The sequence below is a fragment of the Phocoena sinus genome, chromosome 15, assembly GCF_008692025.1.
Source record: "Phocoena sinus isolate mPhoSin1 chromosome 15, mPhoSin1.pri, whole genome shotgun sequence".
Classification (NCBI taxonomy): domain Eukaryota; kingdom Metazoa; phylum Chordata; class Mammalia; order Artiodactyla; family Phocoenidae; genus Phocoena; species Phocoena sinus.
Window position 1 is genome coordinate 26907974 of NC_045777.1, and position 117643 is coordinate 27025616.

The 117643-nt window shown below is 48.6% G+C and overlaps 3 protein-coding genes across 14 annotated transcripts; 1 reads left to right on the forward strand and 2 right to left on the reverse strand.

Annotated features, from left to right (window-relative positions):
* The first annotated feature begins 3571 nt into the window (after positions 1 to 3571).
* BCL2L1 (BCL2 like 1) lies at positions 3572 to 55214 on the forward strand. Of its 5 annotated transcripts, none has more exons than XM_032604613.1 (3): positions 3572 to 3688; positions 5194 to 5869; positions 53557 to 55207. In XM_032604613.1, the coding sequence occupies exons 2-3, from the start codon at positions 5306 to 5308 to the stop codon at positions 53692 to 53694; spliced, it is 702 nt and encodes a 233-aa protein (XP_032460504.1). In that variant the 5' UTR covers positions 3572 to 3688; positions 5194 to 5305; the 3' UTR covers positions 53695 to 55207. The 5 variants fall into 5 exon arrangements, with proteins under 5 accessions (XP_032460504.1, XP_032460506.1, XP_032460505.1 ...); XM_032604615.1 differs by lacking the exon at positions 3572 to 3688 and adding an exon at positions 4098 to 4900 and having other exon boundaries at positions 5176 to 5680; positions 53557 to 55214; XM_032604614.1 differs by lacking the exon at positions 3572 to 3688 and adding an exon at positions 4126 to 4900 and having other exon boundaries at positions 5194 to 5680; positions 53557 to 55214.
* A 15493-nt stretch (positions 55215 to 70707) lies between these two features.
* Positions 70708 to 83096, reverse strand: LOC116740905. Of its 8 annotated transcripts, XM_032606976.1 has the most exons (8): positions 80298 to 80616; positions 79580 to 79696; positions 78260 to 78296; positions 76653 to 76688; positions 75548 to 75629; positions 73824 to 73988; positions 72878 to 73009; positions 70708 to 70948 (listed from the first exon to the last, which is right to left on the reverse strand). In XM_032606976.1, exons 5-8 carry the CDS (start codon positions 75627 to 75629, stop codon positions 70812 to 70814), a joined length of 516 nt encoding a protein of 171 aa, XP_032462867.1. In that variant the 5' UTR covers positions 76653 to 76688; positions 78260 to 78296; positions 79580 to 79696; positions 80298 to 80616; the 3' UTR covers positions 70708 to 70811. The 8 variants fall into 8 exon arrangements, with proteins under 8 accessions (XP_032462867.1, XP_032462861.1, XP_032462862.1 ...); XM_032606970.1 differs by having other exon boundaries at positions 78260 to 79696; XM_032606971.1 differs by having other exon boundaries at positions 78260 to 79696; positions 80091 to 80376.
* Positions 83097 to 96815: 13719 nt separating this feature from the next.
* ID1 (inhibitor of DNA binding 1, HLH protein) lies at positions 96816 to 98042 on the reverse strand. The gene is made up of 2 exons (XM_032603784.1): positions 97516 to 98042; positions 96816 to 97277 (listed from the first exon to the last, which is right to left on the reverse strand). The coding sequence occupies exons 1-2, from the start codon at positions 97936 to 97938 to the stop codon at positions 97236 to 97238; spliced, it is 465 nt and encodes a 154-aa protein (XP_032459675.1). The 5' UTR covers positions 97939 to 98042; the 3' UTR covers positions 96816 to 97235.
* Between the last annotated feature and the right edge of the window lie 19601 nt (positions 98043 to 117643).

Here is a 117643-nt window from a genome sequence, read left to right on the forward strand (position 1 = left end):
TGTACATTTTTTAGTAAATTAGAGTAATTCTTAGTATAGCTTTGTAACCCTTTTTTTTTTTACAAATTGTTATGTTTTGAGTATTTTTCCCCATCATTAAATATGTGTGAATTTAACCCATTTAAAGTATCACCCTATTTACTGAATTCTCAGTTTTAATTTTTCTTTCCTGTGTTATAAATAACCTAGTATAAACATCTCTGTGGATAAAATTTGGTTGCATTTCACTTCTTTTCTTAAATTCAATTCCAATCAAAGATTATTTTTCAATGATCTTTCCAGAGCCATTTTTAAGGCTCTTGATAAATATTGCAAAGTTCCCTTCCCCAAAGGCTCTATCTTCCCCCAATATAAATCTCTTCATGTCCTTTCTGTTCAAAAAGCCTGGTTGGCTCCTCCAGTGCCTATTTAGTGTCCTGCACATGCAGATACATGTTTACATTCAGTCTCCTTTGCTACCATTCCCTCTTAGCCATCCCATCTGGACTCTCCTGTTAACTCTCCATGCCTTTGCTGAGGCAGCACCTTCCACCTAAAATACCCCTCACACCTCTGCTCTCTCCTGGCCTCCCAAAGCACATCAGAGACTTCCATAATAAAAATTTCCAGGGCTTCCCTGGTGGCGCAGTGGTTAAGAATCTGCCTGCCAATGCAAGGGACACAGGTTCGAGCCCTGGCCTGGGAACATCCCACACGCTGCGGAGCAACTAAGCCCGTGTGCCACAACTACTGAGACTGAGCTCTAGAGCCCGCAAGCCACAACTATTGAGCCCACGTGCCACAACAACTGAAGGCTGCACTCCTAGAGCCCGTGCTCCGCAACAAGAGAAGCCACGATAATGAGAAGCCCGTGCACTGCAACGAAGAGTAGCCCTGGCTCACTGCAACTAGAGAAAGCCCATGCACAGCAGCGAAGACCCAACACAGCCATAAATAAATAAACTTATTTTTTAAAAAAATTTCCACATTGAAGTGATTGTGACACCACAGGTTTTTAAAATGGAAATCAGATCATGTCCTGTACCAGTTTAAAACCTTCCCATGGGGACTTCCCTGGTGGCACAGTGGTTAGGAATCTGCCTGCCAGTACAGGGGACACGGGTTCGAGCCCTGGCCTGGGAAGATCCCACATGCCACGGAGCAACTAAGCCCATGAGCCACAACTACTGAGCCTGCACTCTAGAGCCCACGAGCCACAACTACTGAGCCCGCGTGCCACAACTACTGAAGCCCACACACCTAGAGCCCGTGCTCTGCAACAAGAGAAGCCACCGCAATGAGAAGCCCGCGCATGGCAATGAAGAGTATAGCTCCTGCTCGCCGCAACTAGAGAAAGCCTGCCTGCAGCAATGAAGACCCAACGCAGCCAAAAATAAAAATAATTAAATAAAATAAATTAAAAAAAAAAACCTTTCCATGGAACATAAAAAATTCAGAAATTGACACAAATACACTTGGGAATATAGATTATGGTAATGGAGACATTTCAAGTGAGTTGGAAAAGATGATGATATTGGGATAATTGGGTAGTTATTTAGAAAAAATTTATGGATTCCTGCCTCACATCTTACACTGAAGGGAATTTATGATGGAACATAGATTGAAATGTAAAATATGAAACCAAGTAGAAGAAAACAGAATTATTTTTATGATATCACACAGAGAAGGTCTTCATAAGAATGACATAGAACCTGGAAACCACAAAGGAAAAAGACTTATACGTTAAAATACATAGAAAATAAAAGTTTTTCCATAATAATAAATAATAAGCTGGAAAACTATTTATGACTTATATGTAGAAAAAAAAGGATAAACATTCCACAAATCAATGAGAAAAAAGTTCAACAGAAAGACCAACTGAAAAAAGGGCAAATGAAATGAATAGAGAATTCATCAGAATAAGACATTCCCCCCCAAAAAGACTCATAAATATGAAAAATTGCTCAACTTCACTCTTAATAAAAAGAAATCAAAATAAGAGTGTCTCTCAGTTTTTATCTGATTGGTGAGGATAAAAAGGTTTGATAACACACTGTGTAGCTCAGGATGTGAGGAAATAGGCAGTCTCATACTTTACTGATGGGAGGACAAACTGGTACAGCTGCTATGTAGAGCACATTGCCAATATGCATTAAAACGAAACAAAAAACAAATTCATATACTCAGTTACTGGTAATTCCACTTTCAGGAATTTACTTAACAGATAAACTCCCACATATGCAAAATAACAAATGGATAAGTTATAGCTTTATTTATAATAAGATAGGACTGGAAACTACCTAAGTGTTCCCAAATAGGGGATTGGGCAAGTAAATTATGGCATATCTTTATAAAGTTGTGTGTTAATTTTAACAATGAAGGCCGACTAAAAACATAGAGCTCAGCAAAAAATAAGCAAGATGTAGAAGTGTCTATAGCAAGCGACTGGTTGTATAAAAACATTTATACATATAAATTTGCTTGTGAATACAGTGACCGTCTCTGAAAGACTACAGAGGAAAGGGCTTAAGAGTGATGACCTCTGTGAGGGGAACTAGGGATTGGAAAGCAGGTGCGGGAAGAGGACTTAATTCTATGCTCTTTGGTGTATTTTTAATATCCTATTTTTAATCAATTAAATTACCACAAAATAAAACACCTTTGAATGTCTAGAATCAAGTCTAACTCACTTCCATGGTCAACTTTTCAACCTCCTCTCAACCCACATTTGCCTCAGTCACACTGCTTCTCCTTCAGTTTCTGGGAAATGCCAAGATCTTACTGCCTAGGGACACTTTGCACAAGCCAGTCCCTCTGCCAAGGTTGATGTTCTCTAAACTCTTCCGATGAGTTGGCATCTTCCTACATTTCAGGTCTTGGGTCCTGTGTTGTCTCTTCAAAGAGGCCGTCTCTGACACCCTACACAAACAATTGAAACAGTTGAAAAAATGCCTCTCTTCCTCACTGGGCAGGGAGGACAAGGCTTACATCTCTGACCACCCACTCTAAAGGAGCACCTCTTCCTTCACCCTCTTTATACAATACCCTGATTTGCCTTCTTAGGAGCACTAGTCACTATTTGAAATTACCGTGTTCGTTTTCTTAGTTGTTTACTGTCTCTCTCCATCTCAAGGGTTTAAATCTCTATGAAAGCACGGGCCATGTCTTGTCTTGTTCCTAACTCTAACTTCAGCAATCCAAACAATAAACATTTGCTGAGAGAAATTATGCAGCGTATACTAGGGACTCCACAAATAACAACTTGTTTAATCATCACAATAACTCAATGAGGGAGGTTGGTTTTTACTCATTTTACAGTTAAGGATAATTGAGGCACGCAGCAGTTGAGTAACTTGCCCAACCGGCAAAGCTGGAATCCCAGACACAAGGTTCTTAGCCACAACGCGATGCTTTTTCGATATATAAACTGACGGGTGGATGAAACTGGCTAAATGAATGAATGAATGGAAATGTGAACGTAAACGCTGATTTTTTTTTTCTTGCGTCTCCGGGTTCCCCAGCTCTACCGCAAGGGGGCGCTCTCGCCCAGTTCTTGACGCCAGTCCTCAAGGCGCGCACTCCCCTTGCGTCTCGGGCTCGCGCGCGCTGCCGCGGCACCGGAAGTGACGGAGCTTGCAAGTTCTCCCGGTTTCTTCAGGGGAAACTGAGGCCGACTCGTTCGGAAGAGACAGCGCGAGCCTTCAGCCAGGTAGGCCGGCCCAGGTCCACGGCGCGGAACTTGGCCGCGAAGAGCGCTCGCGTCCGAAAACGACCTGGCCCATGAAGGGGGTATGTGGCCCCCCACGGTTCGCGGGGCTCGCAGGTGAGAGCGCCGCCTCCCCTGTGCGTGGCAGGCGCTGCGCCCAATGGGAGCCCTCGCCGTCCTGCTTGCGTGCTACCTGGGCTCGCTGATTGGCTACGCCGGGGCGGGCCGCCGGGGGCGAGACCCCTCCTCCCAGAAAGGTCTAGGGGGCGCCCCTGAGGGAGAGTAGTTACCTAGCAACGGGGCGGTGGCCGGGCGGGTACCCGGCCTAACGCGCGGAGGAAGCTGCGAGGCCGCAGCCCACCGACCCCGGGCTCCGGAGAGGTGCAGCCCCCGGCCCCCAAGCCCTCCCGGGGGCGCCAGGAAGCCGCCTGTCCCCAGGAAAACGTGGTCTCAGCTGTGGGGGGTCTCGAGCTGGCCTCGACCCCTCTCTCTGACACGAGAAGAGGCCCGGCGCCTCACCCTCGCCCGGTCTTTGTGTAGGGCGCCGGCGGCCATTGTGTCCGTGCGGGGAATGGAGGACCCGGCAATCCCGCATCGCCAAGTCCAGGGCCTTTGGGGAATTCAGAGAAAACCAGCGGCGTTTCTGGGGGGTCCCCGGCTTTCAGCCTCCCAGAAAGGCCCGGGGATGGCCTTTCTAAAGTCAGAGCGCAGATCCGAGGCAGTTTTTCCCTCTCTCCGCCCCTCATCGAAACCTTGAGCCCCATTGAGAAGTCCCTTCAGGGTTTCTTCGGAAACCTCACCTTGGGCTGGTACTTAAATAGAAAAAAACAAAAACTAAACCCCACACCAGCCATCTCCGAGAGAGTTCTCCTGGCTCCCAGTAGGAGGCGGAGAGCCAAGGGGCGTGCAAGAGCGAGGGGGCTGGGCTCCCGGGTGGCAGGAGGCCGCGGCTGCTGAGCGGCCGCCCTCGATCTGGGCGATGGAGGAGGAAGCAAGCGAGGGGGCCGGTTCTTGAGCTTCGTAATTCCTGTGTCGCCTTCTGAGCTCTCAGTCCGCCGGGTCGCATGATCCCTCCAGCCGGAGCTGCTTTTTTTGCCAGCCGCCGCGAGGCCGGTTGAGTTACCGGCATCCCGGCTGCCACCTCCTAGCCCGACCTATGATACAAAAGATTTTCCGGGGGCTGCACCTGCCTGCCGTTGCCCGAGACATTTGAATGTAGGTGGTGCGGGGGTGGGGTTGGGGGGCAGACTACCCACTGGGGTGACTTTCTGAGGAAGACATTTTGGGGAAAATGGGATGGTTGAGGTAAAAAAAAAAAGCCGGTGTGATGATTCAGAGCCCACTGGTGCTTTCAATTTGACTTCATTGAAGTCCCTTGGAAGGTAGACCCAGACCTTCATAAGAGCCGCAAAGAACCCAGGGCTGGTACCTGGAGAGGGAATGGGATGTTGTAGGGTAAATGGCATGCATATTAATTTTTTTTCCTGAAGCTCTTTCTCTCCCTTCAGAACCTTATCTTGGCTTTGGATCTCAGAAGAGAACCACTAAGCAGAGACCAGACTCAGTGAGTGAGCAGGTGTTTTGGACAATGGACTGGTGGAGCCCATCACTATTATAAAAATGTCTCAGAGCAATCGGGAGCTGGTGGTTGACTTTCTCTCCTACAAGCTTTCCCAGAAAGGATACAGCTGGAGTCAGTTTAGCGATGTGGACGAGAACAGAACTGAGGCCCCAGAAGGGACTGAATCAGACATGGAAACCCCCAGTGCCATCAATGGCAACCCGTCCTGGCACCTGGCAGACAGCCCTGCGGTGAATGGAGCCACTGGCCACAGCAGCAGCTTGGATGCCCGGGAGGTGATCCCCATGGCAGCGGTGAAGCAAGCGCTGAGGGAGGCAGGCGATGAGTTTGAACTGAGGTACCGGCGGGCATTCAGCGACCTGACATCCCAGCTCCACATCACCCCAGGGACGGCATATCAGAGCTTTGAGCAGGTAGTGAACGAACTCTTCCGGGATGGGGTGAACTGGGGTCGCATTGTGGCCTTTTTCTCCTTCGGTGGGGCACTGTGCGTGGAAAGCGTAGACAAGGAGATGCAGGTATTGGTGAGTCGGATTGCAGCTTGGATGGCCACTTACCTGAATGACCACCTAGAGCCTTGGATCCAGGAGAACGGCGGCTGGGTAAGGACCACGCCCCTTGTGTGTCCCTTTTCCTTGGCCTCTGGTCAGATTCCCGACAGCCTTTCCCCTATGTCTCTCTCTTATGCTGGGTGATTATTGGAGACGTTGTTTGTTAAGGAGACCTGACTGGCCTCATTGCACCACAAGAGGTTAACTGTTCTGAAATACAGGTGACCTAGTTCTGCAAGGACCAGACATCTTCATTCTGGCCATCCTCATGACCCTACTCTTTCATACTTGTGTTCCAGTTTCTCTGCAGAGGAAAACATAGCCTGTGTGTTCATTTGGCCCCAAACCTTTGAGAGTGGGAAGTGAGTCCAGTGTTCCCCTCACCCTGACATAATGGCTCCGTGCTAAGGGGTGATGAGTGTAATGCTTGCAGAAGATAGTATCAGTGACCCACAAGCCCCTTCAATCTTACTCCCCTGGGATGTCAATCCTGTCCCGGGCTTCCCTCCCCCAAATCAAGTTCTCTTTATTTCAGAGTTTGCATGACCAGACTTTGCATCCCACTGGCTTGGATGGCTGAGGATTGTCTGATTTTAGGGTGTAAGCTGTGCCAGTGGGTCAGTTATGTCTGTGCTGCGCCCCTATGTTCATTGGCTCTAAAGTGTGCAACTTTCTGTGTGGTTGGCCAGTTTGCGGAGCTCTTGCTGTGTCACTCATTAAGCCCAGGGACTTTGCACCTCACTGCCTGGGGTTGGTTGGGGAGCCCTGTTACGCCTGTTGCTTTCCGGCGGGGCCCTGGGGCCTCTTCACTGAGCACTGTTTGCTGGCAAAGCAAGAACCTGGTCTGTGGGGCTCCTTGGAACATTGAGATTCAGTGACAGACTTCAGAAACAAACTGACACAGGTGTGAGTTCCAGCCCTGTCACGTAACTAGCCGTGTGACCTTGGACCGGACAGTTTACCTTGAGCCTCAGCTTCTTCCACTAAAAAAATGTGGCAAGCCCTCCTTGCCTTGCAGTCCTTGGAGCTAATGTGAGCACAGTGATGGACACCAGCAAGTTTGCTGTAGTAGTCGTCGTCGGTCCCAGGTACACTTTCTGGGCCCAGCAGTTGTGCCTCGTTCCTTTGCTAGGGAGGGGAATTCCCTTGTCCATCACCAAGTCAGGGTGAGCTGGTGGTGAGAGATTCTTTACTGGTGGTCATTGTAGGCAGTTTTTGCTTTTCTGCAGTGAACTCAGTTCTATCTCCTTGCTTATCTCCCTGCCTCGGGGAGGGGCAGGGCTTATGAGAGGTATTTTGTCCCCTCAGAAAACCCAGAAAATCAAGCAGCCTGTGGAAAATAAGTCATTGATTGAAGGAGCCGAGGTGGACAGGGCCATGCATCGTGGAGTCAGGAATGTTAAGAATGCAGTTATCCAGAGGCTGGGCCTAGGGTGTGGTAGGCACTTCAGTTTACCACAGAGCAAGGGACCTCCTGGAACCCCACCCCCTGTCTTATTTCCCATTTCTTTGCAACTTCATCAACTCTTCCCACTCCCAGTTCTTGTAAAAGGCAAAGGGGTCAAGTCAGTAGAGGTCAGAAGACTGGGGTGGGGTTGTGGAAGGTAAAGATAGAGGGCTTTCTTTAGCTAAGGCTGACCAGACTTGAAAGCTTTTCTGTAAATGAACTCCCTGGAGAGATAAATGATTAAATAGTTCCTATTGGTTTGTGGGATGACCTCTCTTATTCCCCCCTGCTTTGATTCTCTTTGGGGGCAAATATTTGTTTAACTTATTACAGGAGGGACAGGATTCCAGCATTTCTGACACACCCTCTGAGGCATCTCCAAGTAGAGACTTGGGCCATTTGCCCACTTTGCCTGACCGTTGTCTTTGGCCGGTGGTCCTAATACAGGTGGGTTGTTGGCAGCTATTAACAAAAGGCAATATGGGAAAGGTTCCTGGCCTGCCAGATAGCCTCTGAGAGGGCTGCCTGGACCAGAGAATTGCTAGTCACCAGGTATTGCACGTAGAAAGAGGTTTTAGACACAGCAGCACTGGGCAAGTTCGTTAGATCACCACTGGATTGAAATTCCATCTTCTGTCTCTTTGCTCAAGAAAGAGGTTTTAGACACAGCAGCACTGGGCAAGTTCGTTAGATCACCACTGGATTGAAATTCCATCTTCTGTCTCTTTGCTCAAGAATTATCAGAGCCCATTGGACAGCATACCGTATGTTACTTCCTCTTGGTGAACAGAGGGGATGTGTGCAGAAGAGCCAGTTATGTCAGAACCATTTCTGGGCACGCATTCTCCCTGAGGCCAGGAGGTAAAGAACATGTGACATGGGATCCTTTGGGTAGAAGGCACCCACCCACTTCCCTCTCAGGGACCATCCTGTTTGACTTACCGACTGGCTACTGCAATGGCATCTCATAACCTTCCTGGAGGCTGTGGCTGGGGGATCCATGAGTGTAAGAGTTACGGGCCATTCCACCCTGGGATGTGCTCTAAATTTAGCATCCCTACAGGAAAGGAAAAGGAAATGAGCCTTTAGAGAGTACATTTTATGCATGAGGCATTATGTTAGGTATTTTACTTATGCAACCAAAATTCACTGAGCATCTACTATGAGGAAGGCATGTGCTAGGTGCTGGCCATAAGCAAAACATGGTACTTTCTTTCATGGAAATGACGTGCTATTTCATATACTCCACACAATAACCTTATAAGGTAGGTGGGTTTATTCCCAGTTTACATATGAAGCTCCTGGTAGCTAAGTGACTGGCCCCAGGTATTCCTCGGCCAGTTAAGTGACTGAGTGAGAATTTACACCTAGGTGGGCCTGACTCCAAAGCCTAAACTCTTTCCCTCCATTTCAGGTTGTCCTAGGAGTAATAATGTGAGCCAAAGGTGCTGTTGGGCCAAGCAAAACATGCCTGTGGAGGTGCTCACTCGAGTCTGACGCTGGCCTTGTTCAGGAGTTGCAGGAAGAACAGCACCTTTGTTGGCAGTAGCAGGCTGCCAAAGGCATGTGTGTAGCCTCCGCACATTCTGGCACTGGTAAAACTCAAGTGGGTATCAGGGTTTTGCCCAGTGAGAGTGGGCTTAATTTTTTTTTTTTTGCGGTATGCGGGCCTCTCACTGTTGTGGCCTCTCCCGTTGCGGAGCACAGGCTGCGGACGCGCAGGCCCAGTGGCCATGGCTCACGGGCCCAGCCGCTCCGCAACATGCAGGATCCTCCCAGACCGGGGCACGAACCCGTGTCCCCTGCATCGGCAGGTAGACCTTCAACCACTGCGCCACCAGGGAAGTCCTGAGAGTGGGCTTATTAATTTTTCATTGTTAAAACTTCCTCAAGCCCTACCAGTAGGTAAGAATTGTGTGCATAAAGGGAGAAGATGGCCTGCTCCAGGTATGTCTCCTTAATTGTGGGTGATGCTCCAAGGACTGGAATTCCACACATATAACCACACCACCGCCTACCTGGAGTCACCTGCCAAGATGCTGAACCTGTTTATCTCTCTTGTCCATCCATCTCTCCCACCTGTAAAATGAAATAAAGATAGACACCTGCCATAGCTTGACTCTAGTAAAGGATCTAGAACAAAGGCTCTCCTTGGGCCTTAATTGTAGGATGGAGGCACCTCTTTTAATGAATGGGCTATCTGCCTACGAAAACTGAACTTTGCCCCCAGAGTTTCTTGAGAAACAAAGCCAGCCACTGAGATGTTCACTAGAATGATAGGGACAGAGTGTTTCTGGGGCTTTCCAATGGGAATGTGGACAGTTATGTGGTGGGAACCCAAGTGGGCCAGGCCATTTTGTTATCACTGTCCCTGGGAAACCCCTTAGCTTGATGGAAACACCATTGTTGAAAGCAATGAACAGTTGTTGGGGCGGGGGTGGCGGAGAAACCATAATTTGGCCTTTCCCAGGCTGCATAGCTCTGTAGTCTTCTAGTTTCTGTAGGTTTCTTCTTGCCTGTTCTGTCTTCTTTGGCACTAATGTATGCTTCGCTGAAGCACCTCAGCGACTTTTGCAGATCTCAGCAGCTGTTCGCAATTCTGTGGTTTTCTTGGGGAAACCCCATTAGAAACCCCAAACGTGGAAATTTTTAGTAATCTCTCATTCAGGTCCCAAAGTGAGGTAGAAGTGTCTCAGGGGCTCCCCCTCAAAACACCCGGTTCTTCTGGATGTACATTTGAAGTTGCCCTTAAAATGCCATCACCATCACAGGGTTTTCCAGGCTTCCTGAGACTGATTGCCCCAGTAGCCCCACAGAGCCCTTCAGCTTCTGGTAGAAAATACCCAAGTATTTTTTCAGGGGGCCCCAACAGAACCTAGAGGGTTTTCTTGGCTTTTGTGTGGGTAGTCATCAGATTTGTTTGGGCTACAGGAAGCAGCAGTTGTTACTTGTCCCTTCCCCAGCAGGTATCTGTCCTGAGGCCAGTGACTTGAGCGTCCTCCCTGGTTTTTCCAGTGCCCTCAGCCTTCCATTACAGGGCTTTTATTTTAGTAGCGATGGTTTTGTCTGGGATTAGCATGGATAGGTTTAGGGGTAATTCCCAGTGAGCTGCTCTTCTACAGAAACATAATCTCCTACTACCTAATGAGCAGGGCTCTGTCGCCACCCCCAACCTTCAACCTAATTCCATGGAGTTCCTCCCCAAGGACTCCCTCTCTTTTCTTTGAAGGAGCCACTCTGCTCCTGGATCCGCTTCTCTTCTGTCTCTCCAGCCGACAGTCTGTCTTCCCCGTTCCCAGTTGGCAGATCTGAGTGAGACAATCCCACTGGGTCTTTTTGTTTAGCCTGGGGAAGAGAAGACCCAGGAGACCACGGTCACTGGTTTCAAATATCTGCAGGAAGAGGGTCTAAGACTTTTTTATTGGTATAGTACCCAGCAGAACTTGGATAGGTAAATCACAGTGGTAGAGTTTAAATTAGTATAAAGAAGACATCTAACACTACCATACCTCTACCAGGTTTAGGAACTTCCTGAGGGTGGAGTCCACATCTTGTCCATACTTGTTTAATCAGCACTGAGCAGAGGTCTTAGGAGTAGCAGGTACCTAATGAAAGAGAAGCTGCCTAAATTTCTGAAGAAACAGACACTTATCAAACCAGAATAATAGTAATAGGAATTGCCCTTTATCTAATCATTCATTCTTTTTTTTTGGCTGCATTGGGTCTTCATTGCTGTGCGTGGGCTTTCTCTAGTTGTGGAGAGCAGGGGCTATTCTTCATTGGGTGTGCGGGCTTCTCATTGTGGTGGCTCCTCTTGTTGCGGGGCACAGGCTTTAGGTGTGCGGGCTTCAGTAGTTGTGGCTTGCGGGCTCTAGAGCACAGGCTCAATAGTTGTGGCACACGGGCTTACTTGCTCCGTGGCATGTGGGATCTTCCTGGACCAGGGCTCGAACCCGTGTCCCCTGTATTGGCAGGCGGATTCTCAACCACTCTGCCACCAGGGAAGTCCCTAAACATTCATTCATTGATTCAGATAATATTAATTGAGCTCCTGCTGTGTGTCAGGCTGTCCTAGGCACTAGCAGTACAGCATTAAATAAAATGAAGTTTGCATTGTGGGGCTTACATTCTAGTGGGGAGAAACAGACAACGTGTAATTACATACATACATAACATATATCAGGTGATACTAAGTGCTATGAAGAAAATAAAGCACATTGAGGCATAGGGCATGCCTAGCAAAAGGAGGTAAGGCTGCAATTTTAAAAGAGTGCATAGAGAACGCATCACCAAAAGGTAATATTTGAGCCAAGGCCTGAAGAAGGTAAGGCGGTGGTCGATGTGGGTACCTGTAGAAAGAGTGTTATAAGCAGAGGGATGGAATCAGGAGGGAGTGTGCTTGCCATGCTCAAGGATGAGCAAGAAGGCCAGTGTAGCTGGAGAAGAAACAGTAAGAGAGTGGTAGGAGGTGAGAGGGGAGAGTGGTTGGCATTGAGGGGGGAGAGGTAGCCAGGGGCCCAATCACATGGCCCTTTGCAGGTGATGGTGAGGACTTGGCTTTGGTAGAATGAGAGAGGCCAGGAGAAGATTAGGAGCAGAGGTGAAATGATCTGAATTCTGCAAGGGTGGCAGCCAGGAGCCCAGTGAAGAGGCTGGTGAAAGCTGTCAAGTGAGAAAGAAGAGTGGCTGGGATCAGGAGGTAGAGGTGGAAATGGTGAAAAGGGACCAAGACTAGGCTTGCACATGGCATATTGATGGGTCTGGCCACCTTGAAAGCCACATTTTTTAACCACTTGGAGATCATAGAATCAGGGCTACATAAGCTAGATGTTCTTCTGGGATAGTCTCTTCAAATGTGGTGTGCTGAATGGTCCTCCTCCACTCTAGCGCTAATTCTGTGTGGATAACTGCACCATGTCTGGGTTGAGGTCCCACATCACCCATGTCTAGCTCTGTGACCTTGGGCAAGCTCCTTGAACTCTCTGAACCTTGGGGCAAATATTACCTGCCTCACACGGCCATGGCGAAGACCTAACGAGATCTGCCTGAGATGCATAGAGCCCGGCACAGGTTGGTATCATAATTCTGATCATCTTTGCCACAGAGCTCGTGTTGGAGACCCATTCACAGAATCTACAGTGTCTTTTCTCCCTTGTTTGGACTCCGTAGTGACCTTTGGGCATATCCTTAGGGCAGGCAGGCCGTAGCAGTGTTCCTATCCTGCCAGGAGCTCCGCAGTGTTCCTTTGCATGTTGGTCAAGCACTGGTCTTAGTCAGGATCCCAGTTCTAGTCTCAAATCTGCCTTGACTCACTGTCTCACTTTGGCCAAGTCATTTTACCCCAGGCCCCAGTTTCCCCATCTGTAAGATGGAGAGTTGAAGTTGAGTCTGGGAATCCTGCTTCTCACTGGCCCTAGGCCTTGTGGATTCCATCATTATGGCATATTTCACGATAGTTATGCTTTAGGATGGCTCTTTCCTATCAACAGCTGCAGCACTTTAATTGCTAAAAATTAACTAATCCCAGTGTTAATGTAGGGTGGTTTATCCCTGACCCCACAATATTTCTGCTTCACATTTATGTAGCACTTTACAGCTTAGAAAGCACTTTCATATCCACCTTGCCTTTAACATTTTTTTAAAATTTTTTATTATTTTTAATGGAGTGAGTTCTGCTCATTATTTCCCTGAGGGACTGTGGTTCCCAGATACTTTGTATTTTTTTGGCCGTGCAGCATGCAGGATCTTAGTTCCCTGATGAGGGATCAAACCTGTGCCCCTGCAAGTGGGAGTCCTAACCACCGACTGCCAGGGAATTTCCCCCACCTTGCTTTTCTGATGCTTATAACCAACCACCCAGGGAGGTGAGCAGAGAGAAATCAGGCTGAGAAAGATGAAGTGACTTACCCAAGGTTACATCAGGAGGAAGATGCAGGGTTTGGGCTTTCACACCTGGACTAGACCACTTATGTCATGTGTGACCTTGGGCAAGTCTTTTAACTTGTAAATGGCTATAATAATAGCGCTTTGCACTGAAGATTCAGTGAGTTAATTCATGTCGAAAGGCTCTCAGAATAGTGACTGTCAGTATCAGCAGCAACCAGCAGCCGCAAACAAGGGCTCCTTCAGTCACATCATCTGGCTTCCCGTTTATTACATATTGATTTTTGTAAATAGTGTTTTTGCAGAAAGAAACTGCCTTTGGGACCTTCTGCTACTTGGTTTCATCCCTGATGAGACTCTCAGGCCAAGCCGGAGCCTTAAGGCTAGCTACAGGGCTTTTTGGGCAGACTCCAGAGCTCCCCTCGGAACTAGAGGTTTTTCTCTCACTCTTCAGGAAATGCCATTGCAGTGACTTCCATGGACTGCTTCCTGTCCCAGCCCTGCAGTCGGATTCCTGCTGGCTAGAGTGTGGAAATTGGAAAGTAATATCCCTAAAGGCTCCCCCCTCACACAAACTCCTTTTTTTGGCCATGTCTCTCCCTTTCCTCTTGTCAGTTACTTTCTTCGCTTCCTCCCCCTTCACCCTTCACCTAGCTTCTCTCTCCAGCCTGTGATCATCCCTTTAAGGTTTAGAAAATGTATTTCCACTGAGTTCTGTCAGAGTTTTACACCCGCCCCACACTGGGGGTTGGTCAGAACTCCTGGGTTCTCTCCTGGCTCCACACTAAGTAGCAGTTTTAGTCTTGGACTCCCCCTAGAGGGACATTAAACCTGTCGCTTGCAGGGCCTTGTGTCATCCATTAACCCTGGGTTCCCCCGGGGTCCCCACCCCACACCCCGCACAGGCCTGGGACTCCTAAGAGAGGTCTTAGAGGTTGGCACGTAGAAATCCTGCCTCTTGGAGACCGATGACAGAGGGAAGTGGAGCCTGCCACTCCCTCCCGAGGTCACCTTTCAGGAGGAAGCTAGAAGGTTGAAAACCTTGTTGGACAATCATCTGAGGAATGGGAGCTAGCCTGGGAGGGGATTGGAACGCACTCAACTATGCCTCAGATCCTTTGTTCCGCTCTTGAAAGGGAAACATTCCCCTCCCTCCTCCCTGGCCACACACGTGCCTTTGTTCCCCTGAGTCAGGCGGGGCCAGGAACACTGTGTCCTTCCAAGCAGCCTGACTTGCCTCCCCAGAGACTGGCCTCCTGGTCATCAGGACTGAGATTTTTGCTCAGGAGCCCCCAGCCTCATGTCCTTTCCATAGAAGAGTCTTTCTCCCAGAGGCTGAGAACTTGCCTACAAACAGCTGCCCAGGGATTTCCCTAGAATTCTTCCATGGGATACCCGTGTCCCAGGATTACACAGTCCCTCCCTCTTATTCCACTTGGTGATTAATACTATTGTTAACGTTACTATTAATAGCACCTAACATTTATCAAGTGCTTATTCTATGCCAGGCGTTGTTCAAAATGCTTTACATGTATTAATTTATTCCATTCGCAGAGCAACACTCTGAAGTTGCTACCATTATTATCCCTATTTTACAAATGAGGAAACTGAGGTACAGAGATGTTAAGCAACTTATGAAGGGTAGCATGCTTAGTAAGTGGCAAAGCCTGTGAGGGTAGCTTCCAAGCTCCCACTTTTAAACACTACACCTTGCCCCCTCCCCTGACTGTACCAGTGTCTAAATGATTGTTGGCATTTATTCAGTGCTCACTATGTGACAGGGCTTTCACCAATTTTATCTCTGTGTTACTGTCCAACAATCTCAGCATTATAGGACAGTGAGATTTGGGGGGACCCAGTTAGTGGGAAGCAGAGTCAGGATTTGAAACCAAGTCTGTCTTAGTCCAAGCCTGTGTTCTTTATCTCTAAGCCATCTTAAAAAACCCTACAAGGTAGGTGGTATCATCTTCATTTTATAGTTGAGAAGACTGAGACTCAGAGAAAAGTGACATGCTCAGGGCCACACGGGCTGGTGCCAGGACGACCCAGGCTTCAAACCTGAGGTGCTTGTCTTCACAACACTTCATTGCCTTAGTGGTCTGTAGCCTGATGATAATTGCTTTTATATGCATGATAACACTTTATAACTCACCAGACTTCTTTGTATACATGATTTCACAGTGAGGTGGGTATGTTCAGTCCCATTTCAGGGAGGAAACTAAGGCAAGGGGCCTTAGTCCCACAGTAAATTGCTTAGAATTCTAGCTTTTAACTCAGTGTTATCAATGTTGCCTGCCTTCCCTAAAGCGGGATTCATTGCTTGGAGCTGTCTTCAGAGTTTTGTTTCATTTGTTAAATCAGCAAATACTGGTGAATACTTCATTTGCGCTAAGGGCTGGGGATACTGTGGGTACTGCAATGAGGGGGACCGGGTCCCATCCCTCAATGGTCTGTTTCCATGCCCCACACCTTGGGCCTTGCTGGTGTCTTTCTGCCATCTGAGTCAGGCTGTGTGCATCACCCATCCGTCCCCTCAGCTCCCAGACACTCCAGGCAAGGGTCACGGTAGTATGTATTGATCACTTTCTACATACCCATAGATAAAACTCTGCACTCAGATTTGAAACTTAGCTTAATTTCTTTTTTTTTTTTGCGGTACATGGGCCTCTCACTGTGAAACTTAGCTTAATTTCTTGCTGGTGGTGTAGCACTAGACAAATCAGCTTTAAATTCTCATCCATAAATCTGAGAGAATAGTACCAGCCTACCAGAGTAAGCGAGGCTCAAATGAGAAAGTGAAATGCAAAAGTGTTTTTTTAGTAATAATGACAGGTGCTATGTGTTGAGTGCTTGCTCTGTGCCAGGTGCTATGTTTATGCCCCTGACATAATCATCGTGTTTGGTCCTCACAACTGCTTTGGTGTGGAGATGGAGAATCCAGAGCTTCAAGAGGCTTTATAACATGTCCACAGTACCACACCTTGTAAGAGGCAGAGCTGGGTCTTGCACCCAGCTGTATCTCATGCCAAAGCCTACCCTCAAGTCACGGCATCATTGCTTCTTTGCAGGCCTGGACTGGCTTACTTTACCCTGAGTACCTGGCACAGGACCTGGGGTTGGGCAAGGGCTCAGCCAGGATCTGTTCAATGAACATGAAGGGTTGTTATTATTAGATGCAGGTTAGGCTACAAAAATGTCTCTGTCCTTAAGGAAGCAAACTCATTTAAAGCAGTAGGAATAGACTCACAACCCTTGGTGAATGGCTCCAGGCAAACTGCCAAATCTGTATTGTAGACTCCAGAAATGGAAGAGGACAGACCCCCTGGCTGCATCCCACAGGTGCCCTGGACCCCTGCCAAACCAGCCCACTTCCACCATCAGCTAGCTACTCAATTGGTGGCTTGGTCCAGGGACCTCCACCCTCAGCCTGCATCACCCCATGCACCTTCTCCCTCACCAACTGCATTACCAGCCCAAACCCTAGTGTCAGGAAGGAGAAAGGTCACTAGAGGCTTGAATAATAGCTTTCTCAGCAGTGTGCCTTTGTGCAGTTCACACCGAGTCCTCAGTTTTCTCATCTGTAAAATGAAGGTAGTAATCATCCCTTAATGAAGATAATCTCTTTGTCATAGGCTTGCCAGGGTCACTCTTCCCCTAGATCTGATCAGGGCTGTCTTAGCATTTAGGTCTCAACTCAAATATCACCTCTCCTAAAGAGTAAAGAGGCCACCTTTGTTTACCTCCTTACTGCCTGACTCCTCTTGTAAAAGCTAAGCTCCCGGAGTGTAGGGGGTTTGTTTCAAGTTTCCTTCATCCCCAGCATCTAGCAGAGTGCTTGGCACATGGGATCCACTCAGCGAATACTTGCTGAATGAGTGAGTGATTCTGTAGCCTACCTAGCACAGTGCCTGAGTACAGTATGCTCAGTCGGTGTCAGGCATCATTACTACCTACTAGGAAGATTTGGACCGTGAAGGCTTTCAGTAGGTGAAACGAATGTGGCGAGGGCAGCCTTGATAGTGTGAAAGATCCACACAGCTGGAGGGTGGAATGTATATGATGAAGCATTTGGGAGACAGTGAAGAGGCAGTCTGGCGGAAGAGGGTCTGGGCTGTCAGTAAAGCTGGTCAGGGAGAAGGGAATTGTGACTGATGGTGGAGGCCCCTGGGCAGAGGGATGGAGATAGTTGCTGGTAGAGGTGGGCCCAATGGGGAGAGGCCCAACACCAGAGCCATGCAGCCAGGTCTCTAGTTATCGCTGGCAGAGAGAATCCCTTGCCAGCCAGGGCTCAGCAGGGAGAAAAAAGACAGATGCACCTGCGACCTGTGGATCAGGTAGGCTGCCATGGTTGTTATTTTGGGGCTCCAGGCCAGGTGCAGATTCAAAGGCTTGATTGAAGCCTTTTGGCAACTCTGGTCTCAGCAGGGGAAACATCATCTGTCTCCTGCCACCTGTGGCAACAATGCCAGGAAGGTACCCTGGGCAGGTCCAAAGGAACCCAGCTTTCTTGCTGCCCTCAAGGAGTAAGAAATACCCCCCAGGCGAGGCCACTCCTTCCCTGCCCCACAGCTCCCTTTCCGAAGGGCTAAGGTGGCAATAAGGTACCTCCTGTCCGAGAGGCCCCCATAGTTCCGGCCCATGGAAGGCAGGGGTGGGGCATTGGGAGCCGTTGACAGCTGGGCCCAGCTAGGGGGAGGGGTCAGTTTGGGAGCAGGTGCAGATTTCAGGGAGGGCGGGGCCTGAAGGGAAGTAGGGATCTGGGTAAACTGCAAAATTTCCCTCCCCATCCCCCATCCCCAGACACAGCTGGCTTCTCCAGGAACCTGATGACCTAGTTACAATGCTTAGAAATTGTTAGCTTAGCTTGCAGTTTAGGGCTGTGCCAGTCTCTCCTCTCTGAGTCTTCTTGGGTCCAAAAGGTACCCTGGCATTCCCCTGTGGGGCTTCCATGTGCAGGACACACACCACATCACATGTACGGGCTTCTTGTCCAAGAGAGGAAAGAAGCAGTCATGCTTTTTCCCTTCTTCCCTGGTGTGCCCCACCCCTCCCCAACCCAGGGAAAAGACTCCCCTGCCCCTATCCCCTCCTTCCTTCTGTCTCTCTTGTGGGGGGTTGGTGGTGGCAAATGAAGGTCACAGACTCCTCCCCTGGAGGTTCAGCAGAGAGAGAGAGAGACTCCTGTTGCCCTAGGGGTAGCTTGAGCTTACTTAACCTTTCCCTCTCTGTCTGATGTTCAGACCTGATAAAAGTGGGGGAGGAAGAATCTGTTGGGGGCTCTGGAGGTCCCAGCCCTCCCAGGAAGCAGCTGCTCTTGGTATTCTTGATGTTTCCATCTCCAGTGCCTCCCTGGGAGAAATTCCATCACTGTTCAGAGCCAGATACAAAATTTGACAAACCAGTGCTGAATCCTACTTGCTCTATGGTTATCCTTGGACAAATTGCTTAATCTGTCGCAGCCTTAGTTTCCTCATCTGTTAAAAGATGAAAATAATGCAGTACTTTTCTTGAAAGACTCTTTTGATCATAAAAATAAGTGGTAAGATACATGGAACATTTATCATGGAGTCTGGCATATGTAATTACTCAGTATGACAGCTACTATTACAGCTGTTATTAGCAGATTGCCTTCACAGGTGATCAAGAAGCTGTGATCACTATCGGAGCTACACTCCAAGAGCAGACTTTTAGGCTGACAGAGTATATGTATATCCTTTGAACCAAGAACTTGGAGATTTTAAGACTCGTGAAGCTGGGGGTTGTAGCTCATAACCTTGTCCCCCACCTCCTCCACAAGGGCCCCAAATCATGCTGTACACAGTGGGGGTTTGGCCATTGTTGCTGGCTGGACATTTGGTGATGGGGCATATTTTCTTTGGCACTTTGCCAAGTGCCTCCAGGAAGGCAGGGATCTCCTCCTCTGCTTTATTCACTGCTGTATCCCTAGATCCTGCCACAGAACCTGGAACATAGAAGACATTCAATCATTATTTGTTGACTGAGTGGAAGACTTAATGAGTTGAATATTTAAAGAGCGTAGGAGCATGCCTAGCATATAGTAGGTGCTTGACATGCGTCTGAATGATTAAACAAGGTGCCGTGGGGACTCTGGAGTTTTCCAGGATGGCCCCACTCCTTGTTTGCTGTGTGGCTGTAAGTCTGTTGCCTCATCTGCTGAAGAAAGATAACACCCGCCTTGCCTCCCTCATGGGCTATCTGAGAGGCCCAAGGAGATGATAGATGAAAAAGCACTTTGAGAACTATAAATGTTTGGTCTTGTTGCTGCTCCTTGACTGAGGTCAGAACCCTGTGTCTCTCATTCTTTCATTTCATTCTTTCACTCATTAATTCATTCAACCAACAAGCACTTTTTGAGTGGAAGCAATATCGTAGCTCTCTCACTTATCTAGCTTCATGAATTTGGACAGGTTACTTTACTTCTTTAAGCCTGAACATCTATAAAATGGAAATAATCATTTCATAGGATTGTTGAGAGAAAGACTAATTAAGCAAGGTGCGCTGAGCTTACTGAAGGTAGAAACTGCATCTCATTCACTGCCATCAGCTACTCTTGTGCCTGGCACTTGGTGGCTGAGTGTGTAGTGTCCAAGTTAGTGAACATTCATAATGATGAACGGTGTATGTAAAGTGCCCCAGCACAGAGCCTGGTATGGAGTAAAAGCTGGTTCCTTTACCAAATGCTGGGTCTTTCCTTTTCCTCTCACTGTGAGGTTTGGTCATTCATTAATTCATCCATTGGTTGCCCTCTGCAGTCTAATTACTTGGCAAGGACAGATCTATGAGTAAGGGTCAAATGGGAAGTAGAGATGACTGTTAACTCCTCACCCCCAGATGTTCTCACCCACCTCTAGGCTCCACAGACTGCTGAGTGGGAGCTCTGACTGGCCAGAATCAGTGCTGCTTAAATATAAAACTAGGAGGCACAGTGGGCCTCACCCCACACTCACCTCTGATTCAAAACAAGAACAACCACCCCTTGTTCTACCCACTCTCCTTCTGCTACTCGGTAAGAAAAATTTCCCTTTGCTCACAGCACCCACATTCATATGGAACCCTGGGGGTTACCATATCAAGGAAGTCTCCAGGGAGTCACTCAGAAATGGCCCTTTGGGCAGGGTCCCCTGGGACTGGGTCCAGCAGCAGGTGCAGGCAAGAGGCCCCAGGCTGGTGGCTAAGTGATGAAACTGAGAGGTGTGTAGAGCCAGACAAGAAGTCAGCCCAGAGGAAACTGCCTGCCTGTCCATGCAGGTGTCCAGGCACCTGGGAGCAGTTTCTGGGTCTGATTTAGTGGTGGAAGGTAGGGTTCCAAATTAGACCACGCTTCAGTGAGGGGAACCCATAGGACTCCAGAGCAAAGCCTGCAGTTGGCACCCAGGTCAGTTTCCTTTCATCCCTTCTCAGACCCCTTCAGGGTAAAAGAGGTGCTTCCTCTAGGCTCCACAGCACCTACTACTGGAAGATCTCCAGGAACAATGGAATAACAACCATAGCTCCCTTTACGGGGCCTCTGCTGTGTTTGGGGCACTGTGCTGTGAGCTTCTGAAGAGAATGGGATCATTTCATTATTGGAAGTATGGCCTCTGGAGTGGGACAGAGCTGAGTTTGAATCTGGCTCCATCACATACCAGCCGTTTGATCTTGGGCTCATTCCTCCCCCTTTCTGAGCCTCAGTTCCCCTATCTCAAAAATGGAGATGGTAATACCTGCCTGGTAGGGTTTTTGTAAGGATGAAATGAGACCATACATGTCGAGCTTGGCACAGATGTTATAGTAATTTTAATAATAGCTAACATTTATAGAGCACTTACCCTTAAGTATTTCATGTGTGTTAATTCATTGAATTCTCAAAACAGTACGATTGAGGTAGGCATTCTTACTATAATTCTCATTTTACAGAGGAGAAAAGTGAAGCATAGGGAAGTTAAGGAATTTGTACAAAGATGCTAGGTTGGTAAGTGGTGTAAAGTTGTGATTTGAACCTTAGTCTGGCTCTAAAGCCCACAGTGCTCTACTTGTGGATAAAGAGGGCCTAGTAAATGTTGCTGCTGTTACTCTTATACCCAGCATCGTAGCTGTCTGTGGTTTTTGGTCTATCTGCTGACTTCTGAGCTCAGTGAAGGCAAGAAACCCATCTTAATCACCTTGTATCCCCAGAGACCAACATAGTACTCATAGTACTCATTAATATTTGCCTAATGGCTGAGAATATTCCCTCTCTTCATTAATCAGTCAGTAGCTCTTTATCGACCATTTCCTGTAGGCTAGATTTGAGCTAAATCCTGGGAGGAATGCAAAGTACAACTCTGCCTCTGTAAACGGAAGATTGGGTGTGGGGGGGGGGGTGGGGAGAGCATTCCAGAGCACTGTGTCATGGCAGAAACTTCCACACAGGAGGCAGAAACAATACAGGTGGCTTGGGGATGTTTTCCAAGCTGGGATTCCCACCCCTCCCTGATGGGGCCACTCCCTCCATCTCCTGCAGAACAAGGTGACACAGATTCCTTGCTTCTGCCCGGGGTAGAAACTGCTCCTTCTCTTTGCTCTCTCTTTATTGAGGAGGATGCATCTTTCTTGCTTTGGCAGCCAGTTTGTGGGAGCCTAGAATAATGACAGGAGGAAAAGTCAGCTATTTGGAGCTAAGGAGGGACCTTAAAAAATCACTTCTGCCCCAACACTGCAGACAGAGTCGTCTTTTGAAAACCAGTTCGGATCTTGGCACATTCTTGCTTACAACCCTCCACCCAATTGGAATAAAACCCAGTCCTTACCTAGGCCTCTAAGGCCTGCATGATCTGGTACTGGCTGCCTCTCCATCCTTCAGCACTCCCCCTTCCCTCTCTGCACTCATGGCTCAGGGGCTCCTGCTGTTTCTGGTTCCTGGCTCACTTGTCCCTGCCTGAGGGTCTGTGTAGTTGCTGTTCCCTCTGCCTGGAGTGCCCTGCCCCTGGTGTTTGCCTTGCTGGTTCTTTCAGTTGACTCAGCTCACAGGTCACCTCCTCTGAGAGGTTCTCTTTGACCTTTGGTCTAAAGTAGCCAAGGTACTTCTAAATCACTCTCTAGTCTTTTACTTTCTTGTATTTTTGTCACAGCACCAACCTCTATCTGAAATTTTCTTTTTGTTTGTTTATTTGGTTTTTGTCACTCTTCTACTAGAATATAAGCCCCATGATTATAAGGACTTTAGGTGGCTCATCATTTTATCTCTAATACCTAAAACTGTTCCTTATAGGTAGTAAACATTCAGTGAATGATTTTGGAATGAATGATTGAACAAATGAATAAACCTAAGAAGTTGTTTTTATTTTACACATGAGAAAACTGAGTCAGCCCAGAGAAGCTAGTAAGAATTGTGAGTGTTCTTTCAACTTACCTTTTGAATGCTAAGTGCCATGTACTATACTTAGTGATTCACATGCATTATTTTTGTCACTTATCTTTGTTATAATGAATTGTTTCGGACATCATTTTTGTACACCATTGTAACATTTAAAAGAGAACTGGACCAACTCATTTTATTGGAGCCTCACTTTGTTTTACAAAGAGTTGGAGGCAACTTAGGAAAATTCATATGATCAAAAGGATAAAATAGCAGGGGGAGTCAAGGGAAAGGAAAATATGGATAAGAAGATGATAAGATGGGGCTTCCCTGGTGGCGCAGTGGTTGAGAGTCCGCCTGCCGATGCTAGGGGACACGGGTTTGTGCCCAGGTCCAGGAAGATCCCACATGGGGCCCGTGAGCCATGGCCGCTGAGCCTGTGCGTCCAGAGCCTGTGCTCCGCAATGGGAGAGGCCACAGCAGTGAGAGGCCCGCGTACCACACACACAAAAAAGAAGATTTGATAAGATGGATAAGCTTAATTCACAGAAGCAGATAGCATGGAAGTCGCATTGAACTGAGCAGAGTTTTTCTATCGTTCTTTATGATTGATAAGTAAATTATGCCCAGATTCGTGAAAATGATGGAGTTTTAAAAAGCCAGTTACACACATGACCTTGGGATTGTCCCAGGCTGCATGTGATAGTCCAGGATTTGTTGGCTCCCTCACTGCCTCATGCCTGGGCTCCTGGGCTGAGACAGCATGATGATCTTTCTCCTCCTTCACCAGAGGGGCCAGTGCAGCAGGGAGGAGTCCCCCAACCCTTTTGGGACCCAGCCAGCTTTGTTTCAAAGAGAGCCTTTTGGGAGCTTCCCTGCTGGCACAGTGGTTAAGAATCCACCTGCCAATGCAGGGGACACAGGTTCGAACCCTGGTCCAGGAAGATCCCACATGCTGCAGAACAACTAAGCTGGTGCGCCACAACTACTGAGCCCGCACGCCTAGAGCCTGTGCCCCACAACAGGAGAAGCCACCGCAATGAGAAGCCTGCGCACCGCAACGAAGAGTAGCCCCTGCTCGCTGCTACTAGAGAAAGCCCATGCACCAACAAAGACCCAATGCAGCCAAAAATAAATAAATAAACTAATTAAAATAAAAAAGAGAGCCTTTTTTCCAGATTTATTAATTGAGATATCTCCATTTGAAGACCCAGTTCAATCCTTGAAATACTTCCAGTTGAATTAGAAAAGACGTAATGCACATGAAAAGAGATCTTGTGAAAGCCAACAATAAATGCTAAATGCCAAATAAGAGCAGCACTTCACTGGAGAGGTGACTTTTGTGCTGGGACTTACCGCAGAGTCAGGGAAAAGAGGAGCTGGTGCTCCATGTGAGCTAAGTTGTGCAGGCTGGCATGGACTCTCAAGAAGAGACCCATAGGAGTGGCAGTCCATTTTGGAGTGTGTGTGAAAGAGTCACTTATTAGGTGATAAAGCCAGAAAGGTCAGCTGGAGCCAGATTTGTGGGAGCCTCAAGTGCCAGGGAGAGAGTCCAAGGCCCTCCTCGGCAGTCCTGGTATCCCAATATATATATCCCATTGCCAGGTACAGATGCCCATCCTGGCCACCTTCTGGTCCACTGATTCCCAGGTAGCAATGCCAGCATCTGGAATGAGAGCCAGGACCTAGAACTGACAGTGAGCAGAGGAGTAAGTGTGGGGTCCTTGTCAGTTTCGCCGGTGGCTATCCCAGGTGCATTCATTCATTTGTTGATTCAGCACATGTTTATTGAGCACCACCACATGCCAGGCCCTGTGCTGAGTGCTGGGGGTGCTGTGATGAACTAGACAGTCAAGGACACTGCTTTCACATATGTGAGCTGGGGAGGCAGCTAGCCTGAGAAACAAATAAGATGATTTCAGATAGAGAGTTAAATAATTTAAAATGAAACTGAGTAATGCAGTGTCTAGGGAACCAACTTTATACGAGGAGATCAAGAAGGCCTCTCTGAGGAGGTGACTTTTGACCTGAGAGTAGATTAAGGAGCAAGCCGGCCTGGGAAGATTTGAAGCAAAGATTTTGCAAACAAAAGCAAGGCAGATTGAACTTGGCTCGTCCAGACTTTGGGCCCACGCAGATACTCTGCTCTGACACTGGTGGGCCCACTGTGGGCCTTGCTTTCCCTTTGTGTTATGGGTCTTTCACTCCTCCCTCCCTGGGATCCAAAGGGAGTTACGGCGACTACCACTTACTGAGCACCTTTCCCAAATCAGGCACTCTACATCCATTTTCTCGTTTATTCTCCCACCCAGCCTGTGTGATGAGTGGGCTATCGGCTCCAGTTTCTTTTCCATGAGGAAATTGAGATTGAGAGAGATGAAGTTCCATGCCTAGGGTCCTGCAGCTTGGACACAGTGGATCCTGGATTCAGACCCACATTGGTCTGGCTCCAAAAGCCAGGCTTCTTTCCAGTGCTCCACCCTCAAATAAGCGAAGCATTGTTAGTTCAGGATGTGCAGAAAGCTGCTGAGCAAAAGGAGAGTTAGGGCAGCATCTTGGAATGAGGGTCTTGAAGGACACCTACTGTCCTCACATCTGATAGGACTCTTTGCTAAACTTCAGGAGGATGCTCCCAGAGCCCGGGGTTACTATTGGCCTTTTCCAGAGGCATGTTCGGGCTTAGCCAGCTGAGTATCCCCCAGTTTCCTGCTTTTACCATCTCAGCTGCTGGTCAGGAGGTTTAGGAAGGTGACATCATCTAGCTGAATCAGCTGCTGCTTCTAGACACATTAACGGGAACTGAAAGTCATTGCCCCTTCCTTCCCACTCTGCAAGTCTCTTCAGAACGAGGCTGGGGTACAGACATTCCACCTGTCTGCAGGGTCTTAGCTGGAACAGTGCTCCCCACTTTTAAGGAACTAGAAGGTGCATTTTCCTGGACAAAGGTGTCCTCAAGGCTTCTCAAGCTAAAAGGAGCAGTACCCTTGAGGGGTAGGATTCACAGGAGGGCCTCCATCCCTCTCCTCCACCTTCATTTATCCCTTTGACGAGAATTCCTGACCCTTCTGATATCCTTTGCCCAAGTCCAAGGCTCAGGTCCAGCACTGTAGGATGGGCAAACAAATGTTATTTGTGGACTTTGACCTTAAGGCATGTAGCGTCGGGTCAAGGGGACAAAAAGACAGCTTATATTTTAGAGCAGAGCATCCACCACACTATGATCTATTGGATATCCTCCCTTGACCCAATGACTGAAAAGGAAAAAAATAAAGAAAAAGAAAAGTAATAAGATGGCTCAGGGCCAGGTGACTAGTACAATAGACAGCTTACTTGCTCTGTGACTTTGCCTCTCTCAGCTTCACTGTTTTCATGTGTAAAATGGAAGTCACCAAGGTATGTGGCTCCTTTGATCACTGGAATATTACGCAGCACATCACATGTACAGCATTCAGCAGTGCATGCAACACCCAGGGAGTACTCAGTGAATGGAAGCCCTGTAGATAGGTTCTCAAAAGAAGGCCATTGAGGAAGGGGAACTGGGCTTTGGCATCTGGATAGGCTGTGGATGGATGCTGGCTGGAAGCAGACTATTCAGATGAGAAGAGGACAGACTTTGGATGCTGACAGTCTGCTGTGGAGTCTTGACAGGTGACTTTACCTCTTAGAGCCTCCGTTTTCTTCTCTCTAAAACTTCGGTACTGCTAGAACCTGCTTCACAGGACTGTTGAGGGGGTTAGTGAGGTGCTATCTTGATAATGGAAGCTGCTGAGGGAGTCCCCAGCATGTGCTGTTGTTGTTTCTCATTTGGCAGGAGAACTAGCCTGGTTAATGGCTAGAAGTGGGGGGAATTCCCTGGTGGTCCAGTGGTTAAGAATCTGCCTTCCAATGAAGGGCACGTGGGTTTGATCCCTGGTCGGGGAACTAAAGATCCCACATGCTGCAGGATGGCTAAGCCTGCGCACCACAACTACTGAGCCCGCACGCCACAACGAAAGATCCCGCATGCCATGCCACAACTAAGACCCAGCACAGCCAAAATTTTTAAAGTTTAAAAAAAAAAAAAAAAAACTAGAAGTGGGATGTGAGAGGGCAGAGCTATTTTTTTTTAAACATCTTTATTGGAGTGTAATTGCTTTACAATGTTGTGTTAGTTTCTGCTGTATAACAAAGTAAATCGGCTATACGTATGCATATATCCACATATCCCCTCCCTCTTGCATCTCCCTCCCACCCTCCCTATCCCACCCCTCTAGGTCGTCACAAAGCACCGAGCTGATCGCCCCCGTGCTATGTGGCTGCTTCCCACTAGCTATTTTATATTTGGTAGTGTATATATGTAATTGCCACTCTCTCACTTCGTCCCAGCTTACCCTTTCCCCTCCCTGTGTCCTCAAGTGCATTCTCTACATCTGCGTTTTTATTCCTGTCCTGCCCCTAGGTTCTTCAGAACCATTTTTCTTTTTTAGATTCCGTATATATGTATGAGCATATTGTATTTGTTTTTCTCTTTCTGACTTACTTCACTCTGTATGACAGACTCTAGGTCCATCCACCTCACTACAAATAACTCAATTTCGTTTCTTTTTATGTCTGAGTAATATTCCATCGTATATATGTGCCACATCTTCTTTATCCATTCATCTGTTGATGGACACTTAGGTTACTTCCATGTCCTGGCTGTTGTAAATACTGCTGCAATGAACATTGTGGTACATGACTCTTTTTGAATTACGGTTTTCTTAGGGTATATGCCCAGTAGTGGGATTGCTGGGTCGTATGGTAGTTCTTTTTTCAGTTTTTTAAGGAACCTCCATACTGTTATCCATAGTGGCTGTATCAATTTACATTCTCACCAACAGTGCAAGAGGGTTTCCTTTGTCTTCACACCCTCTCCAGCATTTATTGTTTGTAGATTTTTTGATGATGGCCATTCTGACCAGTGTGAGGTGATAGATACCTCATTGTAGTTTTGATTTGCATTTCTCTGATGATTAGTGATGTTGAGCATCATTTCATGTGTTTGTTGGCAATCTGTATCTTCTTTGGAGAAATGTCTATTTAGGTCTTCTGCCCAATTTTGGATTAGGTTGTTTGTTTTTTGATATTGAGCTGCATGAGCTGCTTGTAAATATTGGAGATTAATCCTTTGTCAGTTACTTTGTTAGCAAATATTTTCTCCCATTCCAAGGGTTGTCTTTTAGTCTTATTTATGGTTTCCTTTGCTGTGCAAAAGCTTTTAAGTTTCACTAAGTCCCATTTGTTTATTTTTGTTTTTATTTCCATTTCTCTAGGAAGTGGGTCAAAAGGATCTTGCTGTGATTTATGTCATAGAGTGTTCTGCCTATGTTTTCCTCTAAGAGTTTGATAGTGTTTGGCCTTACATTTAGGTCTTTAATCCATTTTGAGTTTATTTTTGTTTACGGTGTTAGGGAGTGTTCTAATTTCATTCTTTTACATGTAGCTGTCCAGTTTTCCCAGCACCACTTATTGAAGAGGCTGTCTTTTTTCCACTGTATATTCTTACCTCCTTTTTCAAAGATATGGTGACCATATGTGCTTGGGTTTATCTCTGGGCTTTCGATCCTGTTCCATTGATCTATATATTTCTGTTTTTGTGCCACTACCATCCTGTCTTGATTCCTGTAGCTTTGTAGTATAGTCTGAAGTCAGGGTGCCTGATTCCTCCAGCTCTGTTTTTCTTTCTCAAGATTGCTTTGGCTGAGGGCAGAACTATTGCTCATTCCCTCTCTCACCTGGACAGCTCTACAGCCACCTCCATGCTTCTGCCCTTGCACACCGCCCCCCCTCCCAATCCGTTAGCCATATAGCAACCAGTGATGCTTCTAAAGTAGAGGTCAGATCCTGTCATTCTTCAGTTCAGAACCCTCCAGTGACTCTTCATTCATGAGAATGAAAACCAACATGTATACAGTGCAGGAACGGTCCCCTAGAAATAAGTGCCCTAGGCTCATTCCTAATCAGAAGCAGTCCTGTTCCAGCACCTTTGTCCCTGTGTGTGTGTGCATGTGTACAGGCACAAGTAGATGACACAGTGGTTATGCTATACATCCGGGACATTTCATAATAGGGAAGGATGTTGACCACTGCTTTGGAGTACCAAAGGTCATCTGGGCTGAGAAAGCTAAGGGCACTCAGGCACGTCTTCCTCCCTTCTGAATCTGAGTCATTTCCTGAGAGATGTTGGTCATTCATTCATTTGTTCATTAACAAATAGTTATTGAGTACCTGCCATGTGTTAGACACTGAGCTATAGGTTGGGCATACAGTGTAAACAAACCAGAGTCCCTGTATTCACTATATGAGCAAAGGTGGGAGCAAGAGACCAGTAAGAAGCTGGGCAGGTGATGATGGTTGTTTGTACGAGGGTAGAGATGTGGCCAAAGTGGTGAGCAGTGGTCAGAGCATAGATATAATTTGAAGGTCAGGGCCACTGGATCTGCTAATGATTGGATAAGGGGTATGTGAGAGAAAAAGGAGTCCAGGTTTTTGGCCTGCGCAACAGGAAGGAACTTGCTGCAGTTTAATGAGAAGGGGAAGGCGTCATGGCCAGTAGTTTCCTGCAAGGGCTCCTGCATGCAAGTCCTAGTTTGTTCACTCTTGGACTTTTGGGCAAGTGTTTAAGTATACCAAGTCTAGGTCTCTTTGAATGTAAACCTGCTCTCTAGGCCATAGGCAGTCTGGTGCTGTGAAAACTAAATGGAGGTAATTTGTGTGAAGGGCTTTTAGGACAGTGCCTGGCGTGTAGTAGGTCTCTGATCATTACTATTGTGGAAGACAGGGAAGCCCAAGACCAAGCAGGCATCAGCTCCCACCCCACCTCCACCACCCTCTCAAGGAGGCAGCTCAGACACCATCTGTCCAGCAGAGAAAAGCTGTAGGGAGACAGCTTTTGGGGGGCATTAGATAGATGAGCCCTTCCCAAGAAACCTAATCTCATTCTCAGCAGGTGCTAATCCCAGCAGCCTCCCTTGGTATCTGAGCCCAGCCCACCCAGTTCCTTCCCCGCCTCCACGCTGAGTCCCAGACCCTCTTCCCACTTCTCACCATCTCTAAGCTGCCACCAGCACACTTTCTTACCAGATGGAGGGGCTCCTAAAGGAGGAGACTGCCATCCATCTGACTGGGCCCAGTCCCTTACATGTGCAGGTCATCAGGGGCTTCAGGTGCCACCTGTCCAGAGGGCCCTGCCCCCACAGGTGCCAGTTCCTGGGCGTGGTGCTTGATCCAGGCAGATCTAGGCTGGAGCCAGCTGGAGCCAGAGACTCCCACTGTGCCCCAGCTGCTGCCTACCCTCCCACCCACAGGCTGAGAAACAGGCTTAACTCTTTGGACACCACACATGTAGCCAGAGTTAGTGGTTGCAGTTCTGGCTCCAAGTATGCACTGTTCCAGTATACCTTTTTTTTTTTTTTTTAAGAAATTTATCATAAATACAACAGAGAATATCTTATGTGTATGTAAAGTTTCAAGACTAGGAAAATAATCACCTGTAAACTCATAACCCAGTTTATGAATACCTTAGAGCCCCCTCTGTGTCCCCTCCAATTACAGCCACACCCTACCCATTCTCCTGAGATTTGTGTCTGTCGTTCCCTTGCCTTTAAAAAAAACGTTTTAGTGTGTGTGTGTGTATGCTTCTGCATGCTTTTAAATTTCATTTAAATATCATACTGTGTGTAGTCATCTGCAGTTTTCTTTTTTCATTGAACATTGTGAGATCCCTTGATGTTCTGTGTATAGTTGTAGTTCATTCATTTTCATATCCCTTTGTATGATTATGTCTCAGATTATGTATCCATTCTACTGTCAGTGATTATTTGGGTTGTTCCCTTGTTTTTGCTATTTCAGACAATGTGGTTTTGAACATTCTGTGTGTGTCTCCCTCGCATGCACACGTTCAAGAGTCTCTCCTGGGCAGTGGTTCCGAGACTTCAGCTGCTTATCAGAATCACCTGGAGGGCTTGTTAAACCACAGATTGCTGGGCTCCACCACCAGTGTTTGATTCTGTATGTCTGGGGTTGGGGCCCTGAGAATTTGCATTTCTAACAACTTCCCAGGTGATACCGCTACTGCGGGTCCAGGAACAACACTGTGGGAAACATTGCTGTAGGGTATATACTCAGGAGTGGAATTGCTTGATTGGAAGGTAATGCCCAAATGTTTCCCTATGTGTTTGTAAGAATTTATGCTGGAAACAGCAGCATTTGAATTTCCATTGCTTTACATCTTAATACTTGATATGATCAGACTTTAAAATTTTTATATAGCTGGTAGGTGTGAGATGGTGTCTTGGGGTTTTAATTTGCATTTCTCAGTGGAGTTGAGAATCTTTCCTTACATCTGTTGACCGTGTTTCTTCTTTTGTAAAATACCTGTAAAAGTCTTTGTTTTCTTTTCATATGCCTTTTTCTTATGGATTTTTAGAAATTCTTTACGTGTTCTGAATACTAATCTTTTTTCTTTTTTTTTTGCGGTACGCGGGCCTCTCACCGCCGTGGCCTCTCCCGTTGCGGAGCACAGGCTCCGGACGCGCAGGCCCAGCAGCCACGGCCCACGGGCCCAGCCGCTCCACGGCACGCGGGATCCTCCCACACCGGGGCGCGAACCCTCATCCCCTGCATCGGCAGGCGGACTCCCAACCACTGTGCCACCAGGGAAGCCCCTAATCTTTTTTATATATAAATTAATTTAGTTTTGGCTGTGTTGGGTCTTCGTTGCTGCACGTGGGCTTTCTCTAGTTGCGGCGAACAGGGGCTACACTTTGTTGCGGTTTGTGGGCATCTCGTTGTGGTGGCTTCTCGTTTCGGAGCATGGGCTCTAGGCGCACAGGCTTCAGTAGTTGTGGCGCATGGGCTCAGTAGTTGTGGCTCATGGGCTCTAGAGTGCAGGCTCAGTGGTTGTGGCCCACGGGCTTAGTTGCTCAGCGGCATGTGGGATCTTCCCGGACCAAGGATCGAACCCGTATCCCCTGCATTGGCAGGCGGATTCTTAACCACTGCGCCACCAGGGAAGTCGTATTCTGAATACTAATCTTTTGTCTGCGTGTGTGATGAATATAGGCTCGCAGTTTGCCTTTTCACTTTATATATGATGTCTTCTGATAACTAGAATTTCTTAATTTTAATGTAGTTGAATCTTTTCTTCCATGATTTACACCCTTTATGTTATGTTGAAAAAATACTTCCTTAATCTGTAGTCCTAAAGACATTTGTCTATATTTTCTTCTAAAAGTTTTGAAGTTTTGCCTCTCACGTTTAAGTTCTTAATAGATCTGGAATTGACTCTCGTGTCATCTTAGTATTTTTGTTGGTGGAATACCCTTATTTCGATAGGTTTTAAACATCTACAGATCTGAATTATTTATAACTTGAGTTGTACCTGGAGCTTATTATATACACTGCATTAATATTTCATATTGAACAAAGGTGCCCTCTTTGGGAAAGAGTTTTGATCACATTTAAAACCCTTCCAAGACTTTTGTTGGATTTTTCAAATTTAGATATGATAATGGTATTGTGATTATGGATTTTTTTTTCTCTTTTAGAAATACATGCTAAACTATGTCTAGAATTTGCTTCAGAATAATACAGAGAGGTGAGGGAGAGTTGAAACACATGAAATCAGATTGATACTGAGTTGATAATTGTTGAAGCTGAGTGACGGTGGTTCATTTTATCATTCTGTCTACCTTTGTACATGTTTAAATATTCTCATAATAAAAAGTTAAAAATATCCAAGGACTATTTCCAGGGTTACTTATGAGGTAAAGCATCTTTTATTATATTTTATTAGCCAGGTATATATCTTACAGAGCCAGCTGGGTCTCCATCTACTTCCAGGAGTCCCTGATAGAGTGTTTTTAGCATGCAGGCAGATTGTTAAGGAAAACAGGAGGAGAAGGAGTAGTAGGGGCCTTAGGGGAAGAAAGGTGGGGCTTCCCTGGTTGCACAGTGGTTTAGAATCCGCCTGCCAGTGCAGGGGACACGGGTTCAAGCCCTGGTCCGGGAAGATCCCACATGCCGCGGAGCAACTAAGCCACCCGTGTGCCACAACTACTGAGCCCATGTGCCACAACTGCTGAGCCCGCATTGCCACAACTACTGAAGCCCGCGCGCCTAGAGCCCGTGCTCCACAACAAGAGAAGCCACCACAATGAGAAGCCCATGTGCTGCAACGAATAGTAGCCCCTGCTCACTCACTGCAATTAGAGAAAGCCCGTGCACAGCAACTAAGACCCAACGCAGCCAAAAATAAATTTAAAAAATTAAAAAAAAAAAAGATCCAATGCCTTCTTTAAAAAAAAAAAAAAGAAGGAAGGAAAGGTGGGAAGAGGGCTCCCTCCAGGACTAGGTTCCCTCCTTTCCCTTTTTTCTTCTGAGACTATCAGGGATAATTTTTACTTTAACCTGAACCTTCTTTCCCTGTTACTCTACCTGGACAGACTTAACCCAGAGGAGAGAGGGACCTCATCATGGATCCTGGTCCTCTCCTAGGGCCAAAGGATCAGAGATGTTGGCAACCCTAGTATAGTTGGTCACACAGCAGTGATGTTATTTTGCTGTCACAGGATGCAAATACCAGAGTCGTCTTTTTTTTTTCTGATAGTGTGATAACTGGCCAAAGGGTCTGTCTTTGGGGAGTCCCAGCTGCTTCTCGTGGGAGAATTAATTTCTCTCCTCTCTCAAACCACCCCCCCTTTAACTTTTTATTAGTTTTCTTGGAATAGATAATATATTCATGGGGTTCAAATTTTGAAAGGAATAAATGTCTCCCTCCCACTTTTTTCTCCTAGCCACCCAGTTCCCTTCCTGGGAGAATGGACTCTGTAGACATAAGCAAACACATTTGTTTCCCCTGGTTTTTATACAAATGGTTGTGTGCTATAAATACTATTTGGTACCTTGATTTTCTCACTTAACAGTGTCTCTTAGAGATCACTCTGTATCAGTCCATCAAGAGCTTTCTCATTCTTAATAGCTGCGGAGTATTCCATACATGGTACCGTCCTCTATTTAACCAGTTTCCAGTGGTAAACACTTTTTTGCAGTCTTTTGCCATTAGGATACTCAATGAAGAGCCCAATATATTTGTCATTTGGCCCATGTATGACTACAGGGTATCTGTGGAGGATAAATCCCTAGATGTGGAATTGCAGGGTCAAAGGGCATGTGCACTTGTGATTTTGATAGATGTCACCAACCTGGGCTGGTAGCAGCAAGTGCCAGTTTACAGGAGCATCTTTCCTCCCCGCACCCCTTCCACTGGGCAGGGTTTGATTCAGCACATTTATTGAGTGCTTTCCAGTGCCAGGCTCTGGATACAAAGATAACACTTTCATGTATCAAGTGCAATTGTTACTGTGTGCCAGACACAAGCACGTTATCTGGTAATAAAGCCACCCAAGGAGGAAGGTTTTTAGATGAGAAAATTGAAGCTCAGGAAGTTTAAATAGTGTGCTGTGGTCACTCACCCAAGCTAGTAAGTTGCGGAGCTGGGATTTAAACCCAGGTTTGAATCCTCTAACCCCTGTGTTCCGTGCTCTTAAAGAACACCCTGGCTGCCTCTTGGAAGGAGTAACACATGGTCTTAGAGTCTAACACAGATGAGGAATCAGACTCACAGTAACTGGCCAAAAGAACACATAGCCAGGAAGCTGTGGAGTCCCCAGGGGGGAACCACATATGTCTGATCTGAGGCCTCTGATCTGTACTGAGCTGCCTCCCTTCCTTCTATAGAAAGAGTTTCCAAATCTAATCAGGATTCTGTCAAGAGGACTTTCTCCATCCAGAGCTCCAGTTGCTATAGAGAGCCATAAGTCGTACTGGTTCTTGGTGTGCAATCTATTGGCCGTCAGAGGGGCCCATAGACATAACCCCATTTATTGAGTACCTGTTATGTGCAAGGTGCTGTAAGGTGCACTATGTCGTATTTTTAACCCTCACAATAATTCTGCTTGGGAAACATATTATTGTCCCCGTTGTCCAGATTAGTGAACTGAGAGTAAGACAGGTCAAATGCTAATAAGGGCAGAATCCAAATACAATCTGTTAGACTCAGACATACTCACTCGCTCCCTCTGGTGTCCATTGATTTCCCTTGGCTCTCTCTGCCTCTTCCATTTTTCTGTATTGCTTGGTGCCCTCTCCAGATGGTGAATCTGGCTTCTCCACCTCACACTGACTGCTTTAGAGGAGAGGGCCTACAGCTTCCATTTACCTCATACTCCCCACCCCTGTGCCCACTATTCAGCACAGGGTAGCAAAGAGTGTGCTGCAGTGTGATGCCCGAGGATTGGTTGGTGATCATTGGCAATGGCCCCCACTGATATTCCCTCAGAAAGAACCCATCTCCCAATGGTATAACAGGTGCTCTTTGCACACCTGTCATGTGCTCACTGCTCCCATGGAAGAGAAGAGATGTATAAAGTACGGGCCTAGCTCTCAACAGCTTAGGTCATGAGACTGCAAGTACCAAAGTCAATGGAAACGACTACAGGATTAGAAGAGTTCAGAAGAGGGAGGAAGCGTAACATAATTAGAATCATAGCAAACATTTATTGAGCCCGATGGGGTGGGTCTTATGCCCATTTTATAAACAAGGACCCTGAGACTCAGAGTTTAAGTGATCAGCCCAGAGTGCACCGCAAATAAGTGTCAGATTTAGGACTCTGAGCCCCTCCACGGCCTCTCAGGGAGAGCACTGTGGGCTCTATGCTCGGTGGCCTGGAGACATTGACTAAGGTTTGTCCAGTGCTGCTTTGTGTTCATATATTATCTCATTGAGCCTCTGTTTATGCCAGGAGGTGTAGAGGAGGTCTTCCTCTTACCATGGAAGCTACTGAGGTCTTCTGACTCCAAATCCCAAGTCCTGTCCACCATCCGTGCCACCTCCACATTTCTGTAGTGGGAGAACACAGGCTCTGCGATCAGACAGAAGGGGGTTAGAAGGGGGTTCTAACCCCCTTCCTCCATTTTGTGTCTCTGGGATCTTAAGATTTGCAGGTTGAGGCAATTGCAGGTGAAGAACATGCCCTTTGGGAGGCAGACATACTCTAAGGGGTGAATGACATAAGGGAGGCATAATAATGCCAAAGTTCCTATAGTGCTTTTTTCAACGAACTTTCAAGTCTTTGGTTTACATATGCAGAAAGTGATGTGCCCCCAGAGGTAAAGTGACTTACCCAAGACCACACAGTGAGTTAATAAACAGCAACACTGGGATTAGAACTCGGGTCTCTTGTCACCTAAGAGAGTTTACTTCTTCCCTATACAATACTGCTCCCCCGCAGGGGTACGGGGGTGCTGGAGGAAGGCCTAGGGATGGGATCATAGCACTCTGGAGCTGGAGAGAGAGCCTTAGAGATCCTCTGGTCCATCCTCCACACTTGACAGATGAGAAGAGTGAGGCCAGGGTGATTAATTGACATGTCCAGAGCCAAACGTGTCTCTGTCACCACAGAGCAGTAGTAAACCCAGCGTCCTGACACTAAGGTCCCAGGTCCTTTTCATACTATCTTGCAAAACTGGATTCCAAATTGCTTTTTTTCTATGCAAATCTAAACCTCACTCCAAATGCCAGCAGTTTACAATTAGAACAGCTGTTTAGTTTGGGGAGTTTTTTCCCAAATAGAATCTCATTCTCATTTTCTCTCTCTCTCTCAATTCTTATTAAGGATGATATACTAGAAGGGGAAGCAGGGGGAAGTTCAGTGGAAGACCTTGATAGAAAAAAGGTAAAAATTTGATAGATTCTCTGAAGTCTAGGGAGGTCCTCAAAGCCAGGAAATAATTTAGAGGCCAGCCCCTAGACTATCCCAGCCAGCTCACCACTGGTCCCGCCCAACTCACAATAGGTCTTCAGAAGACCCAGCCTTCCCTTGGCAGCTGCATCTGGTGAACACCAACGGAAATCCCTGGTATTTTTCTTTGTATGCGACCAACCGTGGAGATGTAGGTCAGGCGTTGCTGGCCTGGCAGTTACAACAGCTCTGTCTCTACCCCTGCACCTGCAGCCATGTTTGCTAAGCCCTGTGGGGATGGGAAAAGGATGTTCCTCTCCAAACAGGAATCAAATCCTCAAGGGCCTACGTAGGCGGAGCTGGCTGGAATTAGGAGGGTGCTGGAAGAGACCATCTGGAATGTGGGGACTAGGAGGGTGTCTCTGTCTCTTTCCCCCTTAATGTCTAATGCCTGCTGTGGTTAGTAGTAGCAGGGTTGGTGATCCTCTGCTCAGCACAACTTAGCATCATCATCACTGATGGAGGAGACTGGGAAGGTCTCAGCTTCATGCTGGGCTCAGCTGGGCCCCTAGGCCTGCACCTGAATCCCCATGCCTGTCTGGTGTTTACAGGATTGAAGCTGCCACCCTTTGGGACCTAGCCTGTTTTCATTTCTGCTCTCAGCTGTCTGGTGTCCGCAGACCTCACCTACAGGTTTATGCGTGCCCGTCCCCCACGATGCAGCCCCACGAGGCTCCTTCTGCCTGGCATACTCCACTTTGGCCTTTGTTCTCTTCAGCAGAGCTGCCAGTTCTGTGCCTGGCCAAGGGGAGAGCTTTCTTGTCCCCTCAGATAGGCTCTGTTGGTCCATCCTAGCTGTACCCGTCCCAAGATTGAATCTCTCTGCCTGCACTCTGGGGGGCGGGGCTGTGGTTCCAAGGCAGGGAAGGGGCACTTGTGTGGCTGCTCTGGACTGGCCTCTAATGGGCTGCCTGATTTTGTCCTGAGCTTTCTCCTGCCCTAGACTTCATGTATCTCCTTTGTAAAGATGTGGGACCAAGATCAGTACCTGTACCATTGATCTTTAAGGTAACTTATAGTTGATATGCAGATAAACATTTAAGATTTTTAATAGTGTTTTTATTTTATGTTGATTTCCATCTGTGGCAAATGATACTGGTTTTCTGTTTATAGTAGTATTCATAATAATATAAGTTGCCTTTTCATTTCATTTATTCATTTAGCACATACTTACTGAGTGTCTGCTCTGTGCCAAGCACCGTTCTAGCTACTGGGGATATCTGCCTTCATGAAGTTAACATTCTAAAAAGACAGGGAGGGCTTCCCTGGTGGCACAGTGGTTGGGAGTCCGCCTGCCGATGCAGGGGACATGGGTTCGTGCCCCGGTTGGGGGGGATCCCACATGCCGCGGAGCGGCTGGGCCCGTGGGACGTGGCCGCTGGTTCTGCACGTCCGGAGCCTGTGCTCCACAATGGGAGAGGCCACGACAGTGAAAGGCCCGCGTACCACAAAAAAAAAAAGACTGGGAATGATGGTGGGGGTGGAGGGTGGCTAGGTATCTGTTGGTATTTGTTTGTTTTAATAAAGAGTGATTGGGAAAGGCTTCTCTGAGGAGGAGCCATGGGAGGAGAGATCTGTATGACCTGAAGGAGTAAACCATGTAACAGTCTGTGGTAAGGACATTGTAGACAGAGGGTACAGGTACCGAGACCCCAAGGTGAGAAGGGTGTTTTTGGCATGTTTGAGGAAGAGGAGAGGAGACCAGGGTGGCTAGAACAGAGTGTCAGAGGAGAGAGTGGTAGAAGACAGAGGTTTGTGTGAGCCGTGGTGAGACACTGTGGCTCTTCCTCTGGGTGAGATGGGAAGGCGGGGGGAGTGGTTTGACCAGACAGGCTCGGGTCCAACTGCTTTTATTTATTTATTTTTAAATTATTTATTTATTTTTGGCTGCGTTGGGTCTTTGTTGCTGCGTGCGGATTTTCTCTAGTTGCAGTGAGCAGGGGCTACTCTTCCTTGCAGTGCATAGGCTTCTCATTGTGGTGGCTTCTCTTATTGTGGAGCACGGGCTCTAGGCACGTGGGCTTCAGTAGTTGTGGCTTGCAGGCTCTAGAGCACAGGCTCAGTAGTTGTGGTGCACGGGCTTAGTTGCTCTGCAGCCTATGGGATCTTCCCGGACCAGGGCTCGAACCCGTGTCCCCTGCATTGGCTTATGGATTCTTAACCACTGTGCCACCAGGGAAGCCCTAATTTTTTTTTAATTTTAATTTTTTGGCCACGCTGTGTGGCACGCGGGATCCTAGTTCCCCAACCAGGGATTGAACTTGTGCCCCCTCCACTGGGAGCACGGAATCTTAACCACCGGACCACCGGGGGAAGTCCCCCGACTGCTTTTAGAAGGACCCTTCTGGCTGCTGCGTGAGGGACCAGAGAGGGAAGTAAGAAGCTGGGAGACCAGTAAGGAGGTTGTTATAACAATACAGGCAGAAGGTGATGTTGGCTTGGACAGTGGAGGTGGTGAGAAGTGGTGGGATTTTGGATAAATTCTGAGTATGTATCCAGCGGAATTTGCTGACAGATCAGAGCTAGAGAGGACTTAAGGATCTTGACTCTAAGGTGTTCCAGGCTTCAGTACCTGGACGGATGAAGCTGCTACCATTCAGTAAAAGGGGGAAAGATGCAGAAAGAACAAGTTGGGGGATGGGTTAAAAATTTTCAATACATTTAAGTGTTTAAAAAGTGAGTCAATTGATAGAAAAATGTTAATAATAATCATGACACATGGATAAGGCCAAAACAGTGACAGCTAAAATTGTGGATAGAGTAGGCCAGATGTGTCTGTGCTTCCTTCCAGTTCTAAAATTCTGCTTTGGTGATTTCAGACCTCTAAGTCTCCCATTCATGAAGAATGGGAACTTGACACTCAGCCTAGAATGTAATGGATGCAGAAGGAATGCCAGGAGAGGAATCCCTTAGGCTAGGCTTACCTGTTGTTAATCTGGAAGGACTTGGAAAGTTCTTGCACACATCCTGGCCTCCTAGCATTGCCTCATTCACTCACTCACTGAGCACTTTCTGCCTAGCAGGCCCTGGACACACACAGCACAGCTCTAATGCCCCTTCCCTCCCCATAGAAATCAAGCTATCCCCACCCCTACCCTGGGCCTGGCTACTCCATGATCCTGCACATGGCTGGAGGTCAGGTGAGCAAATGGCTTTGATAGCAGAAATGGTTTTATCTCTTTCTTCATGTCACAGGGTTCCCATAGTTATCAAGCTGGAAAAAAATCCCCTGCCTTTTGTAGATGAGAAACAAGGCCAGAGAAGAAAGCAACTCCCATAGTCCACATCCAATCCATTAGCAAATCCTTTCAGCTCTACTTTTTTTTAAATTTTATTTATTTATTTAATTTTGGCTGTGTTGGGTCTTTGTTGCTGCACGCAGGCTTTCTCTAGTTGTGGTGAGCGGGGGCTACTCTTCGTTGTGTTGCACAGGCTTCTCATTGAGGTGGCTTCTCTTGTTGCAGAGTACGGGCTCTAGGCGTGCAGGCTTCAGTAGTTGTGGCTCGCGGGCTCTAGGCGTGCGGGCTTCAGTAGTTGTGGCTCGCGGGCTCTAGAGCGCAGACTCAGTAGTTGTGGCGCACGGGCTTAGTTGCTCTGCGGCATGTGGGATCTTGCCGGACCAGGGCTCCAACCTGTGTCCCCTGCATTGGCAGGTGGATTCTTAACCACTGTGCCACCAGGGAAGTCCTCAGCTCTACTTTTAAAAATAAATTCTGAATCTGACTGCTTCTCTCCAGCTTCCCTGGCACCATCCTGGTTAGGCCACCCTCATATTTTTCCCAGATGACTGCATCAGCTCCTCACCAGACCTCTTGCTTCCACCCTTACCCCTGGAGATCTCCACCCAGCAACCAGAGGGAGTCTGTTAAAATCAAAGTCAGATCACGTCCCTCCCCTGCTCAGAACCCTGCAGTGTTCCCATGTCACTCGAAGGACAGGCTCAAGTCTTTAAATGGCCTTACAGGCCCTGCACAATCTGGCCCTTGGCTACTGCCAGACCCTACGCTATCATTCTCCCCTCATTCACTCAGCTTCAGCCACACTGACTGTCTTTCCTGCTCCTGGAGCACCCCAGGTGTGTTCCTGCCTCAGGGCCTGGCACTTGCTCTTCCCTCTGCCTTTCCTCAGATCCTTGCAGTGCGGTTCCTCATTTCATTCAGGGCTCTGATCAGATGTCACCTCTTAAAGAAGCTTTCCTTGACCAGGGTTTTAATTCTGCCATCTTCCATGTTTCTCGCTAACCCCTTTCTCTCATTTAGTTTTTCTCTAGCACTTATCACCATCTGACATTTGTTTGTTGCCTGTCTCGTCCCATTAAATGATAAACTTATGCAGGTAGGAATTTTCTTCTAATTTAGTCACTGCTTTATCCCCAGCACTTAACGTGGTGCCTGGCATTTAGTGGGCTCTTAATAAAGATTTATGGAATGAATGAGTGTCCAGAGCTAAGCAGGGAATCCTCCTACAACCCCACAGGTCAGCCCAGAAAGGAGTCATGGTCTGTCTTTAAAAACTCAGCTAACAACTCCACCAAAGCTTTATGGCATGGCTTTTGTTTCCAAGATAATGACTAGGTGGAGGGAGGGACTCTGCAAGGAGTGGCCTTGCAGGGGCTGAGTTGGGGGGCAGTGGGGAAGCACAGAGCAGCCATCTGCATACCTCTGTCCTTCCCACCCCCAAGGTACCTGGGGGGAACCAAGAGATGTGCCTCTGCCCTGTCCTCAGAGTCATCTCTGATGCAAGGCCCAAGATCCTCAGTAAGTAGTGGGCAGTGGGTGGGTGAAAGGGGAAGGAAGAAAGAGCTTAGTCACATCCTTCTGCATCTGTCCTATTGCGCTGGCAGATTTAACGAGCTGTGGAGTCAGACACCCTCACTTGGTAACCAGAGATCTCAGGCAAAGTCTCCTCACCTCTCTGAGCCTTAGTTTCCTCGTTGGTAAAATGGGGACAAGACCTACTTGGAAGATTTTGAGAATTCAAGCAGAGGCTGAGTCAGTATGAGCTGTTTTGGGTTTTTTTGGGGGGTTTGTTTGTAGCTATAAATAATGAGAATACCACATGAGAAGCACAAATGGGGCCATTCATTTTTAGCTATAAAAAAATAACAGCTAACATTTATTGAGCACCTTCCATGGACCATTTAATTCTTGCTGCTAAGCCTGTGATGTAAGGACAGTGTTCTCACTTTGTAGACAGGCCCCTGGGCTTGGAAAGGTAAAGTCTTGACCCAGGTCCCACAAGTAGGCAGTCACAGAGCTAGGGTTGGAACCTGTACTTTTGTGCTCCAGGGCTCAAGAGGCCTTGCGGGGGAGTCCCTTCAACTCGTCAGGTCTCAGTTTTCTATCTGTTTAGGGTAGGGGTTGAACTAGACATCTCTGTGAACCACAGGTCATGCCACATCAGGTGGGACAGTGAGTTGCTTCTCGGCTTGCCTGGTGATGGTGGTGGTGACCTTCTGCAGTTTGTTGGTGCTGTGGGCACTGACCGTGAACAGCAAACCTCCAGGTGGCCCCTCCTCAGCGTCATGGCTACAAGAGTACTTCAGCTCTCCTGGCACCATTTCAGGCATCTTGCTGTTCTGTACCTTGTGGGAGCTGGTGGACCGGGGTGAAGATGAAACGGGGAGACTAGAAGGAACCAGAATGAAAGAAATGCACCCTGAGGGCGCCTTCAGCTCTGAGGTTTTGGTTACAGGGGTGTGTGTGTGACCATTTGTATGTGGTGGGGGCTGCAGGGATTTGCTCCTGTCCCCAAATCCTCCAGAGCTGTTGCCTTCTGCTGTGGAATTCCAAACATTTCCCATCAGATAAAGGTGGCTGAAAATACCCGGGACTTGTCTGGACTAGTTGGAGGCGGTGCTGGGGTGAGGAGGTTGAGGCCACTGGGGCACAGCCCGGCGAGGTCTGGCCCTCTGAGGAGCTGGCCCTGGTCACAGACATGCCCATTGCCCTTTTCCCCTGGAATCTGCAGGTTTGAGGGCAAGGCACAGCAGACTTTAAAGTGGAGGCAACAAGTTCTTCTACTCCAGAATGTTGCCTCTCACCTTCTGTACTAAATTATTGGATCTTTTGGATACCCCTGAGAGAGAACACAGGTAGTCACTTATTTGCCCGTGTGTGAATTATTTTCATCCTCCTCATGCTGCAGCACTGGTAAGAGTGATTTGAGATGATCCCCTTCATTTTGCAGATGAGGAAAGTCCCAGGCTTTCCCAGCATCCCAGACAGAGGAATGGACTCACCCCAAGCAAGCCAGTGACAGAGCTGGGACACAAAACCCACACCTGCTGATGCTCAGCCCATTGCTCTTTTTTCCACAGCATGCAGCATTGATCAGCACCAGATGAGGGAATGGGGGCAGCTCTGGGCAGAAAGGAGGAGGGAGTGGCTGCTTTGGACCATGGAGTATTTAGAGGCATAGACCCCAGAAAGCAGCAGAATTTTAGAGAGGGGTTTGACCCCAGAGACCAAACCCCTGTTCCTTTTGTAGATTGCTACCCTAGTCCCTCCTGCCTGTTGCCTCAACACAATGCGGAAGACGCCTTTTCCAGAACTTTCTCATGAGCCTGGGAGAACTTGGTGTCTGGGGAGCCCCAGGTACCCTGCCCAATCACCTGGTGTCTTGGGGCCTCCTCCTAGTTTTGCCAGGCAATGAGGGTGGGGATGAAGAGAGAGGGAACTGGCCTTCTTCCCTTCCCACCAGTCAGCCATACTCATCAGCACCTTCTCTGGGCCCAGCACTGGGCTAGGCCTGCGGGACAGAGCTCATGGTCAGAAATGAGCAGCTCAGCAAACTGGTGAGAGAGCCGAAGGAGACTTGGAAGGGGAGAGCAGGAGGCCTCCTTGAGGAAGTGGCCTGTAGGTTAAGACCTAAGAGATAAGCAGGAGAGAGTTCAGCATAGGGACCAACATGAGCAAAGGTCCTGAGGCCGAACAGAACATGGCATGTGAGGAGTAAGCAGCTTGGCCCTCGACAAAGCTAAGGAAACCCTGCAGACCGTGGAGAAAGGTCTAAGACTCGGGCTGAGCCTTGGTCTAATAATAAGAGCAGTATAATAGCTGGCATTTACTTAAAGTCTACTATGTGTCACATATAGTTCTAAGCCCTTTATATGTATTACTGTTGAATTTTCACAATGTTCTTGTGAAATAAGTACATTTTTAATTCCCGTGTTATAGATGAGGTCCAAAGCTAAACATCTTAGTCTAATTGCAAGACTTTTTGGGTACCTGCCTATTCTTTGCTCTGGCAGCCCAGTTTGGTGGAGAAAAAGAAGTTAATTTGTCACCAGCCTTGGCCTCATCTGGATAGCACTGCCATTTTACAAATGAGGAAGCTGATACTCAGAGAGCAGCAGGACCTGGTCCAGGGCCTTCGGCAAGGCTGGCATAGCTTCCTTTGCCAGCTCATGTTGCCTTCTTGGGTAGCCCTTGGGACAGAGTTGGAGGAGAGCAGCAGAGGAGAGAGAACCAGAACTAAGGCCCAGCAATGGCGGGAGGTAGAGGGAAAGAGGCAAAAGTTTTCCAAAAGAGCTGTCCAAAGATGAAATGCTCCACACAGGAGGGAGGGAGCCCCTGCTCACAGTGTGTAAGCAGAGAATGCCCTGGAGATACTCCATGAGTATGGACCATCTGGAATGAAACAGACCTACTATGTGATCTGGATGTTCCACCTTTCTTTTTGTTTATTTCCTTTCAGTTTTATTGAAATATATTTGGCATACAGTACTGTAGAAGTTTAAAAGGTTTATAGCATAAAGATTTGATTTACATACATCATAAGGTGATTACCACAGTAAGTTTAGTGAACATGTCATCTCGTATAGGTACAAAATCAAATAGAAAAAAAATTTTTTTCTTATGATGAGAACTCTTAGGATTTATTCTCTTAAAAACTTTAATATATAACATACAGCAATGTTAATTACATTTATCATGTTGTACATTACATCCCTAGTACTAATTTATCTTATAATTGGAAGTTTGTACCTTTTGACCACCTTCTTCCTTTCCCCTCCCCTCACTTCCCTCGGCCCCTGCCTCTGGTAACCACAAATCTGATCTCTTTTTCTATGAGTTTATTTTTTAAGTACAATTGACCTACAACACTATATTAGTTCCTGCTATACAACGAAGTGATTCGGTATTTCTATACAATTCAAGCTGATCACCACAGTAAGTCTAGTTAAGATAAGTCACCATACAAAGATACTACATAGTTATTGACTATATTCCCCATGCTGTACATTTCATACCCGAGACTCATTTATTTTGCAACTGGAAATTTATATCTCCTAATCTCCCTCACCTATTTCTTTCCTCCCCCAGCCCCCTCCCCTCTGTCAGACACCTGTTTGTTCTGTGTATCTGTAACTCTATTTATGTTTTGTTATGTTTGTTCATTTGTTTTGTTTTGATTGAGATTCCACATATAAGTGAAATCATATAGAATTTGCCTTTCTGTGTGACTTATTTCACTAAGCGTAATACCCTCTAGGTCCCTCCATGTTGTCACAAATGGCAAGATTTCATTCATTTTTATGGCTGATATTCCGTTGCGTGTGTGTGTGTGTGTGTGTGTGTGTGTGTGCGCATCATCTTCTTTATCTATTCATCTGTTGATGGGCACTTCGGTTGCTTCCATATCTTGGCTATTGCAAATAATGCTTCAGTGAGCATAGGGGTGCATATATCTTTTCTAATTAGTGTTTTTGTTTTCTTCAGATAAATATGCAGGGAGTGGTATTGCTGGATCATATGGTAGTTCTAGTTTTAATTTTCTAAGGAATCTCCATACTGTTTTCCATAGTGGCTGCACCAGTTTACATTCCCACCAGCAGTGCGTGAGGGTTCCCTTTTCTCCATGTCCCCACCAACACTTGTTATTTGTTGCCTTTTCAATAATAGCCATTCTGACAGGTGTGAAGTGATATCTCATTGTGGTTTTGGTTTGCATTTCCCAGTGTTTTGTGATGTAGAGCATCTCTTCACATGCCTGTTGGCCATCTGTATGTCTTCCTTGGAAAAATGTCTGTTCAGGTCCTCTGCCCATTTTGTAATCTGGTTATATGTTTTTTTGAGTTGTATGAATTCTTTGTATATTTTGGATATTAACTGATTATCAGCTGTATCATTTGCAGATATCATCTCCCATTCAATAGGTGGCCTTTTAGTTTTGTTGATAGTTTCCTTCACCATGAGAAAGCTTTTTAGTTTAATGTACTCCCATTTGTTTATTTCTGCTTTTGTTTCCCTTGCCTCAGGGGACATATCGAAAAAACATTACAAATCAAAGAACATACCACCTATGTTTTCTTCTAGGAGTTTTATGGTTTCAGGTCTTACATTTAAGTCTTTAATCCATTTTGAATTTATTTTTGTGCATGGTGTGAGAAAATCATCCAGTTTGATTCTTTTGTATGTAGTTGTCCAATTTTCCCAGCGGCATTTGTTGCAGAGGCTGCCTTTCCCTGTTGTATCTTCGTGCCTCCTTTGTCGTAGATTAATTGACCATATAAGTGTGGGTTCATTTCTGGTCTCTCTGTTCTGTTCCATTGGTCTATGTGTCTGTTTCTGTGTTGGTACCATACTGTTTTGATTACTATAGCTTTGTAGTATAGTTTGAAATCAGGGAGCATTATACCTCCAGCTTTGTTCTTCTTTCTCAAGATTGTTTTGGCTATTGGGGGTCTTTTGTGTTTCCATACAAATTTTATAATTATTTGTTCTCTTCTCCACCTACCTCTTTCCTGAAATAACCAAGTGAAAAAAATGCCATTAGTATTTTGATAGAGATTGCACTGAATCTGTAGATTTGCACTCCACCTTTCTGAACCTCATCTGGGAAGTGAGGATGAGTTAGGGCATCACATGGAAGGTTGGATGGGTATCTTGTAAGGTCACTTTTGAGCCTCTGACTCTGTTTCAAGGGTGAGCCTTGGTCCTTCTCACCCTGGACACTGGGAGAGGAATGAAAGGCTGTGGCCATCTACTCATGAAAGAATAGGGAGTTAGTTACCAAGGAAGAGATGAGAGAGGATTGAGATGAGGGGAGTTCTCAGACTGCCAGGGAATGAATGCTTATGAGCAGGTAGCAGCTGCCCAGGAGCCATTAAGCATTTGGGCTCTGGAGCCAGACTGCCTGAATTCAAATCCCTACTCTGCGATTTATAACTGTATGGCCTTGGGAGGTCACTTGACCTCTCCGTGCCTGTTTCCTCATCTGTAACTTGGAGAGTAATGATAGCACTTACTTCATGGGGTTATTATGAGGATTAAGTGAATTTGCATACATGACGAAGCTCTTAGCACCATGCCTGGTGCATGGTAAGTGCTCGGTAAAGAGCAGCCATCACTCCCTGGGAAGGTGGTCGAAAGCCCCAAAATGAGCATCTGTGCCCCCAGTAAATGCTTTTCTGAATTATCTCTCTCTGCCTCCAAGACTAGCACTCCACTTCTGAGCTGAGGAGGTGGAGAGCCCACGCTCGCACTGCTGGGCGCGATAGCTTTCTCAATTCCCCAGCGGAGGTGTTATCTCCTCCTGGCACAACCACTTCCTTTTCTGAGAAGTAAGCACATCTGTCAGGCTTAGCTTCTTAGAACTAATGGTGGGGGAGGAGGCGGGGGAGGAGAGGCTGGCAGCTGACAGGGGCAGACTTAGAGAAAGATTAACATGAAGTTTGCTGTGAGGATGCTCCAAATATTACCTACAGCCCGGATGGCTTGGGTCCCCCATGCCACCCTCCTCAGCCAGTAACACCAGGGTCACCTTGCTTTACCAATGCTGGTCTCGCCATCACTGCCTTGTGAGGTCAAATCAGGAGAAACTAAGGCTCAGAAGTAGAGCTGCCTGCTGTGCCACCCACAGCTGGGCTGGCTAGACTGAGGTGTCGGCCCAGCAATCTGACAACCCATCTCTTTGCCCTGCCCCACTGAGCCGCCTCTGAGTTGCCCACATCCAGGCCCGTGTTCCCCAGGGTAGAGGAGAGAGGCTGTGTTCCTCTCACATTGCTGAAGCCAACAGCTCCCCCAAGAAAGCCAGGGGAAGTGGATTCCAACCACAAACCTCACTTCTTCCGAGTCTCCGCCTGCAGCTCCCTGCCAAGAGGGTGATAAGACCTCTTCGTTTGCCCCACCACCCACCTTCCTGCCATATCCTTGGGATCTCCTAGCAAGGCCTCATCTGTCTCTTCAGCCAGCATTTATCAGCCTCTCCTCCTGGGAAATTGAGGCCAGGAACAGAAAGTGACTCACAGCCTGCCCATGCTGGGCTGTGGTGAGGCCGGGTAAGGTAAAGTCTTGATGTCCCTGGCACTTTCCCTGGGCTGCTAGGAGCCCCTTCCTCTTCTCCACCTACCTCTTTCCTGAAATAACCAAGCAGGAAGGAAGCAGTGGGCCTGGGCCCTCCAGAGTCACCCTAAAGGAAGGAAGGGCCCGTCTGGCAGAGGTGCTTGTTCTCCACTGAAGCCAGGACGGGAGGGTTTCACTTTCTCTCCTGGCCTTCGTCACATCCTTTTCCTGTGGCACCCAGTTCCCCTCAGCTGGCTAGGGGCCAGAACTCATTCATTCAGCTGGTGGCCTCAGGCCACCTTCTTCCTCCTAGAGGGACTCAGGGCTATAGGCCTGGCCCAGAATATGAACTGGCTTCTCTACTTATCCACTTGGGACAGGTCTCTCAGTATCTCTGAGCCTCGGCTTACCTGGGTTTAGAGTGAGGACCTCCTTCAGTAACATAAGTGCATGCACCTGGCCCATGATGGGGCCTTGAGGCGAATTATCCTTTTGAAAGTGAGCAGGGTGCTGTGTATAGGATAGGAGCAAAGGCACTGGAGCCAGATTGTTGGTGCAGGCAACCCAGCCATGTCACCAGGTCACTGTGTGACCTTGGGCAAGTCACAGATCGTCTGTGGGCCTCAGGTCCGTCAGCTGTATGCTGGGTTAATAGTAGTACCTGCTGGCCGACAGAGCATAGAGACAGTTAAATAAACTAATCCACAGAAAGGGCCAAGAAGAGTGTCTTGCAAGATAAGTGCTCGGGAAAAGTCAGCCACTGCTGCCGCCACTGAAGAGGCTAGTTCTCTGTGGGTGGAGACAGCAGGGACCCAAGATGGCAGGATTGGACATCAGAATGAGCAGGAGGCCAGAACTCAGACAAATCCCAGTCCTACCACTTCCTAGATAGAGCTTGTGGGGAAACGCTGAAGCCTCCATCTTCACGTCTGCAGAATGAGGCTCTGACAGATGTTCTGAGGATTAACTGATAGTCATTCATTTGTTCATCTCAAATAGTAGGTTCATTTAGAACGGCACCTGCTATGTTCCAGGTACAGCACCAGGTTCTTTAGGTACAAGTGACAAAAACTACACGCAGTCTAGTGGGGGAGACAGGACAAAAAACAATCGCTCAAGTGAACGTGATTGTGCAGGGAGTATGCCCTCCTTGGAGTCAAGTGCTTTAGCTCAGTCCCTGGCACAGGTAAAACATTCAGCTGTGTGATAAGGGTCAGCTGCCATAATAACAGATACTTTATTGTCATTTAAAAAGTGAGGACACTGTGGGCTGGAGAATCGAAGTAACCTGCTCAAAGTCACACTGCTAGGAAGAAGCATGGAGACGTGGGAGGTGAGAGAGGAGAAGGGCGGGGAGTGGAGGACTGACCGGATTCAAGCAGGAACTGCGCCCCAGCCCCTGGGCGGGGCGGGTGGTCCGCTGGCACTTGGGCCACTGCCCCAGGGGCACTGTTGTGCCAGCCTTTCTCCTGACTTCTCCAGGGTTGCAGGGGGCCGCAGGATAACCTGCATTGTGCAGTTGGCTGTCTCTGGGCAGAGATCTAGCTGAAGCCAGTCTGTGCCTGTCTGGATGGACCCCTGGCTTCAGACATGGGTCCTTGGTCCCTGCCTGCACTGAGCCCCGAGACTGATGGGTGAGACCGACATACAGAAGGTTTCAACCTAGGGACGCCCCTGCCTCTCCTTCCCGCCTCAGGGCCTTTGCACTTGTTGCTTCTGGTGGAACATGCTCTTTTTCACCCGAGATTTTTAGTCCTCTCTTGGCCACTGCCACCTAGTCATTCAGGTCTCAGTTTAAACCTCGCTTCCCCAGAGAGGCCTTTTCTGGCCACTCCACCTACATCAGTCCCCTGGTATTCTTTATCACCTGCCCGGGACTTACTGTCTTCAAAACCTCATCATATCTGAAATTGTCTTGCTTCTTATTCTCTCTGCTTCCCACTAGGACAGTGTTTCTCAACCTTTTTCTCTCTTCACCACTTCCCACGAAGGAGTCCTTTTAGACATGTTTGTCCTAATTGCCCTGCCGTGACTTTGAATACCACAGCTGTGTGATCTCTTTCTGTGCTATGCCCCCCGCCCCCCAACCAATGGAGAATGCATGGACTAGAATGTAAGCTCCGGGAAAGTGGGGACCTTATTTGTCTTGTTCACTGCTGTGTCTCCAGTACTGGGCCTGGAGCATGGTAGGCACTCAGTAGTTAACGGTGTGAACGAAGGTCCAAAAACTCTGGGAGCACAAAGGAGACATTCCTCATGGAGTTGAAGACGGATAAATAGGGAAGTCTTCTCGGAAGACAGGACTCCAGAGTGGAGTCATGTAAGCTGAGTAGGGTTGGCTGACTGAGGAAGGGAGGTGTGGGGAGGGTGACCAGTTAAAGGACACAATGCTGGCAAAGGCACAGGGGCATGAAACGCTCCGGAGTGTGGGGCTGGGCCAATCCACGCATGTGGCCAGGACTGTTGGAGGGAGGACCTTGAAAATGGCCCCCGCCTTAGCTTCTCCTGGGGACCCTGGTTCTTGTCTCGCCACTCTGAAGGGCCCCCGATGCTAGAGGGTTGAGTCCAAGCTCTACCACAAACAGGCTATTTGAAACTGTAGAGTGCGCAAATGGGTTGGCCTTGTTGACTTCGGGGTCTGTCAGCCTAGGAGTCCACGGTTCTCCCATGGAGGTCATTAGCCACTGCCTGTCCCCAGTGGTCCTGAAAACCCCACATGGGTCCCATGGTAGTGGTCATAGCTACAAAGAGAAACTTGCCCCACTTTTGCCCTAACCCACACTGAGGATAGGTCTCCTGAAAGCCTCTGTGACATCAGAGACCTCCCTACAGCCCACTCTTACGTCTGACCCCCTGTCCACCACGCCAGCTCTGGCTCGCAGCAGTGGGGGCTTATCTCTGCTTTTCCAGACCAGGGCAGCTCCGCAATCCTGTTTATTTATCCAGAGCAGGCGCCCGCTGAGAAAATGGCTGTGTTTGTTTCCAAGTGTGTCGTGTGAACCGTGGGCTAAATATACCCACACCACTGCCTCCCCGGCACCGCCCTGGAACAGCACGCCCCGTTTTGCTCTTGCTCTCTCTGCAAAAGCAATCCCCAGAATCCTCTCTCCCCCCTCCGTAGGAGAAGGAGCTTCTGAAATGGAGATGAAGGTTGTCCAACCGCAAATGCATGGGGTGGGGGTGGGGTGGGGCTGGGCAGATCAGAGCCTTGCCTCTGTGGCACCGACAGGAGAATGTTCCCGCCACCCTAGAATAACTGTTCCTGGACAGTGAGTGCTTTGTGCCTTGCAGCAGGGCCTGTTTACTCCAGCTCAGCCTCAGAGCTGAAAATTTCCTGTGGCTGCCAGCCCTCTACTTCAGGAAAGTTCCCATCGAGGGAGCCAGGCCTCTCCCACTTTGGCTGCAACCCAATGTCCCTGGTTTCTTGTGGGACATTTGGTCCCTTGGGATAACCCAGAGCCTTCTGGCCATGGCCTCCCTCTCCCATGCTCCCCACAGCCCGGGACTCTCCCTCATCACAGATAATCTTTTTTGTGACTTCACCTGGCCCTACTTCACTTGGGACCAGAAAAATTTTAATTCCTGTAAGAATTTTCTGGTCTGCCAACACTCATGGAGGCTAACCAGGATGCAGGCCAAAGAGTAAGGACGCTGGCTGCTGCCACTGCCCCTGCCCTTCTCTCCCCAGAGTCAGGGCTCCACCTCCACTGCAGCCCCCCACATAGGGAAGTGTCCTGCTGTAGCAGCACTTGGGTTGGGGCCAGGCAGTCCTGAGTTTTGATCCTAGCTCTGCCATCTGTTAGCTGGGTGACCCCAGGCAAGGTCTTTCCGACTCTAAACCTCAGTTGTTTCACCTGTGAAATGGGGCTCAGATCGCTACATCTGGGGATTCTGATGAAGGAGAAGTGGGATGACAATGTCTGGCACTTAGAAGACATGTAAGACCTTTGTTCTACTCATGTATTTATTGAGCACCAACTATGTGCCAGACACTGTTCTGGGTATTTAGAAACAAGACAGGCTTTCTGCCTCATCAAGCCATGACTACTGCAGGAGACAAATCAAAACAAAGACCAAGGGTAGGCTCTGCTTCTGAAAAGTGCTGAGAAGGAAAATAAAGCAAGGTAAGGGGGTAGGTAGAGAGAGATCAGGGTGGTGGGTACCATTTTAGACAGAGTAGCCAGGGAAGGCATCTCTGAGGAGATCACATTTGAGCAGAGTTAGGAGTGAAATGAGGGAGCCTGGGGTCAAGTGCTCCAGGCAGCAAGGGCAGCAGGTCCCGACCGAGCTCAGCGGATGTTCAAGGAACAGCAAGGAGGCCAGTGCGACTAGAATGCAGTGTGCGGTGGGGAGGGGCCGAGTCCTACCAGACCTCGCTGGCCGTGGTGAGGACTTGATTCTGTGTGTGATGGGGAGCCTTGGAGAGCTTGAGATGGTGGAGTGACATGGTCTGAATGGTGGGGTTTTCCCCACCTGCCTGCCTTCCCCTCCCAATGCCTCTTCCCCAGTAGATGGTGAGCTTTCTGGAAGGGCTCTGGCTCATGCATCACTGCTACCTCCCTAATGGTTTAATAAATGTTACGGATTCTTTGAGTCAAGGTGGCAGCTCAGTGCGCATGGCCCTCTGCTAGGTACCAGGGACATGAACAGACATGACGCTGGCTTTCTAAGTGCAAGGGAAAGCTGTTGGTGTGCCACGATCTGACCTATGTTTTTAAAAATCTTCTTGGCGTGGAGTTAAGGGAACGTCATCAAGACGAGAAGTAGGGCCCAGCAGATATCACAGTCAGCAAACTGGCCGGGTGGGACCTGGGGCCAACCAGAAATGGCAGGTGCTGTCTGAGGGAGCCGCCTGGTGGCTCAGCCAGTCGGGCCCAGGTAGAGGTGTGGGCCCATGATGTGAGTTCTTGGTGGAGAGGCAAGAACACAGTCTCTGGAACCAGCCAGTGATCTGTTCCCTCTCTAGGCACACAAAGCACACTGATTTCTAGGCACCAGGCACCAGGTTTGGATTCTGGTTCCACCAGAGAGTTGGGTGACCTGATCAAGTCCCTCAGTGCTCAGAGGCCAGGCTTCCTGGTCTGTCAGTGGGGAGAGACAGCATTGCTGAGAGGATTAAAGGACAGGTAGGGTGCGAAGCACACTCATTAAAGGGTGCTCCAAGCTCCCCTCTCCCTGCGCCACAGGCTGACTCCACCCCAGGCCTGGTCATTTAACCCACTGCCCCTCCTTCCCTGGATCACGTGCTTCCCTCCTGACTAGCTTCAGGGAGAGGGCTATTGCTCACCTCCTCCTGGGCCCAGGGTCACACCCCCTGGGGTGGGGGACAGGGCCTCATAGACCCCATCCCAGTCCTGCATTGTTGTTACCCTCTCTACTCTGCCCTGCTCTGCCCACCCATCAGCCTGCCCTGGTCAGAGGCTCCCTCCAGATCTGCTCTGCTCCTGAATCACTCTGGGAATTTAGCCCTGGCTCTTTTCTCTCCCTCCCTCCCTCTGTTGCAGCAGTGGAAAGGCTGAGGCCTGGTGGTTCTGCACCACCCTTGGGCTCAACTCCAGGCTCCTCCGAGGCTTCCAGACCACACGTGGTCTAGCTCTTGCTCACCCCTGCACACTCATCTCCCTTCTTCTCTCCACCCTGCTCCAGACCCCTGACCTCCTGTCAGTTCCCTGACCCTGCCCATCTCTTTCCCAACTCAGGTTCTGAAGTACTACTTCCTAGCTGTCTGACCTTGGACAAAACTCTTTCCCCACTCTGCACCTGTTTTCTCAGCAATAAAATGGGTTGGCTATCCCCAACTGAGGGTCAGGAAGAAGGGCAGCCCTTAACCCTTTATCTGGCATGGACGGCTACAGTTTTTCATTTCACCAAGGCCATCGCATGCAGATGGTCCCCCTTTGTCCCAGCCACATTACTGTTGAGGACTCGAACAGCATGTTCCCTTCTCTTCTGTCTCCCTGCAGGACACTTTCGTGGAACTCTATGGGAACAATGCAGCAGCCGAGAGCCGAAAGGGCCAGGAGCGCTTCAACCGCTGGTTCCTGACGGGCATGACTGTGGCTGGCGTGGTTCTGCTGGGCTCGCTCTTCAGTCGGAAATGACCAGACACTGACCACCCACTCACCCGCCCACCGCCATCCTGCCCTCACCACAGCCCTCCGTCCAGCCACCGTCGCCACCCGGAGAACCACTACATGCAGCCCACGGCCACCCACACATCACAGGGTTGGGCCTAGACCTGGTCCCCTCATTTAGTTTTCTAGAATTTACCATGCTTCTGTGAAAGCCGCCTTCCCCGACACCTCAGTTCTCCCGGCCTCAAAACCCACAAAATTTCCCCAGAATCTGTCCCGTGGAAGCTGACAGGTTTGGGGGGATTGTGACTGGGGGCTGCAGTGCCCTGCCTGATTAGTGGAACCCCTTGCCCCCTTAGCCTCACTGAGGATGCTTTCCTGCCAGGGAGCTGGAAAATTTTCTGACCCTTTTCCCCAGAAAGAGAGACTAGATTGCCTTCATTTTGATGTTTGTGGCCTCAGAATTGATCATTTCCTGTCGCTCCCTCCTCCCGGACCTGGGCTCCCCTTCCATTTATCCCCACCCTCCAAGAGCCGCTTAGGGGCCACTTCTGACTAATTAGGGATTCAGACTGCTTGGGATACAGAAACAAGGACCAGGACCCCCTCCCCACCTCTGGCCTGGCCAAAGTCCCTACCCTCAATCCCAGTGTCCTCTAGAGGCCTCTGGCTAGAGCTCAGCCCCACCTGGGATGGGGGAGCTGTAGCTGCAGGAAGCACCCCATGCCAAAGCTTGGGTGGCCCTTGCAGTTGAGCACCACCCCAGTTCCCTTCCCCTTCTCCGGCTCCCATGACCACGACCGAGGGACCGACTGGGCCCAAGATAGGTGCCCCAGAGCTGTTTATGGCCTCAGCTGCCTCGCTTCCTGCAAGGAGATCGTCCTGTGGCACCTTTGCCTTGGGCTGCTGCCCATGGGGTTCAGGGGCCTCCGCCCAGAGGTGAGGGGGAGCTACGGGGAACAGCTGTGGGAGCCCTGGGGTCTTCCCTACCTCAGGCAGGAAGGGCGGGAAAGAGAGCCTTGTGTGTGGGGTGGAGGTAGGGCTGGCTGGAGGGGCCAGTCCTGCCTGGCCTGATCGATTTGTGCCCCACCCCCGTTCAGCCTGGGCAGCCGGGCTGCCAAGGTCAGGGTGGCCTGGCCAGGAGCTATTCAGGCCTCCCTCTCTCCTCTGCTCCACCCATGGCCTGTCTCATCCCTGGGGATCCTGGCCTAGCTCTGGCCACCCCGGGCTCTCTGCTGTACATATTTGAGACTAATTTTTATTCCTTGTGAAGATGATATACTATTTTTGTTAAGCGTGTCTGTATTTATGTGTGAGGAGCTGCTGGCTTGCTGTGCGTGTGCACGTGGAGAGCTGGTGCCCAGAGATTGAACGGCCTGATGCTCCCTCCCCTGCCCTGGTCCGGGGAAGCCAGCCAGGGGTCCTGGCTCCTGAGGGGCACCTGTCCCTCCCCCAACCCCCACCCCACACTTGTTCCAGCTCTTTGAAATTGTGTGAAAGTGAAAGTGAAGTTCAGTAATAAACTGTGTTGACTTGGTGAGCAAAGAGCCTGGGCTCTTGTGTGCTCTGGGGCAGGGAAAGGAAGGGATGCTTGGCTGGCAGAGGGGCTGCAGGAGAGCTGGGTACCGGTGCTAGCTCTGCTGCTCTCTGGGGAGGACGTTGGGCAAGTCTCTTCCTCCCTCTGGGCCTGAATTTCTCCACCTGTACACTGGGTTTTTATTGAGCACCTGCTGTGTGCTGGGCATTGGGGCTGTGTATTAACAGGACAGACACAGTCCCAGCCCTCAGGAGCTGACATTCTAGTGGGAGAAACAGTCAAATGGCCACTTGGCAAGTGTTTACTGAGCCCTGCTCTGTGTAGGCACAGTCCTAGGCACTGGGGATCCTGCAGGGAACAAAGCCCTTGCCTTTATGGAGCTTCATTCTGGTCGGGGAGACAGCCAGACGAATACAAGGATGGCTGGCTGTTGCAGGGCAAAAGTGGAAACAGGATGACCCTGAGGAAGCATGGCAAGACATGAAGGACGTAGTGGGGAAGGAGGTAAGAAGGGGTCAGACTTGAGATAACATTTTAAAGATAATCCCACAAGATCAGCTGATGTATTGGAGAGAGCTCTAGGAAGAAAGAGGAACCAAGGGTGATTTTGAGGTTTTGAAATAATGATATTATTATAATCACAAAATGAAGCACACATCTGAGGCCAGTGCAACACGAGAGGCTCATAGTGAGTGCTCTAACAGCATTTAATACGGAATCTGAGCCTGTCTGGGAGTCAGGGAGGGCTTCCTGGAGGAAGTGATATCACAGCCAGTGCCTGAAGAATCTATAAGAGCTATCCAAAAGAAGCAGGGAGGCAAGAAGAGTGGTCCTGGTGAAGAAGAAGGAAATGCACAGGATGAGCAAGAGTTTTCTCCGGGTTGAAGAACAGTTGCTGTGTCTGGAGGCTTCTGGGTCAATATGATGCCAGACAGGTGGGATGAGGGGACTGTACTTGGTCCTGAGGGCAGTGAGAGCCAGAGAGAGGTTGTCAGGGAGTGCTACACCACTTAGAGCCCCCAAAGCACCCTCTGGCTGCTATGTGGAGAAGGTTCTGGAGGGGGAGCAGAGTGGAGAAGCCATGGTTTGGTTAACACTCCAGTTCTGAGAGTGGACAGGCCAGGGGTGTATCCTGGGTCGCCATTCCTCGTCTTTGGGCAAGTTACCTAGCCTCTCTATGCCCTAGCTTTCCCATCTATGAAATGGGTAAGAGAGCAGTACCCATCTCAAGCGATTGTGGTTAAAATTGAATAAGATAACCTAACGAAGACTGGAAGTTGAGGGGAGAGGCATCAATGACCTTGCCATCAAGCAGACCCCCAAGAGGAAGAAGGAGGTGCTCCACACGGAGCTCCACGTGGCTGTACCCGGAGGTCGGGGAAGGGCCTGGGAAAGGGAGCAGGACTCCAGAGCCAGGAGCTCCGGCCGGGGGACGGGCCTGGAGGCGGGGGACCTGCCTCGGGTGCTCCTCCCTGCCCGCTTCCAGGAGCGAGCTTGACTGCCCCCTGGTGGCCGGGGGCTGCCAGCTGAAAGCTGCTCCAACCCCAGATACCCTTGCGCGTGCCCGCGACCTCTGTCTCCCGCCTGACCAGCTTTCCGTGGAGTCCTCCATCCTCTGTCCTGCTCACCAGAAGGACGTCTACACTACCACCCCTTGGGTACCGGATTCACAGCTTACCACGGCTCTCTCAGGGCTCAAGGTCACCATTCTCCAAAGCCTCCAGGCTCCCGCCACCTCTAGGCCCATGACGCTGGCCCCCATCCCTTACCCTAGCCACTCAAGTCCCCTCCCCAGCTTCTTGAGATCCTTCCAGAAACGTCTTTTCACATTATACATAAATATATTCTGATACTTTTTTTTTCAAAAATGGTAACAGATACACTGTGACTTGCTTTTCCCACCTAAATGGTGTATCTTATAGAAGTTTCCATGTTCATACGTGAATCTCCCACTGTTGTGCAGCTTCAACAGTTAACTCATGGCAGATTCATTCTTTTTTCTAGCCATGTAATATTCCACATTTTTTCAACCAGGCCTTGAACTCAGTGATTCCAACCTTAAGCATGCCATGGCACACACACAAAATACTGGAAATGCACACTGAGGAAAAGCTGGAAGTGGTTTTGGACTGTCTATATGGGTCCTGGGGGAAAATTCATTCCATTTCTATATATTTTTATGATGAGAGATGAAATACAACATATTTCATCGGATATGAAGAATTAACTTTGATTAATATATCTAAATACACTATTTAAATTTTTTTCCTTGAGACACTTGATCTTGTTCCTATGAACACAACTTTTTTATATGAGGTTTTATGATCAAAATGGTTTACACAGTTCCTGATCAAAGTTTTAACAATGATCTCTTCAAATTCTTGGTAGTCAGCATTAACAAGACTTTGTAACCTCAAGTAGGTGACAAAAGAAAATGTTAAGCCATTCCAGAACTTACAGTTGAAATTATATTTTAATGTTTTAATAGTTTTTCCCTTTCTTTAATTGACAAGTACAGTGTTGTAATCAAGTGGATTTCAAATACAAATGAACTTTTTCATTTTGGGTATTTTAAAATAATTGTGAGTTCCAGAGCACAGGAAATGACCTAGAGCTTTCAAACTCTTTTTCTTTTTTTTTTTTTTTGAGAAAATTATATAACTGTTATTAAAACGGAACAAGGCTGTATAGCGCAAAGGAAGAGAGGGGAGGCAGGAAGGCAAGGAAAGGAAAGCGCATTCTAGGCCAATTATGAACATGCAAGCCAAAGTTCTAAGTATAATATTAACAAATGGAATCTAACAACATATAAAAAGAATAATAGTTCATGACCTAGTAGGGTTTATTCCAGGTAAACAAGATTGACTCCATATAGGAAATCTTTCGAGGTAATTCATTGTACCGAAACATTCACAAAGAAAATCCTTACGGTATTTCAGTAGCTGTTAAAATAGTATTTATTTATGATTTTTAAAAAATCTTTTAGCAAGCCGAGGGTTTAAAGTTAGCTTTCACCCTTCTGAATTTCATAAAAGTTTAAGATAATGATTGTGTGCATTGCTTGTGCAATTTTTAAAAATTAACAAGTTTTTCACGAAAATCGGCAACTTATATCATGATCAAATTCATTACATAATATCCAGCTCTCCATTTTTCTATCTCCACCATCACAGCCTTTGTCATGAGATAAAAAAAAAAAACCCAAGAACTTTTTCTTAATATATAGACAATAATAGAAACAAACATATATGATGCCTACAAGTTTGTCCTCTTTGATGTTTAATAAATATCCATGCACTAATGTTAGAATTCAGGGCATATGGAGTATTAATTCCCTCCTAAATTATATGGAGTATAATTCCCTCCTAAATTATTATCCCATTTCAGTAGGTTCACACGTGGATAATTAGCTTGAATAATTTCATGATAAAGAACCTTGCGAATTCTTATGACTTTAAATGGTCTTCCTACAGCATTTTAAGGAGTCAGTCTTAAAGTTTGAGGAAGTCAAACACTAAGGTACCAAGGATAGGGACATAAAGAAAACGGTCTTCTAAGAATAAAATTTTAAAATATATAACATAATATAGTGGCCTGGCCTGCTACATTTGTCTTACACGTTTTACATGGTTTGTAAATTTGTTACTGAGTGGGAAATGACCAGTGCCCGCATCAGCTTGGCTTAAGTTGCACTGGTGTGAAAAATACTCCCCCCAAACCCCAACCCCCTACACCCCACCAAGCAAAACAACTGTGTAAAAGCAATAACAATAAAAACAATGATAAGGCCCTTATTTGCAAACTATTTATGTGGTGGGGCACCCCCAGCAGCTAGTTGGCCATCCCTTTTAGGAACATCGATCTCTCCTAGGCTTCGCGCCAAGCTCCCTGGGCACCTGGAAAGCAAACTTCTCCAGTGGCTCCATGGACTTTGTGGAGGGTCCTTGTGGAGGGTGGGTGGCCCTCCTAGATGGGAGGCCACATGCTGTGCAGGTGATCACTGCAGTTAGGTGTCCAGGAAGGAAGAGCCCAAACTTGGCCATGCTTAGCTCATCCTGGTGGAACAGTGGGGGCCGCAGGAGAGACAGGCTGTGTAGTGGTTAGTAGCTGGACTCTGAAACCAGACTTCCAGGGCTAGCTGGGTGCCCTGGGACAAGTGACTTAACCTCTCTGTGCCTGAGTTTCTTCACCTGTAGAATGGGAATGATAACTATACCTACCTGATGGGTGGTTATGCAGATTTAATGCTAATTTTATGCTTGTAAAGTGCTTAAGAAGGGTTTCTGGCACCATAAATATTATACAAACTTCATCAGTCTATACTGTCAGACCTCCCACCCCTCACCACCAGAGCTCTGGGGACGCCTGAGGTGGCTAGTCTGGGGGCTGATTCTAACCTTATTATGGATACCCCCAAACGCAAAGCCTAAAATAAGGATTCAAGTATAAGTAGTTTAAAAGGTGATCCCAGGGTAGTGGGGACAGTGAGTCAGGGAAGGACAGGAAGTCAACAGAGGATGCAATGATGAGTAACCTGCCAACTCAGACAATGGGGCTCCTTCCCAGGGGATCCTTGAAAGACCCGTGGAACATTCTAGGGGAAAGAACACGAGGTATTTATACACTAACTCCCATCCCTCATCAGCTGAGGGCTGCTCCTAGGTCATTTCTCCTCAGTATTTGGCACTTCCTTCCTGCCAAGCATAAACCTATGGTCAAGGAGGCACAGGCACCTGTTTCTTGAGTGAGAACTGTCCACCAAAGCTGCACCTGACCTTCGAGGGTGTTCTGAAGGCACATGGCGGGGGTACCATCACGTCTACCACAACTTATGAAACTTAGTAGCATATCAGTTGGGAAATTCTGCTTGAGGGAGGAACAATTGGTGGTTAGCCACTTTCGCTAATCCAAACGATATGCAATAAAGAACCTCACTGATCCATCATTTTGCACACACATGTGTGTATCCACAGGATATTCGTAGAAGTAGAATTGCTGGGCCATTCGTCATTTGGAAGGGGACGCCCCAAACCGGAATCCTGTGAAACTGCCTGTCTTCTGCACACTTGCCAACATCCGTGTTAACACTCTTTGACCTCTGACAATCTGGCTGATGAAAAAATAGTATCCCATACTTTAAAATTTCATTTTCAAACCTCTAATTGAGGCTGGCATCTTTCAATAAGTTGAAAGCCATCTGTACCCCTAATAAGTTAATGAATCTACACAATGACCAACGAAGGCTGCCAATGGCACACAAGGACAGTGAGGCAGCATGTACCTCCTGGCAAAAGAACACCCATGAAATACTCTTGCCAGGGAGGGATAAACTGGGAGATTGGGATTGACATATACACACTACTATATGTAAAATAGATAACTTAATAAGAACCTGCTGTATAGCACAGGGAACTCTACTCAATACTCTGTAATGGTCTATAAGGGAAAAGAATCTAAAAAAGGGTGGACCTATGTATATCTATAACTGATTCACTTTGCTGTCCACCTGAAATTAACAACACTGTAAAGCAATTATACTCCAATAAAAATTTTTTAAAAAAAGAAAAAGAAAGAAAGTCGGTCCCAAAAGGGTACATACAGTATGATTCCATTTATAGAACAATCTTGAAAGGACAAAATTAGAAAAGAAGACCAAATTAGTAGTTGCCAGAGTTAGCAGGGGCTTGGGAGGGAGAGAAGTGGGCGTGGCTAGAAAGGAATCTTTGTGGCGATGGAAATGTTCTGTACCTTGACTGTGTCCATGTCAATATCCTGGTTGTGATTTTTTATTTTACAAGACATTACCGTTGGGAGAAACTAGGTGAAGGGTAGATGGGATCCCTCTGTATTATTTCTTACAGCTGCATGTGAACCTACAATTATCCCAAAATAAAAAGTTTAATTTAAATTAAAAAAAAAAAGAAATACTCTTGCCAAAAAGTCAAATCTGCATCTGACCAAAGCCTCTAAATGTGACCACCATTGATGGAAAATGCAGGGGACAGAGGGACACAATAAATGATACATGGGAATGCAATCAGTAAAATGCAGACTGGGGGAAACTCCTCAGGACAGATGACCCCCCTCTGCACTTCCATGTCTGGGAAGATGGAGCAGAGGAGCTTTCCCCTATTTCTCCTGCTAAGTAAAACTAAAATCCCTGGACATTGTATATGCAACAAGCATAAGAAAACTGAAAGGTAAAGAGAAGGCAGGCTGCACGGGGACCTCAGGACCTGAGGAACAACACGATGGTGAGTTCCCCAGTTTTTCCTCTCTGCCTCAGAGACCCCAGACTTGGGGCCAAAGAAGCTGGAGTGGGCTACCCAAAAAAGCCAATGGGCACAGAACAGAAAAAACAGCCCCAACCAAAGCCGGCTCTCTCTATTCAAAGGATTAGGAAAGGATCATCCTAGCAGGACAGAAAAGTTTTAGACAATAACAGCTCTACTCCAGCCAAATACCACTAAAAAAACTATGAAGACTATGGCCAGCCACATCAGCAAAGGCTGAGTGGGGAGCCTAGGCTTCCACCCTGATTCAAGGTGCCCTGACCCCACTCCCACCAATGTGGGGTGTTGTGAGATAAGGCCAAAGGAGCCAGGACTTTCATCTCTGCTGGCCAGTTAATGAGCCCTCTCCTGCTACACCTACTCCCCACAGTGTCAGTGGAGACCACATTGGGAGCCCGGAATTCCACCCCTACCTGGCAATAATGAAAGTGGGTAAAGAGACATAAAGAAAGGTAAGCTTTCTACACTTCACTCAAATGGGGAAAATGATAACATCAGTAGACTGTGACAAATTATGTATATGTAATGTAATACCCACAGTAACCACTAAAAAAGCTGTACAGACATACTTGAAAACACTATAGATAAATTAAAATGGAATTCTAGAAAACAATCTTCAAATAACCCACAGGAAGGCAGAAAAAAGAAAACAGGGAAATGAGTAACAAAGAGAACACACAGAAAGAAAATTAGGAGATATGTCTTAACGTATCAATAATTATATTAAGTGTAATGGTCTAAATATACCAATTAAAAGACAGATATTGGCAGAGTAAATTTACAAAACCAACTATATGTTGTCTATAAGAAATCCTTTTAAAATATATAGGCAGGGACTTCCCTGGTGGCGCAGTGGTTAAGAATCCGCCTGCCAAGGCAGGGGACACGGGATCGAGCCCTAGTCTGGGAAGATCCCACATGCCGCGGAGCAACTAAACCCATGTGCCACAACTACTGAGCCTGCGCTCTAGAGTCCGCATGCCACTACTACTGAAGCCCGCCCAGAGCCCATGCTCCGCAACAAGAGAAGCCACTACAATGAGAAGTCCGTGCACCACAATGAAGAGTAGCCACTCGCCACAACTAGAGAAAGCCCGCGCGCAGCAATGAAGACCACAGCCAAAAATAAAGAAAATTAATCTTTAAAAAATATATAGATAGATAGATAGATAGATAGATAGAGGCAGGCTGAAAGAAAAAGGATAAAAAAATATATCATGCAATCAACAATCAAAGGACAGCAGCAAAACTGATGGAACTAAAAAGAGAAAGAGACAAATCACAATTAATACCCTTCTTGCAACAAGTGATAGAATAACTAGACAGAAAATGACCAAAAATATAAAGAGTTCAACAACACGATCAACCATCAGGATTCGATTGACATTTATAGAACACTTAACACATTCTTTCCAAGTGCCCATTAAATATATACCAAGATAGACGATAGTGTGGGCCATACAAAAACCTCAATAAATTTAAAAGAATTGAAATCATACAAAGTGTGTTCTCTGACCACAGTGGAACCAAACTAGAAATCAGTAACAGAAAGATAACATGAAAATGTCCACACTTGGAAACTAAACAACATAATTCTAAATAACTCATTGGTCAAAGAGGAAGTCTCAAGGGAAAAAAAAAAATACATTGAACTAAATGAAATGAAAATTCAAGATATTAAAATTTGTGGGACAGAGTTAAAACAGTGCCAAGCGGGAAATTTAGGCAATAAGTGTATACATCACAAAAGAGAAAAATTCTCAACTCATTAATCTAAGTTCTCACCTCAAGATGTAGAGAAAGAAGAGCAAAGTAAATTCAAAGCAAACAGAAATAAAAGAAGGAAATAATAAAGATAAAAGCAGAAATCAGTGAAATTTGAAGACATATGAAGAAATAAAGAACTCTGATAAAGACAAATACATAGGTAATATAAAAGGAGTATTGGGCTTCCCTGGTGGTGCAGTGGTTGAGAGTCCGCCTCCCGATGCAGGGGACACGGGTTCGCGCCCCGGTCCGGGAGGATCCCGCATGCCGCGGAGCGGCTGGGCCTGTGAGCCATGGCCGCTGGGCCTGCACGTCCGGAGCCTGTGCTCTGCAACGGGAGAGGCCACAACGGCGAGAGGCCTGCGTACCGCAAAAAGAAAAAAAAAAAAAAAAAAAAGGAGTATTAATGTATTTTTGGTTTGTAACTCTATTTCCTACATGATTTAAAACACAAATGCATAAAAAATTAGAAACCTATGTTATCAGGGCACACAATGTATAAAGATACAATTTTTGACAAATATAAAGGGAGAGGTACAGAGTGGTATAGGAGAAATTTTTATGTTATTGAAGCTAAGCTAGTAACAATTCAAACTAGGTAGTTATAAATTTAAGATGTTAATGGTAATTAACTGAAACCATTAAGAAAATATCTTAAAAATATACACAAAAGGAAATGAGAAGAAATAGAAGACTTTGGGACCTCCCTGGTGGTCCAGTGGTTAACACTCTGCACTCCCAATGTAGGGGGCCCGGGTTCAATCCCTGGTCGGGGAACCATGCCACAACTAAGAGCCTGCATGCCACAACTGAAAAGATCCCACATGTCGCAACAAATATCCCACGTGCTGCAACTAAGACCCGGCGCAGCCAAATAAATAAATATTAAAAAAAAAAAGAAAAGAAATAGAGGACTTAAGCAAACTACAAACCAATTAGACTTAACAAACATCTATAGGACGCTTTACCAGCAACAGCAGAATACACATTCTTTAGTGCATATGAAATTTTCTCCAGGATAGACTATATGTTAGTTCGCAAATCAAGTCTCTACAAATTTAAAAGATTGAAATAATATAAATGCATCTTCTCTGACCACAGTGAAATAAAACTAGAAATCATAACAGAAGGAAAATTGGAAAATATACAAATACGTGGAAATTAAACAACACACTGTTAAATAACCAATTAGTCAAAGAAGAAATCACAAAGGAAATTAGAAAATACTCAGAGACAGATGAATCATAACACACCAAAACTTATGGGATGCAGTAAAATCAGTGCTCACAGGGAAATTTATAGCAATAACTGCAACTTTGATGAATGGACCAATTTCTTGAAAAGTACAACCTACTAAAAAAAAAAAAAAAGTACAACCCACTGCAACTTACCCAAAATGAAATAATTTGATAGCCTTTTAAAAGCTAAGCGAATTGAATTTGCAATATAAAAATTACCCTACCCCACCCCCAAATCTCCAGGCCCAGATGATTTCACTGGAGAATTCTACCAAATGGTTAAAGAAAAAGTAACACTATTTCTAGATAATATTTTCCAGAAAATAGAGGGAAGGAAATTACCCTGATACCAAAACCAGACAAAGATTCAGATGACCACCTGCAATCTAGATTTAAGGTTGATCCTCATTCCAAGAAAATTCAAATAAAAATGTTTGAGACAATCAGGGAAATCTGCATACTGAATGGATATTTGATATTAAGGAAATATTAGGATTTTTTATGTCTAGTCATAGTATTTTGGTTATGTATATTAAAACAGTCCTTAATGACATACTGAAATATTTATGAATGAAATGATATAATGCCTGGGATTTATTAAAATAATTCAGGGGCAAGGGTGGGAAAATGAGGACCATGTGCAGATAATTGTGAACTCCCGGGAGACACATGGAGGTTTATTAAACTATTCTTTTTGTATGTTTGAACTTTTCCTTAAGAACTGTTTAGGGCATTTCTATTCTTTTTCTGTAATCTCCCTGGTGATGACTTTTGTTTACTTTCTACTGCATTCTTGTTTTTTTCTTACTGATTTGTTAGATGGGTTTTTAAAAATCTTTTTTAAAAGTAAATCAGCCCTTTATCTGTCATACAGGTAAATACTTTTTAGTTCCTCATTTGTCTCCTGAGTTTCTTTCTCATTTTTTACAGAAAATTTCAATATTACAGGCTAATTTGACCCAAATGTTTTGACCTCGTATATGTGTTTACCCCAAGACTATTTTGACTATGACTTTTGAATTCAATTATTTTTATCAGAATTACACTAATCCAATACATCAAGAAAGAGTTTTCTTGGGCAAGCTGAATGAAACAAATTTAATCCCTCCATTAGTTATTTTATGACCAAAATTAAATTCTTTCTAATGTTTCCCACTTTAAATTTAATTTTACGAAATTATTTTTTCATGAAAAGCACTTAGTCTCATGGGGTAAATGCCACCATGAAGATTTAATTCTTCTCTCAGTCATTTTTAGTCTATATCTGATCTCACCAGTTTCCTGCCATTGTGCGTTGTCTACTATGTCCATTATTTTTAATTGGTCCAATTTTTTCAGGTCACATTTGATTATCTAAATGTCAAAATTTTACTCCCTGTTTGAATTTTAGTCAATATCTAATTTAACATGTCAGTTTTCGTTTCTGTCAACTTGATTTTGTGTTGGTTATTTCTATACATCTGTGGTAGTTTGTATTATTATTATTATTTTTTTTTTTTGCGGTACGCGGGCCTCTCACTGCTCTGGTCTCTCCCGTTGTGGAGCACAGGCTCCGGACGTGCAGGCTCAGCAGCCATGGCTCACGGGCCCAGCCGCTCAGCGGCATGTGGGATCTTCCCAGACCGGGGCACGAACCCGTGTCCCCTGCATCAGCAGGCGGACTCTCAACCACTGCGCCACCAGGGAAGCCCAGTTTGTATTATTTGCTCACAGTTCTGCCTTCCCTCCTCACGCTCTCCACATACCCTCTACTGGAGGACATTTCTCTACTCATTGATGTTGAACTTGACTGTGTTGGCAGTCTATATTTTCCAAAGATGACCACAATGTATTTCCCATCTCACATTCATCTCTCAACATTTTAAAAAAAATTTTATTGAAGTATAATTGACTTACAACGTGGTGTTAATTTCTGCTGTACAGCAAAGTGACTCAGTTTTCTATATATATATATTCTTTTTCATGTTCTTTTCATTCTGGTTCATCACAGGATATTGAATATAGTTCCCTGTGCTGTACAGTAGGACCTTGTTGTTTCATTCATCTCACATCTTACATTGACCTTGATGTCTTCCCATCAAGTAGGGGAGGTCTCTGTCCCCTCCCTCTTGAACCTGAGTGGATCTCTGTGAGAGCCTTGAGCAACAGGGTTCAGAAGTGATGTGTCTTCTGCGGCTAGATCATAAAAGTACAATACACTTCCCCCTTGCTCTCTTGGAACCCACCCACCATGCTTTGAGGGAGCCCAAACTAGCCCACACAGAGAGAACACCTGGGGAATGCCACAGAGAGGTGTTCTGGTTGACGGCTCCAACTGAGGTCCCAGCTGACAGCCAATGTTAACCACCAGATGTGTAAGTGAAAACACCTCCAGAAGATTCTGGCCACAGCCTTGAATGTTTCCAGCTGGCGGCGCAGACAGTCTAGAGCAGAGGCAAGCAGTTCCCAGTGTGCCCTGCCTAAATTCCTGAACTACAGAATCAGTGAGCAAAAGGAAATGGCTGTTTCATGCCTTTAAGTTTTAAGGGGGGTTGTAATGTAGCAGTTGTAACCAGAGCACCACAGGACTTGCTTTGACTGGTGGAACGCAGTGCTGGTTCTGTGTGTGGTTCTGAGCCTGGGCTTTCAGAGCATCGTGGGTCCCCACTGTCTCTCTGGCCCCTCAGGAGTCTCTGACTTCTGTCATGACAAAAACATGTGCCTGCTGGTCCCAGAAAAAGGAGATACATGAATAACCCTGAACCCAACTGTTAACGGGCTGAATTGTGTCTCCTGCAAATTCCTATGTTGAAGTCCTAACCCCTAATATCTCAGAATGTGAAAGCACTTGGAGATAGGGCCTTTAAAAAGGTGATAAACTTAAATGAGGTCATCAGGGAAGGCCCTAACCTGATCTGCCTGGTGTCCTTATAAGAAGAGGAAATCTGGACACACATGGAGACACCAGGGATACAAACAGAGAGGAGTGACCACATGAGGACACAGTGAGAAGGAGGCCATCTGCAAGCCAAGGAGTGAGGCATCAGAAGAAACCAATCCTACCAACACTTCAATCTTGGACTTCTAACCTCCAGAACTGTGAGAAAATACATTTCTGTTGTTTAAGCCACCCAGTCTGTGGTATTTTGTTATGGCTGCCCTAGGAAACCAAAACACCAACCCAGAGCCTGGAACTAAACCTGGCAGATCCCAGCAGAGCCTCAGCCAACCCACAAGCCCATGAAAGATAGAAATAAATGCTCAAAGTTATAAGCGATCAAGTTTTGGTGTTGTTTGTTACACAGCATTATTGTAGGCGAAAAAATGACTAGTACGACATCAAATTTTCCCCAGGCCAATTTTGACAATTTTCTTTATTACCCACAACGTAATTCCTTAGCAAGTTATTAATCTAAACAAAGTTTATCACCTGCATAGTTCAACATCTTCAGTTATGTCGAAACTGCCCCTGCTGCTAGCAAAGCATCAGGGCCTGGGTCAAAATAATGGGGTCAAAACATACTATCAAACATTTCTATAGCTTTTATCCCCCTTAGCCTCCCACTGGCCATGTTCATGCCAGTCCTGCCCGCAGGCCAGGAGACCTGAATGCCAGGGCTCCTTTCTGCTCCATGTCTGCATCCCCAGCATCTTTCATGCTAAGGCAGTGAAATGGATCCCTCAGGCCAGACAGAAACTTGCACCAAGGCAGCTGTCTTTCTCAAATAAAAATTAAATGGATGTTCAAGGCTTCCCATGCTCTGGCCCCCACATACTCCCTCAGCTCCATCTTTCCCTGCTTTTCCCCAGACTTGTGTCTTCAGTAGAGGCAGCAGAGACTCCAAGGCCCTGTATGAGTCTCCCACTTCCCTGTCTCCCCTTGTTCATCTCTTCCTTATCCTGTGACAACCCACTGGCTTCCTTTATTTCCTCTTTCATGCCATGGTCCTCACTACCACAGGGCCTTTGCACATGCTTTTCTTTGCCTAAAATGCTGTTCCACCACCCCTTTCATCTAGTTTACACTCAGTCATCCTTCATATTGTAACCAAGCAGGACCCTATGAGGCCTTCCCTGAATAGATCCCCACCCATCTCCTCCACCTGCTTTTTGTCTGTAGAAAAACTTTAGTCAAAGTTTTAAAGAATAAAGTTAATCAGAGAAGTGAGAAAATGCAGAAAGAAAGGAAAACAGTCAAGCAAGACAAAATAATAATACTTTGGCCATTAAACAAAGTCAAGGACCTTTAGTTCTTCCTCGAGGACTATAGATAACATTCTGAGCCATGTCCTTTGAGCTGTTTTGCAGATACTGAAACCCCCACCAGGTGGGAGAAGTTAACTGTAGGCTGCCCGCAAGCATGTAGACCCCAGTCCACTTGGAACAAGGCAGCTGATGATGCTGACTCCTGATTACCTCCCCACCAAACAGTCAGAACAATGTCCATGAGCTGATCACACCCTGCTCCTTGAATACTATAAGACTCCTCACTGGGTTCGTGCCCCGGTCCGGGAAGATCCCACATGCCGCGGAGCGACTGGGCCCGTGGGCCATGGCCGCTAAGCCTGCGCGTCCGGAGCCTGTGCTCCGCAACGGGAGAGACCACAGCAGTGAGAGGCCCGCGTACCGCAAAAAAAAAAAAAAAAAAAAAGACTCCTCACTACCCCCTCCAGGGCAGGACACACATTCCTGAGGGCATTAGCCCACTGGGGCCCCCTTTGCCTGGCAAAGCAATAGAGCTATTTCTTTCTACTTCACTCAAAATTCTGTCTCTGAGGTTTAACCTGGCACCAGTGTACAGAGGATGAATTTCGGCAACAATATCTCAAATATGAAGACACTTCTTCAGGGAAGCCCACCCTGACTTCTCTAGATTAGGTCAGTCCAAGTACCATGTATCTCCCCTTCTTAGCACTCATCTGTTCTATAATTTATTAGGGTGACCATTACAGACTTTCAGATTCATGAGGACTGGAAAACACGACACTGGAATGAGGTCTCATTCACTCTGTCCCCAGAGTCTGGTACATAGTGGACGCACGATAAATATTTGTTGATTGAATGAATATTGTCCCAATTGCCCTGCTGAATCCCTCCATTGGCATCCAGGGTGTCCTTGGAGGTGTGCCGCTCAGATGTCTCTTCAAGAGGACCTGCTATGAAGAGGATAGGTGTATGACCACCTCCAGCTGCTGCACTTTCAGAGCTGCTGCAGTGTTCATGCCAAGGCCACAGCCCCCCTAGGAAACCAAGGACTACAAAGGACTGAGCACGGTGGGACTCTAGGGATGGGTCAATTTTGCCCAACACAGGACTCATCTAATGGGCTTTTTTTGCTCTAAGGCTCCCCATTGGCCTGGCCAAGACTTTCTCAAAGATGCTGTGCCAGTTATCAATGTATTGCCCCTCCACCCCAAATTCACCCCTCAGTGCCTGCTCTAAGATAATGAGCAGGACTCTGGGCACTGCCCCCTTTACAGTGAGATGCTAAACTTCTCAGGGTGCTGGAGGGGACATACCAAGAGGAAAGGAGGCTTCTCTTCTTGGTTCTGGGGTATGTGTGTGTGTATTCCTATATAATCTGCTTTCTGCCCCAAGACCAACCCTCTCCCACAACACACACCTTCCTACTATTCTCCAGGGCGTTCTACTCCAGTCACTGTGGCCTCCTTGATGTTCCACATTCCACAAACTGACAAACTAAAATCCTGTCTCAGGATCTTTGCACTTGCTGTTTTTTCTTGTCATATGCCACCTCTTCCAAGAGGCTTCACCTTCCACCCCCAAACCCCTTTTAGCTCTGTCCCTTTATCCTGCTGTTTTGTTCCTTCATAGCACTGATTACTGTGTAACATACTGTATATTATACTTACTTATTCCTTTTTCTGTCTCCCCCACTACACACACACACACACACACACACACACACACACACACACAAAGAAACACCTCCTCCATGAGGCCAGACACTTTGTGTGTCTCGTTCACTGCTGCATCCCCAGGGCCTAGATTAGTACCTGGCACACAGCAGATACTCAGTAAGTATTCTGCCTTTCCTAATCCCACCTATCATTTAAGGCTCAACGCCAACCTCTACTCCTCCAGGAAGCCCTCCCTGATAAGTGGGGCCCTGGAAAGTGGCTTACTGCCTCTCACCTACTGTCCTGCCCAATTTTAGGTATAATGTAGGCTTTATGGCAGGTAGAGACTGCGGTGGAGACTGAAGGCAGATGAGAGCAGGCCAGCTTTATTGGGGTTAAGTGGCGGGGAGGGGCCTCCGTAGGCTCCGGGCCAGGGCAGAGCTGCAGCGCGAGCAGCTGGGATGCCACGTCACTTCTTCCACTCCTTCCTCTCATAGTCCCACCGGGAGGCCAGGCCTTGCACAGGGTTGCCCTTCATGTCCAGGATGCGCTGGAGCTGCTGGGCCTTCCACTCATCCATCAGGGTGATGGGTTTCTTAGGGAACACTGCAGGGAAGGAACCGGGTAGGGACAGGGGCATGCGGGACCCTGCCAGGCCCACCCCCTCCCGCTGAGCCAGGGTCTCCAGGCACAAGGTCAGGGTGCCCTGCATGAGGACCCCTCGCCACCCTGTCCATCCGCCACCAGACTCCCCACTAAAGCTGCACTCTGGGGACCTCTGAGTTATGATCCCTGCTCTGCCTTAGACTTGGTGTGGGAACTGGGCCAAGGTCCTTCCCCTTTCTGAGCCTCAGTTCCCTCACCTACTCTGTGACCCAAGGGTAAGAGGAGCACTGGTTTGAAGTCTTTCTGGGTCCAAATCCCAGCTCTACCACTACCTTGCTGTGTGACCTTGAACAAGTCACTTCATCTCTGAGCCCCAATTTCCTTACCTGTCAAAAACAGGTCCTGTCCACCAGGGTTGTGGGGATTGAATGTGTTAGTATTTATAATGCAATTGGCAGAATGAGGGAAGATATGAAAACCCCTAATACATGATAGCTACTATAATTACTGAGTTTGCTCCCACTTATTGGGAAGGGTCCAGGATGAGACAGTTTCTTATGCTTCCTGAAGGGGTTGGGAGTGGGAGGTAGGATAGGGGTGTTCACTTTAAAGCTGTGGGGACCCAAAGGGTGAACTCACGGAGGCATTTTAGGTGCCTTGATGTGTGGACCTAGAAAGGCCTGGGGGCCAGAGCTCCCAGCCCTGCTCACATCCTACTTCCTGGTCCATCTGCGCCTGAGGCCAGCTCAACCTGCCTGACCTTTGTCTCTGGTACTTTCTATTCCAGTGGGTGTGAAAGAAGGGAAAGATCTTTATGGGCACCTATTAGTACCAAACATTGGACTAGAATAGAATTTTTCCCAAAGGTTCTCTCATTTCACCCTCATGCAAGGTAGGAATTCCCATCACACTTTTACAGAAGAAGAAACAAAGTGAGGCCTCTGGAGGTGAAGTCAATTGAGGCAGAGACTGCCACCTCATCCCCAGCATGCTCCTCTCTACTTCCAGAGCAGTGCTTCTCAAACCTGAGTGCGCATCAGAATCACCCAGAGGGATATTAAAACATAGATTGCTGGGCTCCAGCCTCAGAGTGTCTGACTCAGTAGATCCAGAGTGGGGCTGAGAATTTGCATTTCTAAGTTCCCAAGTGAAGCTGTTGGTCCAGAGACCCCACTTTGAGAATCACTCTTCTGTAGTAATAAATGGTCGGTTGGGTACATGATTATTCAGCTAAAGACTATATTTCCCAGCTTCCCCTGTGGCTACGCATGGTCATATGATCACTTCTAGCCAATAGGATGTGAGCAGAAGTGGTGGTGCAAATTCTGGACCTTAGAGAGAGCGTGTCCTCCCTTTCCCTCTTCCTGGCTGGAATGTAGGCTTTATGGCTGGAGCTGGAGCAGCCATTTTGTATGTCAAGAAGGAAGCTGCATGTTAAGGATGGCAGAGCAACAAGACAAAAGGAGTCTGATATTGTGGAATCCCCATACTCCCCCTGGCCTTTTTTGTGAGAGAGGAAAAAAACTTCTATCTTGTTTAAGGTCTTGTACGTTGGAGACTCTTTGTTACAGCAGCCAAAACAATATACTGAAAAGTTCACGGTTAATAACAGCAATCAGTAACAACACCGTTCATAACTATGTGCCAGGCACTAGGCAACAGTTTTATAATTAAATCCTCACAAGAACCCTGAGATGTGGGCACTATTATTCCCATTTTACAGATGAGAGAATTGAGGCCCAGAGAGGTAGGGTCCCTACATTGCAACCCAGGCAGCCGTGCTCTGCCCTTCCCCATACACCTCTTTGGGGGACTTTTCAAAACTCTTCAGATGAGTGCCAGCATAATTCCCTTATCAAAGCTTGGCGGGTGGCTGTGGCCACAAGGGCACAGCCGAGGGCTGCGGCCAGCTGAGACACTGCCACTCACCATAGACCCGCTGCCACCAAATCAGCAGACCTGTGAATCCAAAGAAGAAGAAGACACAGCCCATCACTGTCTTCCACTCGTTGGAGCGACGGTTCATCTCTGTGAAAGTCTCATGGAACTGGAGCCGGTACACTGGAGGCGAGGGGTGAGGGGTGGGGGAGGAGGGGCCTCAGGTGCATCCATTCCAAGGGCCCTGGGCCAACTCTTGGCCTCAGGGACCTCCAGCCTCCCCCTCCCTGCAGCAGATGCTGTCCATTCAGCAAATTCTTATTGAGCATCTAGCATGTGCAAAGCATGGCCAGGAGCTGATGGCAAAGCTGGCTCCCAGGGGCACTTCTGGTGGGCAGCACTTGGGGTCACACATCCTTCCTGCTTCCCAGGGTCAGGCCCCTGCTCTCCCACCCACCTCACCTGCCTCTTTCTGCTCCATCTCCCCATACCACTCAGTGATGCCCAGGACCCTCCATGCTCTCCAGCTCTTATATCCTTCCCCATGCTGTTCCTACTACCCGGCAGCCCCTCCTCCTCAGCATCCAAAGCCAGCTGGAACAACCCTCCTCCTCTGGAAGGCCCACCAGGATTCCATCTTTCTCTCTCCCTTGGGTTCTCACAGCCCCCTGAACACACCTCACCCAGCCGCATATCCTGTATTACAGCTATCTGGGCTTGTGTTGGTTCCCCCACTGGACTGGGAGCACCCTGAGGGCAGGAACCCTCAGGGGGATTCACTTCTGTGTCCCCAGCATCGCCTAGCACCAGGCTGTGCACAAACAGTTCAACGAATAAAAAAAGGAATGAAGAAAGGAATGAATTTCACCCCTCAGGTATGCATTCGAGTCTTTGGGTGGTTCTGGCCGTCTTGGCTGGGGGCTCTCCCTGCCCACTGCTCCGTGACAGGCCAGGCCCTTCTTTGCAAAGTCGCCCCCAGCCCCGCCCTGAGACCTACGGGCCACCTTCTCAGCATGGCTCAGCTGCGTCCAGCTGCCCTTCTCCTTCTCCTTCAGGGCCTGCTGCTCTGCGTTGAGCTCCGTGCAGAAGGGCTCATCGGGCATGGGGTAGGAGCGCTGGGCATGGTAGTTGGTGTAGGGGGGCATCTTCTCCTTGCCGTGGGCTGCGGGCACAGGGAGGAACTGAGTTCAGGCTGCCCCTGGGACGTCCTGGCACTAACCGCAGTATTAACAAAGAGGGTGGCACTTATTGAGCACTTACTGTGTGCCAGGAGCCATGCTAAGGCCTGCGGGCGAGTTGACTCATTGGCTCGGCATCACTCTGAGACAGTGATATTGTTCTCTTCATCTTACAGAGGAAGAAACTGAGTAGCTAAGGGACTTGCTGAAATTCACAGAGCAAAAGGGAGCCGGGCCAGGGTTGCAATTCAGCCCCTGTGGCTTCAAATCCTGTGTCCTCTGGGAAGATCTGGGGTGAGGAGGGCACATCAGGCAAAGGCAATGGGTAGGGAAAGGTTCAGTGTGATGAACCTGAGATGGCAGATGGGAAACTGCCCCACATACTGTAAAGCATTATCCCTATGCTTGTTTTTTTTTTTTTTAGAAGATGTTGGGGATAGGAGTTTATTAATTAATTTATTTATTTTTGCTGCGTTGGGTCTTCGTTTCTGTGCGAGAGCTTCCTCTAGTTGTGGCAAGCGGGGGCCACTCTTCATCGCGGTGCACGGGCCTCTCACTATATCCCTATGCTTTTAATGAGTGGTCAAGGGCACAGCTTTGGAGTTGCGGAACCCCAGTTCCACCCCGGCCCAGCTCTGACAAGCCCCTTTACCTCACTGTGTTCAACGTCCTCATCCGGAAAGTGGGGAGAGTAAAAGATCCAACCCCACACTGTTGTGGAAGCTTCAAGATAATGCACTCAAAAGGCTTAGCACAATGCCTGGCACACAGTAGATGCTCCATAAATTACACTGATAGACAGCGGTTGGCTTTACCTCTGGCTTCCATTCTTGGAAGCTTTCCCTGATGGCTAAGCCCTCAAGGGCTCCATGTGAGTGTCCAGAACAAGGCTGGGTGCTCGAAGGGTCTCAGTAAAGCTTCTTCTGTTTATTGTCACCAGCGATGCCCTCAAGGAGGGCATTGGTACCACCTTGCCCAAATAGCATGGGAACTGCTTTGGGCAAACAGTCCTGGCTCTGGGCCTGTTTGTTTACCTGAGAAATGGAGATAACAGCATAGCATCCACTTCATGTGTTTGCTGTGAAGTCTAAATGTGTTAATCTCTGCAAAAAGTTTATCACAGCTCAGGGTACATAGTAAGGGCTCAATAAATGTTATCTGTTTTTATTCTCCAGAGGGTCAGGAAGGCCCTTCTATCTGGCTGAAGTCTCTCCTACTTTAGGCCTCTTTCTTCTGACTAGCATGGACACAAGGGTCTGGAAAGGCGGTCCAAAGTTCTGTCAGCACATTCAGCCTCAGGGCACAAAGGTCTTAGGGGCCTGAGATATGGGGGTCAGACCCTGAGAAAGCTTGGGAGGAGGGGACGGCTGTCTCTATTTCCTGGAAGAATGTGGCCCCGGACCAAGGGGTAGGATCATGGGAAATGGTTTGGGGCAGGCCCAGGGCAGCATGAAAGGGACCAGGGGCAGCCTGCAGACAGGACCCTTGCCCCTGGCCTTGCAGTTAGGCGAGGGTCAGGGCGGGGTGGGTGTCCAGGTCTTACCAGTGCCTCCTGGGCTGTGGATCCCTCGCATTCCAAGTCCTCCTTTCCTCAGCACCAAGCTCCAGGCAGCTCTAAAGGACATCTGGGGGTGTATGTGGATGAGTCCTGCCCTCTGCCCTCTGCCCTTCCCCTCAGGATCCAGAGGAACAGCTTTTTCACAGGTGCTGTGGCTGGGGGACTGGTCCCCAGGATTTCAAGGTCACCGCCTGCCCCTTCTAATTTTGTATGATATACCTATGGGGGTTGATGGGCATCCTAGACATTTGGAGCCCCCTCCTGGGACCTCAGTTTACCATCTGAGAAGTGGGAGGAGGCCTAACTCTTAAGGCAGGACCTGAACAGTTTGGGTCTGGGAGCCTGGGTTCTGGTTCCAGCCCCAGCTCATGGTGGCTAGGTTGGGAAACCTCTCTCAGCTGTTTGTCCTCTAGAGGAAACAGGGTGGGAGTCCAGGTAGGGAGGGAGCAGGTCCTGGGCTAACTCTCCTCGCTACAGGGCCATCTGCCAAGGTCTCCTGCAGATGGTTTGGCCCCCACCCCTTCCCCCATAATTGGCTGCCTACGTGCCTGGAGAGCCTGCTCTGCTGGACCTGGTGGGAGAGGGAGACAGGCGAGCCCAACCCTCCATCCCCGGGGAAATCTCAGGGTCTGGCATCCCAGGGGGGTGAGGAGGGGACTTAGAGGAGGACACGGACCAAACTGGGACAGAGGGAGGAAGAGAGGCACACATCTGGGGAGAAGAAGGGGGTATCCCTTCTAGGGAAACAGAGGCACCCAATCATTAGAGAAAGGGAGGGGCGTACCATATATGGAAAGTGGGAAGGGGCTGCACATCTGGAAAGGAAGGGCTCCCCATTAGTGATAAGTGGTTGAGAGCCCCACCTATGGGGAGGGAAGGAGTAATCTACATTTGAGGAAAGAAATGGCTCCCCATATGCGGACGGAGGAAAGTTCCCCTCAACTCTGAGCTGCCAGTAGCCGCCCGCCCGCCCCACCCCCCATGCTCCTCTATAGCAGCGCCCCCACGGGTGGTAAAAGCCGGAGTCCCAGCCGCGTCTCCCACCGGCTCGGGTTTGGGCAGCCGGGGCTCTTCCCACCCACTCACTTACCGTGCGGCTCAGCGGAAGCCAGAACGCGACCCGGGTCTGCGGAGCAAGTAACGGAGAACAGGCTGCAGAGGGACCGGAGTGCTGGAGCCCGCCTCCGGGCCCGCCCCACAGCCGTTCCCAGGACCGCCTCCGCGTGGGAACGTCCTGCCTGGAAGAGCCCAGCCCTCGTCCCTGGGGGCTCCCAGCCACAGACTGGGGAGAGGGGCTGCGCAATGACTCCCCGCCTCAATTTCCCTGCCCACCGGGGTCCTGCCTCTGGAGACCACCAGCTGACGCAGCCCTGGGACCAGCTGGCTGTGTGTCCTGGGCTGGCCCAGCCCTGTGAGTCCGGTTGTCCCAGGAGCTGGATCTTCCTGCCTTCACACCTTTGCTCACCGCTGTTTCTTCCACCAGCAATGCTCTCTTAGGGCTTTTGAGGACCCAAGTCTTGGCAACTTTCCAGCCCAGACCCCATGCCTTCCTGCTCCAGGAAGCTACAAGCATCTAGAATCTGGGAGCTGGCCTGTGGTGTACCACCTGGCACGAATGCCCTCATACTCAATGACAGGTGAAAAAAGCCTCCCCCTGGGTTCAAATCTTAGCTGTGTGACCTTCAACAAATGGCCTAACCTCACTGAGTTTCTGTTTTCTGAAAAAGAGAGCTAATGATATCTCTTACCTTACATGATTGTAGTAAAGATTAAATATGTCAATAGAAAAATGTGCATCAGGCACATTTATTCAAGAACTATTTATTAAGACCTATTACAGCTGGCATTATTGTCTACTGTTTAACAGGTTAAATGCTTGGGGATTTAGAGACAAACAAAATCAAACACGGTCCCTGCCATTTTAGGGCTTACAATCCAGTCCAAGCAGAGAGGGGCCTGTGCAAAGGCCCAGAGGCAGAAAAACACAGGTGTGTTCACAGAACAGAGAGAGGCCATCTTGGCCAGAGTGTAATGGGCAAAGGAGAAAGCTGGAGAGAGGCTGGAATACCAAGCAGGGCCTCATAAGCCACGGTGTGGATCTTGGATTTTATTTGAAAGCTGGGAAGCCAAAGAAGGTAAGTAGGGGAGTGATGTGGTTAAATGGAGCAGAACATGCGTTCAGTAAATATGGCCTGGAATTGTTAGAATACTGATTCTGGACTGATGGGTGAAGGCTGTGAATCCTTTCGTGGCCTGGAATTGTTAGAATACTGATTCTGGACTGATGGGTGAAGGCTGTGAATTCTTTCGTGGCCTGGGGCCAGAACTTTCTAGGTCTGCAAGCTCTGGTCCCCTGAGGTGTGCCGAGCACCCACCCACCCATCAGGGTTCCTGTAGCCCATTGAAGCCATAGAGACCCACTCTAGCCAGTGCCTAGAGGAAGGGGCTTAGTGCCCTGGAAGCAGATGAGTCTTGAAGAGCAGGGACTCAGGGGGAGGTACTAGAGAGACCGTAGAGTGGGCAGGATGCATGTCACCTCCATTCTGGGAGGTGAGAAGGCAGTGTGGGAGTCTGCTGGATGTCCAAGAGACCCCAGCTCCCAGGACTGGCCATGCTTACTCCTGCGGGCAGCTCCTCCCCCTTCCCCATGATCAAGGGAATTCCAGATTTGAGAGAACCCAAAGAGGACCACCTTACCTCTTGGATGCCGTCCAGGGTGTCCTGAAGATTAGCCCTAAGGACAGAAGATGAGGTAAGGCCCTCCTTCAGGCAAACTGGGGAGGACACACCTTGAGTCTTGTCAGATCTTTCCAGGGGCAGGTGGGTGCTGGCTGCACTGGGGTGAGTGGCAAATGTGTAGGCTTTACTGCTGCCACACTCGTGACTAAGTGGCTCCATTTCTGGGCCTCAGTTTCCCCATCCATTACAAGGGCCTCCCAACGGAGAACTTGACCCTCTGTTCTTCTCTACCGTCTCCCACCCCCATCTCTGTGGGAATGCCAGGCTCCAGATGTGGAGCAGTGCTGTGACAAGGAACATCTGTTTGGGAAGCCGGCCCCAGGGCTGAGGGTGATGGGGTGATGGCAGGCTCCCCGGAGGCTCAAGGTTGATATAGGGCAGCACCACTGCCTAGAGGGCGATGCCCAGCAGCGTCTTGAGGTCTGGAACCTGGAAATAGTCAGACTCTCCCATAAAGCAGGTCACTCAGGTGTCCTGGGGCCGAGGAGTAGGAGTCTTCCGTGGGAACCTTGGTGGGCACAAGGTGGGCTCCAGATGAGGCATTACACACCACTCACGGCAAGGGGCCCTACATGTGAATGCAGGCTGAGATTTCAGAAACAGCAGGAATAGGAGGTGAGAGGGATCTGTCCCTTTCAGGCGGCCCTGCGGCTCCAACCCCCCAACAGGAACCCATACAGAAAGGAGCAGCTCTCTCTCACTTGATCAGATTCAGGGATGCCCTGAGTTTCTGCTCAGACACAAAGACCTGAGCCACAATCTCAGCATCCTGCTGGTACGACCCCTTCCCCTCCCATTCAGGCTTCATGCAGGACCCACCTCTGGCCTCCCAGCCCAGAGGAGATACTGAGGAAGAGCTAGGCCTCATGGAGGACACAAAGCCGAAAGTAGGAAGAGGTGTCGGACAAAGCGTTGCGGACCCGTATCCCCAGCCCCTGGGGAGCCCCTGGAGCCATTTGAACATGGGGAGGAGGCCTGGGATAGGAGGGGACGAAGCCAAGAAGTGCAGGGACTGGGGAGGAGACATAGGGTAGTCGGAGACCGGAAGGTAGCAGTAGGCGGGGCTTATCCTTAGGGGCGGGGACTGCGTGTAAGAGTGGGCCAGGGAAGAGCAGGGCAACCGAGGCACTAAGGGGATGGGGCCAGTTGGGCGGAGGGGGGGGGGGTGGTGGCCGGTAAACAGAGGGGGCGTGGTCAGGACCGAGCAGAGCCCGATCCCGCCCACCAGCTGGAAAGCTGACTCCCAGCAGGGACACTGTGATTCCGGGACACTGCGACCTTCAGGGCGACGGGCAGCGCCAGCGTGAAAGTGCCCGGGCGGCAGCGCAGGCTCGGAGGACGTCGTGCGAAGACCCGCAGATCCAGCAGGGACCAGTCCAGAAAGCGCTTCTGCAACTGTAGACAGGAGGGCCGGCTCAGAACCGACGCCGAACCAGGGCTACCACGGGGGCGGTCGCTAGTGGCGCGTTTCCCGGCCCTAGGAACGATCCCGTGGCGCGATCAGGAGCAGGTGGACGCCCTCGGATGGATTTCATTGGGACGGGACGGGACCAGTGGTGGCCTGGAAGACGGAAACCTCCTTCCTGCAGGTCTGTTATCTCTGCACCACCACACCTGGGACACGAAGTGAGCGAAGCCCGCGTTGTTCAGCCGGAGGAGGAATTCCTCGCAGAGTTGCAGGGGAGACTTTTGAGGCCGACCCCTCTGGCTGTCACTCATGGCCTCTTGCCCCCCCCCCCCAACAGGCGGCCGTTATTCTAGGTCCCGCCACCTGCCTCACTCTACTCACCTACGTCCCTCGTCTCCTCCCTCCTTCCCCGTCCTCGAGCTGCCAGTCATCTTTCCCTGGCCCCTTGCACAGTCATTGTGCCCCCACCTCTGGACTCTACGTAGTAGTCTAGCGTTCCACCATCTCCAGCCCTACCCCAGTCCCGTCAGTTATCCCTGGCCTCGCCCAGCTCGCCTAGCTGAGCCCGCCCGCCGGCCCCGCCCGTACCCTGAGGGTCCTCCTCAATCGCTCAGCCCGCGGCCGGCCCCTTGCCCAGTTAGTCCTTCCCGCACTGCCTTCGCAAGACTCGTTAAACCCTCTTCCTGGCTCTAGCCTTGCTCTTTCAGTCATTCTGTGGTGCCACCCACTCCCGAGCCCTGCCCTTACTGTCAGCAGCCTGCTCGCCACAGCACGCCCCAGCCGAGCCCCCACCCTGTCAGCAAGCCCCGCCCCCGCAGGGCACAGCTCACTTTCCCTAGATCCTCCCCGAGGCCCTGCCCATTCTGTCACTCCCCTCAGGCCCGCGCCTGCTCCGGCCTCGCCCAGACTGTCACGCAGGCCCTCCCTGTCTGTCCCCAGGGCCCCGCCCCCTCCAACCCGCTCAGACCCCGCCCCCACCACGTGGTCAGTGAGGGTGCAAGCCGGAGCCCCCACGTTGCAGGCGACCGCAGAGGCAGAGGAGGCGAAGACGTTACCCGAGCGGAGCAGGACGGTGAAGCTCTCAAGCTCTGACCACAGGAAGGGCACGAAGCAGCCGGACGGGTATCCAAACTCGCCTCGAGCCAGGAGAAGGGGCGCGGGGGTGGGGCTTCTACAGAACTCGCTGCATTGGCACCCCGGGCCTGGGGTCTGGGTCCTCATCAGCACCATCCCCGACCTGGGCAGATGTATACAAACGACATCAAAGGACCCCCTGGTTATCAGGGGCCGTTAAACTGAGCGCTTGGGAGGCCCACATCTAGGATTCTAGTCCCAGCTCTATCCTCTGCTGGTTTCAGCCCCTCTTCGTGGCTGCCTGCATGGCCTCCTTTCCACGTTTCTATAATGCCAGTCACACCCAAACTCTGCTTGGGGACCAGGAGGGTGAATGCGATGGTCTAAGCGGAGCTTCTCCTAGAGGTGCCCACAGCAGTGACGTATCAGCCAAGCTATGGATGGAGCTATGGGCAGTGTGGGCATTGCCTTGAGGTCCAGCCCAGTGTTCTGCTCTGACCACCGATAGAATAGTCCAACTTGGCGAAGGGCTGTGGCCGTGGGATCCTGGGGGTGCAGGGGGTCAAATTAACTCTGGGGTAGGCACTGGTCCCTTCAGATCCCGCCCTGGGGCTCCACACGGAATGGTGTGCAGCTTCTGTTCCTGATCTCCCAGGGCCTTCTGCACCACAGGACAAACCGAGGGTGCACAGGGCAGGGTGTGAGGGACCCTGGCCAAGTCCCAAAGCCTTGTCTTCTCAAACTCAACTGCCTCATGGGCATGGGGATAATGCCCCCTGATGTGACTCTGGCCCTTGTGGGGACAGCTTCATGGCATCCTTCAGACTTCCTTAGCACCCACTGGCCTCCCAGCAAACTCCTTAGCCTGACATTTAAGGTCCCTCCTGCCGAACTCAGCAAATGCAGCTCCCCCCATCAACCTCTCCTCCTGTCCCACCATGCCCCAGCCATGCTGCCTTTCAGGTCTTGGAACATACTCCACTCTTGCCCATGGCAGGGCCTTTGCAACTACTCCCTCTGCTGAAATGCTCTTCTCTCAAGAACAAGGCTCATTTATTCCCACTGGCGTGTTTCCATGAGAAAGGCTTTACTGGAGCAACACACCTCACTTCTCACCCGCAGACTTAAACTCTGGCCTACAAACAAGTTTATCAGTTATTGTGGCCTTAACAATATCTCCAATTCCACACGTTCTCTTTACAATGTGACCTTGACACTCCTGTCATCAAGCGGTGGCATCTATGTCCCCATTCCTTGAACTTGAGTGCGCCTTTGTGACAGCTTTAATCATAGGACATGGTAAAAGTGACGCTGTGTGACTTCCAAAGCTGGATCATAAAATGCCATGGACTCTCTTGGGATGCTCTCTCTTATAACCCAGCCACCATGCCGTGAGGAAGCCAAACTAGCCCATGTCATATTTAGGTGCTCTGGCTGCAGCCCAGCTGAGGTGCCAGCCTACACCCAACCTCAACTTCTAGCCGTGTACATCTCCAGACGATCCCAGCCCCTAGCCATCAAGTCCGCCTCAGCCATCGAGTCTTCCCAGCTAAGATCCTAGACATTATGGAACATCTCTGCTGTGCCCTTTCTGAACTCCCAACCAATAGAATCCATTAACATCAGACAGCTGTTTTACACACTAAGTTTTCAGGTGGTTTGTTATGCAGCAGTAGTAACTGGAATGGTAACAAAATGTTATTTGGATTCAATATATCTGACTCCTCATTTGACTCAGTTGTTTCAGAACTTGGGCAAGAAAGAGGGTATTAAGTATTGACACCCCAAACCCCACCATTGTCCTCCCAATTTCAACTCAATATCATCTCCTCAGAGAGGCTTTCCTTGACCCCCGTGGAAAGTACCCTCTCTAATCAGTCCAAAATTACACACATAAAAACCCACAGGCTCACTTTTCCTGCATGCTCTACCCATCAAGCCTGTTCACTCAGGTCCCTCTGCTTCCAGACTGGGATGAAGTGGGATCTAGCTGTGCAATGGATTATTTTGTTATTCTTACTCTTCCATTTTAATTTACTTATTGGCTTTTTGGCTGTATATCTTTGTATTAATTTTCTGTAGGTTCTGTGTTTCTCTAGGGATTACAATATACATACTTAACGTTTGACAGTCTATTTAGTGTTCATACTTTACACCTCAAGTAAAAGATAGATGCATTAAAACCATAAAGGTGCCTTTACCTTTTCCCCTTTATAATGGTTATCATATATGTATTACATCTACATTCATTGAAATACCCCCAAAAATGTTAGGATTTTTGCTCTCAAGTCATATGTATTTTAAAGAACTTGACAGGAGAAATATAATCTATTATACTTATTCATATTTTTACCCTCTTGTTGCTCTTTATTTATTCCTAAACTCCCAAGTTTATCTCTGGGGTCATATCCCTTCAGCCTGAAGAACTTCCTTTAACTTTCTTTTAGAGCAGGCCCACAGATGATAAATTCTCTTAGTTTCCTTCACTGAGAATGTCTTTATTTTACTTTCATTCCTGAAGGATATTTTTGCTAGATGTAGAGATGTTAACAGTTCTTTTCTTGCAGGACTTTATTTTTTTATTATTATTTATTTATTTTGGCCGTGTTGCGTGGCATGCGGGATCTTAGCTCCCCAACCAGGGATTGAACCCATGCCCCCTGCAGTGGAAGTACAAAGTCCTAACCACTGGACTGCTGGGGAAGTCCCTTGCAACACTGTATTTTTATTTATTTATTTATTTATTTTTGGCTGCGTTGGGTCTTCGTTGCTGCACGCGGGCTTTCTCTAGTTGTGGCGAGCGGGGGCTACTCTTCGTTGCGGTGCATGGGCTTCTCATTGCAGTGGCTTCTCTTGTTGCGGAGCACGGGCTCTAGGCGCGTGGGCTCAGTAGTTGTGGCTCACAAGCTCTAGAACACGGGCTCAGTAGTTGTGGCACACGGTCTTAGTTGCCCCGCGGCATGTGGGATCTTCCCGGACCAGGGCCCGAACCTGTGTCCCCTGCATTGGCAGGTGGATTCTTAACCACTGTGCCATGAGGAAAGTCCCAACCTGCAGCAATTTAAAGATGCTGTTCCACTATCTTCTGGCCTCCATGGCCCCCTAAATGTAAAGTGTTTTTGGCTTTTGGTTCTTTTTTTTTTCCTGGCTGCTTTCAAGATTGTTTTTTCCTTATTGGTGGTTTTTAGTTTGATTATGAGATGTGTGAGTGTGGGTTGTCTTTGAGTTTATCCTGTTTGGCGTTTGCTGGATTTCTTGAATCTGTAAATTTAAGTTTTTCACCAAACTTGAGAAAATTTCAGTCGTCATTTTAAAAAATTCTTTTTCTGCACCTTTAAGGGACTCCAATTTCGTGCATATTAAATCTTTTGATATTTTCCCACATGTCCCTAAGTCTCTGTTCAGTTTTTAATATATTTTCTCTCTCTCTTCTTTAGATTGCTTCACTCCTATTGATCTAGCTTCAGGTTTACTGAGTCTTTTCTTTGTCATCTCCCTTTGCTATTGAGACCATCCTGTGAATTTTTTTTTTTTTTTTTTTTGCGGTACGCGGGCCTCTCACTGTTGTGGCCTCTCCCATTGCGGAGCACAGGCTCCAGACGCGCAGGCTCAGTGGCCGTGGCTCACGGGCCCAGCCGCTCCGCGGCATGTGGGATCCTCCCGGACCGGGGCACGAACCCGTGTCCCCTGCATCGGCAGGCAGACTCTCAATCACTGCGCCACCAGGGAAGCCCCATCCTGTGAATTTTTAAGATCTGAGATATTGTGTTTCTTAAGTTCTAAAATTGTCATTTGGTCATTTGGTTTTTTTTGTTTTTTCTTAGTATAATTCAGTGATTCTTTTTAAAATCATTTTATTAAGGTATAATTGACATAGAGGAAGCTACAAATATTTAATGTATACAACTTGATGAGTTTGAAGGTAAGTATACACTACTGAAAATTTCACCACAATAATCAAGGCCATAAATTTATCCATGACCTCCAAAAGTTTCCTCCTGCCCCTGCCTTTAAAAATATTGATTTCCTTTGTGTGGTGAGAGCAATTAACATAAGATCAACCCTCCCAGCAAGTTTTTTTCTTTTTATTCTGTAAAACTTTTTATTTTAATTTTTGAATTTTATTTTATTTATTTTTTTATACAGCAGGTTCTTATTAGTTATCCATTTTATACATATTGGTGTATATATGTCAATCCCAATCTCCCAATTCATCACACCCAGCAAGTTTTTAAGTATACATACAATACAACACTAACTACAGGCCCTGTGCTGTACAGATCTCCAGAACTTGTTTGTTTTGTATTACTGAGGCTTTGTACCTTTTGACCAACACTGCCTGCTTTTTGGCTCTTTTTTTTTTTTTTTTTTTTTTTTTTTTGGCTCTTTTTTAATGGTTTCTATTTCTCTGCTGAGAATGTCTGTTTTCACATTCATTCTAAAGCATCCATCTTTCCCTCACAGAGTACTGTTATAATAGCTGCTTTGAAGTCTTTGTCTGACAATTCCAACATCTGGGTCTTTTCATGGTTTGCATCTATTGTCTTTTGCTTTGAGAATTGGTTGGATGTTCCTTATTGAGTAACTTTTTATTGTATCCTGGACATTTTCAATATTATCTTCTGAGACTCTGGGTACTGTTAAAAAGCCTCTGGAAATTTGTTCTTTTTTAGTAGCAGGCAAACCTGGTTAGGTGCAGACTGCATGTTCTATGTCACCTGATGCAGGGAGTGATTCTAATCAGTTTTACTTTCAAAGCTTTGCTATGTGGTTTGGGTCTGCCTGGTGCAGGGGGTAGTCTGGGATATGGGCAGTGGTTTACATGGTGCCAGTACCCAAAGCTTTGCTCACCTTCTTGGGGTGTCTTCCATACAGGCTCAGCTTGGGGTTCAGCCCAGGACTTGTGTTGGTTCATACACAGAATTAGAGGGTTTCCTTCATCCATTCTCTCCTCTCCAGCATTTTATCTACATTATCTGGCTCTACAGGCCCATTTTTTCTGGTCCTCTGGTCTGAAACATGAAGTTCTCTCAGAGTTCTAACCACCAGCACTGTCACCACTGGGCCTACCCCTGGGGCAAAGCAGCAAGAGAAAAGACAGAAAACTGAGGATTTGCCCCACAGTATTTACACTCAGGGGTCCCTTTTCCAAGTTCTTTTCTCCAGCAGGTGGGTTTTCTCAAGACTCTTCTCTCAACGACTTTGGGAACTGCAGAGCAGACTGGGGCTGAGAGCAAAGATTAAATAAAAATAATAACAAGGAGGGCTTCCCTGGTGGCGCAGTGGTTAAGAATCCTCCTGCCAATGCAGAGGACACGGGTTCAAGCCCTGGTCCGGGAAGATCCCATATGCCACAGAGCAACTAAGACCGTGTGCCACAACTACTGAGCCTGAGCTCTAGAGCCTGTGAGCCACAACTACTGAGCCCGCGTTCTGCAACTAATGAGCCCGTTTTCTGCAACTACTGAAGACGGCGCCCCTAGAGCCCATGGCTTGCAACAAGAGAAGCCACTGCAATGAGAAGCCTGAGCACCGCAACAAAGAACCAACACAGCCAAAAATAAATAAATAAATATTTAATTAAATAAAAAAAAATAATGCCAAGGAATTCCTCACACTTTCCAGCTTCCGGAGGTTCATTTTCCCCGTTCTCTGGCCAGAATGTTGGGCTTCTCTATGGGAGTTTTTGCTGCTCATGTCAGGTGTGCAGTTTCCTGAACTCAGAGTACCCTGGGTCTAAGCAAGAAGATACAGGAAGAACATCTACCAGGAAACTCACTACTGCTGTGTGGGTTATCCTTCATATTTTGACTTTTCACTCCAATCTGCTCTCTATTATTTACTTTACAGTGTTCTTTCTTATTTATTTATTTTTGGCTATGTTGGGTCTTTGTCGCTGCACGCTGACTTTCTCTAGTTGCGGCAAGCGGGGGCCACTCTTCGTTGCGGTGCGCGGGCTTCTCATTGCAGTGGCTTCTCTTGTTGCGGAGCACAGGCTGTAGGCACGTGGGCTCAGTAGTTGTGGCGCACGGGCTTCGTTGCTCCACGGCATGTGGCAATCTCCTGGATCAGGACTCGAACCTGTGTCCCCCTGCATTGGCAGGCAGATTCTTAACCACTGCGCCACCAGAGAATGGCTTTCTTGAGTAGTTGCTTTTTGTATTTGTCCAGAGTTTTTAGCTGTAACCAGTGGGAGAGTTGGGCTGTAGGAGGCTTACTCTAGCTTAGCCTTCATTCTCTCTCTTTTTTATTTTAATGTCTTTTTCTTCCTTTTGAGGTAGTTTTAGACTTACAGAAGTTGCAAAACTAGTACAGAGTTCCTGTATGTCCTATGCCCAGCTTTCCCTTTTGCCAACATCTTACATAATGATAGAACCCTTATCAGAACTAAGAAATTAACCTTGGATATTACTATTAACTGAAGTTCTAACAACAGAAGTTATTTGGGTTTCATCAGTTTGCCTATTAATGTCCTTTTTCTGTTCTAGGATCCAGTCCAGGAAGGACCCCACATCACATGCGGTTGTCATGTCTCCTTAGTCCCCTCCAATTTGGACAGTTCCTCTGTCCTTCCATCTTTTTCACGATCTTGACCCATTTGAAGAATACTAGCCAGCTCTTTTGTAGACTGTCCGTCAATTTGGGTTTGTCGTAGGTTTTCTCGTGATCAAATTGAGGTTATGCATTTTGGGGGAAAAACACCACAGAAGTGACATATGCCCAAGACCTCATGAGGTTGATATGTATAACTGGTGACATCACCTTGATCCCTTGTTTAGGGGGGTGTCTGCTGGATTGATATTAAAATTAATATTTTACTCTTTGTAATTATTAAATACATTAAGGGGGATATTTTGAAACTGTGAAAATATCCTGTTTCTGCTTAAAGTCTGACCCACTGAATTTAGCGTCCTTGAAAGACATCATTGGAAGGAACTTATGCAAAGCCCAGAGGCTGGACCATAGAAGAGAGGTCATGGCAGGTGGGCACTTACTGGAGAGGCCCTGAGGCCCCAGTGGGCTTTGGTGATCAAAGCAACTCTCAGTACCCACTTCCAGAGCTAGGGACTGGGCTGCCAGGGGATGGCAGGAACTTGGGTACCCCTCTTCCCAATGCCAAGGTATCTGCAGGATTGTCCCCCAACCACTCCCCACCCCAGCAGGGTGAATGGAGCTGGAGCGGAGTATAGTGTGAGTACCTCTATTCATCCACGCCGTCTTTCATTCAACAAGTACTTACTGAGCACCAATTGCATGCCAGGCTTTGTGCTGGACAGAGGTCATACAGCAGAGAACAAAGCAGTCCATGGAGCCCCCGTCCTAGAGAAAGGAGTCACAATAAACAAGGGAACAAACACACAAGATTGTTTTGGTTTTATACTGTTTGGTAACAACTACTCCAAAACTTTGCGTCTTAAAAGACAACAGCCATTTTATTATATCTCACAGATTCTATAGACCAGGAATTCAGGCAGGGCTTGGTTGGGCAATTCTGCTCCCTGTGGCGTCAACTGTGGTCACTCAGTGAGATTCAGCCGACAGACGGGTTAGTCCAGAGCATCCAAGATAGCTTCTTGTAGACCTGAATGACCGGATGGCTGAGCTCAGCTGGCAGTGTCATCGGGTGTGCCTGCCCATGGCCTTGCCAGCAGGAAGGTCTCATGGCAGGCTCACCTGGCTGCTACTTCCTCCAGAGTGAGTGCCCCAGGAAAACCAGACGGAGGCTGAATGCCCTTTCCTAATCTAGCCTTGGAAGTCATGTAGCATCAATTGCTGTAAACTATTGGTCAAAGCAGTCACAGAAACCCATCCAGGTTCACAGGGAGGGGACATAGACCCACCTTTCAAAGGAAGGAATAATTGTGGCCATTTAAAAAAACTGCCACGGGCTTCCCTGGTGGCGCCGTGGTTGAGAGTCGGCCTGCAGATGCAGGGAACACAGGTTCGTGCCCCACTCCGGGAGGATCCCACATGCCATGGAGCGGCTGGACCCGTGAGCCATGGCCGCTGAGCCTGCGCGTCCAGAGCCTGTGCTCCGCAGCGGAAGAGGCCATAACAGTGAGAGGCCCGCGTATTGCAAAAAAAAAAAAAAAAAAACCTGCCACAAAGATAATGAGTTGTTCTAAGTGCAACAAGTCCAGAGAGGTTAAGCAGATTTCCCCAAGGACAATTACAGATGTGAATGTGTGAATGGTACTAGGAAGGAAACACAAAACAGGGTGAAAGGCAGGGAATGAAAGGAGATGGTGGGAATTCCCTGGTGGCCCAGTGGTTAGGACTCTGCGCTTTCACTGCCGAGGGCCTGGGTTCAGTTCCTGGTCGGGAAACAAAGATCCCACAGGAGGAGTGACCAAAAAAAAAAAGAAAGAAAGAAGGGAGATGGTGGGACTTCCCTGGTGGTCCAGTGGTTAAGAATCCATGCTCCCAATGCAGGGGGCCTGCGTTCGATCCCTGGTCAGGGAACTAGATCCCGCATGCATGCTGCAACTTAAGACCCGGCACAGCCAAATAAACAAATAAATAATTTTTTTTTAAAAAAAAGAAAAGAGATGTTATGGTCAGGAAGACCCCTCTGATGGAACATTTGGGCTGAGACCTGAGTAACAAGAATATTTATTTGTGGGGCATAGAATTTCAGGCAACAGGCACAGCACATGCAAAGGCCTCCCAGTCAGGGAAGAGTAATTGGAAAGTGACCAAAGTGACAGGAGAGCAGTGAGGTGAGTGCAGGCGAGTGGGAGGACATAGGCAGGAGCCAGGCCTTATTGTGCCTTGTGAGCTGTGGTACAGAATTAGGATTGTATTCTAAGAGCAGCTGGAAGGTACAGGAGACTCTTATGCAGGCAAGTGATATGTTCTGCCAACATTTTAGAAAGATCCCTCTGGCTGCCATTTGGAGAATGTGGAGGGGGGCGGGGGACAGTGCTAGAAGCAGGGAGACCAGTGAGGAGGCTACTGCAATGTCCAGGTGTGAGGTAATGGAAGCCAGGGGGATGGGCAGAAATGCGTGCATTTGGGATACATTTAGGGGGTTAGAATTGGCAGGACTTGGAGATGGAGTGAATGTGTGTGTGTGTGTGTATGTGTGTGTGTGTGTATGTGTGTGTGTGTGTGTGTGTGTCTGTGGCATGCTTTCCAAGGAGTGTCCTTGTTTCTACTTTGTCCAGAATTCTAAAACCAGCCCAGAAGACAATTTTAACGATGAAATAGTCTTGCTAATCCTCAAAATGGGGAGGTCAAGGCTGGGAACTCTGGGCAAGTCACTTAACTTCTCTGCGTTTTCCTTTTCTTATCTCTACAGTGAGTGTGTTGGGTTAAGTGGTATGTAAGGGACTTCCCAGTTCTGACTCCTCTGTTTAATCAAAATAGACTCCAGTCCAACCTAGTAACATTTAAACTGTGTATGCCCTGTGATGCCGCCATCTCACTCCTTCACACACATCTTCACTGGGAGATATGCACAAGGACATTCAGAGCAGCCCTGCTGATAACAGCAAAAATAATGCAACAACCCAAAGGTCCAGCAACAGAGGATTGGGTAAATAAATCACATTATAGGGACTTCCTTGGCAGTCCAGTGATTAAGACTCCCTGCTTCCACTGCAGGGGTTGTGGGTTCGATCTCTGGTTGGGGAAGTAAGATCCTGCATGAGGAGCAGCACGGCCAAAAAAAAAAAAAAAAAAAAAAATCACATTATAGAATACAATACACAGTGAAAAGTGAGTGAATTAAGGCTACACACATCATTGTGGATGGCTCTAGTGTAATTCATATTGCATGAGAAAAACAAGTGACAGAAAACTACATACAGTATGATTCTACTTATTTATTTTTTAGTATGATTCTATAAGAGACAAAACCAGGTAAAATTAAGCAATAGATTATTTAAGGATGCATACTGGTACGTATGTGGGAAAAAATAAAAGAAAAGTAAATGATTAAATAACACAAAGTTCTGAATAGTGGTAAAGTCTTTACAGGGAGAGAGGGGATTTTATCCAGAGGGGCACCGAAAGATTTAATATTCTATTTCTTAAGCTCGGTGGCTGATACTCAAGTGTTTATTTTATTATTGTCTTTAAACCGTATGCATTCGTGATATGTACCCTTTTGTATGTATAATACATTTCACAATTTTAAAAAAGTTCAAGAATTTGCTTAAGATCTCCTCCTCTTGTGGATAAGGTTAATGAGGCTCAGAGGGGGCTGTCATACAGCAAGGAAGAAGGAAGAGTATGAAAGAATGGGGGACAGAGTAACTAAGGCCCTGATCAGAGCAGGAGCTGGGTGGAGATTTCTGGATTCGTCACCTGCTGTGTACATGTACAGACACACAGTCACATACCAGACACAGAAATCACAGCTCTGGCTGCAGTTCCCAGATAGTGCGCCAGAGGCCGCCAAGGCACCAGCCTTCACAGCCCTCGGGAACCAGGCCTGGTTTCTCGCCGGCGCTGGCGCAGTTCCGGGTCTTCCCGGCAAGGGGGGCCAGTGGTCCGAGAAAGGGCGGAGCGGGCAGGGCGCCCAGGTATGCTGTGAGCTGAGTGAGTTCAGCTGTGCTGGAGCGCGCTGATCCACCCAGCTCTTCTCTGCCGCTCAAAGACCGGGGTCTCGAGCTGAAAACATGAACTACCGAGTAGACATGATTCTGCTCCGCCTCCAGCAGCCTTGTCTTCAAGCTTGGATCCTTTTGCATGCCCTCTGCATATACAGGAGAGAATCTAGGTTTTGTGGGCCTAGATTTTTGCATCTAGGCACAACATCTTGCAAATTTTACAAAAATACACCCACACAAACAAACAAACAAACCCCCACATAACTCATTGCTAGGACTCCTTCCAGATGTGAAGCCTTGAAATGTAAGCTTCAGTCATTTCAGGGTAAATCCACCTCTGATTATGCTTATGCATATTTATTTACTGTCTGTCTTCTTCCACTAGGAACGTAAATTCCAGTAGGGCAAGGATTTTTATCTAAATTCTTAGCTCCTGCAACCCACTCCTAGCACAGGTAGAAACTTTGTAACTACCGTTGACCCTTGAACAATGCGTGGGTTAGGGACACCGACCCAACACAGTGAAAATCCGCGTGTAGTTTATACTCAGCTCTCCTTATCGGGGATTCCGCATCCGTGGTTCTGCATCAGTGGTTTCAGCCACCCACCGATCTTGTAGTCCTGTAGTGCAGCGGTCCCCAACATTTTCGGCACCAGGGACCGGTTTCGTGGAAGGCAATTCTTCCACGGACCGGGGAGGGGCGGGGGGATGGTTCAGGCGGTAATGCGAGCGTGGGGAGCTGCGGACGAAGCTTCGCTGGCTCGCCCGCCACTCACCTCCTGCTGAGCGGCCCGGTTCCTAACAGGCCCAGGACAGGTACCGGTCTGCGGCCCGGGTGTTGGGGACCCCTGCTGTCGTGTTTACTATTGAAAAAAATCCGTTTATAAGTGGACTCCGTGCAGGTCAAAACCACATTGTTCAAGGGCCAACATGTTTGTTGAATGAACCAGTTGGGGCTGGTACAGTTTTCCAGGTAGAGATGACAATGGCCTGGCTTGGGTGAGGCTTGAGGAGTGGATGGGACGGGGATGATGTCACTGAAACCTCAGAACAGTGGCTGTAACACCCATTTTAAAGCTGAGGATGCTGAAGGCCAGGGAGGTGGCAAGTGCCAACCAGAAGTGGCACTGGACCTAGAAGCCAAGTCCCCCTTCCCTTGCCCCCTCTTGGCCTGCAGCATCGCCCTCCCCGCCAGCTATGCCTTGCACAAGGCCCTGATGCAACCCTGTACGGCCCGCCGGGCCCCTCTTGGGGGCAGCGCTGGGAAATCCATTTTGCAAGAGTTGGGGCAGGAAGCGCCAGCCAGGGCGGGTCCCGGGAAGATAAGAACGCCCTACCGCCTTGTGCGCCTCCAGGCCTTTTGATTTCCTCTCTTCCGTTCCCTTCCCTTTCCCGGAAAGCGGCGCCCGGGACCCTGGCTGGGCCATGACTCACCTTTCCCTCTGGTAGTCAGGCTGGACTCCCAGGCCCAACTGTCAATGGAAAGCCTTGCAGTGTGTGACCTGGACAGCCGGGAGCCCTCCCTGTGTGCAGTCCCTGGGACTCAATAAGAGTAGCTGGTGTGAGGAAAGGTTTTACCCCTGAGTCTTAGGCTCAGGAGGCAATGTTGGGGGGCGGGGAGGCAGCTCCAGGGGCACTTTGAGGTCTGGGTGACTCAAATTGGCAAGTGTAAGGTTGGTGTTTACGCATGAAACCCCCTTGACCTCTGTGGAGGGGGGCATGTGCATCCAGAGGTCAGGGCCTAGTGATCCCTAGCCACCAGGATCCAAGCAGACGTGTCCACAGTTTGGTTGGTCACTACCTGGTTCAAGACCTGTGCCCCACTGTGGGACCTGTCTTCTCAGAGCCAGGTCACATTGGACCTGGCCCACGACCTCTTAGAGGAAGAGAGAGCCTGGGCCATTTCCATCTTTCAAGGCTCTCATTAGATTTTTTAAAATTAAGAAATGCCAAAACATGAGTTGCAAAAATTGTGATATGCGTTATGTCTTGCGTTTTTCCAGTTTATGTGTTTAAAACAAAAATATATAATGACCCGGTGTGATTTCGATTGGAAATAAGATGAAAAAGCTAAATTGGGTGCCACGGAGCAACTAAGCTGGGCACCACAACTACTGAGCCTGTGTTCTAGAGCCCAAGAGCCACAACTACTGAGCCCATGTGCCACAACTACGGAAGCCCACACGCCTAGAGCCCATGCGCCGCAACAAAAGAAGCCACAGTAATGAGAAGCCCACGCACTGCAATGAAGAGTAGCCCCCCCCACCACAACTAGAGAAAGCCCACGTGCAGCAACGAAGACCCAACACAGTCAAAAATAAAAACATTAAAAAACAAAAACTGAAAAAAAAAAAAAAAAAAAAAAAAAAACTGGTTTAAAAAAAATTCATTCCTATTTTAAAAGGAAAAAAAAAGCTCAATTGGACGTCCTGTGGGAACGTAAAGCCCCTCAGAAGCCTAGTTTCCAGAAAGTTCTAAGTCAGTCCCTGTGTGGCCTTGGGTGGGTCACTTCTCTGATGTCTCCCTTTTATCATCTGAAAAGTAGGAATAGCGATGGGTTCACACATCTGATAGGGCTCATGAGACAATCCCCTTAGTGAGGGCACAAAACATTTTATACCAGCATATACCGAGCGTCTACACTGAGCCAGTCCTGGTGCCAAGCTTTCCATTCACAACCCTTCAATTGATCCTTGAGGCTGAGGTTCTGGAGCCCATTTCCCAGATGAGAAAATGGAGGCTCAGACAGGCGAAGTGAGGAGCATCAAGGCTGATTCAGAAGCTGTGTTCTACCAGCCTCCCTACTAAAATGTTATCTTACCTTTACTGTTGTGCTGCTGTTGTTGCTAGTATCAAAATGAGCATATGATAGCATTGCCCCCTTACAGCTGTGAGGAGAATTAACCAAATTAATTTTGAGTTTAATATAGTACCCGGCACAGAATAAGCGCTCTAGAAGTGTTTGTTAAAGAAAAGAAAAAAATCCTTCAACTCTTGGGCCCCAAAGCCCTGGAGAGGCAGGGTCCAATGCCCAAAGAACTTTGTCCTGGTTTTTCTCTGAGGTCTCCCCCACCCCCTCCCCGCGCCCAGCTCCTGCCCCCTGTCTGGCAGGGTTAAGGAGTTAATGATTTCCCCAGCGGCGGCCCAAAGGAGCAGGGTTTTGTGTGCTACACACACACACACACACACACACACACACACACACAAACACACGCAGAGAGCAGGGTTTTCAGTGCTGTACATACACTCGCAGCAGGGTTTTGCGCGCTGCGCACACGCACGCACACACGTGCACACACACACACTCTTGCTCTCACACCCCCCGGCGGCCCCCGTGCCCCGCTCGCCCCTCCCTCCGCGGAGCGCGAGTCTCTTATGCAAGCCGCCGGCGCCCGCCAGTTCCCAGGCCTGGCTGCAGCTGCGGGCGGAGGGGCAGGGCGGGGGCGGCGCGCTGTTTGTCTAGCGCGGCCGTGCCAAAGGCGGCGGGCCCCAGACAGCCAGGCGCCTCCGTACACCTGGGGATGCTCAGGTTAAATAGCTCCGCATTCCTCGGGCCCAGCTGATGGAAACGCTCCCAGGCCGCCGCCGAGCCGGCCTCCAGATGGGCTGGGCCCGGGCCAAAGGGGAAAAGAGGGAAACGTGGAAGCCAGAGTGTGCCTGCACTGCGGGGGAGGTGACCCGGGCCCCCACCCCTCCGGCACAGCCCCTTCCTCTCCTGGAAAAGGGTCGTGCCGTGGGGGAGTACTCGCGGGGACACGCCCACGGCCCGGTGGGTGGGCTGGTAGGCGGGTGGGGGGCACGCGGGAGGGAGTGGGGCACACGTGTGCCTCTGAGGACACTGCAAGGACGTTCAGGGGACAGTTAATAATAACTTATAGCTCGCAAACACTACGTGCTCAGTGCTCTATTTCATTTATTCTCTACAACAGTTCTGTGAAGTTAATGCTACAAAACAGTAGCCGGTGGGGAATTGAGTGGGCAGTAGTGAAGGACACGATTTACCTCCGAATACTGGGCTCTTTGATAAAGTCTGGAATGTGCTCGGAGAGGGGGTTGATATCTGGCTTATTGTTAGTGCTCATAGTCGATAGTCTTCATTATTATTATTATTCAGAATCCTGCCCTTAGCCCCACAGAGATCCGTGAAATCCTTTATGTAAAGGGTTTAGAGTACAGTGAGGCTCGTGGTGCTTGGTGCTATTTATTTGCAAGTTCTTTGCCTTTTCTGGGGCTCAGTTTCTACCTGTGCGATACCTGGCAACTGCCTGGTAGGGATACTTAAGGGTTGGTGTCCCCAAGGTCCTAACAACTGCCTGGAAAGGTGGTACTTGAACATTTTAGGAAGGGTTTCCCTGAATAAACCTACCACCCCACCCCCACTCCCAGACCAGGAGAGACCCAGGAATGCCAGCCAATCTACAGACATCTACTTAGAAACCCAGTGCAGTTCTGCAGCCCCCAGACACACAAACCCATCCATCAAGCCAGAGCCAGGCCAAGGGCCGCACAGTGCATTTCAGCAGAGCACACCAGCCCAGACAGCTGGAGTGTGCTCACTCATCCTGCAGAACACGTGTGCTCACGTTTGCCCTTCTGCACACATCCCCATGTGTATCCTCACCCACACCCCCAGGCCTGCACACCAACAGATGACCCAGCCCCACAGGGTAACTACCAGTCCACTCACGTCACACACACAGGTCCAGACACTCATATGCACTCCCCCATGAGTACAAACTTTCACACATGTCCAGGCAGATAGGTCCTTGTCAATGACACCTTTTTCCCCCGCTCAGGAGCTGCAGACTGACTCGCGCACTCCTCCTCAGAGCCCACACAGAAGCCCTGGAGGAGAGAGAAGTTCTGTGAGCTGCTGGCATAGCCAGGCCAGGGTGAGGGGGCCGAGTCCAGACCCAGAGCAGGTGGCCCAGCAGCTGTGCCCAGGCTGGCCCTGCCAACTTGCTCACCCACTTGGACAAGCCTGGAGCCCGTGGGGGAGGCACCTCTTACAGGGGAATGGGGCAAGATGGAAGTCCTGCCCCCGACAAGCTGAGGTTCTGGGAAAGTCCCTTTCCTGTGGGTCTCGCTTCACCCATTTCGGCCAAGATGCAGGTGGTCCGGTGACCTGGTTCTCCAATGTAACTGACTTGTTGAATACTCTTCAACCCAGAGGAGGCCTTGGCAGGTTGATCTGCATTTAACAACCTCCCCAGGTGATCCATATGACCCAATGACCACTTTAAGAAACCCTAAAAGTCTAAAGGATTTAATTTTATGACACTAGGGAGCGGGGAAATGGCCAGGGATGGGGGGAAAGAATAGACTTTAAAGGCACCGGAAACACTCATTTCAGGTCAGTAAAAGCGACAGTCCAGATGTGGCCTTCCAGTCCCCTCCCCCTAGCAGCAGCTGCGAAAAGGGTCAGGGGTCACCCCAGCCCAGACCCCTCCCCTCAATCCAAGAAGTCACTGCAACTTCACCATCGAAAGTATTTAATAACAACAACCAAAAACAAAAAAAACCAAAAAACCCCACAGAACTATTGTAAAACAATATTCTCAGTCGGTGATCATTGTAATATACAATACAAAGCAATTAATTTCCTCAGAAATCTGAGAAGCACCAAATGTGACCATTTTTTTAAAATGTCTGCTTTTCAAAAAATAGAAACACACGGGGGGACTCCCCCAAGTCTCTGGTGGCTGGTGGGCGAGGAGGGAGGGTCAGCCTGCCCTGTCAGTCCCCCAGCCCCGGGCTGGATCCAGCAAGCGCCCAATGGCCGCCGATCTGTCTTGTTCCTCCCCAGCTCCGGCGATGCGCTTGGAAGGACCAGAGAACAGTTATTCCTCTCGCCCCTTGAAGGGCTGGGGTCCGCCGGTCCCTGAGGGCGGCGCTTCAGCGACACAAGATGCGATCGTCCGCTGGAACGCACGCCGCCTGTGATGAAACGGAGAGAGAAGTGAGACGGGCAGGTTGGAGGGGACAGGGCTGCAAGCCCCTCTTCCCCAGGAAACACGAGGAGGCAGCACCTTTTCCAATCTCCTTGGGCATCCTTGAGCAGCTAGGTGCCCGAAAGGATGGGGCGGACATAGGGTCAAGTAACCCCTCCCTCTCTGGGCCTCAGTTTCCCCATCCGTAGAAGGAAAATGATCTCGTACTCCAACTCGGACCTCACCTCTGCCGCCAGGGCGCTGATTTCGTCGTTAAGGGTGCTGAGCGGAGCCCGGACGGGGAGTCCCCGGCCCCCGGGGGTCCCGACTTGGGATTCCGAGTTCAGCTCCAACTCCAGGTCCCAGATGTAGTCGATGACGTGCTGGAGGATCTCCACCCTGCTCACCTTGCGGTTCTGGGGCAGGGTGGGCACCAGCTCCTTGAGGCGCGAGTAGCAGCCGTTCATGTCGTAGAGTAGCACGTTCACCTGCTGCTCGTCTAGCAGGGCGGGCAGGCGCGCCCCGGGGCCGCCGGCGCAGCGCGAGATGGCCACGCTCTGCTCGGACAGGCAGCGCACTACCTCGCCCGCGCCGCCCGCAGACTTGCCCGCCTTCAGCGCGCAGCTGGGGCCCGCGGCGGCCGCGGCGCTGCCACTGGCGACCTTCATGATTCTGGCGTCTGGGTGAGAGAAGGTGAAGCGGACGGAGGAGGCGGACGACGGGAGTGCGGGATGAAGTTGAAACGGTAAAAAGACTGCTGTAGAAAGCTAGATGCGAGCCCCACCGCCCGACTTTTATAGAGACGCCGCGGCGCACCCACCCGCCCACCTTGGGGGCGGCCTCAGACGTTCAAAAACAGCCAATGGGAGGTCTGGAGGCGCGGCCTAGAGAGCTTCTGGGTCCCGCCTCCTGCTCTACTAGTGCACCTTCACCGGCGTGGAAAAGGACCCGAGACTCAAGAACAGAGAGAGTGGGAGGACACGGTGCAAGGTCGCTAGTGGAGGCAAGGGCTGCCTTGGGCTCCTCGGGAAGGAGGCTAAACCGGTATTACCAATAACGAAAAGATTCCAAGAATCAGTTTTCCCAGGTTCATTTTCTCACTTTTCCAGCCCCATTTTACAGATGAGGGAAACTGAGGTCCCGATGGAGAAGCAGCGGGATCTGGGTCGCCCAGTACTTGAGCCTGGGCTTCTGGACCCTATTGGAACCTATCTCTGGGACCCTGATCTCCCAAATATTTGAGCTGAAACTTAAAGCGGGCCCTCCTTTACACTCTGCCCACCGGGGCGGTGTCCTTTCCCAATTCCCAGAGAATGTTGCTGGTTAATGTTCCTGGGACCAAGCGGGCTAACCCAGGCCCCTTGGGATGGGAGCAATTAATTCTGGAAAGTCTTCCTCCAGGATTGGGGACTGGGTCTCTGGGACCTGAACAAGATAGAAGGCGCCCAGAGTGGACTGTCTTCCCTGATTCTCCCCTGGATTTACAGCCCCCTGCAAAAATTCCCCAAATCTGCATCATTAAGTAATTAAAATTTTTTTCTCCCTTTTTGCCTTCCCCCGCAAAGACCTCGGATCAGGGTCTCCCTCCCACGGCGCGGCAGCTGCGGAGCTCGAGTCTCCCCCCTCCCACCCACCCCACTCCCGGGGCTGCTCTGTGTCAGCGTCTGAACAAGCGGCTCAGACCGTTAGACGCCAGGCCAGTGACGTCACCCATTCATAAAACCCGGACGGGCTGTCAGGCTGGCGCCGCGCGGGCGGTCACCATGGAGACGGCAAACCCAGCCCCGGAGCTCCCCAGCTACCCCCAGCTCCGCCAGTCACCTGCAGGCCTCGGGTGGGAGGCCTGGGAATGCCCTCCTCGCGGGCGCGGTCGCTGGGCAAGGGTCACCTTACCTCCCCGCCCCACACCTCTCCACCAGGCCCACAGCTCCGGCCACTTGGGAGGTTTCTTCACTGCCTCCTCCCCACCTCAAGCTCCCAGCTCACGCCTGGGGAAAGAGTTCCGATTCCAACTCTGCTGCAGGATGAATTTAGTTGAGTCTCGGGCCCTGTCTGAGACCGAACTTCTGCCTGGTATCTCGATAATGACAAAGGCGACGATTTATTGCATTCTTACTTGGTGTTTGCTTTGTCAATCTTACGCGTTCCGCGCCACAACTCTAAGAGGGGAGTTGTTTGGTTTCTTTATACAAAGGAGGAAACCGAGGCTCAAAAAGCTTCCCAGGAGCCAGAGCTGTTGTAATGGCTGCATTATGATAACAAGGGCACTTTATTGTAATGCAGTTCCTTCCTGCCAGGGTAGGCAGTCTGCCCCCAGAGCTCTGGATAGGCTAGAGGCGGGGAAACTGAGGCTCAGAATAGCCATCCAAGGTCACACAGCTTTAGCGGGGCTAAAATTCTGTGCTCACATGGGAGAGGATGATATTATGGCCCCTTTTCCCCCTGCAATTAATTCACTGGGTATCAGCGAGTTTCCTTTTCCCACAGGTTGGGGGAGGGGCCGATAAACCGGCCCCCTGCCTCCACATCTGGAAACCAGGAAAGCTGATCAGCGAGACCAGCTTCAAAGGAGAGAGATCACTAATTAGCTGGACTCCTCATCCCCTTAGCACTCCCCTACCCCAAACTCTCCAAACGCCCTAGGCCTTGTTTAGCAATCCTCTAATGATTGGAGAGAACTTTTTGCTGTGCAAAGGAATTGGAAGGACAATGACCAACCAGAGGAAATCAGAATATTAATTCATTACCTAGTGTTTATTAATTGATCCAGCAATTCTACTTGCTGGAATCAATTCCAGAGAAACCTACACACAGGGGCACAAAGGATGTCTGTTCAGCATGTTTCACTGAGGTGCTACTTGCAAGAGAGGGGAAGTTGAAATAACCTAAACGTCCATCAACATGATATAAATTATTAATGGAAGTCAATGCAGTGGCCTGGCTATGCAGCAGGTGGTGAGCATGGCTCGGAGAGTTATCTAGATCCTACTGTTGATGGAGAAAGCAAGTTTTAGACTGGGGGTCAAGGTAGGACCTCTTATTGCTCCTGAGTACGTGTGTATCTGGAAATGAATTTAAAACAAGAGAGGAAATTATGCTACAGAAAAAAATTTCAAACACAGTACTGTGTGATTTCTCTTATTTGAAGTTCTAGAACAGGCACAGCTAATCTAGGGGAAAGAAATCAGAATGGTGGTTGCCTCTGGGAGTGGAGGGTGAGAATTGCCAGGGTAGGGTGTGGGGAACCTTTCTGGAGGGATAGAAATGGTCCATATCATGATGAGGTGTGGGTTACACAGTGTATGATTTAGTCAAAACACTTCGAATTATATGTTTTTGTGCATTTTGTTGTATTTAAATTCCACCTCAATAAAAAATATTAGAAAGAAAAAAAAAGTGGATAAACAACAAATTATTAACGTTACCTGAGAAGGGAAGGGGAGCAATATGAAATCAGAATTTCACTTTGATCTTCACAGGGGTGTTTAATTCTTCTGTTTTTTAAGAAACAGTGTTTTTGTTTTTTTCTGGCCATGCTGCTTGATTTGTGGGATCTTAGTTCCCCCACCAGGAATTGAACCCAGGCCCTCGGTAGTGACAGCACCAACTCCTAACCACTGGACTGCCAGGGAATTCCCTAAAAGAATGTTACTGAAGTATAATTGACATGCACAAAGTGCATATATTTAAAGTGTCCAACCTGATAAGTTCTGACATACATATCTACTCATGCACCATCACCACATTTAAGAAAACTGTATACTTCATCACCCCTAAAAGTTTTAATCTGTCCCTTGTAACCCCTCCCTCCCCTCTCTCTTACCCAGTGCTCAAGCACTCTATAGATCAGTTTGCATTTTCTAGAATTTTATATACTCGAGTACAGTATAGACAGTATATAATGTATAGAGTATATACTCTTTTTTGGTAGGTTTTTCAGCCTAGTTTCTTTAAATCAGCATAATTATTTTGAGAATGTTCCTTTTTATTGCTGAGTAGTAGGAGGATGTGGATATGCTTCAATTTGTTTATCACTCGTTGATGGGCATTTGGGTTGTTTACAATTTGGCGTTAGTACAAATAAAGCTGTTATGAACACTTGTATACAAGAATTTCTATGAATCTATGCTTTCATTTCTTTTAGACAGATACTTAGAAGTGAAATGACTGGGTCACATAGTAGATATTTATTTAACTTTATAAGAAACTGCTAAACTCTTTTCCACAGTGAGTGCACCATTTTACATTCCCATCAGGAGTGTTAAGACTCCAGTTCCAGGACTTCCCTGGTGGCACAGTGGTTAAGACTCCATGCTCCCAATGCAGGGGGCGCAGGTTCGATCCCTGGTCAGGGAACTAGATCCCATATGCTGCAACTAAGACCTGGTGCAACCCAATAAATAAATAAATATTCAAAAAAAAAAAAAAAAGACTCCAGTTCCTCCACATCTTCTCTAACAGTTGTATGCTCATTTATGAGAATGGATAATAAAAGCTAAAAGTCACTCTAACAGATGTGTTGTAGTGTCTCACTGTGGTATTAATTTGTATTTTCCTAATGACTAGAGATGTCGAGCATCTTTTCATGTGCCTATATATCTCCTTTGGTGAAGATATTCATTTCTTTTGCTCATAAAAAAATTATTTTTAGATAATTGTAGATTCACATGCAGTCGTAAGAAATAATAGAGACCCCTTGTATTATTCACCCAGTTTTCCTAATGGTAGCAGCTTGCATGACTACAGTACAATATCACAGTAAGGTTCCTCCGATTTCTGCTGAAATTCAGATTTCACCTGATTACATGCACTTGTGAGTGTGTATTTAGTTCTGTGCAATTTTATTGCATGTGTAGATTTGTGTGATCACCAGAGTGAACACACAGAGCAGTTCCATTACAAGGATCCCTCGTGCACCCTTTAATCTTTTGTCCATTTCTTTTAATTTGGTTGTTTGTTTTATTATTGAGTTTTGAGAGTTCTTTATATATTTTGAACAAATATCACTTGTGAGATATATGATTTATGAATGTTTCTCTAGTGTGTGTCTATGCTTTTTATCCTCTTAATAATGTCTTTTGAAGAACAGAAGTTTTGGGGCTTCCCTGGCGGCACAGTGGTTAAGAATCCGCCTGCCAGTGCAGGGGACATGGGTTCGATCCCTGGTCCAGGAACAACCCACAGGCCATGGAGCAGCTAAGCCCTTGCGCCACAACTATTGAGCCTGCACTCTAGGGCCTGCCTGCTGCAACAACTGAAGCCCGCGTGCCTAGAGCCCATGCTCCGCAGCAAGAGAAGCCACTGCGTTGAGAAGCCTGTGCACCGCAATGAAGAGTAGCCCCCGCTTGCCCCACAACTAGAGAAAGCCGTGCACAGCAACGAAGGTGCAATACAGCCAAAAAAAAAAAGTTTTAAATTTGATGAAGTCCAATTTATCAATTTTTTATTTTATGGGCTTCCCTGGTGGCGCAGTGGTTGAGAATCTGCCTGCCAATTCAGGGGACACGGGTTCGAGCCCTGGTCTGGGAAGATCCCACATGCCGCGGAGCAACTAGGCCCGTGAGCCACAACTACTGAGCCTGCGCGTCTGGAGCCTGTGCTCCGCAACAGGAGAGGCCGCGACAGTGAGAAGTCCGCGCACCGCGATGAAGAGTGGCCCCCACTCCCCGCAACTAGAGAAAGCCCTCTCACAGAAACGAAGACCCAACACAGCCAAAAATAATAAGTAAATAAATAAAAATTAAAAAAAAATTTAATTTTATGAATCATGCTTTTCTTGTCGTATGTAAAAAATCTCTGCTTAACCCAAGATCACAAAGCTTTTCTCTTATATTTTCCAGAAGTTTTAGGTTTTAGGTCTATGATCCATTACACATAGGTATTTCTTGAATATATTTTTAAACAGAAGTGTTTTTCATGTACTACTTTGTGTAATAAAAAGCAACCTCCAAATGTTTAATATACCTCCCTCTGGCCTGACTGCTGACTAGGATGAGGTGGAATGTCAAAGACACTTTGCAGACAAATAGGGAGAGAAATAAAGTCAAGGGACAATTAGGACCCCCAATAGCTAAGTGCACTTCACATTCATGAGCGTCCACCTCCTGTGCTAGCCATATCAAGACTGTATTATGAAAATTGCCTGCTAGATGCCTTAGCCACACAAAGAAAAGATGAGTTCTACTTTGGAGGAGATCAGGGAGGCTTCCTAGAGGAGGTGACTTATCCTCTGGGCACTTTATGTGGGAAAAGCACAAGGACAAAAGGCCTGAATGAAGACATGTGAATGGCACATAAAGCTTTGACGGTTTGAGGAGAGACAGTTGGCTGTGGAATAGTGTAAAGGGCTGGGGCTTGGGGTCCAAAAGCTTGGGATTTAAATCCTTGTTATACTATGTGATCTGGAGCAAGACCATTCACCTCTCTGAGCCTCTGCTTCCTCACTGGCAAAACGATAGAAGTTCCTGCCTCCTTAGGCTACTTCGAGGAGTCATTGAGATTAGGCTTGCAAAACTCCTACTGTGGTCTTAGCACAGAGTAGATGCTCACTAAACAGTAAAAACATCTGTTCAAGTCTAGGCCCGTCCCTCCAGGACCCATTTGGTTGTAATTTTGCTCCCAGGAGTTTTTAGTGAGCCCTGGAAGGTGGGCTTTCAGACCCCCCGAAACGTTCCCTTCACTCTGCTCCCCTCAAACTTCCCAACTGAAATAATGACACCCCCCTATACACACACCCATCCTAAGCCTCTGGGGAAAAGCTGGCTTCATTTCACTCCAGAAAATTTTCAGTACTTCCAGACATTGGTTTTTATCTCTAGCATTTTTAAGGCCTGACAAGGAATTTAAATAAAGACTGCCTGTTTATAGTTTTGCCAAATGGCCATTTTTTCTGGCCCTCTCCTTGGTAGTGGGAATTGAGAGAGTGTTTGCCTCTGAACCCTACTACCAGGTCAGCTCAGGAAAACAGACCCTTCTTTTGGTGGCCAGGAAGTTTGGAGGACTCATTAAATGAACCCTCATGGTCCCACCCCAGGGTTCCGCTGTCTCTCAGAAAGCCCTTCACGCACACCTGGCACCATCTGAGTTTCACAGCTGCTCCCTGGGGCTGGCAGCAGCTGTGTGATTATAACGCACCATTTCACAGATGGGAATACTGGGGGCCAGAGAGGAGAAGGGACCAGCCCTTCACACCTTCAAATCCTGGCTCTGCCACTGACAAGTTGTGCCTCTCTTTCCCCATGTGTAAACTGGACCGAACCCTTATTCGTCTCTGTGGAGCGGTTGTGAGAATGAAATAAGCTACGCCAGGAGGTGATGGATGGGAAGGCCTTTCGTTATTATGTCTCTGTCACCACAGCTCCCTTTCTGCCTTTACAATCCTTCCTCTGGCTCCCAGGACTCAAGGCAAATGGCTCCCATTTTCTAAGTGCTCAGTGTGGGTCAGGCCTGGTTCCAAGTTTAACCTAAGACAGTGAGCTCAGGAGGGCAGGGACCACTGCTGTTCTCGTCATTGCTATAACCCAGGGCCAAGTACAGTGCCTGGCACACAGGAGGCACTCAATGAGCATTTGCTGTTGAGAGAAAAACCACCCATGACGGAGGTGGTAGTATTATGTCTCCCTTACAGCTGAGGTCACCGAGGCCCAGAGAAGTTGAGTGACTTGTTTCAGATAGATCACACAGCTAGGATGTGGTGTCGAACCTAGGTGGTCTGGCTCCTGAGGCAGTGGCTGTGAGGGGCTGTGGGGCTCGTGTGCACGTGTGTCTACACTGCGGGGATTCGGGTACATGTCCGGCACTTTCCCCACTGCCTCTCCAGGGAGTCTTGGCCTTGTAGGCTCCAGGGCGGTCCTGCCTGTGCCACGTGACCCGCTCTGGCCCTGGCCAAGCAGCTGTTCCCCAGATGTGCCCACAGCGTAGTCTTCCAGCCGCCAGGCCGGCGCCTCTGGGCTGGGGCTGCTGGAGCTGCAGGGGAGAGACCTTTGGCTCTGGCTGTCCCCGCCCCCCATAATGGGAGACTAGAAGCGCCCCCTCCACACTCTTCCCCCAGAACTGTGTGCTCAGCCAACACTCCTCTCTGCCCATCATGCTGAGAAGAAAATCCAAACTCCTCCCGGGCCTGCAGCCCCTGCAGGCACCACCAACCACACCAACCACATCTCCTGCCCCTCCCTTTCTCTCACCAGCCACACAGCCTCCTTTACTAAACTAGTGCAGTCCCACCTCAGGGCCTTTGCCCTTGCTGTTCCCTCTGCCTTGAAGGCTCTTCCAGATCTTTATAAGACTCTTCAGTCTTCAAGTCTCAGGTCAAGTGTCACCTCCTCAGAGGCCTTCTTAGAATCTCCCTTGGCTATTCACTTTCTTTCACATTCTCCTAGTCTTCATTATTCATAGAATCTATTACCATCTGAAATGATCTTTGTTTTCTTGGGAATTGTCTGTCTTCTCCGCACCATCCCCAGGCTGTGAGTTCTAGTGGGGCAGGAACCACAGCTCCTTCGGTCACTGCTATGTCCCTAGAGCTGAGCACAGGGCCTGACCCAGAGAGGGTAAGTGACTTGCTCAAGGTCACACAGCATAGTACTTAAAATAGAGTAATATTTAGAGTAATAACTGTTGAATTAATGAATTGTTAACTTATGGTCCTCGGTTACCTCATGTGCAAAATAGAGCCAAAATTTGAACTTAATCCACAAGGTTATGACACTTCAGTACTCAGCACATGGAAAGCATTCAGAAATGGGAGCCAGAACACAGTTTTGTGTCCTTCCAGGGCTCATTTTTTCATCCCCCCAAACCAGCAGGAGTCTACGGAGGAGTGCATGAGCGTGTGGGGACTTCAAGCTATCTGTCCTTAGCAACTGTAAAACCTCTGCCAAGTCCCTCTCCCATTCTGGACCTCAGTTTCCCCATCTGTAAAATGAGGCCTGTCACCACCCCTCCATCCTAGGGGTTCTGTGCTGGACTCCTGGGTCATGTCAGGGAATACAGGGGTTCAGCCTTGGGTGCACCTTTAGCTTCCCATCCCGTTTTCCAAAGAGACCCCAGAGCAATGAACAGGGAAGTTGGAGCCTGCCAGTCTGGGCCGCTCCCTGGGTCCCCTGCAGATGCGGGGAGGGCTCTCTTGTGGCCTGACAAAGGACCACTGCTGCCCTGGGGTCTCAGGGCCAAAGGGAGGCACAGAGTCGGGGCCCAGGGACGTCCCATTTTAGGTCACTCAGCCAAACCTGCAGGGCTGCACAAACACACTGCTATACACACACACTGAGTGACACACCTATACGACCAACACAGCACATATGTGCAAACTGACATGACTGACACATCAACTGACAGCAACACCTCAATACACACAACCAACAAGGCAGCCTGCCAAAGCCACAACACAGCACTCCATGATAGGGACAACCAACACACAACCAAAACCCAAATCTGCACAACCAACACATCAACAAACATACAGAGACCAAGGAGGCAACACATCAAAATACCCAACTGTCACACCTAACAGAACACTAAAGCAACACACCACAGCAACACCCTCAAGAAACACAACCCAGACGCACACCTTACACTGCAACACACATTCACCAAACACAACAAATACTTACACCCAGATCAGTATTGTTCACACCAAGATGCTGACACACAGTGCCCGCATCTTAGAGAAAACAACCGAACACAAATCAAGAAGCCAGCTTCCCCTGTGCACCAGCTCCCTGTAAGGAACATACCCAGCCAACACCACCTTCACCGGTTCAAAGACCCCGTATTGCCTCCCACCACCCCCAAAGTCTTTTTATTTATTTATTTACCGGCCACGCTGTGTGGCTTGAGGGATCTTAGTTTCCCGACCAGGGATTGAACCTGTACCCTCCTCAGCGAAAGCACGGAGTCCTAACCACTGGACCGCCAAGGAAGTCTCCCAAAGTCTTTTTAGATGTAGACACCTCCCCCAACACACACACACACACACACACACACTTACTTCAGAATCCTGTATAAGCCCTAAGGACACACAACCACTCAACCACACCCACACAGACCCCAGGAACTCATGCTCAGGAATGTGGACCTGGGCCCTGCCCAGGGCAGAGGCATGGGAGCCGGTCTGACCCTGGCAGCCACAGAAGCTGATGCCACCAGCCAGGCATGCCTCAAGCCAGGGTGCCCTCTGCAGAGACCACCACCCCTGCTGCAAGGCCCATGAAGGCCCACGGAGGTGGAAGGAGGGAGACTGGGCAAGAGGCCTCTGGTGTGGGGCTTCGGTGGGCTCCCCATATGTCCATAAGGGGTGCACAGGAGGCCCCACAGCTCCCCTTTCCAGAAGCAGAAATCTCCACCCCTGCCAGGTGCCCAGCCCAGCCCTCCCTTGACTCACTTGCCCCAGTACACCTGGGGCCCCCTCCTGCCCTGGGGCCTGGAACCCGAACCGGCTGAGGGTGTGTCTCTCAGGGCCTGCCCAGGTCCCTATCCACCCAAAAAAGCCTGAAGCAGTCCCACCCTCTCCGGTCTCCCAACTCTAAGTGCCGTTCAAATGCACCCTTGCCTCAGGTCATGGGTGAGGCTATACTCCTCAGATACTGTGACTCAGGTCGACCTCTCAGGTCTTTTGAAAAGTCTTATTATTCTTTGCTGATGCGAAAGCAGAACTGCTCTGGTTAAAAAGGAAGTCGACACCTCAGAGACACTTAAGGAAGAAAGGGGCCCTTTTCCTAGAAGACTGCAGAGTGAGGTCTCTCAGGAAAAGAGCTCTGGGTTCACATCCCAGTCCACTGCTTATAAACTGTGGGTCTGTAATTCACTTCATTTCCTTGTGTCTCAGTTTCCCCATCTATGAAACTGGGGTCCGTAAGAGTTCCCATCTCCATGAGGATTAAATGAGTTAAGTCACATAAAGAGCTTAGAACAGCGCCTAGCAAAGTCGGCATTCAATACACACTAGTTATTATCATTACTGTGACTCCTCCACCTCTCCCAGAGGTGACCCCAATTGAAATAGTCCGGTACGTGCTTCACCACTGAATTATGGAACTTTAGAATCATAAAGTGTCAGCCATTCATTCTGTAAACAATTTTTTCACACCAACTCTGTGCTAGACACAGCATTGAAAGAACAAGGTGCTAGCTGGTGCCTTCAGGGAACCAGGTGGTTGGTTCCTGGCTGCTGAGTTCACGTGCTGGGGACCCAGATGCCATCGATATGTGAGCTGCTGCCCTCCCAAGGGGCACTTTGCAGGAGCTAGAAAGAGAAGGCCCTTATTTTGAGGGGATGAAGCCTTCCAGGAGCACTCTCTGTACCACTTTCAGGCTCCTCACGGCCTGCAAACCTGGTCCCTGCCTGGGGAGCTCATGGTCTGGTGGGGCAGGCAGTCAACCTCCAGTTGCCAGAGCTGAGATGGGGAAGCACAAGGGGCTGTGGGAGGCATGGCCTGGGAGACATCCCAGTCAACTGAGGGAGATCAGGGAGGCCTTCTTGTAAGAAGAGGCGATTTGCCAACTGAGATGAAACAAAGTGAGGAAGGACAAGGCAGAGGCTCCTGATCCTGAACATTTGCACATCTGGGAGGTACAAAGGAGGCAACTGCCAACATCAAACTGCAAAATCTTCAAAATCCGATAATGTAAATTGATGAGGATGTTGGTGACAAATTGGTGACAAAAATTCTCATCCACCGTTGGTGAGTATGTAAACTGGTGTGATCACTTGAGAGCTCAGTTCGGCGATATTGAGTAAAAGTGATCATGGGAATGCCCTATGACCCAGCAGTTCACTCCCACGGACATATCCTGACAGTCCTGCCCTCAAGATGCCGAAGACACGGGCAGCAACACCGCGGCTATGCCGATAGCAGAGCAGATTGAAAAGTACCGACCCGTCCAACAACAGGAGGACAGGGAAATGAAGTGACGGTGGAGTGGTAGACAGCGGTTAGCAGGAATGAACTAGACGTGTATGTATTCTGCTGGATACATGCAAAAATATGGTGCTGCTTAGGGAGAAACGCAAAATGATTTTTTTAAAAGGGTAAGTCTAAAAAAAACACAAACAATGTTAATAAATTTCTGTGTAGTAAAAGTATAAGAAAACATGGCCTGGAAGAAACATGCTCACGTCGTGTCGTTAACTGGGAGGTGGAGGGGTGGCAAGTAGTCTTGGAGAAAAGGGCAGGGACACTGGTTACCAGAAAGCTAGCACTACCTGTAAAGTTTTATTCTTTATAGAAGATGGGAGGGGGGAATTCCCTAGCGGTCCAGTGCTTAGGACTCCATGCATCCACTGCAGGGCACTTGGGATCGATCCCCGGTCGGGGAAGTAAGATGGTGGTGGGGGCTGCTTTTTTCTTTTAAAGAAGACGGGAGGGGAGCAAACACATCAAACTGCCGGGTTGTTAGCTCTGGGCGGTGGGAATAGGGTACTGGAAACAGAAGTCGCAATATTTGTGCGTCATTTTTACACCTCACGAAATGAAACGTTAGGCAAGCAAGGAGGGAAAGGGGCGTTTCCAGGCAGAAGGGCCAGCGCAGTTAAAGGTTGGGGGCTAGAGGTGCAGGGGTGCGCGGTGAACCCGGGGCGTCCAGGGTTGGCGGGAGAGGTGGGAGCGGGGCGGCGGGCAGGTCATCAGGGAGGCGCTTCGCGAAGAGGCTGGGAGCCCAGGTGCCCCCGGCAGCCCCGGCAGTGACTTTGGGCCGAGCGCGCAGGGAGCGGCCCCGCACCCCGGGCTTTGCTGGGGCGCGCATCCGCCTGAAAGGGGACGTTCCGCCCCTTGCGGCCGCCCGGCGGCCGGACCCGCCGCGCCAGGCAGATGGGCCGCCCCGCTTCCCGCGCTCACCCCGTGGGAACCGACCGGGCGGGCGCGGGTATCGGGAGCCGCCCTGCGGGAGCGGCCCACAGGTGGGCGGGGGCCGCGGGCGGCGGCAGGCGGGTGCGAGGCCGGCCTGGGGCCCGGAGACAAAGGCTAAAGGCAGATGTTCGCAGCCAGATGTTCAGGGGATGGGGGAGCGTGGGAAAAACCGGCTTGCCTTCCCGCCGCCCTCCCACCAAAGCTTCTCCGGGCGGTCGGCGAGCGAGGTGCGGCTGGTGTGGCCACCGGCAGGGGCAACTGGGAAGCGGGGAGCCGAAGTCAGGGTCTAAGGGCTTCTCTGGTGGAAGCATTTTACCTCTAGCTGCCCCCCACCCCAACAGTCCCATCCTCTTGCTGTAAAGTACCAGTGAGACATCTCAGGACCCTGGTCTGAATGTCCCTCCCCCACGTGACCTCCTTCCCCAGGAGGAGAAGGGGCATCTGCGTGTGGAGGTCGCAGCACACACCCCTGTCTGTCGGCATCACCACCACCACCACCACCACCACCACCACCATCATCATCATAGCAGCAGCAATGCTGGCTGACTTTTATTAAGCACTTATCAGGGCTTTAAATCATTATCTTGTTTCATTCTCACAGCCACCCTGAATAGAGATGCTCTAAGCATCACCTCCAATTAAGGGATGATGAACACGGAGGTCCTGAATGACAAGTGACTTGGTGAAGGAGAGAGTGGCATGGACATATATACACTACGAAACATAAAATAGATAGCTAGTGAGAGGCAGCCACATAGCACAGGGAGATCAGCTCGGTGCTTTGTGACCACCTAGAGGGGTGGGATAGGGAGGGTGGGAGGGAGACGCAAGAGGGAGGGGATATGGGGATATCTGTATATGTATAACTGATTCACTTTGTTATAAAGAAGAAGCTAACACACCATTGTAGAGCAATTATACTCCAATAAAGATGTTAAGAAAAAGAGAACAACAGTTAAAATTCAAAGCCGAATCTCCAGACTCCAAATAGAATGTTCACTTATCACACCATTTTGCTTCTCTGCCCCACTCACCAAAAAATCAAGGCAACTGATTTGTAATAAAGCTCTATATAAATCCTGGGGAAAAAAAAAGAAGGATTGGGTGTAGGGCTAGGGTTGAAGTCTGGGGTTCTCAAAGCCTGTGGGTTCCCGTATATCACGCCTCCTTTGGCTTCCTGTGTGCTAAGTGCTTTGCAAACCTCATTGCTTCGTTCAATCAACAAATATTTGTGGAGCACCCACTGTGCCCCTGGCTCTGGGCCCGCGCTGGGATATTATGGTGAACAGAACAGACAGAACTCACTACCCTGTGGATTTTATATTTAGGGGAGGAGGGCACACAATGAGCAGGGGAAGTGCAATGTTATCTTCTCTGGTGATAAATATTATGGAGGAAAATAAGTCAGGAAACGGGGAGATAGGGAGGACTGGGATTGGGGTGGGTTGCAATCTTGGGTGGGGGTGATCAGTAAAGGCTTCTCTGAGAAGGTGATATCTCAGTAAAGAACTTCTTCTCTCACTTCCTTCAGCTACTGGGGGCAAAACATTTCAGGCAGAAGTCACAATCAGTGTAAAGGTCCTGAGGCAGAAAGGTGCCTGGTATGTTCAAGAGGCTAATGTGACTTTAGCTGAGTGAGCAAGGAGAAGGCTGCTAGGAAGTGAAGGTCAGGGAGATGTGGGGGAAGGGGCATAGCTGGATCTCAGAGGCCACAGTGAGGACTTTGGTGAGGTAGGAGCCCTGGGATGGCTTTGAGCAGAGGAGGATGGTGGCCCGACTCACTGAGCGGAATCTCGACAACTCTGAGCCCACTGCTGCAGGGTTGCTATCCCCGCTGTACTGGAGGGTTGTCCCTGCTCATCTCCGGCCTTGCGTTTCTCTGTTTGTGTGACAGCAGTCGGTTTAGAACAGAGTTTCTTAACTTTGAGGCTCCTGGATGGGTTTTGATGTTGGGTGAATTTGATGCATTTTTTTGGGGGGGAAAAGCTCCACAGCTTCTAACACATTGCGAGGAATCTAAAAAGTGTTCATAGCAGTCTTGTTCATAAGAGCAACCAATTGGAAACGATCTAAATATCCATCAAAAGGAGAATAGCTAAATACACTATGAAATACCATGTGGCTCTGGGAAATCAGGAGACAGCACTTTCCCTTTCAGGAATTTATACTAAGGATATACTCAAATGTGTGAAATGATGTATGTCCAGGAAGAGCAGCCAACTGGAAAAAACCCATATGTCCATCACTAGGGGACTGGTTGAATAAAGGCTGTTCTCTCCATGTAGCGGAATATATACATGCAGCTGTGAAAAATGAGGAAGCTGCCTTTATCCTGAAATACTAAGGTCTCCAAGTACTTTGTTAAGTAGAAAAACAAAACAAAACCATTTGCAGAGTTGCAGGGTAATATGCATAGACTGCCGCCCCTTGTGTTTAAAAAGAATAAAAAAGAAAATATATGCATTTACTTGTAACTCACTGGGAAACTGATCACCGTGTAGCTGCCTCTGGGGGTGAAAAGGGAGATGTCTGTACTTTTAAAATGATATACCATGACAGTGTATTACTGATTCAAAAATGAAATAAAATTACAATGTAAAAGGGAGAGGTTTGGACCCAGAAAAGATTAAGGGAGAATGCTTTGTTTCTGGGGTTTCCCCCAGTCTGAGATTGTGTGGTAAGGAGACATCTGTGAACCAGTCTGAGGAACTCACCTGGACCCTTGACTGGACCTGAGAATCACTCAGTCACAGCCACCTGGAGGTGGGACCCGGGGCTTGGAGGTGGGAAACACCCTGTCAGTGGGCTGAGGGCTCTGAGGTAGGAGCATTTCTAGAATTTACTTTTTTCCCTTGAACATCTTTATTGAGATATAATTCACATATCATGTTATACAATTCATCCATTTAAAGTGTACAACTCAATGGTTTTTAGTATACCATACCATCACCACAATGAATTTTATAACATCTTCATTAACCCCAAAAGAAGTCTATTCTCAATCACTTTCCATTTACCCCTACCTCTCAGACCCTGGTAGCCACTAATCCACTTTCCGTCTCTATAGGTTTGCCTATCCTGACTCTTTCCTATAAATGGAACCATACAATATTTGGTCTTTTGGGACTGGTCTCCTTCATGTAGCATAATGTCTTCAGGGTTTCTCTAGAATGTACTTAAAAAAGTTTTTTTTTTTAAATTGTTTTACTTTTTATTATTATTATTTTTTTAAAGATTTGTTTTATTTATTTATTTTTGGCTGCGCTGGGTCTTTGTTGCCATGCGCAGGCTTTCTCTAGTTGCGGCAAGTGGGGTCTGCTCCTCGTTGCGGTGCATGGGCTTCTCATTGCCGTGGCTTCTCTTGTTGTGGAGCACAGGCTCTAGGCATGCAGGCTTCAGTAGTTATAGCACACGGGCTCAGTAGTTGTTGCACACGGGCTTAGTTGCTCCGCGGCATGTGGGATCTTCCGGGACCAGGGCTTGAACCCGTGTCCCCTGCCTCGGCAGGCAGATTCTTAACCATTACGCCACCAGGGAAGCCCTAGAATACACTTTTAAAATGCCCAGAGAGGGACTTCCCTGGCAGTCCAATGGTTAAGACTCCGCACTTCCACTGCAGAGGGCACAGGCTTGATCCCTGGTCAGGGTCCCGCATGCCATACGATGTGGCCAAAAAATAAAATAAAATGCCCAGTTACTCCAGCAGGTTGCATAGGGGTTGTCTCTGGGGTTGGGATGTGGGATCAGGTCGAGGACTCAGATTGAAGGTGGACCTTCCCCTTTCTGTGGCATGTACTTCTACATGACTTGTTGTTTCATAATAATGTATTCCTTATATTAAGGCTGATTAAAATGATAACACATATTCATTATAGAGAGTTTGGACATATAGATCAGCTCTAAACAAGATAAAAATCATCCTGACCCACACCTATAAATGCATAGAGATAACTTCTGAATATTTAAGGATTTGGGTTAGGGCGCAGGAGAGGCAATTTCTGCACTGGGGAGCAGCAGTGTGTGTGTGTGTGGAGATGTTGTGGTCCAGGGATTTCCAAGATTCCACTTAAAGAGGCCTCGACTTTGATTTTCGGTTACTTGCTGTGAATGCCCTCCCCACCCCCACCTTCGTCTCTGTTTACTTATCGCAAGTTGGAACTATGCATTTATTTGGGGAATCATTTATTCATAAGCATTTTGCAGTAGATGCTCAATAGAAGGTAAGAGATAATGAAACAGACTCTATGACCCAGAAATAAATGTGTGTTTCATTTTTCAGTTATGTCACTCATGCAATCCTCAGTTATTAATCACCTACTGTGTGCCAGGCTCTGGCTAAGTCCTGGGGAGACAGAGATGAGTAAAGCCACCCTTCTTGGCTTCCCTAGGGACTTTCATGTGGACTTTTCCAGGATCACTATCTAATTCAATAATTGTGATGATGGTAATGATCTAAAGCAGTGGTTAGGATTTCAGGCTGTGGAGTGAGGCAAACTGGATTCATGGCTCTGTGGCTTTGAGAACTGTGGTGCTCCGGGCACGAAGTCCATCTTCCCTGGGCCTCAGTGCCCTGTTCTACAAATGGATCCTAGCTGTGCCAACCGCAGGATTGTGATGGAGATGCACTGTGACAATGATGCAACGTGCTGCATCTGGCCTGGTCCCATGTAAAGTGGTGGTGATCGCTGAGAGCTTAGCATTGACTCCACTCCCCATTTGTCTGCAGTTCACTTAGCACCACTCCCAGCGGAATCCTTCCAGCCACCAATGACTCAGGTCCCACCACCTGCATTTTGCGGATGAGGAAACTGAAGGTGCAGTCAGCTAAGGAGGGAGTGAGGGTACGGGCTTTCTCACTGTCTCACTCCCAGGTAGAAGGGGCCAGTGGGCTGCGGGTTGAGAGGAAGGGGCTCTTCTCCTTGACCCTCTCTCTCCCTTCCCTGGGAAAATCCAACAGGTGGTGGGGCCTCCACTCTGGGGGGCCATTGTGTGGGGGGCCTGGGAGGGTCGGAGGGCCCAGTGTGTGTCTGGGAGAAGACGGATGCCTTCATTACCATGTGAATCCTGGGAAACTGCCTCCCAGGCTGGGTGGTGGGTGGGCGTGGGCCACGGGGCTGGGGGGCTGGGTGTTCTCAGGCCTGGACCACACAGCGGCTGGGAAGGGGGTCTGTGTGGAATCCTGAGGGACCCATTAAAAAAAGATAATGGGGTTTCCCCTCTTGTTTAATTTCTTATTTTAGGACATCTCCATCCCGTGGGGCTTAAAAGAGACACAGATTGAAAACAAAAAGTTTTTTTGTTTTTTTTTCCCCCCTCTCAGTTGCAACTTTCCCACTGATGTGCTGCATATCTGGGCCTGAACAGTTAGAGTAGGAGACTTTCACAGCATAAAGCACAAATCAGCGTCTCCGTGGGGGCATTTCCCAGCGCTGTTCCCTGAATGGCTTTTTCATTCATGGAAAGTATGTCCTAGGTAAATCCAGGGTGATTAGCAAATAGTTGCTGAGCAAATTGGGAGAAGCAGGTTTTAGGCTTAAAAAACAAGGTGTCATCAATTTGACTGGAGCAGTAAGGACTGGCCAGCATTTGGACAGAAGGCCGGCGGTAGAGAGAGAATAAGGTAATCAGAATCAAAACAGCACCCGGTGACTGGGTGTCCTCATCTGTAAAATGCGGCTGAGGCTTTGGAAGGACACAGGCAGAGGGGAGCACAGACCATAGCACGAGACCTGGAACACAGACCTACTCACACACGAGGGCAGAAAGTAGGTGGATCAGCGCACGTTCACCAGCTCGAACCAGCAGAGCCTTTCCGCAAACCCCTTCCCACAGTCACACGGGATTGTCCTCTCTTGCTCTCTCACACACACACCAATGCAGGCCCTGGCTCACAAGCGTTCTCACAAACACACACTCTTAAACACGCCACGCTAGATCCAGACGCATAAGCATGAGTTCACAACCACCACCAGGTAGCAACACATCTGCAGCTCTGCCCCACGTAAGTTTTCCGCATCCTCACGCTTACCCACACACTTGTACAAACCCCAAACTCACACAGATTCCACAAGAACACACACTCTTTCACCCTCACACACAGGTATAGTTGCACAGAGAACCTCTCAAGCAGAAAGGGGCCTGGCCCCTCCCCCCAGCTCCACACCATGGCAGCTGGCTTTCCGGCCTTGGCCCCTGGGTTTTCTCTACTCCACACCACCCCCCGCCGCCGCAGTCCCCACTCCCCCCCTCCCCGCCCCATCACGCCTTTGACGCGTGTGTCTTGTATGCCTCCACCTCCCCTCCCCACTCCAGGGCCCCAGCTGGACCCTAGGGTAGCCTGAGAGGGGGTGGGCACGCAGCTCTTAGCAGCAAGGTGGGTGCCTACTTGCAGGGCACGGGCACAGGGAGAGGCCCTGAATGCAGTGCCGAGGGGCTGGGCCTTCTCTTGGTCCCCTCTGCTGCCTCCCACCCTCCCCAATAGCTTGTCTCCGGAGGGCAAGGGTCTGGGCCCCTCCACAGGAGGGCAGGGTGCAGTGGGGAGGAAGGGCCCATCACTGACCCCAGCGGGCCTCATCCGCCTCTCAGGCGTCCGCCTTCACATGCAGATGGCTTATTTGTCTCACCTGGTCTGCCTTAAAATGACAAAGAGGTTGGATGCTGTCTGGGTATTACAGAAGATGATACCTGACCAAAATGAGAAGGGGAAGATTGTCAACTACGGAAACAAAATAGGCGTCAAAATAGTTTGCACTATAGATATTATTTGTGCTAAAAAATACATAATAGAAAAAACCCCTGAAATCTATGTTTTAGCTGTTAACAGCAGTAATCTCTGGGTGGCAGGAATATGCTGTTTTATTTTCCCATTTTTTAAAACACATATTCTAATTTTCTACAAGGCATGGATGCAACTTCTAGATAATAAAAGGTTTTTATGAATGAATTTTGAGTGACATGAAAAATGACAAGGGGGTGGTGGCCTCATGTGAACTCAGAGCTGGGGAAGCTCTTGATTGCTGTGTGGGCAGCTCCCTGCTCTGTGCCTTTATTTCCTCATCTGTATGATGGAGACTCACCACATGGAGAATGTAAACACTTGGGATGGCGCTTGGCACACACTAAATGCTCAATAATGGCGCTGCTGTTCTTCTTCGGCCATGGCTCAAGGGCCCAGCCACTCCGTGGCATGTGGGATCCTCCCGGACCGGGGCACGAACCGTGTCCCCTGCATCGGCAGGCGGACTCTCAACCACTGCGCCACCAGGGAAGCCCCATCCATGAAGGTTTCTGTTCACACTGCCCAGTATATATTGGACACCTCCTGGGTGCCTGCAAGGATGGGTGTGCACGAGGCCCCTAGGCTGGTGCACGTGCAGGTTCACACACATATAGGTCTGCCGTGCACTTACGTGTGCCTTGGGCACACCCAAAGCTTGCACATTGCGCTAAGAGCACTGCACTCCCATGGGGGCATCAGGCATATGCACAAGTGCCTGCAAACAAGATCACAGGCCCTTCCCTCTGAGCA

Excerpts from the sequence above, each read along its gene's own strand:
- BCL2L1 (XM_032604613.1), top strand. The coding sequence starts at position 5,306 with ATGTCTCAGAGCAATCGGGAGCTGGTGGTTGACTTTCTCTCCTACAAG. Across the intron at positions 5,870-53,556 it reads TCCAGGAGAACGGCGGCTGG|GACACTTTCGTGGAACTCTA; the intron begins GTAAGGACCACG and ends GTCTCCCTGCAG.
- LOC116740905 (XM_032606968.1), bottom strand. The coding sequence starts at position 80,939 with ATGGTGCTGATGAGGACCCAGACCCCAGGCCCGGGGTGCCAATGCAGC. Across the intron at positions 79,697-80,297 it reads GATTGAGGAGGACCCTCAGG|TTGCAGAAGCGCTTTCTGGA; the intron begins GTACGGGCGGGG and ends TCCTGTCTACAG.
- ID1 (XM_032603784.1), bottom strand. The coding sequence starts at position 97,938 with ATGAAGGTCGCCAGTGGCAGCGCCGCGGCCGCCGCGGGCCCCAGCTGC. Across the intron at positions 97,278-97,515 it reads TCAGCGCCCTGGCGGCAGAG|GCGGCGTGCGTTCCAGCGGA; the intron begins GTGAGGTCCGAG and ends GTTTCATCACAG.